This window comes from Trachurus trachurus, assembly GCF_905171665.1.
Source record: "Trachurus trachurus genome assembly, chromosome: 19".
Lineage (NCBI taxonomy): Eukaryota > Metazoa > Chordata > Actinopteri > Carangiformes > Carangidae > Trachurus > Trachurus trachurus.
This window is the reverse complement of record NC_139913.1, coordinates 20,355,821-20,463,304: the sequence shown is the minus strand read 5'-3', so window position 1 is coordinate 20,463,304 and position 107,484 is coordinate 20,355,821. Positions and strand designations below refer to the sequence as shown.

Sequence of the window (107,484 nt, the reverse complement as noted above, 5' to 3'; positions counted from 1 at the left end):
TCTTGAAACTTGAAAATATGATATGATTTGATATTGTTGCTGGTTCTTTCCAGGTCAAAAAAAACTCTGTGTTATTATAAATGGAAAGTGATAGGGTTTTATAATGTTCAACATCTTGCAAATAGCAGCTGAAAACATGTAATTCATATTATCAATATTGTTCAAAAATAAAAAAAAATGTCTTCTTCATTTTTCCTTTTTTCTTTCCTCCAACTTGTTGTGTTGTTTAAATTTTTGTTTGCAGCTATTAGATGTATGTAGTCACCTATACAAATGTCACTTAATGACCTGGTGACGGCATCATATTATAGGTGATGAGTGTAGTTACGGGGGATGGTTGCAGTATAATAGGTTATTGGTGTTTGTGGGTCTAATATTAGAGCAGGTGTGAGGAATTGCCCAGCAGACCAGTGTCTACTGGGACTGAGATCCTCTCATTAAACATAGTAGGAGGCCACTCTGGACAGGCTCACTGAAGTGGTAGGCAAAACCTGCTGTGGGTTGCCTGGCAATAATTAAACTGCATTATTTATAGATGTCTGCACGGCTACAAGAACATGCCAAATTATCATCATTTGTTTCTTTTTGACCTCAAACGTTGAACATTTGCACAGGGGGTGGGCTGATTTATAATTTAATTTCAATGTGGTCTTCATCATGACACAGCAGCTGACCTATCTTTGGGCAAAAGTTACCAATCTGAACACTCCTGGGTCCTGGATAACTTTGCCTCTTTAAATGATTAACCCACTGGAGGCTTGTCTGTTGGGTTTGCTGCTCTGTTACCCTCAGCAGACTTGGAGTTATTCTGGTAATTCCCATCTCATGGTCTTCTCTGTGAGGTGTTTACTTTCTTTTTTCTGTGTGGTCAAACAGTTGTGACAGATGGCTAATTGATCCATGGATGAGGACATTCCTTTCCTGTCTGGACACAGGACGTTTTGCTTGAATAAATTGGCTTTGCATGAAAAGACGTGAGTAAGGGGTGGAAACAAAGACTCTGCATGTTTTGACTCAGAGCACAGTGATGATCTCAGACCGGCCCCTGCACAGTTAAGGGGAACTTGCGGCTGCTGCATCTTCGCTCGTCAGTGGGCTGTGGAGCTGAAGAAAGGAAAACAGACTGTGGATTTAATGTGGGCTGAACATTCAACAGAAAAATATGGAGCAGTATTTGGTGTTTGGAAGTTTTAAAGAGGCGCTCACACAGTGAAGCTCACTTTATCAATATGGATACCTTAAGAAACAACAAAAACCCATGGGTGCTGTATGAGACAGAGGTGCCACACAGCAGGTTATGGTGAGTTTCCTATTCTTTATTATCAAATATGTAATCATGATAGATGGATTTTAATCTAACGTATGCAATGTTACTGCATACAAGAGCCTGTTTTTAATGCATGCACCTTAATAGTAGAAATTCCTTGTAAAAAAAGAAAAAAGAAAGAAAAAAAAGTGTTGCTTCCATGCTCAATCCATCTATCAATTCTTAAATCAAACTACTCAATTGTAGCAACTTATTAAGTCGTAAATAAAAGGCCATAGATGAAGTTATACATTAGCGTTACAGTCTGTACCTTGGACTTTTTTATTCACATATTTTCTCCACTAACACTCTGGAAACTGCATCATCCATCCTCCCCTCACAGCCTCCCCACAAACTAATTAAGCCTTTTAAAACCCCTTTTCAGCGACAAACTACATTTTTATTACTTAATTATTTTATGGTTCCATTGATTGATTGTGAGAAATGCGTATGATGTTAAGGACCACTCATGCGTGTCCTGATGGACCTGTGCAGGGGTTCACAATGCTGAGACATTGTGACTCATTGTTTAAGTCTGTAGTCTCCCAGAGCAACAGGGCCACACAGGAGCTGCTGCCGCTGAGGAACACTTTGATCTTTTGAACACATCCCCCAAACCAAACGCATTCTCCCATCACATCCTCCCCACTTGCACAGCCTTCACCAAGACCAAGTTAAGACCCCTCCTTGAATTTACTAATAATCCTTCTACTTTGCATGTCTCTCAAAAAAATATTCACTAAAGGAAAGTTCCTAAGGTGATGTTAAACTTTTGCATGGATCAGTAGTGTGTCCCAGTTCTGCCACTTGGGAGCGCTGCCTTCTTTCTAGAGCAAGCCTCTCATCACAGACTGAGACAGCCGAAACTCACAAAGACTAAAATAAGTGCGAATACGCCAAATTGTCCTTGACTGATCTTTGGCTTCAGATCACATCTGTCCTCCATGCAGACACATATACCGTCTTACTTACTCCTTAATGCTTATATAGTATATTGCATGTTTTGATTCAGCTGTCAACACAGTTTCAATCCACCTGAGGAGCAGACTTTGTGACTGTTAAGTACAAGCAAAACTAAATGTGCCTCCAAACTGAATAGAAACTCTCTAGACCTCCGGGAGTGTTATCCACCTTGCAAAAATATTTTAGTCCAATTTCAGCACAAATCAACATCATCCTTTATCTGATCCTTTCTTCAGTGATCCAGCCTGTGGAGTCAGTCCTGCCGAGAAGCTGAGCCCTGAGCACCTGCAACTCCTGAGAAATGCATTTACCTCTCTAAAAACCAGAGTGCAGATACATGAACAGAGGCCTGGTGGAAGGAGCAGAAACAATAGAGGAGAAAATGGGGAGCGTGGAATGAAGTTGGAAGAGTTCCGGGAGGTTTTGAGGTCGGTGATTGGTCCAGATATCGAGGACACGTGGGTTGAAAGATTTTTCAGTGAGGTAAATAGAAATTCAAAGCTACAATGTGACCAAAAGGATTAAAAGAAATGATTGCATATCATCAGCATACATAATGGCCGCTTGGTCATGAAGGCACTGACTTCTTAAACCTTTTTACATCTAGGTAGATATCACTTGTACAGGACAGGTGAGGTGGCAGCAGTTGTGTTCATACCTGTTTCTGGAGTACACTGAAAGAGAGCGAGCCTCCATCCCCACAGCTGCTCTCCTGGACACCAAGCCTCAGATCAGACACTGCTCTCACAACAAGGTAGGAATTTAACAATCTAACTCTGGAAATTGAGAAACTGGTTGTTCCAATATTTAACAAATGAATGATATGGGCATATGGGCAATATGAAGATGATAATATTATTCAGCTATTATTCTAAGTCAGTGTTTTTCAACCTTAGGGTCGGGACCCCACGTGGGGTCGCCTGGAATTCAAATGGGGTCGCCTGAAATGCCTAGTAATTGAAAAAATAAATTACTGATAAAAACATTTTTTTAAACTAATTATTACTCTTTTTAAAATTATGATTAAAAACACCACACACAATCTTAAACAACTGTATTCTATACTTTCACTTTCTCGAATATAAATCGAGTTCAAATAAAATGCAGCATATAAAAATATCTGAGCCTGCACATCTTGATTGATGGCCATAATCATGTGACTGCACGTGATTGCGGGGTCGCCAGAAATTTGTGATGTCAAAATGGGGTCACAAGCCAAAAAAGGTTGGGAACTGACTGTTCTAAGTGATACCAAAATAGGTGCAAAGCATCTTGATCAGAAGACTACAAAACACTATAAAAGTTTCCTGTATCAGTTTACTTATAGTACTTCTTTATTTCCTTTATTGACCTTTTTTTATTAATTATATTTACTCATATGCAGCGGGAGCCTACAGTGCGCCTACTGACTGTTTCCAATCCACCTCCACTGCGCTACATAAGTGTCAGCAAGGGAGGTCAGATCACTGTCTGGAACAGCAGCCTACACATCCTCAAAACTGTCGGGGTGAGTGACATCATGGTGTAACTTTTACATCCACAATGGAAAGTCAGCAGCACTCAACGAGCACAAACTTTTTTGCATTTACTTCTCAGCTCTCTGGAGACCCGATGGAGGAAGTGGCCAACACGAGGAGGTTCAGAGGCTGGACCACTGATGCGGTGTATATGGGCAACGTCCACAAGGTTGCCATAGCTACCGACTGCAGGGACTTGCACTTTCTCAATGTCTCCACGGCTGGTGTATTCGAAGAGGTCCACCTTTTTGGTATACTAGATTGCTAAGATGTATTTGTTGCTCACTAATGAACATGAATTACTGGTGTTAATCCTTGTGTGTCATTATCGCTCCAAGGGTTTCGTAGCATCCCCACTGCTCTTTGTTACTGGCATGATATCCAGGTACAATCACTTTTTCTTTTGAGATGTTGAGTTCAATGGATTCACTTTGAAAGCAAATAAATTATCACTTAAATTGTGATTTCCCATCCAAGCGCCCAGACAATCCCCCTCTGCTGGTACTGGGGGATGAAAAGGGAGGAGTCCACCTGATGTGGTTTTTGAAGCCCTCCAAAGGTCTTTTTAAAAATCCCTCCAAGCAACCAAACGTCCCACACAGGATCTTTTTCCCAGTAAGCTTCACCCATCTCATTTCTCTTATCTCTATTTAATTACTGAACCCAGTATCTGTTTTTTGCAGATAAATGTTTCTTGCAGGTACCAAGCAGAAACCCTGGAAGTAGAGAGACAGCAATCGATTACTTGCCAATTTTAAAACCAACACGTTCCTTCTTTCTCTTACCCATCTTGACAACAGGACCTAGGTGAACACAAACAAATGGTCTCCTACCGTCACATCCCCAACATCCACCAGGAACCAATCAACAGAGTGACGTTTGAGCCCAGCACCAATGTCATCATGACATCCTCAGAGAGTGACACCACCTCTGTGGTCTGTTTGAACGTATCACTAAAGAGGGAGCCGCACATCTGGAAAATCAATCAGGTATTGACATGATTAGCCTCACCAGGTTATGGATGAAAGCCCATTATGTGTTATGATTCTCTTTTGTGACTTTTCCTATGAATCAAAGCTTAGGGTAGTAAAGCGGTACGTGGGAGGATTATGTTTCTATGCATCTGCAGCATTTTTGTAGAATTTATTTTACAAATTGAATGAGAGAAGTCTAACTAATTTTAAAGTTATAAAGGTTGCAGAGACATGTGTCGGTCACAGTGCTCCGGTCTGGGTAACACTGACCCAACTGTGGGTGTCAAGCATTTAAGGTCCTAGAATTGCATATGCTATATTACATAACTAATTCATTAAATTACCCATGACCTGTCTTATCTAGAAGAACAAATATGAGATTTGAGTGAAGTTACTCATTTATAAAGTGTGCCCACACCCAGTCTGAGTGGCAGACAATGTCATAACATTATTTAAGTGGGTGGCTCACTTCCTGTTGTGTGCAATGGTTTTCATTTTATACTCCAATTAACTGTCTGGACATTTTAACAATAAAGCCACAGTGCTGTAAAGCAAAGAGACCAGCTAACTTAATTTGTGTTAAGAGAAGTATCTGTGTTTTATGTTCCAAAGGGCATTAAACCGCAGTTGATTTGCATCTCTGTTTCTTTTTTGAACATTGCCCGTTTTTTTCTCTTTCAGGGAGCCAAATGTTTTGACTACGATGCCTCTCTGCAGTTGTTGGTCACAGGCGGTTGTGACCGAGCAGTCAGACTGTGGACTCGATACGTAACCACGCGTCCTGTCGCTACACTGCCAGGTCACAAAGCTGCTATATTGGATGTTGCAATCTACCAACCTGTTGGTCAGATCTTTAGCTACTCCAGAGATGCTGTGAGTCTTAAAGATGAATCTTAGAAGACACTAAACTAGTGTCCTGAGTGTAGATGATTAAGTGCTGCAACAAACCCTAGTGACTGAAGTGTTGTTGTTTTTTGTTTTCTTTTGTCAGGAGCTGAGGGTTTGGGACATTTCCACACATCACTGTTTGAAAACCGTCCGCCTGCAGTTCCCATGTCTGGAGCCAGGTCGAATCCCAGAACATGGCAACTTTCCTTTCCTGTTGCTAAGCGCACCTCTTCCTGAAGACATGCAGTCTCATTTAGTGGTGGGATGCAAAGATTACCTGGCGCTGCTTAATCTGGCCGAAAGGAGGAGAGGAGGGGGCAGATGGTTGACAAGTGACAGAGGGGAGTTTGGTCCAAACCTTCATAGTGGTCCGGCCCTCTCCTGCGCTCTGTACAACCCCACCCTGAGACAGGTGGTGACTGGACACGCTAACTCATCGGTGACTCTGTGGGACGTGGAGACGGGTAGGAGGCAGCTTCAGATCTTTAACGCTCATGGAGAAGAAGAGCTCCTCTGCATGGCACTAGACTCCTCCCACAGAAGACTGATCACAGGGGCCGGCAATGGCACCATAAAGGTTTGGTTTCACTTGGTACCAAAAATCCACGACGCAGGAAGCTGCATGTATATTACACATCACGTATACTGTACTGTATGAGGTTTGAGGTGGTCAAAAAATGTTTGTCCCACTCCAAACAGGTGTGGAATCTACTAAACGGCCTCAACCTGCACAAGCTGGAGCCTGTCACCAACTCCGAGGTCACTAGTTTGACCTGTCTCCATGACAAGCTGCTGGCTGTGGGATGGAGCCAGCGGATAATTCAGTATGACATCGCAGCAGCCAAGGTAATATTAAGCTGTTTTAAATTGATACTTTCACATAAGGTGTAATTTTCTCCATGAGTAATTGAACACCAGACTAAAAATCAGCATGTCACTGCAATTTCTGGTTTCCACACCCACTGATGATGTCACAGGCGTATACCTGTGCATAATTGCAGAAAGGCGAGAGGTTAAACCACCGGAGATGAGTAAAACAAGATTATCAGAGAGGGTTATATTATAATTATTTATTATTTTATTCTTATATCTTTTATTCTTTGTAATTGACAGACAATAGGCAGGCAAATAACTTAAGTAAAACATCAAAGGAACTATGAGAATCTTTTGCAAATAAGGAAAATATATGTTTTTAGCCAGTGTTTTACACCAAAACACATCATGAATATCTATAGGCTATCGTAAATGTTCTGAATGAACATCCCTTACCACCATACATATCACACAAATTCAGTGTCATTTGGACAACAAAATGAAATAGATAAAAATTTTAAAAATGCCAGAAATCTTACATTTTATGTGCAAAACACCCATGTCTGTTGGATCAATTCAGGGGAAAACTGTTTGGCTGAACAGGAAGTCATTTGTCATGTTTCTGTCAGTTTTAGTCATTTGTTTGGGGAAAAAAAGATGAATAATAGTGTAACTACAGTGAGCACTGACACGTAATCACAGTGGTAAATGCATTATAGAAGCTTTTGATTGACAGGTGAAATGCAGCATGAAGAATCACTGATGGCAAAAAAAAAACCTATATAAATATACAAAAAAAGAAGAATACAACAACAACCCCAACAAAAAGCGTGCCCAACCAGTGTCCCAACCTTCAGACAATTTGCTTTGCCACAACTTCTTCCCCAGATGTTGAATGCAGGATGATGAGTCCCACACAAACAGCTGTCACTATGGCGACTAATCTGATACAGACTTTGCCCCAAATTAGTTTCAGAAAATATTTCCTGCAATAGTAGCGCAAAACTTATCCAATTAAATCCATTAAATTCATGGTTAGGGCTGTCATATCTTTAAATCATAATTCTTGTGTTTGTATTGGAGGTTACATTAACAAAAAGATACAGACACAGATACAAACCCACATCCACCAGGACATTTATACACAGGTCATGAGAAATAAAGATGTAAGTATTGCCAGTCCCGGTAAAGGTGCCAGTATAAACACCAGCGTGAACTGCAATGTGAGACAAAAGTCTGGGTGTGCAGACGTGCTTATTTTCACACCTCAAATTCCTGTGTTACATTTTACCTCTCAACTCTTAACTTCCATCTGCTCTGCGGTTAAATTCATCCCTTAAAGACAATAGTAACGTTCAGTGTTTTATGCTTCTACAGCACATTTTTGATGCTGTTTTTTTCTCCAGTCTCAATGTTTCTCATTGTAAAGGCCCCTGCGTCAGTAGAGACCAGAAAACACTGGATGTAAGCCCAAAACAACAGGTAGGGAATGACCTGATATCAGCACAAGACATAAAGTGGGAATACATTTACACATGGACATCTGTGCCGTGCAGAACATCTGCACCAGTGTTTGTATGAGGTCTAGCATGCTTTTAGATCAGCAGTTCTAAGGAGCTGGTGACAACATTGTAGCCCAGAGGTGTAAACACAATCAGTAAACCACAGACTGAAATTGAGCTGCTCTCCACAACACAGCACAAACAGTTCTATGTTGCTTTCAACAGTCTGGGAAGTGATGTGCAAATATTTTGACAATTACAACCAGTAACCAAACCTTTCTTGTGTCACAAGCACAAAACTGGTGATATAAAAGCTCATCACTGCCTGTAAATGTTTCCCTATAGGACTTGTATGTGAGAGCAGACATGTCATGGAAGTCGGGTGGTGTCCATAAGTCGGACATCCTGTGTGTGTGTCAGTGTTCTGCTCTGGGGGTGGTTGCCACGGCGAGCCATGATGGAGAGGTCATCGTCTGGAGGCTGGAGACACAGGGGCCGCTGCTCCACCTACAGAGAGAGAGGCAGACAGGGTGAGGCCATGTGTGTGTTTGTTGTCTTGCTGGTATCTCTAAACTCTCTGCATCTCACTCGCTGGTCTTGACATGATACAAACTGACATTTCTGAGTCACTGTCATTCCATGGTTTATTTTTATCTATTTCTATGTATATTTTTTATATTTCATTAATGATCCTCATATATCTCAAGTGAGATTTGGCATCTCATTAGTAAATCACAGCAGGCTTCATTGATTACACTACAAAAAGTACAGATAACTACAGATAAACAAATGAAGACTCATTTCTAGTTCTGCATTGAAGACATTTCTACTTATATTATCATAAAAGCTATAAGATGTCAGAAAACAGGATAAATGCACATCATTATCTTATAGCCCATGATCATGTTATCAAATTTCTTGATTTTTTATATGACAAACAGATATTCCAACTTACAGTAACATTACATGAATGAAAGAAAAATAAATTTAGAAGACGGCCAAGGGAGATATTCTGTATTCTTTCTTGAGAAAAACTGATTTAAACAATCAAGCAATCAATGAAGGTACTGATTATGTAAATTGACCAAAAGTTCTAAGAAAACAATACATATTGAAGAATAATCATCATAAAATCTGTCCAAACTAGAATGGTAATGGACACTTTTGTTTTCATGAGCCATAATTTAAAAAATATATGACTGGGTTGTTATTTCAATGTGCAAAGGTTAACTCATTCCAATTCCTGGCACCACTTAAGTTAAGGAAACTGTGTCCATTTTGGTATTGAACCTTGGCAGCTCAAGCTTTAATCTGGTTGTCATCATCTTCTCGTCAAGAGAAGTGCATTTTTAGTGGGAACCAACTTCACATACATTGTTTTGATGTGTTTTGTGTGACTCCAGAGCTGCGCTCCCCGTGGACAGCCTTTTGTTCCTGCAGCATCGAGCTGGCAACAGAAAGCTGAGGAACAGAGGCGTCCTGGTGTCCTCGCAGGCTGGCTGTCTGTCCTTCTGGAGCATCTCTGGACCGACGTACACTTACGGTGATTAAGACGCTGACTGTATAGTTGCAAGGGGGACTGGATGCAAGACAAGAATTACATAAATTCAAAATAGATCTCTGACAGTATGAGGAGCTGGAGGCACTAAACTGTACAAGCAGTTGACAAGCAGCCGTCACTTTTAATGATCCTCCGGTAAGATGGATTTACACTCAGCCAGAGCAGTGACAGTTAGACTGAACTGTCGACTTGGACATAGTTGTGGGTTGCCAGGAATGGCAGCCCACAACTATGTCTCTTTCCAGATCCCATCTGTGTTTAGTGGTGTAGGATTCATGCACTGTGACCGCTGTGTATGTGTATGAGTGTGCACAAGCGTATGTGTGTGTGTATGAGTTATCCAGAGTGCATTTGTGTGTGTGCATAGGTCTGTGTATGTGTCTATGCATTTTTTCAAGCAGAGAGGAATTTGAAATGTGACATAACAGGGAGGCGAGCGTCATAACAGAAAGCATTAAAAGGCAGCAATTTGTCTCAGAAGCACATTTGTTATTTTACATCAAAAACGGTATTCTTGAAATTGGCACAAAATCTAAATATAAATAGTTTTGCTCGCATGCAACTCGAGTGAACCAACTATACTCTGTGAACCGTCTCCTGCTTATATAAACCTACAGGAGCCTGTTGCTAAAACAAAGCTGGTTTTAGACTTTATTTGACTTCCTTATTGGAAAGTGCACTCTCACAATTCAGATTCTTCTCCTCATCCCAGGTCACTTTTATGCCCCAGAGCAGCCAGGTGCGCGTGTGCTAAGCCTGAGCTCAGATCAGTCTAAAAACACCATCCTGGTGTCTGGAGACACAACAGGCTGGCTTCAGATCTGGGACATGTCTCAATATGCACTGGACGTCCAACACAAGGTGAGCTGGTGTCCAGGAGAAAAAGAATGCATAATGTAATGTATACTCCCGTGTACTTTACGTATTCTCTTTCTACACAGCCAGATTGTGCACGGCCCGCTCCGCTGCAGTGTTGGAGGGCACATGAGAGAGGGTTAGTGAGTGTGGAAGTCCTCGAGGTGGCCGATGGACTCTTCGTCCTCACAGCCTCAGCTGACGGTTCTGCTGGGCTGTGGACAAAGGACGGAGACCACGTGGGATCTTTTGGACAGAAGGTGATGTGGAATATTACCGATGCAGCTGCATACCAGAGGTGAGTTTATGAGTATATATCAAATCACTGGAAGAATGAAAGCTATTCAGAGGGAGCTTGGAATCAGCCGTAATTTGAGTAGCCATCACAAGTTCATTCATGAACAAATTCACATAAAAAGAGAAATAAAAGTGGACAAAAATGTCACTTATTTTCTTAAATGATAAACTCCCTGTACACTGAGGGTTAACAGTTCCACCCTGTGTTGTTGAGTGGCTTGCTAACTCCTCCGTAGTTGGAGCATCCTGACCATGGACGCAGTAAATGCTAAATATGACTGCACACACGCTGCTGTGAAGTACATTCGATCATACAGTCCAGACTCAACATTAGTATTTGATCATTTACCTCTGCCAACCCTGGTGGGTTGTACCTGGCGTATCAAGACTGTCGGTACGAGAACAAGCCCAAACAAGTTTGTTGTTTACCACAGTGAGACTTAAATATGCGCCAAATCGAATATAGAGAATGTTGTGTAGAGAAACACATCATCCAAAAGAAACTTCCCTCGTTGTTTCCACAGCCGTTTCAGTCTTTAATAGAAACCTCAGTTTGGTTAAAGATCATAAACTCTGGCTCAGCGTGGGCCTTTGCAGTGTGCGCCACTGTATTTCTGTTACATGTTAGGTAACATGGGCCATAAAGGGGAGAGCTGTTCAAAGTAATTTAATTTTAGAGGACAAGAAAGTGCAGGCTGGGTATATGAAACGCACAGAGGAGCAGAATCATTACATCATTTAAAGTTATGCTTTTAACTCTTGTCAAGACCTGCTGCTGAAAGCTCCTTCTTCTGGCCGCTAAATGAAGGATGATTGTATTGAAGTTTAAATGACTGGTCATGGTGATTTAGTGGGTATGCGTGTGTTAAAGGGAAAGAGAGAGAACGAATGAGTTAGTGTCTATAAGTCAGTTTTATTGTTTGCATCAACTTTGCTCTGCTCATTGTCCTCCCAGCTGTCTGTCACTGTCTCTGTGGCTTCTGATTGGTCAACCACCCACAGAGAGATTGACAGCATTTCATTGCCTTTGTTCTTTAGTTTCCAAAAAATAAGAAAAGACACATGTGATTATTATTATAATTATTTTTATTTTATTTTCAATGCTTTGCTCAGTCAGTCTAGGTTTTTCTTTTAAGGAGCTCTCACTGTTTGCAGGTAGAAGAGGCTGGTGACACATTATTCAGTGCACCAATCAGGATTTAGTAATATTTAAAACTGGCATCAAATAGGGAGTTTTTCCCACTGTATCTCTTAATAAATAAAACTCCCAGATGTTTTTGATTCTCTCCTATTTATTTTATTTGTCAATGAATTCCATGTGCGTATAATTACACAAGGCATCTTCACAAGATGTTGTGTATCAGCTTGCACATACCGATGTAATATTAAGGTCTGGCAGAGGGTCAACAATAACTCCACAATAACAAGGGCAGGAAACTTGATTGCACAGATGTTGTAAACATGAGTTTATGACAGTTCAGCTGGAGAAAACCACAACCCTGATTATTCTCAGGTGAACCAGGAAATTAGGATGTAAACGAAACGTCTGCTTAAGTTTTTGCAAGTTTGGCTGACAGCGCTTAATGTTTCTGTGATCATCTGACAACTTGTGTTTCATGTCCCATCAAGCTGTTTATAGAGAAACACTCTCAGATCAAAGCCATTATCTGAGCAGAGTTAAACCTACTGATAGTGGGACCAAAACCATGAGAATGATCGTCCTTAAACATTTTGTAGCCAAATTTTACCTTGTAAAACCATTGAGATGTTTATTTAATGTGGAAATCCTCTGTGGAATTGTATTAAATGTACATCCATGAAGAAAAAATTGTACTGTCACTTTTCATTTACCTAATAAAGCAGTCCTAAGGTCCACACACACAGATAGAGGGAGAAAGAGAGCGAGAGAAGAAGCATGTAGAGTCCTCAAGTGGCGGCCAACTTCACCACAGAGATGGAGAGTAGCTACAGTTCTGGTTTGAATCAAATCTGGCAACAAACACGCTCGCAGAAATCAGACTCTGTGACAAAACATCGTCCAACAGAGATCACTGATCTGAGTCCTGTGTGGTTTCAGGACCTTGACAAGAGCCAAACTGGGAAAGCTCTATCTTAAATAAACAGCTTTGTGTTTGCACAAGTGGATTCCCTTCAGCAGAGAGTGATATCTTTTGGCTGTGACGACCCCCAGAGAGACGCAGAACAACCTGAGGGAAGATACAGAAGAGAGGGGGAGGACCGAAAGTGACGGAGCTGGACCCGACAAGGTCAAAGGTCAGGCACTTGGCCCCACCGAGAGTCAAACTTCACAGGAAGAATGCAGTTCTGCAGGTAACCTAACAGGTGTTACAGTTACTAACACACACTGATAGCCTCTCCATGACCCAGGCCTGCTCCCATTTGCTTCCATACAGACAATGTCCCTTTCAGTAATCACCACTTTTGTGAGGATCCATTGACATGCGTTAGAGTGTGCGTAGCTGCTGCTGCTGCTGAGATATCCATATAAATGGGTTAAATGTACAGGTCGGGATGGTCTTCCAAGCTAATTAAACCTGATACTGGGATTCAATCATGTCCAATTTCACCACATTATGAAGAGAAGAGTCAGAGCATTCTTCACATTCTCCTCCTCTGAAGTCTGGAGCTCAGCTTGGGAACATTTGGGCAATGTTCTGCTCCAGAGACGCAGGCCAGATTTTTCAAGTGCACAAATGCTCAAGGTTTGTGTGTGTGCGTGTGTGTGTCTGTGTATTTGTGTGTGTATCTGCAAGACATTTCCTTCACTTTCCTTTCACTGTCTGCCCGTTACTAAGAAAATGCCAAAATAAGCGATTAACTGTGCTTTCTCTGCAACCACACCCAGGCACACACACCGTACACACTCTAACTTACTTAATGTTGTCTCTTGTCATCCACCTCAGCTCCATCCACCAGACCATTAGAGAATGACCAGGAGCAGCCTCAGCAGCCCATGGTAACCTGGCTGCAAACACACAATCAGCTGCTAATGAGTGTGAACACTGTAGATGCTGAAACCATCCCCATGTACGTTTGTCATATTCTCATCTCAGCTGTCTTCTCTCCAACTCTCCATGAATGCCCATCCATCCATCCATCCATCCATCCATCCATCCATCCATCCATCCATCCATCCATCCATCCATCCATCCATCCATCCATCCATCCATCCATCCATCCATCCATCCATCCATCCATCCATCCATCCATCCATCCATCCATCCATCCATCCATCCATCCATCCATCAGTATCTGTGTGAGGACGTAGCTTCATGTTGCCAGAGGAGACGTCTGTTTGATGACTGTCGCCACAGCAACTGTTGATTGGCTCAGTTCACCTCGTCAGACTCTGGTCCTGCAGGTGAGTTTGTCTTCATTGTTGAATCCCTTCTTATTTTCAGTAAACAGAGAAATGCACCGTGCTGTAAATGAGCCTTCAGGATTTGTAACAACTAACCCTAAAACTGACCGATGTCAAACTTTGCAGAATTTACCCTTAAATTTGTTATATTTTCTATTTGACCACTCAAGGACTCTTATTAGAGTTATATTCCATCTTTTCAGCCTTTAAATGATTTACCATTATTCTGAGTATTCTGACAGATCATTGGATTACATTTATTTTGCTGTTATATGTTTCCCATGAGTTACACTTGGACTGAAAACCAGCTGTTGTTATGGCTGTGTGGACTGCAAACTTGCTTACTCACAGATATCCACTGCCTGGAGTGAGAGCTTAAAAAAATTGATCATCTACTTAGCAGCTTTGTCTACTTGTCTATGATCCAGGTAAAGCATGATTGGTATATGCAGTCTTCCAACGGTGCTGTACCAGCTGCCCCATCACCTGTCTCCCTGATGGCCCAGAGGATCCAGCAGCTGAGGAGAGTGAGCTGGAGACAGAGGACAGTGCACTCCACCTCTTCTGCATTGGACCTGGATACTGAACCACTGTGGATGGCTGCCCTGATGCTGCCAGATGATCCAGGGGTTTGCACTGGCACCGGGCCTCGGGCTCTGGTGTAGAGCTCCACACCAAGTCCAGCTGGAGGACTTTAGTCCAAATCTGACTGTTTGTTCAGCTCAAAGCAGCGCCGAGTGACAATCACCATCTGTATTAACCACTGAGATTTGCCAGCTGTGGCAGTGGTCTACCTGTGATTGGCCTCGCTGTGTGAGCAAGGCTAAGCATCTCCTCTGACAGAACTCTGGAGAGAAGTGTGAGAGAGGAGATGTATAACAACACTGAGATGTTACTTAAAACCAGAAATACACTGCTGCTGTGATGACTCATTCTCCTGAATAATCAATAAACTTAATTTTATCAGCTCCACACCACTACACATTTGTCTTACTGCTACTCTCTAGCTAGTCCTGAACAGAACAGATTTATTTTCTAAGTGTTATGTCAACCCTCTATAGCAGGAGTGTTTATTGTCGTTGGTGGTATTCTAGGCTTTTTCGATGTCCAGTAGTGGCCACCATAAAAAACACTGGTCAGCACATGAGGCAAAAAAAGGCCTGATCAATTTTGGAGGAATTTGACAGCGTAGTTCCACTTCCTTTAATCCCGGTGCTGTGGCTGCAGCGCTCCAAGGTCAGGCCAACTTTCTCCAAAAAACAAGAAAAAAAGAAACGTGATTGAAGAGAAGGGATAATGAGAGAGGGATAGAAAAGGGAGGAGCTTCTATTTTAGATCCATCTAATGATAAAAACATGATTTCTTTCAGTTGAGCACGTATTTCCCACTGTTCTTTTTTCTTGTTTCGTCTTAACTGCTGAAAATGTCTCTCTTGACCTCTCCCTGTTGAGACCTGACGGGCTTCTCTGTCCTTCTCCCAGCTGTGACCATGTCCTTTTATACTGTGTGCTGTGCTGCCACACTGTTCATTTGTGGCCTAGACATGGAAGAGGCTTTTCCTGGAGCTACCAATTCATGTTTACTGACCGCTGAGAGGTCAGAGAGGAAGTTAAAAAGACTTCCAATCAAGTCCTCTGACTGCTTCACAGGTTTTCTGAGAGAAGAATGTCAGAAATGCCTCGATAATACTTCTCCGTAAATTATAACATATTTCTACTGAAATGTTTTCTGAACCTGAGGCTAAAAGTCTTTTCTTCTTTCATTAACTTTTCTTCCACTTCTTTCAAGAGGTGCCGCCAATGTGGATTTACCCACAATTTAGGCTACCCATAATCCTCCAGTTGTGGACTGGCGACGTGCAACTGGGCACATAAACATATAAACATGGATACTGTTTTGTCCTCTCCTTCTTAATTTATAAAGCTTTATTTGATCTGTGAATTGAATCAGTCTGTTTAAATTTGTGGAAAAAAATAAATACTGTTCTCTGCCTGTGATACACAGTGCAGTCTTTCCTGTGCTGCATGTACTGTATTTTGTCCCCTGTGTTTTTAGCTTTTAGCTATTTTTGTATTCTGCTGCGTTCACTCCAGACTCCGAAACTGCTCTCATTACTTGATGATTGGTTCATCGGTTTCCCATAATGAATCTTCTTTGATGAATAGTTCACATCTTGGGAAATATACTTAAATACCCAGAGTTATATGAGAAGATTCCTACTGCTCCCACTTAATATGATTCATCCACAAACATCGCCTTATCTTATCTTATCTTATCTTGTCTTGTCTTGTCTTGTCTTATAGCTTATCTTATCTTATAGCTTAGCTTATCTTAGTTTATCTTATCTTAACTTATCTTATCTTATCTTTGTATAAAGACTGGAAACAGAGGGCAATATTCACCCTGGCTGCTTTTAATGAATAGAATATGAGACACAGAAAGCCCATTTTAGTGTCACTTAGCTTAGCATGATGGGTTGAAAAAGAGGGGAATAGTCATCTCAGGCTCATGAATGAACACATTATATATTGTGTTAAATCTGCACAGAAACCTAACTGTAGCCACCTGATGCTAAGCTAAGCTAATAGGGTAGGCCTACAGGTTGTAGCTTGATATTTAATTCATAGGCATGTGTGGTAGTTATCTTCTCATCTATCTCTCTACAAGAAAACATGTCAGGGTTTTCCCATCGTGTCAAGTTTTTTGCTTTAAAATCATTTAAACTACACATGGCCCCATTGTATTTGTGCAAGAGCAGCTCACATTACCCCGATTGTTGTAGTTCTTTTATCAGCAGAGTGAAATTTCCTGATATTTGAGACTTCTGGGTCATCCAGACAGACATGTAGACAGACAGACATCTGAGCCATCTCACCCACTTATCTCAGCACAAGCCACCCTGTACTTATCATCACAGCTCTGCTGAATTGCACAAATTGGTGACGCAAGACTCAGTGCCCTATTTTTGTTTGTTTTCTTCCCCATATTCGATTTTGAAACCTCTTTGCATGTGCTCGCCCGCTCATCCCTAAAAACCGGGTTATTTTAAGCACTGGTCTGGATGTTTTAGCAAAGGAGGAAGCAAGCACAGTGCTCTCTATTGAGTTTGTGTCTCAGGGATAAATACAGACAGTCGTCGAGACGGCACTTTTACCCCCTTGGGCATTTATAAGATAACACAGCATTATTGAACTCCACCAAATATTTTATGTTGCCAGAAATATCCTCTGTCTGCCTATAAACATGCAGATGGTTTGATCTCAAGTGATTACATCTTCAACCTAAAGTGCATTTTTTTTTTACCTTTTGTTATGCAGTGGAATAAAAATATATGAGTGACATACTCATACATACTTGAGCATTTTTCAGCATTGGTGTCCCTGCGGGGATACAGCGGAAGATTTAGTGCTGGGATTTTCTTCTCTTTTCTTTAAATGTCACTTTGAAAATAAAGTTTTAAATTCACCAGACAGAAATTTAAAATGGAAAGTTCATTCAGTTGTGAAAAATGGAGCCTCTGTCTGTCTAAAAGCTGATTTTATTTTATTATTATTATGCTGTTGTGCGAAAAGAACAACAACTTCTCTCTTTTTTTGTAGCTGGGGTCTTGTAAGGAGAAAGACGTGTGTTTGTGTTTGTGTTTGTGTTTGTGTGTGTGAATGTGTGTGTGGGGAAGCTAAACAGAAGCTCCTCTACAATCTGGCTAAATGGCAGGTTCAGGCTTCCTTTCACTAATTTCCAACATCAGCTAAGGCTTCTCTCAGCCTGTTTTCTCTTCAGAGAGGGTAAAACACCCTGGAGAGCTACTCCCAGACATTGACGCGTAATTTTGTCAGACGTCCATGCACACACACACATACACCCAAACAGACGACAGATGTTCCAAAATACCACAGTAACAACAGCGCAGATGCAGGCTGGGAAATGCCCTATGAGATCCTCATTGCCTCCCCATAAAGCTGCTTAGGGCTTTTAGTGCAGACTCGGGCAACAAGCAGCGATCGTAATTTATGCAGCACACTGTATGTTTTCATGAGGAATCAGAGAGGGGGGGAGAGTAAAGAAAAGGTGGCCTGTGAACGGAGGGAGGTGTTATTTTTCCCTGCGTGTTTCCTCATTAGGAGTTGTGCAAGAACTTGTGTTTTTCCTGCGCTGCCTTTTCTGAACTTGTGTCTCTTTGTAGATCAGCGTGACAGAGAGAAAAGTGAGGGATTCATGTGTGGGAACTGCAGCAGGAAGGAAAGTGCAGCTGGGAAATCTGCCTGGAGCGAGACAGACTGGAGGTCTGTGGATAAAAAAAAAGGCAGAGTGAAGGAAAAGAAGAGGACGAAGAGAGAGACAGAGGTAGAGAAAGTGACAGAGGAGCGAAGAAAATTTGAGGCAGAGACAAGATGAAGCATGGGATGGGAGGAGGAGAGAGGATTTGACGAGATGAAGGAGGAGTGAAAGTGGACTTTAGTTAAAGAGGAGAAGAAGGGAGGAGACGGGAGGATGACAGAGGGAAGGGGATTCTTGTCTCCACACCTCCTTGGGAAAAAAAGGGGGGATGTCAAGGCAAGTCACACACTCACACAGACTTAACACACTTCTACACAAGCACCTGTAAATCTACACATGGCTGCCAGAAATCTGTGAGGGAGGCCGCCAGTTTACATACACACATGAATGAAAACTGGACTTGGACCTACTGTTGCACACACACACACACACACACACACACACACACACACACACACATAGAGAGAGAGAGAGAGAGAGAGAGAGAGAGAGAGAGAGAGACATGCATGCATTGCATCAGAGAGGATTCGCCAGCTGGAGGTGGTTTCATTCAGATCTGCTGTGATAAGAAAAAGTCTCCACCCCTTCCTGCTGCCAAGGACTTCTGCTTTACCCTCCAACACTGTGTGCGTCTATGTGTGTGAGAGTGAGAGGAAGAGAGGGAGAGCGTGTGTGTATGTGTGTGTTTGTGTGTGTTTTTTGCCCCTTCACTCTCAATTTTACGAATCTGTCATTTGATGTTTGTGTACATACCTGCGCAGACACACCCACAATGCACACACACACACACACACACACATGCAGACATACAAACACTCCCTCTCCACTCTCTCTCTCTCTCTCTCTCTCTCTCTCTCTCTCTTACACACGCGCTCACTCACTCTCTCGCTCTCTTGTCCTCGGAGCAGCAGGTCCCTGGAAGCAGCCAAACAGTGACTGTTGCTAACACATGCTTGCTCTCAGCTCAGCTCTTTCTTCAGCTGCTGCCAAGGGAGGAGGAGGAGAAGGAGAAGAAGAAGGAGAAGAAGAGGGAGGAGGGAGGAGAGAAGGAGGAGAAGAAGAAGTGAGGCTGGAAGGAACAGACTGAAGGAGGAAAAGAGAAAAGAGAAAAGAGAGAGACTTGGACCAACCTCTGACTGTTTACCTCTCGCCTCTTCCTGGCTGACTGTGTGGGAGACTGGAGGCAGCCTACAAGTGATGCCTCGCACTCTCCAGAGCAGCACATAGTCAGGATTTTCTTTAGATCTTCCTGTTGTTGTTTTTATTTTTAGTCCTCCTCTTTTTCATCATTTCCATCTCTCTCTGTTTCAATGATGAGGAGAGACCGTCTCTTCTTGGCCACGACCCTCACAGCCATCTTCACCGCTGACCTTTACTTCATTCTCTTGCCAAAGCTGCGGAGCATCGGGCAAGGATCGGGACACTTTTGCTCATGTGGTCCCAAGAACCTCAGCCTCCCCAGTCAGGAGGGTCTGGCCACCCCGCAGCTCTCCAACTGGACCTCTGAGCTGGCCCTGCTTGGTACCACAGCTGACCCCATGGATAGAGGCTCAAAGCTGGGGAGGCTGTTCGCTCACCCTCTGTATAACATCCAGACTCCGGCACTGGGGCCAGAGGAGAGGCTGCTGCAGGCGGAGCAGCTGATGGAGTACTACAGGAGGAAGGTATCACGCTGGGAAAGGTCAGTGTCACTTTTCAGGATTTACAAATATAAAAAAAAAAAATCACACTCAAAACATTTGCTTTCGTGAAAAGTGCAACGACTGTGTTGCTTCACTTTATTGAGAAAGACAGGCCATGTTCCTATTTGGCTGAAAAATCCTACTAGTGGAAGCACATGTTAAGGCTTAACAGTGGTCAAGAGGCAGGGTCACTGACACGACGGCCAAAACTCACCGCAGACACGCACAAACACACATCCATGCACATAAACACACTTTGTCCATGATAACAGATGCAAACCTCACAGACAGACAGTCAGGATGTGTATAGTCAGTTCTGTGCGTCATAAAAAAAAAATTTAAAAAAAGTCCAGTGTGGAGTGGGTTGGTGACAGAAAACCCTCACAAACATGTCACTCTGAGAGCTTGCATCTGGGGCGCTCTCTTTAAGGTAAACAAGGATTTAAAACTGCTAAAGCTTATCTTAATCTGTGGGAGCCGTAGCTGTCTTGGCTTGTGAGGCTGTCTGTCGATCCCGACACACTGCACTCCCTCTGAGAGATACAGATTTTGGGCTCTTATGGTGGAAAATAAGAAGAAATATGAGCAAATGGATCTCCTCTCTCTGCTGCTGTATAAATGTGCGCAGCAACAATGGATTGCCCAAAGGCTTGCTTAAGACTTGCAATATCTTGCAACAACATATCAACACTGGAACAAACACACCTATGGGGAGAGCTTCGTGACATGGGTTTCTCAAATGAGCTGTTAAAACCAGTTTTATTTGCATGGTGAAAAGAGGAACATCTTTTGAATTGATTAATTTCCTGGTCAGCCTGTGTGTGTGTTTGTGTGTCCTTCCTGGCAAACACTGACTAAGTAATTACCGCCAAAATATTCCCCACTTTCAAAATCCTCAGTTCTGCTGTGGTCTGCGGTCTGCACTTGTCCATTGTCCTGGTTCCCCCTCGATCTGTCTCCTCACTCAGCCTGCAAGATGACTGAGGAGTTGGTTGGATGACCAGCGAACAAACTCCTATTTATAACCCCCTCTCTGCTCCATTATCACAATATGTTGCCCAGGCTGTGATGGAGTTTGTTTGGGTTGGCAGAATGACCGTGGCACTCGGTGCGGTCAGCTCTGGTGATGTGGTGCCCCTCTTACCACATACTTTTTTTGTTTTGTTTTGTTTTGCTCTCCGATTATTCTTGCTCCAGCTTTAAGTATAGCAAAGAGGAGAGTGGAGGAAAGGAGGTGGTGAAAACTCGAAACTGTGTCACAGCTGCTTTGAATAACAACAGAGGGCACATAAGATATAAAATAAAATTCTATATGTGATTTAGAAAAATTTAACCACAGCATGAAAAGCTCAAATAAAACAGGTTATAAAACAGTGTCTTTAAAAAATCCAATACACGTCTGTGTTGCCAAGTAGAAATCCTGGTCTTTCCAAAACATAATACTACCTATAAAAATGCTGTAAAGAGTATATATATATATATGATTGCCTCATGTTGATTTAGTTATCAGAGCTTCCCTTTGCTCAACATCTCTCTCCCCAGGCATATGAAGCTATACAGCGAAGCAGCAGCTGTCTCTAACCTCACTGTGACTGAACATGAAGTGACCTTTGACCCCGATGCCAGCTGGCTGAAGTTCCACCTGGGAATAAGCCGCTACGCTCTGTACTCCCGCGATGACCCCTCTGTCCCACAACTGCTCAAGGACATGGAGAGCATGACGGTGGTCAGCGCAGGTGAGGGATGAATGGGTGGTGGACTCGTAACATCTGCACATTCAGTTTATGGTAATTGCTTGATGTAATTTGTAGTAAAACGTAACAGCAGCTCACATAACCAATAAGACCACATTTCCTCTACATATTCCATATTTCTCAGTTTCAACAGGTAAGATTCATGATAATAGAGCAGTGTCCCTTTCCTGTTTTGTCATAACATTTTAATATTATATTATGGACCAATAACCTTTATGTCTTACAGATTACACACAAGATGAGAAGGCCCTGAAAGGAGCGTGCGATTGTTCCCAAGGTAGGATCAAGTAACCAGAGACTTTCAAGGAGTTCTGTACCTCATGTTGTGTATACTTCTGCATTTTGTATACAGCTGTGTGACAGCATGAGTGTTCGATTTCTGAGTGCCTCCATTGTTTTGCTCTCTCTCTCGCTCTTTTTTTTTGTTTTTCTATCTTTCCACTGTGCTTGGTGGCACCGCCAGACACAAACACACTGCTGCCTTTGTGATAGTGAGGATTTTATTTTTCACTTGGCACCAAAAATTCAGATTTGTCCTTCTGTATAAGACACTTGCTCTGGGGCACAACAAAAAAATAATAATTAAAAAAACAAACAAAAAAAAGAGAAGCAGGCGTTCGTTTGTGTTCAAAGGCAGAGCTCTTAATTAAATGTTTGATGCCTGCACGCTCAGAGGGAAGCCAACGTTTTCCAGGCTTCAACCTACACACTAACCACCACCTACGCTGTCAAGCTGCAAAATGTATGGACGGATAATCAAAGTTACTGACAGAGTTACTTTTTTTTTTTTTTTTTTACAGATGTTGCAGCAAAAACTGAAGTTACTAGATATAGTTTTCAGTATAACTGATATAAATGCACAAATGTCTGCTTTTCCATGTAGCAACACATACATACATTAATACAAACTGGATTTAAGAAAGAGCTTAAAGGGATAGTCCAACATTTTGGCAAATTGGCCCATTGCCATAATCACTATAGTCATAGCAGTAGGTTCGATACCTTTATTTGTCGGTGCAAGCTGTTTTTAGGCGGAGCGGAGTGGCGAGCTGCTCAGAGCTATGCTACGGAGGCTAATGGGATTTCTTTGTTTCCCTCATCAAACTCATCAAATACACAATCCAACAACTCCAAAACACTCTTGTGGACAAGTTGTGACCTGCACATCCACCACGCTATGAGATAATAACGGAACGTTACGAGACGGAGTTGTTTTCGAGGTAAATTCATGCAAAACCGCTGATGTGCGTTGCGTTCAGGGACAGTTTTTCAGCAAGCAGTCTCTGCATTTACCTCAAAAACAACTCCATCTTGTAACATTCCGTTATTATCTCATAGCGTGGTGAATGTGCAGGTCACAACTTGTCCACAAAAGCGTTTTGGAGTTGTTGGATTGTGTATTTGATGAGTTTGATGAGGGAAACCATGAAATCCCATGAGCCTCCGTAGCGTAGCTCTGAGCAGCTCGCCGCTCTGCTCCACCGTTCTAAAAATAGCTTGCACCGACAAATAAAGGTAATGAACCTACCGCTAACCCTCGCCAAAATGTTGAACTATTCCTTTAAGATTTTCATTGTTTCATTGTTAAGTTAATTTGTTTTATATTTTGTATCTTTCTGTAGGCTATATTTCATCTCAGTGTAGATGACTAGTCAGTGATATTGCATGTTTTTGTCCCGTCTGCGCACAGTGAAGAGGGCAGCCACACAAACATCTCTCACTGCCAAGATGAAATGCATCAAAACAATCTGTCCCTCCTGTTTAAATTTAACCTTCACACGACTCATGTTTTCCGTAGCCAAAGAGCGACAGTGTTGTGCTGCGGCCACAGAGGCAGTTTGGTCGGTCCCTTTTGTTTCATTTACATAAGAAAAGTAGCGATTGTAAACCTGGTATGACTGTTAACTATTAATACCCTGGAGTTTCACAGAGCGCAGCAGGAGGAGGTGTGTGTGTGTGGTCAGTCCGGCCTGCTGCTGTGAAATAATGTGCAGCCAGGCAGAGAGAAACTGTAGTCGCCAAGAAGACAGCAGAACGCAAGCTGTGCCACCAACAACCAATTACTTTATCACAGGGAACACACAGATTTGGAAATATTACACAGTTTAAACTAGTCTCTATGGATACAAGCTAAAAACCCAATAATGAATCAGTTATGTGTTGTTCAGAGTTTTACAGATAGTCACTTGATCTTCACTAATGTGTAACCAACATCTCTGGCCAGCTAATGTTTCTTTCTATGATCTTGTCCATTCTAGTGGTGAAACCCAGTGGACATCACCTGAAACTGGCCCTGAAGATGCGTAACTTTGCCAAGGCCATGTTCAAACCAATGAGGTGAGCACTGAATCCACTTTTGATGAGTCTCAGGTTCCTCATCACACACCAACATCAACAAGCCAATAAGGTGACACATCACACTGAAGGTCTCCATCCCATGTGATCCTACAATCGCAGACACTGAATCGTGTCATTAAAACGTAGCGTTACTTTATATAACATCATATTACAGGGCACTGTCATCGGCCGTCTGCTATGTTAATTTATGTCAGACTGAATGATCTATCTCTGTAAATTACAGCATTTGTTGTGTTGATTATATACCACTCACTATTATTACTGACAGCTTGATAACTGTGTATGTCTTCTTCTTGTGTGTGTTTGTGTGTGTGTCAGGCAGCAGAGAGATCAGGAGACTCCAGAGGACTTCTTCTACTTTGTTGACTTCCAGAGACACAATGCAGAGATCGCTGCCTTTCACCTGGACAGGTGCAGCCTCATTATCACTCAATAGTTGTTCATGTCTTGCTCTGTTTATCTTTGTTTCACTCTGTACTTTTATTGCCCTCTCAGTGAGTTTCTGTGGCAGTGCTGCTTGGAGGGTAATTTTATTTTTGGTTGCACATCTGTTGTTTTATTGGTCCTGGTTTTGGTTCTGGTGCATACTTAAAGGCTACAAATGTAGTTTGTTGGTCCCCTTCAGTTCAAAGGGATAATCCATGATCAGAAGCAATTTTAGCCTCGCTAGCTGGACTGCCATGAAATTTTGGTAAAGAGGTTCCCACAGGATCAATTAATGATCCTGACTTGTGTGCCAGCCACCATGAGGCTGTCACATGTGGTTCTGAGTGAAAGAGCTCAACAACTACTGGCTGGAATAACATGAAATATTGTTCTGACGTCTGTGATCCCAATAGGATGAACTCAACTTTTCACATAGTGCTGTCAATAAGTAAAAAAAAATATCTTTTCGAGTGTCTATAAATCTACAAAACCTGTATTTTTTATATGATCATTAATATTTTAAACATGTTAAGCATTATATTTGCTTGGCATCAGTCACTGTGAGAATATTTGTGGGCCAATGGTACCATATACCTTATAGGAGTGTTTTTATACAGTTTCAGATTCCTGGACTAGTCTTGTATTGAATTTTATATGATATCACTAGAATTACCAAAAACATACTGTGTCTTGGAGGAGCAATGATGAAATTAGATGGCAATCTTGACGATGCAGTAGCATGGCAGCATTCGTATAATAGGATACCACTGTTAAAAAAAAAATGCAATTATTAAAAAGAAAAAATATTACATACATCCATTTCTCCTGGTGCCAACGAATGAATCACCCAACCGCCACAGAGCTTGCAACATATTTGCCCAACCCAGGATTTCCCAACTAGCTGATGATCAGTATAAACCACAGTCTGTGGACACGCACAGACACACAGACACACACACACACACACACACATGTATGTCTTTGTGTAATTGCACATTAGTTGAGGTGAGGTGATTCACTCTGAAACGCAGTCATTTGAGCTAGACAGTGTCATTAAGAAGCCTCACATAATAATAAGTCACCAAACAAGACGAAAAACAAGTGCCACGTCAGTGCACCACTCAAACTGTTATCATCTAATCATTATCTAAGTATCTATTAGTCTTTAAAATATATGAATCATTAACAGTTTCCATCACCTAACATAAAGATGAGTTCTCTGCTCTCTGCTATTTTTAATTTATGGGGGTGTTGTTTTTTATATCAGTAGCAGTGTCATCTCTCTGTGTTGTGTCTGACTTGGCAGCCTGAAGCCCTTATCATTATCGTTCACAATCAGTTGTAGGGGAATGCCGGAAATTTGAGAAACAGCAATTCAGCCTCACACACTGATTGTTGTTTGATTACTGTTTGCGAGACATGACTGAAATATGGTCCACAGGGAGGTATAAGCTCTTGATAGTCTATATGAACCCAGCCGGCTAAATTACACAGCTGGTGGAGACAGTCAATAGGGTACATTCATTGATAAGAATCAGCTGAAATGAACTGTGGGCTCAGGTGAAATGAGGTAAGGAGACAGAGATAAGGCTACCATCATCTTCAGAGGGTTCACATTGCATTTATGTAAGCATGAACTGTGTGAACTGTAAACTTTTCCTAACACCTGCAGCAGAGATAACCTGTTTCCACAAGGGTTGTCTTCTACTTAACTTCATCAATGTCTTTGTTTAGGATCCTGGACTTCCGCAGGGTCCCACCTGTGGCAGGCAGGCTGGTCAACATCTCAGGGGAAGTCCTCCAAGCCACACGCAATGAAGACCTCCGAGCTGTCTTCTTCACCTCACCAGGTAAAACACCTGGACCTCGTCTTAAGTTTCACATTTTATTTAATACATTATATTTAACCATAATTCAAATAGCCTATTGGAGAGTAGCTATTTCACTTTTATGTCTGTCCATTAAATATGAAGCTAACAGTTACGGCCAGAGGATGGTTAGCCTAATTTAGTGTTAACACTGGAAACAGCTAAGCTAGCCTGGCTCTGTCATAAGGTAAAAAAAAAGAAAAAAAGAGACAACTTCCTCTATTCCTTGACAATAACAACATCATATCCCCTTCATTTAATAACAAAAAATATATAAAATATAAATCAATCAGTTTTTAACCCCATTTACAACCACATCTGTTTGCCTTCACACTTTATCCCTATTATTCAATTCAATTATTTTCAATAATCAAATGAGACATAACATGTTAATTAGGGTCACTGTTAGCAACATATACTTTTAATTTCTGCAAGCGTCACACTGTTTTTAGTTTTAATGCTAAGATACTGTAAGCTAACTGTCTCCTTACCTGTTATCTTTACCACATAAGAGCAGGTTAAGCTTGTTATGAATTTGGGGACTTGTTAGTTATTCTCGCCAGTGGAATTGTAGCAGTAGATTTATATTTTTGCCATGTCAATCAATCAATTTTGTTCACGGAGAAAATTAATAGAAAAATGTTTCTATTCATTTCAGTCAATTTCCTGATCCTTGCTTTTATTTATTTGCTTGCTCTCTTGTGCTTTGCATCTCATTACTTTTTTATTCATTTCTTTGATTTATTTTGTTTTATTTTATCTGTCTCTAAATGTTATGCTTATTTCTGACTGTACTATAGCTTATTACTATTTCCATCATCATTTATTGAATATTCCTTTCTGTCAATTAATTCCGTCTCTTGTCCTGTACATCAAAATTGTGAAATAATTAAAAAAAAACATTAATATCAATCTCCTCGTTAAGAGAGTAGCCTAAGTGTCAAAGGATTTGTTCCATGTGTCCTTAAGCTGGTGCTGCAAGCCACATTTGTTTTATTCATGGAAAGGGTAACACCAAGAATATGTCATGATTCAGCCTGCAGTATCTGTATCTGCAGTATGTTCCTATATCTTTATAAACAAAGCAGACCTAAGCTTCTCTGTGAGTTATTTTGGTTCTGGTTTGATGTTTTTTCTTGCTCGTGATAAGGCATCCAGCTGTAGGGAAAGGCAGCGTTGATCAAAAAGCATGTAATTGTATGTGAACAGGAAACTCATTTTGTATTCCACTATTTTGCTTTGCTCCCCAAAACAGCGAACAACACGTGTTTCTTCGCCAAGTGCCTTTATGTGTGTAAGACAGAGTATGCAGTGTGTGGGAGCCCTGATCTGCTGGAAGGCTCCCTGTCTGCCTACCTGCCCGGCCTCAGCATCGCTCCCCGCATCTCCATCCCTAACCCCTGGATACGATCGTACACTTTCACTGGACGAGAAGAGTAAGACCACAACTTATATTTTCTCATTATCTTAAAGGGATAGTTCAACATTTTGGCAAATTAGCCCATTGCCGTAATCCCTACAGTCTTAGCAGTAGGTTCGTTACCTTTAATTGTTGGTGCAAGCTATTTTTAAAACGGCGGAGCAGAGCCACGAGCTGCTCAGAGCTACGCTACGGAGGCTCATGGGATTTCTTGGTTTCCCTCATCAAACTCTTTAAATGCACAATCCAACAACTTCAAAACGCTCTTGTGGACAGGTTGTGACCTGCACATTCACCACGCTATGAGATAATAATGTAAAGTTACGAGACAGAGTTGTTTTCGAGGCAAATGCAGAGACTGCTTCCTGAAATACTGCCCCCGACGGGAACGTGCATCAGCGTTTTTTTCTCGAAAACAACTCTGTTTCGTAACGTTACATTATTATCTCATAGCGTGGTGAATGTGCAGGTCACAACTGACTTGTGAGCTTCTGTTTTTGCAGCGTAGCTCTGAGCAGCTCACGGCTCTGCTCCGCCGTTCTAAAAATAGCTTGCACTGACAATTAAAGGTAACAAGCCTACTACTAAAACTATAGGGATTATGGCAATGGGCCAATTTGCCAAAATGTTGAACTATCTCTTTAAAGAGCAACACATGCATTTGAAAAATTGCAACATGCAGTATTGTGCAAGTTGAATGTCACATCTTGGACCTGTCCTGCACCCTATCCAACTGTGGACTTTTATAATGTTTAGTATTTGCAAAATAGAAGACCAGATTTTCCCATAAATCCTATTTATTACAAATTTGATTTTCCTCTTTCCTTTCTTTCCTTGGTAAAGCATCCACTGTTTTTGAAAGCTATGAAGTCAATTTGCTCCTGTGAGAGCTGTTGTAAAGACATTGAAAGGAAAATATTGACAGTGTTTTGTTTGCTCATGTCGTATGAAGAATATTCTCCATTAATCCTTTCTGTCTGTGATCTGTGTGGGCTTTAAAGGTGGGAAGTAAATCCTTTCTACTGCGACACCATAAAACAGCTGTATCCATATAACTCTGGCAACAGGCTCCTCAACATTATCGACATGTCCATCTTCGACTTCCTTATAGGTATTTCATTTCACTACATTACCTAACCTTCATACAACCAGTGGACCTTTCACTATCCGAATACATCTTTCCAAACACTAAAAGTTTGTTGAACCTCTGTCTCAGGAAACATGGACAGACACCACTATGAAATTTTTACCAAGTTTGGAGATGAAGGATTCCTTCTCCATTTGGACAATGCCAGAGGGTGAGAAGAAAACATTCAGCATTCAGTTTTTATGAATGTTTTATAGTAGATGTCATCGGATGTAATAATAAAAAATAATCATTTGTACAGGTTTGGGAAGCACTCTCATGATGAGATGTCCATCCTAGCACCACTATCTCAATGCTGCATGTAAGTAAGATGTACAATGATTTGTATGTTGATAATGAATCCTTCAATTCAGATTCATGTTTTATACATTTTTTTGTTTTCATGTCAAGAATCTAAAATGAAAAATGTTGTGTTCACTGTTCAGGATAAAGCGCTCCACACTGCTGCGGCTCCAGCTCTTGGTGCGACCGGAGTACAGGCTCAGCGACGTGTTGAGGGAGTCCCTCGAGGGAGATCCTTTACGGCCGATCCTGATGGAGCCGCACCTCTTAGCTTTAGACCGCCGGTTACAGAAGATCCTCCGCGTTGTCCAGCGCTGCGTCCGGCGGCTGGGCGAGGACGAGGTCATCACCAAGGACTTTGTCAAATCCACAGCGAGACTTCACACCGCCACAGAGATGAAGAGCAGGTAACAGAGGAGGATGACGGCCTGGCCTTTCCTTGCTTTTTTGTACCACTGAGGACTTCATGGGGAAGCGCAGCACACACAGTCACCTTTTTGAGCAAACAAGGCTCATATGGTTTCGGTTTTAAAGAACAAGCCATAAATGGAAGACGCTGTGGGATCTCATTGTGAAGGAACAGAGCGTGAATCTCTGCAGGGCCTCGAATTCCTATCGCAGAGGGAGACGCATTTCCCTTTGTTTCTCCCATGGTCATAACTTCCCCCAAGGGTGCATTTTATGACAGGGCCCTCATGTACACCATGTGCACATTTTGGTCCGGGTGTTGAAAAGGTTTGTACATATAAATTAAAGCCTTTAAAGAACAATTGAAGAAAACCAACTGCAGTAACACTGTCAGTTAAGACAGAAGATTTTATTCACGTAGAGCCACCGGCGTGCTCTCACTCTCACACACGTCAACAGCAGCAGAGTTCACCCTTTCCCCTGCGATGCACTGGATCCGTTTGTCAAATTATGAATGGGGAAAATTGAGATTTATGTGTCATCCACGTAAAGTTAAAAATAGAAAATAAAGTTATTTTATCTGACTACAGTGCAAGTTTTTGAGAAAAGCTATCACCTGCAACTAAAAGTGGAAGTTTGTATGTGTGTGTGTGTGTGTGTGTGTGTGTGTAAGAAAAGTGCTACCTATTAAACAGCCATTTAGTTCACTCCACCCCGTTTTCCAGACTTGTAATCCCTGTCTGTCTCATCTGAGTGTTTAAACAGCTTTACGGCATCACTGTCAACTAAAACAGGCTGAGACAGGGGCGGAGTGGGGCACCAAAATCTACCGGGAAAATTCTGACCGCACCGGCCCACCATCGGCCCAACCCCCCCCCCCCCCCCCCCCCCCCCCCCCCCCCCCCCTCCACACACACACACACACACACACACACACACACACACACACACACACACACACCATTTACATATTTCTGTACCGCTCACCGCTCAAACAGAGCTGTGTCATTCCATATGGCAAAATATATGAGTGCCAGAAGCAAAAGAAAAAAAAATGTGGGTGACACAACTTAATTGGGGGTCTGGGGTCTTGAATTTTTTTTTTATAAAGGCTACACCATTTCCCATATTCTGGTGCATTTTAACACATTGTTATCTAGCTAAAAAAAAAAAAAAAAAAGAATGAAAGAGCTGAAATTAGTGCCTCCCAAGCAGATTTAGCCTACTTAACACTGCTGACCATAACATTACATCCAGTCATGTTTACTCCTTTATTTCCCCCTCTCAACTACTCAACTCTGCAAATTGATTTTACTAACAGCGCGCTGCAAACGCCACGGTTTCGTTTCGGGTCTTGTCCTACTCACCAACATGCTTCGGTGCCCATGGAGAAGACAGAGCAGCTGCTGCTGTGATGTGAGAGGTTCCGGCTCGTAACGGTACCGCGGTCCGCGTACCGACGCGCACTGGCCCACTCACAGTAAAGCACGGACTGTGTTGTCTTGTTAAATTAATATAATTTATAGATTACGTAACACACGGGCAGGACTGATAAGGATTGCTGGGTAGCTTCCGTGAGTCGATCTGTTTTTAGCCGTAGCCGCTAGTTTAATGATAACTTTCACAGTGACAGGCTGACGCATTTCCCATGAGGCTTTGCACCATTCGACATTAGTTTAAGAACAAACAAACAAATTAAATTGCTGGTTATTTTTATATTTTGTGGTCATGAAAGTTCTGTAACATTGAACAGAAATAATTAGATAAAGATAGGAGGCTAAACAAAAATCATTTAGTAGGCTGGATTGATGAGAGTCTGATTCACTATCGCAACCATGAGTGAGAGGTAGAGAGACATGAAGGGGTACAAATAATGGATGGACTTGCTTAATAGGTGTAGAGGTAGAGTTTGGAGATTTTCATGGGGGCTTGCAATAAATGTAACTTTTAACTCGTGAGCACCACACGGCCACGCAGGGCAGCTTGCGGGCCGGCTCACTTGAGTTTATTGGCCGCCGGCCGACCGGGAAATCTCCCGGTCCTCCCGATGGCCACTCCGCCCCTGGGCTGAGACATAGACATGGTGAGCAGACCCAAAACAACTAACTAATAACAGTAAAACCCCACCTCCATAATAGTTGTGGACCAGGCCAACTTTTCACTTCTTCGACTTTTTATGTCCAGTATAAATCTCGGAGTGTGTTGTTGTCCTCTGTGAGCGTGTCTGAGCTTTGGCCTTCCTTGTTTTCTTTGTTCTCATCCCACAGTCCTGATACGTTCCAGGATGTGAAGTAAGACGGATAACCACAACTATTTTTAAGAGATCTGAAGAGTTGGTGAATCTTGAAAGCAGGCAGAGGGAGGTTGATAAGCCTCTGCCATATGATGAAATGTGTTCTTAACTAGAGGTACATTTGTTCAGCATTTATGTAGTATATCTTCACTAAAACCTAGCAACAGGAATAAACATTTTAAAACCTTGTCAAAAAATGAAGGACAGCCAATTAGAAGAGGAAGGAACAGACTGAACTTTTCCAACGTCCAAATATCTACCAGCAACAAATTTAAAGCAGCATGCTGGGACTTGCCAGAGCCAAGAACTATTGTTAATAATCTAGTTTAAAACTTTTAGCTCATTGTTTGAAAATATCACTGCACGGAAACATGACCTAAGTTGTCTTAAGTCATAAAAATTCTCTTAAAGGAAAAACACAGAGAGAGTGAGAAAGTATCATTAACCAGACAAAGTATGTTCAGAATAATATGTTTACTAGAGAGGAATAAGAGGAGGTGTACATTAATGTAGGTATAGATTACAATATAAATGGCCATTTGAGTTTTTGTGCAGGAATGAATGAAAACCAGGGATTGTTGTTCTTCTATAAATTTATAACACTATTATGTTTCCCCCTAGTGGACAGATTTCATATTGCATACCTAACAGGAGCCACACAGCTCCTCAACTTCAGAGACAGTCTGCTCAGTTTTTATCTCCTCACAGCCAATATTGACAAAAAACTACAGCAATTCACTGATAAATCATTGGCAACTATACTGAAGAAAAAAAAATCTGGCAAAAAAGTATTTACATTATGAATATTTGCCGCTTTATCCATTTTATAAAATTACAAAAAAAAAAAAATCTCTTATGGATTTGGATTTTGGTCTTGAACATTTTTCATGTTTTCAGTATTGCCTGAAATTCATTATATGACACAATTAACTGGTTAATGATCAAGAGAATAACTGATAATTAAAGTAACTGTTGTAACTGTGTAGTTTCATTGCCTTCGTAACAAATTCCACATCGCTGTGACATTAAAAAGAACAGTTTTTGCAATAGGCATCATGAACTCAACCAACATCACCCCAACAATAACACAAGTGTTGAATAAAAAAACGAAGCCTGAGGAAAAGCTGAATCATTTTTACTTTTTTATTGCTTAAACTGCCATCTGGAACAATCTATACCAAAAGGAGAAACATCTTTGCACATACAGGAGGTCAAACTGAATACAGGGTAGAATAGAAAAAGAATGGTCCTCTGATCGCCTGCAGCTCTCTTGCTGCAGGTCTAACAAACTCACTGAAGGTCGGGCTAGCAGGAGTGACCAACTACTACTGTAAGCCCAGGTTAGGTAAGCTAAGGCAAACCGGGACAATTGCAGTGTGGCTAAAAACATTTTGGAATAAAACCGATGCTGCTGCTATTTACATGAAAACAATATTTTGACAAAGGTGAATCAAACCCTCGCCCCTAACGGAGTCACTTCCTGTGGATCAGGATAAACAGGATGTGTTGCCAATGGACTAAAAGAATCCACATGTAACCTCACCCACAAGGACAACCTGAGGGTTAGCGGGGAAACAAAATGAAGATGCTTGATTTTAACTGTAAAGAAAAACACACTCGTGTCCATAAACAAAAGCTCTCGTCATCGCTATCCTGACTACCCTGCGATCGGCACCAAAATCAAATCTTCATAGACGAACAAACATGTATCTCAATTCTAAGCAAATACAAGAGCTTTGAATGAGACAAAACAGAAACTGGTAACAGACAGTGAGGCAGGAATGAAGAGTTAAGTCTATAATCCATAAGTCAACATTGTGTGATTTGGTAAAGATCTTTAAAAAACAAAAAAAAGAAAGAAAAGAAAGAAAGACAGACTTAACATTTTATGCCATCTAAATAGTCATGAAGCTAGGGAGTAACAAACCAAATATCTGACCTGCTTGTGCACGCAGGTGCAGGGCAGGTTTTTTTTTTTCTTTTTTCTTTTTTTAATTCACGCTTCCATTCATACCGGATCACTGGATGCCTAAAACATCATGCCAAGTAAGCATAGAGAACAGATCACAAGCTACTCTGATGAGAAGACGGCCACCTTTTCAAATAGGCAATAAGCAATGACACTAGTTTTAAATAAATACCTGCTCACTCTGCCTGTCAGCTCACCTGTGACGCTTTGATGCATAAATACTTCAGATGTCCTAAAAATCCATAAACCATCTCTCAGTTGTTTTTTCCCCCAAAACATCACTTCATTAAACCTGTAGTTACCCTTTTGATCTATTTTAAAAAGTTTTAACCCATGATGTTTTTTTTTTTTACACAATACAATTACATACTGTTTTGTCAGTTGACAAGAAGAAGCATTTATTTACTTTGTGGCACTGGACACCTAAAATAGAATTGATGGAAAAATAAGTGTTTACAAAAGACAGTTTAACATATTTTTTTTTAGATCACCATCACTCCAAACCATAAATTTATCATTTAATCAATGATAATAATAGAACTATGATCGTTTTAACTATACTATGATAACATTTTGATTACAAACCATAGCAGAAGAGTGACCAAGTTATTTGGTATATACTAAAAAATTGAATACTGAAATACACTTAATACTCTTGATTTTTTTTTTTTCCCTTTCTTTTTTTCCTCAGAGTAGTCAAGGCAGTTTTTGTATGGTCATTCTACTGATTAAGAGGACAGTAAGGGTAATAACTACTTCCGGTTTGGAGCTGCAAATAGTCAGGGAACAAAACACGCACTGCATTTCCACGGCTATGCATCTTTGTGATGTAATAATAATCGACATTTGGCACTAGCCTGGTAGCTGCACAATTAAATAAAAGCTCTCAAACTACGCAAAATCATCGTCTCATCATACCAATCAGGTAAGGTAACCAAAAAATAACAAATGGAGCATCATATCACAGCTGAAACCTTAAAACCAAAGTTGAAGCAGTCTTATTCTTCCTGCCCTCTAATAGTTCCTAGGTTCTGCTCTATGCTGTTTACCTAACCAGGCTAACTGATGTCAGAAAGCAAAACTCTGAAAATGGGGGAGAAGCGTTCCTCTTCACTTCAATCTACAACGTAAATCTGTAACAAATTCACCAAAAGCGCCATTGTAAAGTTTGATTGTCCTGTCTCATCAGTCTGAGACCCAAATGTCTTTCAGATCCCCTAACAATCCATGTGTTTGTGTTGAAGTCAAAAAGAGAGCGTAACCAGCAAATACAGATATAACATAGGTAACATGTGGTGTAACTGTGCCTACATGGTAGCATACAGCAGCTGGTACAAGCGCTGGTGAATGGCTAAAAGTCACCTCTGCCTGACAGGTGGTAACAACAAAATGATCTGTGTGTGTGTCTGTGTGTGTGTGTCTGTGTGTAAAACAAAGAGGGGGAAGAAAAAAAAAAAGAAGTGAAAAGAAAGAAGAAGAAGAAAGTGACAAAAAGCAAATTGCATTGGTGGACCCTGGGTCTAAAAGGAGAGGAGGAGGAAGAGGGGTGGAGGGAGAGGGAGGGTGGGTGGGGAGAGACGCCCCCTTCAGACAGACAGCGAGACAAAGCTGTTGTACTGTTGGATGTTACGTTTGAGAATGTCTGAACAGGGGCCCAGGACGCGCTCGAAGCGAGGCCGGTCCAGCTTGACGCACTTCAGCGGGCCGCGGGCGACCACGGTGGCAGCACGAGGACGGTTCATCAACAGAGCAATCTCACCTGCAGAACACAAAACACAAAGGAAACCTCAAAAACCAGTCATCCTTCAGTAAGACACAAAGAGAGTGTTTTCAGCAAAAACTACAGGAACTCATTTTGGGTTCAGAGCCACTAGAGCGGTGTTCCTTCCTGTCACATCACTTACAAAAATACTAATTGGTTTAATGAAATAAAAGCCTGTCGCGATAATGATTTTGTTCTTACCAAAGTAGTCAGATGGTCCTAATCTCCCCACTTCAACAAACTCTTCGTTCTCTGAGCGACGCTGCAACACAGCTGCAGAACCCTGAGAAAGACACAAACACACACATCAGTTTGGCTGCATCAGAGGAAAACCTATCATTACTTCCATAAGGGTAAATTCTGTAAACGAGTGAATGACTGAAATGCTTCTGATATCATTAAAGAAGTTTTCAAATCACTGGTTATCCTTTAAAACAACCGAGCTACAAACTAAATAATCATCCATCAATCATGCTTTATTGTTACTTTTATACTGTTTTACGTGAAATTATGTTTTTTCCCCCATTATAATAGTCATCATACTCAAAAAACATTCAGAAACATATTTTTCAATTAATTAAACAAAAAGAACAGTGAAGAAGTAGAAACGCAGATGTAAGTAATGAAGCATGTAGAAGAATGTAGGCCCCTGTCTCTGTGTCAACAAATTAATACCAATGAGCAGTTGGTATCATTGATGCATCTAATGGTTGTTAATTAATCTGTCTATAAAATATCAAGAAAGACATTTAATAACAAAATGTGATGTAATCTCATTATTTCATTGAGTAAAAGTTCAATTGTTTAAATTGCTTTATTTGTCTGTCCCACCAAGCCAAGAGATGCCAGTTTAATCATGAATCAATCAATCATGAAAAGGCAACAAACGATCATATTTAAAGTAGCCAGGACTGTTAAATATTTGGCTTTTTTTTTTTTTTTTACATGATTAATAAATCATAAAAATACTTGCTGATTCATTTTCTGCTGAGTGACCACTCATTTAATCAACTAATCATTTCAGCTCCAGAACAAATGTGTTGAGGGTGAGGCAATGTTGTTCCATCACCACCAGAGGGCGTGTGTGTATTGAAGTAGCTCAGCTGAAGTGCCACTGATAAAACAATCAACAATGGGCAGATGCCCCCCAATAATTCGACCGTGCTGAGCCTGTTAACTCATTTTTTCATCTCTTCAGACTTCCAAGGTAAAACCCTGGGATTCTGACAGATCTCTCATCTCCAGTATGAAACTGTGTGTGTGAAGAGACTTAGCGATCCGAGTGTCTTTACCTCCAAGATGATGAAGAACTCATCTCCAGGCTCTCCCTGCACGACGATCTTCTGTCCGTCCTCAAACTGGACGGGCTCCAAGGCGTCAGCAACTGTCAGACGCTCCCATTTGTCAAGAGACTCTGAGGAGGGAGAACACAGAACAAAGTTATCAGATGAAATGACAAAAAGAAGATCTCTCCTGAAAGTTACTGGTGTTGTTTTAAGGTGAGATATTTTTGAATTCTCTTTCATCCTATTTTTATCTCAGCACCAGTGAAACACTTCTCTTATTCTATTTTTATGTTTTGTGACATGGCTTATTTAAAAAAATAAAAATAAACCCACCCAAAATGGACACTTTCCTGAGGAATTCCTCGTACATCTTTCTCTTTCTCAAAGTGCTTCCCTAAAGAAAAAAAGATGCATTAGTGTAAAAGTGAAACCATTAAGAAAAAGATAAACTAGATTACAAGAAAAGACCAAAAATATTTCCTCACCATAAGTATTCTCCTGTAGCTGTCTCTGTCGATGCCCCACAGCTTGACATTGGTCTTGGCTCTGACTGTGGCCGCCCTCGGAGTGCCATAGATCAGGGCCAGCTCTCCGAAGCTACCGCCTTCTCCAATGCTGGTCACCCATTCATTGTTCACATAGACCTTTCAGATGAACAGGACACAAACGGAGGAATTGAATCGCAGCAGTGACAAAAACCAAAAGGGAAGCAGAAAAAACTGAAAACTTCACACTATTGTTGTTAGTAGTTAAACATTTCCATCTCTCCATGTTTAGCATCAGATACTTACATCCATCTCCCCTTGGTCGATAACATAGAAATTGTCACCTTCGTCACCTGAATGCACATAATGAAAATATTAACATGAGAGTTGCACTGATAAAGTAGTAAAAGTACGGTAAGTAATTCTGAAAAAGATGTAGCCTTACCCTGCAGAATAACCGTTTCCCCAGCGATGTAGGTGACTGGAAACATTGCATCAAAGATGTCACTGGAGAGAAAAAGATTTGTGAGTTAATGAGCTGGGGGAAAAAATACAAAACAAAACAAAACAAAAATGGTTTTATAGGTACCTCCTCTCATTGTCATCCAGGTGCGAGAAGAGCACATTCTTTTCGATAGCTTTGGCCAACGCTGCCATCGTCTTGTAGTCTTTTGGAATGACCTGAGGTGACACAAACATGTTTGGTGTTTTAGCACAAATACACTGCACTGAAAATCATCAGTCATTATCACTGGTATCAGATTGTTGCTGTAGATGTTAAGTGTTGCAACATTCTCATAGACTTTGTTGCTTCTTGCTTGTACCTTTCTGACATATGAGGCTGCGTCCTCCTCTGTGTAAACCTCTGCGCTGAACGCTCCTCTCCGCCGACGACCCTTCACCACAGGATTCATGGGTGGAGACACCTCCTCGTCGCGCGAGTCTGAACGAGAACTGCTGGCCTTCTGTTGGTTCTGAATCTGCTTGGCCTCCTCCTGGAACACAGCGAGGGGATGGAGTCAGTGAGGCAAAGCCAGCAGGGTTTAAAGCTGCTAGAGTAATTAAGTGCTATACAATGTACATAAACACATAAAATGCAACATAAATTATGTTTTTTGTCTTTGTATAGCTAAAGATACACAGGTGGGATGTTGATGTGAAGTGAGTATTTATAAAAACAAACAAACTGACATGTGGCTGAAGAAATCACCTAATCTTGGTCTTAAATGTTTCTAGATAGTAAGCAAGCAACAGTTTCAGGCAAAAAAACATTTGTAAGCAACTAGAGAATGCATTTCCTGAAGGAAATACGGGTGAATGCTGAAAGCTGGAAGCTAAATGAGTTGAATAAATTGTTGAAACAATGCTGAATTAAGTGAAGAAACTGCTGAAGCAATTTTGAAGAGATGAAACAATATCTGAAGAGTAAAACTAAAACATGTAAGAAGAGGGCTGTATGAAATGGTTGGGAATAGCATGAATTGTTGAAGATTGGTTCTAGATAGTAAGCAAGCAATAGTTTCAGAAAAAAAATATTTGTAAGCAATTAATAGTAATAAATGTGAAATTTGATTTAGTGTATGTGCAGTTGTGTATTTTAATTCAATTAGATGAGCAATTTAATCAACATCAGCATCAAGGACTTTGCTCAGTGATATTTTTACTGGCAGTTATGGTAAATGAAGCATCTTGTTTTGTGCATGGCCTCTCCTCCCTAGTGTGAATTTACATACTGTTTACAGAAATCATATTAGATGTTTTTCTTCACTCAAAAAACCAAACTTACACAAATAGTTGTGAATAAAAGAATTTGAATGTGTCAGGAAGCTTGGTAGAGCCCTAATTAATTTGAATACATTACAGAATCTTTTAGCTAATACCATGTGTGTCTGGCCAAACTGCTGTACTCACTTAATAAAATGTATAATTTAATCCCAAACATGAAGAGCAAAGGGACTGATAACATCATGAACATACCAAGTGCTTTAAGCTAAACTTCCAGTTTGTTGAAATAACACATTTATTTAATAAGGTTGTGATTTTTGCCTGAGAAGTAAAGAAACACTGTCCAAGTGTAAATAAACACAGTTTGGGATAGAAAATAATAGCTGGCATTTGGGACATTACCTTCATGGTGTAATATGAGAATATGCAATGCTCAGCTTTCACTGTAAAATTATTTGTTTTCCATTCACTGACCAGTAAGAGCAAACAAACAAAAATCCAATAACATATACAAACCTTCTCCAGCCTCTCAAAGTACTCCCTGAGGAAGGCCATGGGCCTGTCTGGCCTGGAGGTGCACAGCTGGACAATGCAGTCCTTCAGCAGCTGTTGAATGTTGTGTTTCTGCACGTACTGCTCACACTCCCTCAGGCTCCGCTCCTCCTCGCTGCTCGTACTTCCAGATGCCATGACGACAACTGCAACCCTGCTCTGTGACCTCTAACCTTTGTTCTGGAGAGAGTGGACAGTAACGAGAAGAAGGAGCACGATTTTAGGTCATCGCTGTCCAACACAGATTCACTGGGTTGCCAAAGAGTGACACAGAATAAAAGCGCTTGTGTGTCGTGATGAGAAACAGACAGACAGACAGACAAAAAAAACGTGAGAACGTGAGAAAAGTAGAACCAGAGTGAGAAGGCACAGAAAGACAGGGTGTTGTTTTGGCACTATGGAGTCTGAGAGCTTCTAAGTGTCAGGAGTGAAAACTGGTCATATGATGTGATCACACATTTCTAACTACACACAACAAACTGGGCCAGGCACACTGTCTGTGTTAGGTTTATTTACTCAAAACAAGTTATGTTTCTCACCAGCCTGAATGAAGCCCTCTATCTCAGTGGCTGAAACAGTGTCATAGCCAAGGCCTAATTTTAGACAAACGGTTAAGTGAAGGCCAGTGAATCAATCCAATCTGAAACAGACTAAACCATAAAAACAAGTGCACTTGCTTGAGGATTCAACATTTCAGGTCACAATACTGTTGCCGAGTAAAATACCCTGACAGATCCCAGATCATCTGATCAGCCTGTGATATCAACTTCTTTGGGTAGCTCTTAGGAAAGGCCTCTAAAGCCCTGTTGTAACCACTATGTGCAGTTCAGATGAGAAAACGAGTGAACAGCGGGTCCTTTGTAGAAAACAGACCGATTCACCCTGTCCCTGCAAGTGTATCATGCATGTGCATCAACATAATAGGATTGGGATATTTTCTAATCTGACAAGGCCCAAGGGAGATTACTAGCCATGTTATCAAAGATGAGGTTGGCACAAGCTTCATGCAACTAACTACACTTGTAGTGGAAACTTGGCAGACTTGCTTTAATCTAAACCTGCCACAGGAATAACCAAGTGACAAATGATACTGTTTACAGACCAGGTGGGTTAAATTAAGAGCTAAGACTACTGGCTCCTCGGTATGATATAATCAGTTAGTTGTATTTAGATTGGCATCTTAAAGTAATCAAAGTGTACAATTAACATGTTAATTCTTTAATTCAGTTACTGAGCTGCAGCATCACCTCTGCTATTCACTAAGAGGCAGGCTGTCAATTAAATTAGAAAAAAACACTGCGATGCACAAATGACCTTGCTGAGCAACTGACAACGGACTATACCGGGGGATTGATGATATAACGCATCTAATAGTGTTAAGACTGAGTATGTGTTGCCGCCTTTAGAGACTATGAGCAAATGCCCTGTGTGTAACATCGTCTAGGTCAGGAAGGCTCCATGAAGAGGCTGACGGCTGCAGCCAAGTAACTTACGGCGAGCAGACAAATGCTAAAATACTATCTACTATAAATACAGAAAATGAGCAGTAAAGACAAAATACAAACGGATACTAAATTAGTTACACTTTCGCTTAACTATTTTTAACCTGCGTAGTGTTAGAGAGTGTGTCTAGTTTGATGCCTAGCTGGCTAGCTCCGTGCAAAGGCAAAGCTCTCTTCCAATGACGCCATCTTGAGTTCTATCATAAACAAACGAGAGACGGAGCAAACAAATTTCACCTATCCAGAGGTCATATGTTACACGGAGCGAAAGACGGCAAATACTCACAAGAAACTGTAAATTCTTGCCGAGCCCTTCGGTAGCGACTCGGGATGGACGATATTTTTCAAAGCGTACCGTTACCAGATCCTCCTCGCTTCGATTTTTTTCCCGAGCCCTGGACCGCTGCCCCACCGGATACGGCTGAGAACCAATCAACAGCCGTCACTGACGTCAATTCTCCTCGTTCTGACATGTGAGCTCGTAACCCCTGGCAACCTTAAAGGGGACTGCACGGAAACCGTGACGTCAAGGAAAGTTTAGAAAATAAAAAAAAATCCATTCATATCTGATTAAAAACTTGCCTGATTACGGGAATCTCTCTGCGTTGTCTCTGTCGAGATGTCGGTAAAGCCATCTGATTCTCTGCAGAATGCACGTGTGGACGTCATTTCATTTCAATCATTGGGGGGGATTCTTGTATTTTGGGGACATTTGATGCATGTCTTGGCAGGAACAGAGGTCATGGAATGGGCTCCCCAGATGAATTAGATTCCCATTGGAAGAATGATAAATATTACAGAGTGCACTTCAGGCAGCAGAGCATTCCGATAATGTTTTTTAGACCTTAGATCTTGTTTGTGATGTAAAAAAATAACAAAAATTGAGTCAAATAATATGCAAATAAGGTTGTATGTCGTGCATTCAAAATTGTACTCCTATAGAAGTACAGAGGTATCAATTAAGTAATGGCTCATTATAAAAAAATAATAATAATACTTATTTAGTCAGCAACATTGTGGCCCCTAGGTGTCTCATGATTGCATGGTGTTGGATGGAGTTGCAGAGATGATAGCCTATTAATGTGGTGGGATCTGAGCTAGCCGAGAATGCAGCTAACAATCTGATAAGGTGATCATTTCGTTTGCATGCATGCATGGTCTGCATGAGCAGAGCTAACTCAAGGGATCAGGTTAGTGTGGTGAGAAAAAAAAAGCTCATGTAATTCCCACGGAATAACTCCCAAGTATAAAGTAGTAGAATACAATGGATATATGATAGCCTACTTAGGTGAAGTACAAACATTTCAAAATTATAGGCTAGAGGCAGTAGATGTAGTGTAGTGCAATAGCCAACACACAACGGTAGGCTACATGCATGTGTCTAATAAAGCAAACAATAAAAACGAAATATTGAAACTCTTGATGATTTTTGTCTAACAATAACAAAAAAATTGTCCAACAGTTGAACATCTCTCTCTCTCTTTCTCTCCCTCTCTCTCTCTGTCGTTGATGTGGCGTAAAAAAAAAGCTTGATACATGTCTTTTATCCAATGAAATCATCAAAACAATTCCTCGTGACAAGACTGGGAGTGTAATTGGCCAATAAATAGCTTTTTCCTCTAAAAAGGCGGCTCTTATTCGATTGACAGCTGTATCGTTAAATCATTTCAAGGCTTTATGAAACTCGACCAATAGAAACTGTCAATAAGACGGCTCGACATGTCGCCAGCAGCCAATCGCCGCGCAGCTCCGAGTGACGCATCCTCCCATCAGCTGTTTTTGTTTTGCTGTGTGAATATTGAAAGTTAATAACACAATAATAACACTGTGGGCCGACTGTGAGTGAAACACGGCCCATCAGGGAGGTGTGATCGTCTTTGTCTTCTGTGCGGCTCAGCTTCGGGTTTAGTCGCCTCGGTGTGTGATGATGTGTGTGATGATGTGTGCCACCGGAGCTGTGGCCTGACCGGACATTCCTCTCCCTGAAGAGTGTGAGCGTGGCGCTTGGAGTCGGGGAGCAGAGGAGGGGGAAGCGGGGATCGACCCGAGCCCAGGGCCTCCGACCTCGGCGAGCGAGAGGAAGAACAGCGGATCTGGCGGCTCGGATGGAGTCGCCGCAGGACGAAGTCCCGGACGGGCCCGCGGTGCACCGAGGCTTCATCTGCGCCTCGTTTAACCAGGACACCACGTAAGCGACCTGCGGGCCGGGCCCAGCTTGAACTCAATCTCCTTGATGCACCTGACTGTTGCATAATTATTTACAGCCGCATGTACACACCGTTGTTTCAATATTTGCTACTTTTTCCAAGAACCCATGGGCACACAGTTGTAGCCTATGTGTGTGCATCCGAAACGAAACTGCACACTGCTTGCTTGTGCCTTATGAAAACTTCCAGATCAGTCCTGAGAGCCACTGTGTTAATCTTCCAGGCCTGTTGCACATTAAAGTACACAGATGATAACCAAACTTCTGGCTGTTAAGTAATATGACACAGCTTAATAACAATGTACGGAACAAAGTGTTTCATGCATGTCTCCTGCTTAATTCACCCTCACTGCATGACAACATTAATATCCAATTAATAATTATGCAACAATGGGAGCAGATGTATCATGCTGAGGTTATAACATTTATAATAAAAGCAGCTTTACAGATAGAAGTGTCTGTGTCACCTTATGATGAGGTGTTGACATATTTTGAACAATGATATTTCCACTGTTAATGTCCATTGTCCCATTGTTAATGATCATAAGAGCTTAAACTTCAAATTAACAGACAAATCCAGCACCCACTTCTTTTGTTACAGGCGTGTCTGCTTACACAAACATCTCCTCTGGCTCTGCTTGTAAAACTAAGCAGTGGGTCAAACAGTCAGCCTGGCCTTCTTATCTATTTGTCACCCTTTTTTTTTCTTTCTAACATCTTCAGCCATTATAAGATAAGATGAGCTTCTTTGTGATGATTAACACATTTTAATGGACGATATGTAACGGAACAAGATAAACTTGACTGGAAGAAATCCTGTCATATGTGGCTACAGACTCAGAGCACCTCCTTGGATGAAGTAAAGCTTGGATCTGCTCTGGTCACCACTTCCTATCGGTTGTGGTCTTATAGGCGGGCCTCGTGCTACTATTGCACTAGTGACACTTGAAGTCATCTGCACTACCTATCAGCACATGTTCCAAGTATATAAAGATCACACTCACCACATGCTATCTGAATGATTCAAATGGAAACTAACTGTCACAAGGCCTGTGACCATATACCACACTTTATATAGACTCTATGTCCTGTAGTATCCTGTAGTAGTGTGTGAATAATAGTGTGTATAGAGATATTACCCTCTGATTTGCATGCCTGTCACTCTTAGCATACAACCATTCACTTATCTGTTTTTTCACAGTCAAAAAGGTTTCTGGCATTATTTCACTGCACTCTCTGGCAGAGGACTTTAAGTCTAATAAATCAATGTACATTATTATTAAGGTTTTATACTGATTTGGTTGGTAATATGGTCTTTGTTGTATATCTGTGTGATTGTATTGCAGTTCTCTGTCAGTGGGCACCAAGACTGGATACCGACTCTTCTCAGTCACTGCTGTGGATAAACTGGACTGCATCCATGAGGGAGGTAGGAAACTATAACTATTCTCAATGGCACTTCCCATATTAAGGCTAAGACAGGATATACATGTTTGGGAGTGTGTGTAGGCTATGTGTGAAACTTCTTAAACATACAGTGTGACACACCAGCAGCATCCCCTGCCTGAGTGACAAGTCTACAGAGTATTATTTGAGCTGTGGTCAGGTTCACCTTGGTCACACAACAGTCCAGACAGGCTGCAGCATGTTTGCTCTGCTGCGTACAGGGGTAAACACAGAGGCACGCTCAATTTTCTAATCCTCAAAAGCTTCACTGAAATAAGAGAGTCCGGAGTCAGTTTAAGGAAGTTTTAGCTCAATAAGGTCTTCTTTGTCCGACAGCGTCTATTCGTGAGTAATATGGTTGGCACTTAGCAGAATGCACGTCAAGTGTGTGAAATTGCAGCATTGGAATTTGATAGCATAGGGAGATGCAGTGTTTGATTTGAAGTTTCCATAGCTAGTATCCACGGTCTTCCTCTTGTTCCTTCCCAGTTGAGTGTCCAGATGTTTATATAGTGGAGCGGCTGTTCTCCAGCAGCCTGGTGGTGGTGGTCAGTCTGTCCATGCCACGGCGAATGAACGTTTACCACTTCAAGAAGGGTACAGAGATTTGCAACTACAGCTACTCCAACAACATCCTCTCCGTCAGGCTCAACAGACAGGTAAGAAAAGAGGAAGTATAGGCCTCTCCACACCTGCTGCAGTCCTTCTGCTTTGTGCTGTCAAACAGTCTCTGTATTGCTAACCTCTGTGCCGCTGTCACTCCAGCGGCTGGTGGTGTGCCTGGAGGAATCGGTCTACATCCATAATATCAAAGACATGAAACTACTCAAGACCCTGCTCAACACACCCACCAATCCCTCAGGTACAATCAGTCAGATACACACATTACATTCATTCTTCCAGTATGACTAAAATCGTGTTAATTTATTCACTTTAAAGCAGCAATATGTCATTTTTGGCACCACTATGTCTACAAGTAGCTTACAGTATGATAGTGGAGCGGTCACACAACTGGAGAAGAGTCATAAAGTCAGCAAACAATAGCAATGTCAGTTGTATATTAAAGCAGAAGTAAGCGATCCGGTCGTTTTGGCTAATGCTGCGTTCCAGGCAGGCTTTTGAAACCATAAATTACAGCTTCAAGTCACAACTTACGATTTTGTAGCGTTCCAGGCAACCCACTCGTGTTTTTCCGACCTGTTTTACCTGTGACAGTGCACTATAACGGCCACTCGTAACTTCCGACCTGTGAAGTCGTACCAGATCAAACTGGTACGACTTCACAGGTCGGAAAAACACGAGTTACGGGCTGCCTTGAACGCACCATAACGTCTTGTCAGCCGATGGAGTTAGCAGCCCCCGCCCTCGTCCCTACGTCACCACATTCAGGCGCATCCCTGGGCTGCACCAGACTGGCTCTGGCTGCACACACAGCCCTTCATGCCGTTCTCTCTCCTCATTGGATAAAACTTGTAGGATACGAGTAAAGTTTTCTCTTCGGCTCAGAGCAGAGCAGAGTGACTGAGAGACCCGTGTTTCGGTCCAAACACTCTATGTAAGTGATTGCTGTCGGAAGATATAACTATTTAAGACTTATATTAACACAAAAATATCGCTTACTTCTGCTTTAATATCTATCTATAGTTTGCTAACATTAGCCACCAGATGCTACTGGTAACACACCAGAGCGAGCAAATGCTACATTAGTCTTAGTACTTGTCTGCTGCTATTTTAACCAGCTAATAAAGTTAGCAAACTAATAGCTATACAACATAACAAATGGCAAACAACAACAATAACAGCAAACTCGAAAAATGCAACCTAAAGACTCATAGCTTGCTTTGTGTTTTTGAGAAAACCCTTCCTTGGGTAGTGGGGATGATTTTGTTTGCCACATGAGCTATTATTACTATTTGCATTTTGAGAGTAGAGAAAACGCCCAAGCGCTTTTTATTGTAACTATTCAGGTTTTACTGACCTTGTTTCACTATTCATGCCATGAGATAGATAATACTTAGTGTACGTCGCTCCATTTTGAAGCGACTGGTAGGACTGGTCCCTAAGGAATGTGGAAGAAAGATAAAAAAACAAGAAAATAAGAACAAGGAAAGGCAAAAGACAGAAAACGGTCTAAACTCTTCTTTGTGCTCCCTTGTAGGTCTCTGTGCTCTCTCTGTCAACCACAGTAACTCCTACCTGGCGTACCCTGGCAATGCCTCCATCGGAGAGATCACCATCTATGATGCCAACAACCTGGTGAGGCTGTGTTACATTCAGCAACTGTGACTCAATTACAGCTGTTGTCATGTCTCTTGAAGAGGCCCACAGGGAAACGCAGCAGTGTCAATGTCACTAGATAACACTTGTTTGCCCCTTCAGAGCACTGTGACGCTGATTCAGGCCCATGACAGTCCCTTGGCAGCCCTCACCTTCAATGCCTCTGGCACCAAACTGGCCAGTGCTTCAGAGAAGGTGAGGACTTGTTTCCCTTTTACCCACCCTTTTTTATTTTATTACCCCACAGTCTAACGGTTTTCTGCTTCACAGGGTACTGTTATCAGAGTGTTCAGCGTTCCTGAAGGACAGAAACTGTTTGAATTCCGGCGAGGGATGAAAAGGTTGGCGCTCATTTTCATATAGTTAAATCAGAAACCATAAATAATCCAACTGTGAAGGAACAGTGAAGAAGATTAACGGCTACTAGTCAAATTAAGCTGCTATTCCTCAATAGTGAGTGTTAATTCCTGCTGCTCAGTAGCAGATGACAGTTGGTTGTGTCAAGACCTCAATGCAAGCAATGGGAAATACTGTTGTAGACACATTAGAGAAATGCAATAGAAAAAAATAGTCATAGTGTCATAATTAGTCCACATTTGGGCTAATATGGATAAAATGTGGTGTAGATACTGGATTACTATTTCGAATATAATTTGCTCTTAATTAAATAGTGCATTCATCCTTGTATTTACGGTTTTCAATGAAACATGTTCACTTAATCTTATTATTTTCATCTCTTGTGTGTTTCAGATATGTTAGTATCAGTTCATTGTCCTTCAGTGCAGACGCCCAGTTCCTTTGTGCCTCCAGCAACACTGAGACGGTCCATATCTTTAAACTGGAGCAGCACAGCCCCAGGTAAACACTCATACTTTTAATCCAGGTCAAAATAAATTGTTTCTGTCAAAGGGGATTTTTTTTTTTTTAATATCTCTCGTACGATGTTTTCCTTTTGAAGATTAACATTACATTATTCATTTCCAAACCGTCTTGTTGTCCTTTTCTGAACCTTTCGTGGTTCATCGAAGGACAGTTCATATAACAACCAGCACCCTCTGCTGTATTTCTGATGTAAAGCAATCCAGCTGTTTGTTTTTGGAAAAAGTGCATAATTATCTAGTGTAGTATGTAAGATAAAAATGGACAGAAACCCCCTTCCAGTATTGATCTGATTTTTGATGTTGTCTCCTTCCAGTCCAGAGGAGGAGTCTCCCACATGGTCAGCATACGTGGGTAAAATGTTCACGGCAGCCAGCACCTATTTACCTGCCCAGGTGTCTGACATGATGCATCAGGACAGAGCCTTCGCCACCGTACGACTCAACATGTTCGGCCTGAAGAACATCTGCGCCCTGGCTACGTAAGGCGCTGAGAGACGGAGCTTAGAGAGGCATGCTGGGTAAGAAGTGTGTTTTATGTGTAGCTTCACTCACATCTTGTGTCTGGTGTGTGTTTTGTTTGTCAGGATTCAGAAGCTCCCTCGCCTGCTGGTGGCGTCCTCAGACGGGAATCTCTATATCTATAATGTGGATCCACAGGATGGAGGCGAGTGTGTCCTTGTACAAAAACACAGGTTTGTGCATGTGTATTTACGCACTGTATCGCACATTATTAATTGCTCAAAATGTACAATAAACTGCAATGAAGTGTCCAACAAGTATTTAAAAGCTTGTTATTCTACTTCGCACCCTGATCCTCATTAATTTGACTATTATTTTAACAACTATGTAATTCCTAAAGTCAAATTAGGCTAATCCATTGGGTCTTACAGTGTGACGCTGGGAAGCTTTTCTCAGTGGTATTTGCCTACTCTGTTCCTCCAGGCTGTTTGACTCCAGCGAGGAGCAGGTGGAGGAGAAGGAAGAGGAGAAACCAGAGGACGTCTCTCCCCCGCCGCCCAGCCAATCGTACGCTGCCACTGTGGCACTTCCTTCAACCCCACCCTCCTCCACCACTCTGATGGGTAGGCCTCATCATAAACCTTTCCAAGACATTGGCAACCTGAAATGTATACTTATTATTACTCCTGTAGGCTACATTTTTCTGGCTCTTATACAATATGACATTTCAGCTACTCAATCACTCTTATGTAACCCCCCCAACCTGTTTTAACACAGAGCTTTTTTATTTACACACATGCAAATGCAAATAATATCCCAAATACGGAGGTTAAACTAAAATCCAAAGCAAAATTGCTCTTAAAAGAATAGTTCACCCAAAATTCAAATTGCACTCATTATCTACTCACCCTCATGTTGACTAAGGGCTGGGAGAAGTTTAAGAGTTATCCGTCCCTTCTCTGAGTTACAGGGGGTCTTGGCGTAGCAGTGCATGTCCATATAACGGTTGCAAATGGATACCAACTGTCTTCGTAACAAAAAGACACACCAAAAAACATCCAAATATCTCCATGCTGCTCGTATGTAATGTCCGTCTTGTATTGAAGCCCCGAAATGTGAAATTGTCCCGAAAAAAATTAAATAAGTCTATATTTCAAGCTTGTTTTGTAGCGGAAGCTCCTCTTCCCGGTTCGTCAAATTTGGATGAACCAGGGTCTGTCCTCTTCCCAGTTTGTCCAAATTTGACGAACCGGGAAGAGGAGCTTCGAGAAGCTTCCGCTACAAAACAAGCTTGAAATATAGACTTATTTAATTTTTTTCGGGACAATTTCGCATTTCGGGGCTTCAATACAAGATGGACATTACATACGGGCAGCATGGAGGTATTTGGATGTTTTTTGGTGTGTCTTTTTGTTACGAAGACAGTTATATGGACATGCACTGCTACGCCAAGACCCCCTGTAACTCAGAGAAGCCACGGATAACTCTGAAACTTCTCCCAGCCCTTAGTCGACATGAGGGTGAGTAGATAATGAGTGAAATTTCAATTTTGAGTGAACTATCCCTTTAAGTCAAATATTACAAAGTATTGTAGGAGCATTAGTTATTTGATTTAATTTTAACTTTTAAGGGGAACTCTGCAAGTCTGTTCGCTTTTCCACTGTTTTGCTAATCCTCCTCCCGGTCATGTGCATGTTTTCAATGAAGGCGGCGAGAAAGCAATCAATAGAGCGGTGGATAACGTTATGTATCATATACGATGTGTATATCTGTGTAGTCTTATCTGTCATAAACAAGAGATTAAAGGTTATGCGGCACGTTTGTGTTGCGGTGCCGCCACGTCGAGATCTGGGACACTGGGTCGGCGGCACTGATCTTGCAAGGTTGGTTTTCAGCCAAGAGATGCTACATGGAAGGCTGAGAGCCTCCATTCTCCCTTCAAGTCATTTATTTAACCATCACAATTACTCTGAAGCTGTTTAATTAAGGTAAACAATCCTGCATAGTTCCTCTTTAAAGTAGTTCATTGAGGGCTAGAGGTAATGAGTAATGTCTAAACATGTTGTTCTGCTTCTAGTGAAGCAAAGAGTAACATCAACTCATTAACTAAATCTAAAGCACCTATAAAATTGAGGTTGCTCAGGTTGTGCATAAAAAAAAGGCAAAGCAGCTGATGCTAGAGGAACTTTTAGAGTGGATATAAGGATGTTATCAGTAGCAGGAGAGAACAAAAACACCCTGTCTCCTCCTCTCTCCTGTCCCTAGGCTACTCTGAGGACGGTGGAGCCCAGAAGGGCGAGGTCATCCCAGAGCACGAATTCGCCGAGGGCCCCGTCTGTCTGGATGACGAGAATGAGTTTCCACCAGTCTGCAACCAGAGTAACTGACCAAACCTCCCGTGAACTCACCCATCCCAGCTTAACAATCAGACTCACTTTGTTTCAAGCTGGGAGGATGGACAAAAATATCGCTGACATGTTGAGACATTGTGGCTCCACCCCAACTACCCACCCCACCCCCGCCCTCACCCCAACCTCCCACATGTACCCCTGCTGGCCTAGGGTCAAAACGTGCCAGAGTGCTACTTCCCGGTGTTTCTGTATTCTGCCTCCCTCCCACTTTTTCTAAGAAGGAAGAAAGATTTAAAAAACACAAAAAAAAAATGAGTGGAAGCTCCACTCATCATTAAAAAAAAACAACACATTCAGAGCATTTTAAGCTGTTTGCTTAGACAGATTCAAAGCCTGTCTCACTGTTAACTCCCATATTACACCATAAAAACCGTTAATCCTTTTTTAAAACAATGACCTGACATCACAGTAACATTTAATTGCACAATATTATCATGGTAGTAATCAGATGTGTGTGTCTGATTGGTCCAGAAGAGTATACAAAGGCATTAGAGGAGACAGTAATAGGTGCCATCATAGAGTAAACCAGATGTCAGATTCACAAAAATACACTAAAGAGAGATACTGAGAAGCCACCTGAGAGGTGAGTTCAAGTGCAATCAACAATAATTGGATAAAAAAAAGTGATTTGTTAATTTTCTGTTGTTTATTTCTGTTATTTACAAATCTTTGGAATTATCTGAGTATCTCTCATCAGGGCTTTTTTTGTCAAGCTCGGAGCTTATCAATGGGCATTAAATGCATCACGCCAAAAGAGTGAGGTGCAGTAGTTCACACGGGAAAGGAAAAGACTTTATAAGTGTGATACACTATTGAAATCACGATACATGCAGTAAGTATGGCATGTCTTGCGGACGCAGCTTGTGATACTAGTCTGTGAGAGGGGCAGTTCAACAGCTAAATGTGAAAAGCTTGACGAGGAGCTGCACAAAGTTATAGGTCCATGGATTTCAGTGATATCCTGAAACATTTTTATTTACGACATGATGCTGAATATGTTAACATGTTAAGTCATAGTCATTTTTACTTTGATGTATTAAATATTGTTTTTGCAAAAAACAACAACATGTTTTAAGTATTACACATCAACGCATAGACTTACCATGCGTAATTATATATTGAGGATTTTTACTGTGTGTATAATGTGTATATAACATTTATATATAGTACTGTTGTAATAAGTAACATGGTAATACCATTTGAGTTGCCAAAAGGTGGCACTGTTAGGACACCCTTACGCTGCATTGAGCTGTTCAGTACTGGACATTTTACCATAGAGACTCATTAAAGCTGAGAAGTTACTCAACCTCTGCACTGTCTGGTTTTGATTTAAAAAAGGTGAATTGAGAATGTTTAAATCTCATTAAATGCTCAACATGTCAATGACATGAACAGTGTGGTTTGATTATGCCATTACAGGTTGATCTACATTGTAGAAAACAGTGTCCTGCTTTGATAGATCTTGTTTTCCTCAGATAATGACCTCACCCCGATCTCTTCTACCACCCGACTAATGACTGGCCAAAGTTTGACCTCCTGCTTCTCTGTGCTCTCGCTGCTTGTTTGCACATCTGCTGCATCTGGACGTTGAACCTCTGCAAACAACACATTCTACAAACAAACAGCTGAGCACATCCGAAGGGGATATTTCTCTCTCTCCACATCTGTTTGCTTCCATCTGTGCGCTTCTCTTTTGGTTTATCTGTCTGGTGTGCGTCAGTTCCCATCCCGGCGGCCCCGTGGGTGGCAGCGGCAAACGGCCAGTCTCGGGTCACAGCAGGGTGCCGCCGATGCGTCCGTGCTGTAGTCTGCCGTCGACACTGATGTGTCGGTGGCAATGTCCCACAATAGCTCCTCCCTCATGCGGCCGATCCTCTCTGCTACCGCCTGGTATTCAGGTGTCCCCACCTCCAGGGGGGTTTCCTCAGCCTCATCCTTCTCCAGGTCAAATATCAATGGTGTGTCATGGAGCTCCTGTTTTCCTGTTCCACCACCACATGACTCAGATGAACCTGCAAGAAGACAGGGAAGTGTGTGTGTGTGTGTTTACCACTACGGTAACACTTTACAATAAGGGTTCCTTAAAGGATAATTTCCGTTTTTTACAGCCTGGACCTTATTTCTAGCATAAAATACGATCATTTACTCACCCAGACAACTTTGGTGTCATTTGGAGTCGTTTTGACGAAATTAGCCCCAGTGGAGTGGCGCGTATCCGTATAATGCATTTAATTAACTTTAATTGTTTGCTTTAATTAACGTTAGTTGGTACATTATTAAGCATTAATATATAAACTAATGTGTTAATTAATGCTGAGTAATGCATACATAATGATAACTAATTACATTATTCAACTTTTAATTTATTAACTAACTTTGAGTAGTAAACATTAATTAACTGCTTACTAATAGGCTACATTAATGAATGTGTTTCCTAATCCTAAATAATACATAATAATGATTGTTAATATCTGTAAACAGTTAATTAATGCTTAATAATGTACTAACTAACGTTAATTAAGGGACCCTTATTGTAAAGTGTTACCTACTACTTTTTTTTGCCCTTTGCTTGACACTTTAATGTTTTGTTTTGGGATAAACTAGATAATGGACTTTACCTTATACTACTACTGACATACATTTCATTCATATTGACAACACTGTAAGAATGCAGCTGCTCATATTGCCTTTAGAAAGACACTCAGAGAATGTGTCTGCATAATCAAAACAGGCCAGCTGGCAGATCTGCTATACCACCATGTTGACTTCATACCATTAATATTATGCATACCATTCGTCGCAGTATAACAGGAATATCAAGCAGCACTGGCGACATGTCATAACATTTAGTTTTGGACACGTAAAGCTGCAATGTGGCGAGACTGGTTTAGCACTGTGGACAAATGTGACGTATAATAGACGGATACCTGTGATGTAGAAAGCTTTGTACTTCCCTGATCGAACTGTCTGCAAGTCACCAAACCTCCCCGCAGCACCACTGTTAGGGTGGAAAAGAAACTAAAAAAAAAAAGAGAAGTAATGACTGTAACAACACCCTAACACCCATACCCCAGTGACAGCATTATTATTCATATAGGCCTGAGTAAGATAAACAACAAAAACTAGCTGGTACCTCATGACCAGTCTGTTCACCATGCAGGAGGACTTTCTTGGCATCAATGCCGTCGTAACGTCTGTCAGAGGGAGGAGTTACTCCTGCCAGAGACAGAAGGGTCGGGAAGATGTCCATACCACTGCAAATGAAGAAAGGACTGTTTTAAATGTGTTTGGTTTTATTTTATCAGTCTTTGTCATTTTAAACTCTCTAAAAGCATCTCCCTTGTTAATCAACAAGGAGTGGATCCATCACATCCAGGTAGTAGGAAGTCCTCATGAATACATAACATTTATACAATAAAGATAGGATCTATTAAAATACTTGAATCTCTTCGTATTGATAAAATGAGAGTACCTGAGGAGGGCAGAGGTGGTGGTGTTTGCAGGGATCCTCCCAGGCCAATAGGCCACTGTTGGGACCCGGTGACCTCCTTCCCAGGTGGTCCGCTTAGCTGAGCCTCCACCTTAAAACACAGCAAAATGGTCAATTTGGGAAATGAAGATTCACTACTATGCAGTTGAACACATCATATCCTCTCATGAAGCATATATTTTATAAACACACAGTTAGACCTTGGGTTTTTGATCATGCCTAACTGCCATCTCTGTTTCCATCTTGTAGGCCACTTCCGCTGCTTCCTCCCATGGTACTTTCAGTTCCACAAATGCATTGATGCTGTTCTTATACAGAACCACGACTCAAGAGACCCTGACTCATTAATTTATTCACCCTAACCCTCACAAGGACTTAGTCCCATGGCCATGGCCCTTGCAGCACTTGTCCAGGTGTATAGACACAATGAAGCTAGACATGAACATCAACGATATGCCGGGGCCTGGCCTATCCATTTGCTTGGATTGTGGAGAGAATAAAGCTTTCTGTCAGTTGTCATCACTCTCCAAGGCCAATTGCTGGATGTTAACTTTTGCTTCATCCTCAATGGCATGGATTCTGATATTATACAGGCTTTGGTTACTAACCTGTTGCTGGAATCAGACCCAACTGATCTGATTGACTCAATCAATGCAGAGTCCTTTTATCTTATGGCCCTTGTTGCACGTCACCTTTCTTGTAGTCACAAAGCCATGTCTTCAGCTGTCTTAACTCTACCTTAATAAACACTAGGCTGCTGCCTCTGTGAATTGCCAACACACATCGATCCAAATGGGATCTATTTTCGTCCGTTAGCTGTCTTTCCATGCCGTCACTTGGTATTTCCCTGGCTGTCAGCTGCCCTAGTAACAGCAGATGATGCTAGCTACTGATGCTAACTCATCACTACATGGTTAAATGTGCCAAACGTTGGGTAAGAATTCCTATGGAAGCCAAGTATCCATGTTCAATCGTGTTTTGACCTACCACTATCACATAACTGCATAACTGCAGGTAACAGGCTGCACTGTCAAAAACTGCTGGGCCATAACAGGTGACAGTGTTCACTTTGTATCTCTAAGGCAAAGCTGCTATGACCGGGCCTACTGGCCTTGTAGGCCGTTTTATCTGAATGCCACAAACTGATCAGTAGTCTGTCTGCCAGTTTTACCTTTTTATCTAGTCCCAGTACTTAAAGTCATACCAAACCATGCAAAACCATGCAAAGAACAGACGCTTGGCATGATAAGTCTGTCCTCCTACTGTAGCTCTTTGCTTATAGGCTGACTCAGACTCAGTTGTCCAGCCACCACCATTACTTTACAATAGGTTCCTCTAATCTCCAATAAATCATCGTCCTGACATACCAAATAAAGGAACATGGTGTTGACAGTAATTTGTGTGTTAAAGTGACCACGCAATCAGTAATAATTTGATTAGCTGCCTTGCTAACTGACTGCATCCGGTATGTTGCTCAACCAGCTGGATGATCTCTCAGCTACCTTGTGTTAGCAGTTAAAAGAATCCACAGGTGCCTGAATGCACCAGGAGTTTTCAGTGTCTTATCAACTTCTACCTCTGCTGGTCTGCCACTTTCCTGTGAAAGGTCCCACACTTCCTGCATATTGGCACTTCTTCTCCCAGGGACCATTGTCACCTAAACATAAGACAGTGATTATTTCCTGGATAGCAAATACACTGGTAGTGTAAAAGACACAATTCTTTCATTGGTCTTACCAGTGAACCAGATGAGTGTATTGTTTTCGTCTGTGTCATCAGAAGTGCTTTTTATTGCCCCCACCAGGCCGTCCATCTCTCGCAGACTGGCACTGTACACTCTGCTGTCACTCTGGTGGTGAGCAGGACTAGGGGCATCTGGAGGAAGTGGGGGGGCCAGGGGGACATGCATGTGAGCCAAAGCTACGTAGAGCAGATAGGGCTGTCCCCGCTCCCTGAAGAGACAATTAATAAAAGTGTCAGATTATACTGACTGTGTTAAAGCAAATTAGAAGGACTGACTGTTTATTCACAAAGTATCCACTCACACATGGGTTCCCACCATCATCCGCACAGTGCAGATTTCTTGAAGACATTTTGACTAATCACACCAACATAAGGAATAACAAATGATAACACACTTTACATTTACCCCGGAGATAAAGGCCGTAATGGAAAGCAGCCATTATCACTGTTAGTAACTCTGCTTTTCCAGTTACTGTGACATCATCACGTCTGTGATGATAAAAGCCTGTGAAAACGAGTCTTTCATATTTACTAATATGTAGTAATGTAGTATATTAAAACATATTTTATGGATGTTATGTAGTTATTGGGGCAGGCACTTTAAGGACCAGTGTATAGGATCATGCTGGTTGCAATCAACTGAACATGTCCCTCTCCTTGCCCCTCCCTTTCCAAACATGTAGGAGACACTACGTTGAACATAAAAACAGAGCCACTGTTTAGTTTGTCTGATCAGGGCTACTGTGGCTGTACAACATGGCAGCCTTCCTATGTAGATATGAAGGGCACATATAGGTTACAGAAAACACAACAGTTCTTTGTTTTGGGTGATTATAGACTGATGAAGATATCATTCCATTTCTAAATAGAGATCCCTAAATCCAACACACTGGTCCTTTAAGTTGCCATTTCATTTTACTCTGTAGGAACACAGACTTCCCAACTCTCTGGTTTAACTGAAAAACTGCATTAGTCCCTTTAAAGAGACAGTTAAACATTTTGGCAAATTTGCCTCTTGCCATAATCCCTATAGTCATAGGGGTACAACATTACGACACATGAAGCAAATACTCTGAACTACTTGCACTTTTGAAATCACTCCGCTCAGACAGCCGTGTCTGGAATGTAGTTCCAGCTACGCATTTACCTCGAAAACAGAGTTGTTGGATTGTGTATTTGATGAGTTTGATGAGAGACAGGGGACCTGTACCGTTCACCTCCATCGTGTTCGCCCCCGCGGATCTCAAAACAACATGCACTGATAATTAAAGGTAATGAACCAACACTTATGACTATGATTACGGCAATAGGTAAATTTGTTGAACTATCCCTTTAAATTATTCGACTGAGCAAAAGCCTTGACAAGCACATGACTGACAACAACTGGACTGGTTCACATGACCTTGTGCTATAGCATGAAGACATGTTGCCTTTCATTCACAGCTGCAAACAGCAGGGCTCACCTCCCTCCTCCAGCCGCTCCAAAACTAACACAACACACTCTGACACACATTCACACACACACACACACACACACACACACACACACACACACACACACACACACACACACACACACACACACACACACACACACACACACACACACACACACACACACACACACACACTGTACTGCACAGTTCTACTACTGGCATTATCACCTCCATAAAGGAAAAATAACAAAGCTGTGCAATTGCAGTGACTTGTTTTCCATATTAACATAACATAACAAAAAACAGCAAGGTCACACATTCTGTGACACACTAAACCATAACGAATCAACTAAGGTTCAGAACAGCTGAGCACTGGCAAAAACAACTAAACTCAAAACAATGTGAAATTCTGTTGACTAAAGCTGCTTCTACTATTATGGTGTACAAGTTAATGGAGTAAAGAGACTGACCATGACCTTTACTTGCACCATTGTAGCCTCCAAAATAAAGTCCACCTTGCATGCTTTTTTTGTTATTTTGAAGTAACAGAAAATTAAACAGTGCAATGTTGCAATTGACATTAAAACATGTGTGTGTAGGCACTGTATACAAACTATTGTATGTTATATGATGTCATAGACTTTTAGCCTGAACTCTCTTGATTTCTGGACACACACTCACACATACACATGCATGATGTGCTCTGTGTGATGCTGAGTAACAACAAAGCAGCATGAAGATGAAATATGAATTCCTGTCTATACAGCTGTACTGTACCTTGCATTGTGTATAATCCTGGTTGCAGCAGATTTGTATTGTTCTGTTAGTGTCCACAGGTCAAGTGGCTGCTCCACAATACTGCTGTTTTCAATCAAAGGAAGGCCTACTTTGGAGTAACAGCCTTCATGTGCATTCCTCTTCACCCTTGAACATGAGAATGACAGAGCAAAGAAATTTAAATTTGAAACTTCTCTCCATATGCAGTAGATATCCATTTATACTGTAGGTTTCTCCCTAGATATCTAACTGGTACGTTCTACAAAAGGTGTTCAATTTTGCATGAGCTTGGAAAATGAAAGAAGTACAAGTATGGAGTTGAACTGAGACTAAATTAGTGAGTTTAAAGGGATAGTAGCATTTTTTTTAAAAGTGGGGTTGTATGATCTACAAATAGCCCCTAAGTACTTTAATTGCAGTAGAAGACTCTCTGCACTCCTCCCGTTAGCAACGCCAGCCCATAGCCCTGCCTAGAGATTTACAACATACAGTGTTGTGAACAGACCCAAAGAGACGGCCTATTTTCGTGGCCTAAAAGAGGTTTTACCTGAAAAAAAACACAGTTCCATTGTTCACTATAATATATTTTTTTCCAGCCCTTCAAAGTGCAGGAAAAACGCAGTTTTTATTTGGACCTAACCAACTCACGTATCCCTCCGCCCAGGGTAAGTGCCCGCCGATCAGCAGTTGCTTAGGTCCAAATAAAAACTGTGTTTTTCCTGCACTTTGAGGGGCTGGAAAAAATTATATTACAGCGAACAATGGCACAGTGTATTTTTTTCAGGTAAAACCTCTTTTAGGCCACGAAAATAGGCCGTTTCTTTGGGTCTGTTCACAACAATGTATGTTGTAAATCTCTGGGCAGGGCTATGGGCTGGCGTTGCTAACGGGAGGAGTGCAGAGAGTCTTCTACTGCAATTAAAGTACTTAGGGACTATTTGTAGATCATACAACCCCACTTTTAAAAAATGCTACTATCCCTTTAATATTTGTTCAAGTAGGGGCACAGAGCCACACCTGAATACTTGAGGTCCAGGTGTATCACAGGGGGGGCACTGGGGCAGGTTATATCCTGGTATGTCGGTACAGCCCATGTCATTGCTGTATGGAATACCTAAGTAGTAGTCAAAACCTGTCCAAAAGATGACAAAAATACAGCACAGCCACAAAAGCACTGGTGTTTAATCCTGCACTGTGTATTGTTACCTATCAAACCAAATTCACACTGGCTTCTTTAAATCAAATTTCTACCAATGGTGATGATGTGATGCTCACACATCCCTATCCAGGCACAGGCAACATACTCTATAATGTTGGCTTATATATAATGCATCAAATGAGGTTCGGTTTCAAAGAATGAACAACAATCTCATTGCACATGGATCTTACTTTCAAGCTGTGTCTTTGCAAAGCAGCATCTAAAGAAATTATTTCTCCCTCAGAGGGCGTGTAACGCAAACGCCTCAAGCTTCACGCGGTCCCTCTCTCTCACAAGACACAGCTGCAGGGAGTTGATTATTTGCCCTGTTTTGTCTGCTCCCTGCAGCGAGGCTGATGGACTCTGTGGCTAGAAAAGTCTGGAAAGTCTGACAGACACCATAGCCCTGAAATGAAAAGATTCTGTGTAATGGACAATTAATGTGCAAACGTGTGTTTGCTCCCATCTCAGCTTGATCTGTTATGTGACTCCTGTAACTGATTGATGAAATTAGATGCTTGTAGGTTGTGTTGGAATCAGCAATTGCTCTGTTACTAATTGTTAAATTTGTTGCTTGTGTATATACTGTATAATGTATAACCAATTATTCATATTTACCCTTACCTTTATGTTTGTAGACTCTATAGGTTTAACCAAAAGACTCAACTGTTGGATATTAATCATTTTTAATTGTCCGTTCCAACACTGGTAAAGAAATTCTCACCTGCCCTGACACTGTTATGTTCAGTTGAGTTCTGACAGATTAAATCTCCCACTTACCTCTGTTAGTAGGACCATATGGTCCGTTGTGGCCCAGATGCCATTTCCCGATCATGGCGGTGTAATATCCTGCCTTCTGTAGAAGTTGAGGTAATGTAACTTCAGAGACAGGCAAACCTGCCACAGAGCCCACTGCAAAGTTATGCGTCACCCCATTTCTTAGGCCATAGCGACCGGTCAGGAGGGCAGCACGGGATGGGGAACAGGTTGAAGCAGGGGAATGGAAGTCTGTTAATCTAGAAAGTACATAAGACACTGATGATACAACATGCAATCAGTGCTATGTGTTACTTATGAACATGATACATTCTCCTACTTTAGCCCTTGCTCAGCCATCAGGTTGAGGTAAGGTGTATCGTTTGTTCTCCGTTCAGGCTGATTAGCATCCAGGTCACCCCAGCCTATATCATCTGCCAGAATAATGATGAAATTGGGCCTCTTGCTGCCATCATCAAGCCTAGCTCCATGTTGAGACACGGTGTGGAGCAGCAGTCCACACAGCAGCATCCCACTCAAAAGAAATAGGGTGAAAGCCTCCGCCATTTTCTGTAAAAACCTGCCAAGGATATGGTTTAATTAAATCACAAGTCTATTACCCATTGATACAAAGACACAGGGACTGTAACTTATTACAATAGGCTACATAGGCCTACAGGATGGGGCGGTAGCTCAGTTGGTGTAGAGCAGCCGCCCCAGCCATGTGTTGAGGCTACAGTGAAAACACCTGTCATCATTTGATTTTTGAAAAAGAGTAACTTTAGACAACAGTTGATAGCCTATTGTGTCCTGAGCTACAGGGTTGAATGTTTAGTGTAGCCCAATGGCACCATACTGCATCAAGATTGGGTTTTTTTCTTAAAAAATAAAGGGGAAAAAAACTATTCATTTATGACGTAAAAATTCCCATCAGTGTGTGTGTCACATATTTTGACATCCTGACTGTAACCAGATACTTCTCCCCCCTTGTGTATGCCCTATGTGTGTGTGAGTGAGCGAGGGAGGGAAGGGGAAGGGGAAGGGGGAGGGGTATCGTGTATGAAAGCCGGCTCGGGCTCGGCCGGTAGCGCTCGCTTATCGTCGCGTGCGTCTGCGAGTCTCCGCGTCTGGTTCAGTTGAGTTTTAGTGGCCGTGCGCACGTGGACATGTATGCGGAAAGTTGAATTCCTCAGTGAAGCCGGGCGCGCGACGGAAACGGGAGAACGGGAGCGGCAACGTCCGAGCGAACAAAGGAACCGTCTGAAACCAGCTACACACAGGTGAGCCTTGTCAAACATGCCTCTTTACGAACGAGTATCTTTACTATGGGAAATCTGTTGGTTTGATAAGACTTACACTCGACGCTCCTTTAACTAGCCTACATATGACAAACCGGCGACATAAAGTAGTTCCCGAAGTGTTTGAGGGTAACTAAAATGACATACCGACCACGTGAGTCGCCGTTGGGCAGAAGTTGTGTTGCGTCACCCGGCAGACTGACCATATGGCTCGGTCAAAATATCACCACTCCCTCCTCTACCTCCTCATGAAATAACGACTTTCAACAAGTAAATGATTCTCAAACAGAACATCCTGCTGACATTTGCCAATTTACAAGTGGCCGGCAGTGACTCCTACTCCCAAACAATACAATATCAGTGTTAATGCGTTTTCCCTGTTTAACTAAGGGACCTGGTTCATGAAAAAAGGCTATCTCTGTATAAAGAATAAAGTCTGATGTGATGGGTTAAATGTAGCTTTCAGTTATACTATACATAACAAACCCCTTGATTCTTGGATGTCTTGCAGTCCAGTCCTTGTCATATTAATGTGTTAAGTAAGGTTCATTACTTACTGTAGATAAACGTCAGCTTACTTAGGTCTCAATCATCATAACCTAAGGAACTTAACTGGCTGCCACGTAAGTTAGCTATGTGCAAGTTGTTTTAAATTTGCATTACTGTAGTTTGTCCAAGTCTGTTTTTGCATGTAATTTCAGTGGGCACAGTGACACACTTTTGCCTGGACAGCATTCTTTTACAAAATGTAATGTAATGGGTATTAGATTGACAAAATACTAATGCAATTGTGTTTCTGTGAACTTAACAGTGGGTTAAAGGGAACAGTAGTGATTTTATTAGTATAGTGTGGCAGGGCAGTGCGTAAAGTCGTAAAGCTGGGATAAGAGGCTTACAGTATGCTTTACCAGTGCACCTTGTAAAAACCTCCATCTATTGTGAAACTTGACAAAATTGGGAGCTCCATCACACAATGTGTTTTAAATCAGGGCAAGTATGGGGTAAAAACAAAATATGAGCTAGATAATGAAACCAAATCAAGGAAGGCTGATCCAAATGGGGAACTCTACAGATGTAGGAAATTATGTTTCATTGTGGCAAACAGTGTTGCACAGATGTCAAACTAGATGATGACATTGTGATTTTAAGTTTCACAATGTTAAAGGTACCATGGGTGCACCAGGGTGTGTTGTGCATTATCATCACAGAAGAAGAAACAGGGTAGCTGCAAATGGTATAGTGCAAGTTCTCCAGGTATTCTGTACAGCAAAAGAGCTGACAGAGAGAAACTTAAACCATTGATATAATTATTGATGCAAAGGGGGTGAACTTCAACTGCTGCTTTTCCCTCCTTCACCATATTTGCACTGACAGTGTTTGTAGATTAAACAGTACCCTGATAAGGATGAACAGGAACACTTCATTTGATAGGCTAGCTGTTAGAGAAGAGGTATATAAGAGGGCAAGTGAGATAAAACCAGTACAATATTGACCAAAACAACCATTTCTTTTTACAGCCATGGTGCTGTGTGGAGCCAAGTGTCTGCGTTTCTTGGGGCCCAACGTGTACCCAGAGGCTCCTGATGGAGGCTGGGGGTGGGTGGTGGCTGTGGCCTTCTTCGTGGTGGAGGCTTTTACTTACGGCACCATCAAGACCTTCGGCATCTTCCTCCAGGACCTGATGGGGGAATTCGTAGAGACCAACAGTCGAGTCTCCTGGATCGTTTCCATCTGTGTGTTTGTCATGACCTTCGCTGGTGAGTACGGATGAGAATTGGGAGCAGCCATACGAAAAGTAATTGGGAGAAATACTGTACCATTGTTTACTCTAACCAGTTTGTCCACCGTTGGTCCTCAGGGCCCCTCTCCTCTGTGTTGACAAACCGCTTTGGGTTCCAGCCTGTAGTCATGATTGGAGGATTGCTTATTTCAGTTGGTACCATTGCCACCAGCTTTACCAGCTCCATCAATCAAATGTACATCACCTATGGATTAGTTTCAGGTATTGCATTTCTACCTTGTTTTTTAAGATCACATCATAGTTGTATTCATGTTTAGCTGAATTGAATCTTAAGAACTTGCATATTTTCAATTGTGCAGGTCTGGGCTACTGTCTGACCTTCCTGCCCACTGTGACCATCCTCTCCAAATACTTCTCACGTCGACGGTCTCTGGTTACAGCGGTGGCTTCCATGGGAGAGTCCCTGTCCATGTTTGCCCTGGCACCAGGTGAAACAAGCACTTCTTCTTGTCCACTATTACCAAGAAAAGACAAAAACCCAACAATTAATTGACCCTACTCACAAGAATCACAGATGTAAACAAAGCTTTACTTGTTGCCCAAAAACAATACCTTGGCGCTATGCAGGCATTATCCCTGTGACAGAGCTGTATGTTGTATGAAGGTACCAAAGTCATGCTCATTGTTGTCCATTTTCAGCTCTAACTGAACACTTTATTTTGACTTTCAGCATTTTCTGCAATGAGGAACCGTATTGGCTGGCGACATACCATGGCAGTGATAGGAGCTTTGCAAAGCAGCATCATCGTCTGTGGTGCTCTGCTGCGGCCTATCATTATAACACCCAGAGCATCCCACGAGACTGACAGACTATCCCTAAAAGAACTGGATGTCTCCAGTGCACAGGAGGATGCAGGGGACATGAATCCAGAGGACTCTTTGACGAATACAACCTCACATGCACCAAATACCTCATCTAGTCTGGACAATGAACTGACCAGAGGCTCTGTGAGCACTGGAGACTCAGGTGTCCAGTCTCTGAAGGACAAAGATGACAGCAGCCCAGAGGAGAGGAATTGCATGCAGGACTTGTACAAAGAAGCAAGTTCAGACATGGAGAAAAACAGTGTGGAAAGCAGTACGGCAGAACCTGAAACTGATGGGGAGATAAACGATAAAGATGCAGAGCAACAGAGACTAAAACATGAGGACAATGAATCAGCTGACGAAAGGCTCTCTCCAAAGAATTCAAAACTTCTAGATTTCTCCATCCTCAGAGAGTGCAGCTTCATTTTCTATTCTCTGTTCGGGCTGTTTGCCACCCTGGGCTTCTTCGCCCCTCAACTCTACATCATTGAGCTGAGCGTGAGCCTCGGCGTGGAGCGGGACCGTGCCACCTACATGCTCTCCACCATGGCGGTGGCTGAGATCCTAGGCCGATTCTCCATCGGATGGATCCTCACACGTAAGCAGTTCAGGAAGAAGAAGCTGCTTGTTCTTCTGGCATGCGTAATCACAATGACTGTGGATCTGGTGGGATTTACTTTGGTTACGGAGTTCTATGGCCTGGCCGTGTGCTGTGCTTTGTATGGCTTCTTTATGGGCACACTAGCATGCACCCACATCCCCATGCTGGCCGAGGATGATGTGGTGGGCATTGATAGGATGTCTTCGGCTGCTGGTGTCTACGTGTTCATACAGAGCTTTTCTGGGCTGGCTGGACCCCCACTTGGAGGTAAGACTACTGTTTGAAACACCAACATAACACACTACTTGACTGTATATTGTTGTTAAGATAAAAATGACAGAGGGAGTTAGTATTGCAGACAGTGGCCTTAAGCACAGCCACAGGAGAGCTGTATGGCTACTCAATGAAATAGCTCTTGTATGATCAAAATCCTCAGGTGTAAAATTGAAGGATTTTCAAAAGAAAGAATTTAAACAGGATGGCCAGAACTAGTGCAGCAGAGAAAGAGATACGTTTATATTTAGCCTTTATTACGGACTAAGCTGTGAACTCCCTGGATCCTACTTTTCCTCTAATGCATCTTGAAAGTATCTTTCATTCCCCCCTTCTTGATTTGTAAATGTGTATGTCTTGCTAAAAATAAAAAAAAGTTTGTGCTGAACTTTTGCCTCTTTTAAATCCTCTCTCTCCCCAGGTTTTCTGGTGGATGTGACTAAGAACTACGGATCAGCCTTCTACTCCTGTGCAGCCGGCATGGCACTGAGTGCCCTGTTCCTTGGTTTGGTGAAACCTGCGAAGAAAGGATTAATCTGTGGGAGGAGAAAGTCAGAACTACCTCAGGACGCACATGAAAGAAGAGACAACTCAGAAGAACAGAGTGGCGAACAAAAACTTGACATTACAGAAAGCCCTCGTGATTGTGCTCAAGCAGAAGTCAACTCACAACACAACAGTGCGGCGGCCACAAGAGATGCTCAGGATGTTATATGTTTTGCTTGAGCTGATGACACAGCATAGGGGTAATAAAAGGGTCGAGCCATAAGGGGTTAAAAGGCTGTTGGAGCGCTGCTACCACAGAGCTAAAGAGACACAGATACAATGAACAAGAACACCAGTAGGAAGTGTTTAACATTATGCCTCCATAGATCTGGTTTCTGAGAGTCTTCTTGAAAACCTTTAGATCACAAGATGTAGCACTACGCCTTACATACCCAATCTACCAAACAGCGTTTTTATTACTGTTAAAATTAAAATAATTAATCAACTTGTTTTAACAGACAATGGTATGAAATATTGCTGGAAGGTATGAACCTTAAGATGGACCACAAGTGATGCAGTGTCTTAATTGAGGTGTCTTTACACGTTCCAGAGAGAAGATGCATCGATTTAACACTGACAAACTAATTACCTGCTGGTGATCAACACTGTAATGATAGCCGGTAAAACTGTGAACCAAATGTAGCTGCAAGAACACTAAAAAACACACATTCTGTAACACTCGTTATAGAAAATGCATTAAGCTCAGGAGTGTATGGTTATTGCTTACAACTTTATTTTTACTCAAATTGTCACTGAGCTGACAATAACTGTGATAATGAAATGTCGGACAAACTATTTTTGTAATGAAAATGTGCTCAATCACAATAAAACTGTGATTTGAACCTGTGAATGGTGTGTGTAATGTTTTTTTTTATCTTTACCTTGAATAAACTGTGTGAATAAAGTGCTTTTCACTGCAGATTATGATCAAGCAATTGATAAACTACAATACTCTTTAATAGCAAATCCAAATATTCAAATACATAAACCTCTGAACATCAGATAATTAAAGAGAAAGTTAAAAGGTGAGCAAATAATTAGCGGGATGAGTGTCCCAACCCAGTTTACCTCATTTGGACATAAAAATATGTTCTGTACCCCTGAATTGTAATAAAAAGCATATTAAAATTTAAAACGGTTTTCTCATTCATTTTTAACCAATACAACTCAATGTGTACTGGTGTCAGTATAGGGAGTCTGTATTCACATACTGTATATTTCTATGGGTAGCCTATAACCGAGGCAAAACATGCCCTGTGGTTGCTTAGAAATTGGCCGTAAAAGTCATACACAAGTTTCTGTTTTGTACCAAACAGCAGCAGGAATCTCGAACACAGACTAATGTTTCATGGTATAGCATGAAAAGGTACAGCAATGTGTATTTCAACATCCAGTTCCTCGCCGTCATTTCCAGATCCCATCCAGATACACAGGAAAATGTGATAGTTCATCTATTTTCCAAGTATATCGAGGCACCTGCGGAGCCAAAGTTTGGATGCATGAAAGGCTTCAGTGGGTTTGGGAAGGCTGAAAGCAGACTGATGAGCAACTGCCTCTTCTGGTCTGGATGTTTGTGTCTGATCCTCCTCCATCCAGTGCAGTAAGGCCTAATAAACACAGATAAACATCCATTGAAGCCACTCTAAAAACATTTCCCTTCACATTGTGATTCTCTCCAAAAGATCAGTTTGGATGCAAGTTCTTAAAGACTGTCTATGTTGTAGATTATCTACTACTAATGAGGTCACATGCTTCCAGTTAGAGTAGATTTTCTTACATTACTGACTGACTGGAGTCTAATTTCTATCTTGTGATCCAGAAACGCCAGAAGCCCTCTTGTAAACAAGAGCACGTTGCAACAGACTGCTTCAGTGTATTGATGTTGCCATAGTAATATGTACCGCTGATGTGCAAAACAAAACAATTTCTGAGAAGAAAAAAAAGTGGTCATAGTCAAACTGAAACATACAATTAACGGTTAAAAGTCAATCAGCCATTGTGAAAGAACCGGATTTTGTGTAAAACTTCAAGCTACGAGCTCAGCACACCCAAGTTAAAATTCAGACTGTGTTAAAGACGACGTGCTGTGAAGCCAGCCATGTCCGCAGCCAAGAACATTCTCGGTGTAGGGGATAGATGTTGCTAGAAAGTGGGCTGAGAAAATCAGGATTACTCTGGCATGTGATACTTTGACTGAAGTCAGTGACCCAGCTCAGAGTAAATGAGCAACCAAATAAACACATAACACATAAGTTAATGAGTCTTCTAAGGAACTTGTGCTAATTAATGTTATGCTGTTGCCTTAACTTAATTTGCTATACCTATTAACTATTTACTTTACAGCAAGTTAGTATATATTATAAAAATTACTCCAGTAGAAAATATTATTATAATATTATATAAATCAAATGTTATTTCTTTTCTATTAAAAGTGTTTTTTTTTTGTTTTTTTACCTTGTATCTTTCATCTATTTTGAAGCCGACTGAAACCTGCAGCTTGCGGAGGCAGATGGGACAGAAATCCAGAGGACTGCGATCAGACTCCTCAAGATGGTTGGAGCCTTGCATGACACAGTTCAACCACTGGCAATGCCTTATTCCAAACATATGGCCAATCTCATGTGTCATTGTCTGCAAGGAAATATTTCATGTTATGGTTTTGTGATAACACCCACTAAAAACAAGCACAGAGGTGTTTTAATTGCCAGCATTGGTAAAAGGTAGGAGGTGGGATGATCTTGAGGTAAAACCCCTAAAAAGAGTCACAAGTGAGTGAGTGGAAGTGCATGTTTGCTAGAAAAACCTTGCATGATCGAAGCAGCAGAGTGCTGGAGATGGGTGGAGTGTAATAGTCATCGAACACAGAGTAGTCGCCTTGCTCTGGCTGAAACCATTCCTTCAGCCTCCCTGCATAATTTCTGCTGTAGAAGTTGTCATCATACCTGGCAAAGCTGAAAACCCCCATTCCTGTGCAGAGTGCAGGAGAAACATTGAGGATTTATGGAACAAACACGCTCCTGGATTGTATGCATTTCACTTTGGCACCATCTGGTGGTGCTACAACCACCTTACATCATCTGAGACTGAAGGTGATCATGGGCATTTTAACAGCAGACTGATAATAACAACAAAGAAAGTTATACATGTATACTTTATGGCTTTGTGGTGAAATCTCACCCATGCTGAGAGAAGCCTCTCCAAAGACGAAGTTCCAGGAGTCTTCGGGGTACAGGTCGATCATGGTGATTCCAACAATACAAAATGCATCTTCTGGTTTCTTGTTGCCCAGAAATCGTAGCAGGTCACCTATATATCAAGAGAAAACCATGGCGACAAAGCAATATCATAGACAGTCTGGGATTTCTGTATTTAACCACAAACAGTCACACATTTCTAGATCAAATTGTGATTTAAAAAAAAAACATACCTGTGAGGATTTGAAGGTTGTGTGAGTTGCTGTTAACTCGGAAAGAGCATCTTGTTTCAGCCACTGTAACTGCTGGCAACAACCTGACAGAAAGTCCATTGAAGAAGGCTTGGCAATACTGTCGAAGCCACTCCACATACTGGTCTGTTTGGACCCCTGCCTCCCCAAAGGACCCTTCAAGTAACATCATGTAGAAATAAGGCTAAGCATCAATGAGACCTGCTTCACACAGAGTCTAAAGAACCATAATGTAGATTGTATACACCACATTGTATACTAGGGGTGTAACGGTATATGTATTCGTCCCGTGCCGTCACGGTACGGGGGTCACGGTTCGGTGCACACAGTCACACGACGAATACGTCTGAATGAATTAAAAAAAAAAAAAAGTCGAGTCCTCCAATCTAGGTGGCGATAATGAGCCTCGAAGCTGCCACAACCGTCATAACAGACGAAGAAGAGAAGTGATGAGAGAGTGAAGTTAGAGGAGGAGAGCTGTCTGCTGCATTTATCTCACCGTGGCTTCTTAATGAAACACAACGGCGGCGGCGGCGGCGGCGGCTCGCGACTGGTCCACCGGTCAAAGTCCGTCACCGATGTTTCACGGATGCGCGCTGCGTCGCTAGAAACGCATCAAACACGTAGCGCATGTCCTCCCCTCCCTCCCTCCCTCCCTCCCTCCCTCCCACATGTCAATCTCTGGTGCGAGGAAACAGACAACTTCTGTGCAACAACTTATCCCGCTGCTTTTAAGCCTCTTGACATGAACACAGACAGGACCAGAAACATCACCAAAGCAACTGGCATCTAGTCTAAATTAACTGTATACCAACATTGATGTTAGTTTCTTGTTTTAAATAGGCTAATAGTTGCCAGTTGTCAAGTGCAAGTTTTTTCTCCTCTAGAATTAATGAATAGCATGATAACACTCCTAATGCACTTGTTTTATTTTATATTCTATTTTTTTTTCTACTTTTATAACACAAGACAGATTTTAGTTTTACATTCAATTAGTGTCTGTTGTACCGAAACCGTACCGAACCGTGACCCCTGAACCGAGGTACGTACCGAACCGTGACCCCTGAACCGAGGTACGTACCGAACCGTGACTTTTGTGTACCGTTACACCCCTATTGTATACACATCTGTATGACACCATAGTTTAATTTCAATGCAAATTCTCCCATACCTGTCTATAGTGGTTATATGTTTTATATTATTACTGGCACCGAGAAGCAGTGTTCATTCTAATGCTTACATTCCATTTACCATGTTGGTAATCAATTTTCATCGTCTTTTTTTCCCCAAACATACTTACCTATGGTTTGAATATAAATAGTGTTGCGACTTGCATTGGGTGTCTTCCGGTAAGGGTCTCTGTAGAAACTTGCAAAGTCTTGAGGTTTCTCAGGGTGAGCAGGGATCCAGTCTGAGTCAGAGTGCACTGTGATGGGTTGAAAGAGGGAACCCGGCTCCCCGGGGTGGAAACCTTCCTCTAGAAGACGCCTTTCTTCTTGTGTGTACTTATTGTAAAGTTTGACTAAGTCTTTTTTATCAGATACCAATGCCTTTTGTAGGGTCTTCGCAGAGTGCTGGATCACCTTCATCTGCAGCAGAGATAAAGTTTGACAGACAAATGAATTTCGCTTTCGGTCTTATCTTCTAATTTTATCTTACAACCATTATATAAATACAGTAGTACTGTTATAGTGGTCATGTTGAAACATGACTTAGAAATCCCATATTTATCCATGCTCCAGTGATACTTATTACAAACTGTATATAAAATAAATATTTGAGTTTGAAAACTCAAGGTGTATATAATCACATTAATATATAAGTTATGCAATGCAAATACTTTAATAACAAAAACCTGCCTGACAAACACGGAAGCTGTAGTGCATAGCTTGCTATGCTAATGCTACATGATATACCCTTTTACAGTCTATGGAAATTACTTGTGAAATTTCTGACATACGGTTACCACGTTGTCTTCCTTTTGACAGTGGAGAAGACTCTTCTGTGACAAATGAGCTCTTTCGTGGTGGAAAAGAATTGACAAAAAATAAACTTGGTTTTAGCAGAGACGTTTTGCCTGAGGACTTTGGTTTTATTGAAGCAAAGTTGACACCGGAAGTCGTTGCCGCTGTGACGTCATGTAAACAGAGGGGCGGAGCTTGTTCACTTGAGGCAACAACACCAACAGAGTGACGACCAGCGGAGACAGGCTCGCTGCTATGGCTTATCTAACATCACTGGGACGTCGGTGAACTCGCTTTGGACAAGTTGGGAATTTATCAAATTGTTATCTCTTCTAGTTTAGTATCTCGTGTGTGTGAGTGCTACCAAGTCTTGGCAATAGTTAACCACAGTTAACGGCGAGTGGACGGAAGACGCAAGCGGAAGAACTTTCCGTTAGCTTACTGCAGCGGTAGTTGGCTAAAGCGGTTAGCTCGACAAGTCGCCGACATAACGTCGCGTAGGAACATCGAGCCGGCGTCCCTTCTGCCTTTTAGCTGTCATGCCTGGACTTCCTCGACATTTCACTGTGTAAACGAGGATGCCTAGCGGTTAGCCGGTTAGCTTTCAGACGTCCACGAGCAGTTTGTGCTACCGGTTTAGGCGTAGGCAGGGCGGGCTGGACTCGGAGCAGTGGCAGGACTGGACTAACCACAGCAGAGGTTTGTTGCTGTGACCGGCTTTAGACAGCTTACACACACATATCTACGTCCTGGACTTCCTGATGAGATGCCATACTGAGTTTCTGCAAAATGGTCGTGGAGCTGTAAGCCTGCCAAAGCTTTAAAATAAAGACATCTCGACCCCGGCGGCCCACAAGGAGTGTCGACCCCTCTCTCTTTGCCAAAAAGAAAAAAAAAGGACCCCATCCGTCAAACTGCAGACATGCTGACTGACAACAGGTAACACGGGGAACCATTTGAACACCCCTCATCTAATCATCTAATAATACTAGCCCATCATTTCACACAGCAACGTTTTACCATTGTGTCGATTGATTGTAATGCATCACCGTAGCTGGATCATATTACTTAAAAAATACTTGACAATCCAATGTGACAGTGCAGTGTTAATACAGCCATGTGGTTGTACGTTCAAACAAATCATAGAATCCAGTTAAGTTATGTTTGTAGTCATGTTTGTTCTCATAATGGGAGTGCCACATGTCTGATCATGTAACTGCCTGAGTGTGTGTTGCTATTTTTGGTCCCTCTCTCTTTTTCATAGCCTGCCTCTCCCCCACCTCCCTGCATCGTTTGAGCCACGCTGTCTCTGTGGTTTTTAATGTTCACTTCACAGTCCTCTGTGGTACAGGCAGTAGAAGACCCTCTTCCATGTCTGTTTTTTTCTTTGCACAGGAAGCGACACCGTAGTTGTGACAGTGAGGAAGACCAACAGCTGAGTCCTCAGGCCAAGAGGTCAGGAGGGGGCTCCACTCTGCTTGTATCAGATTTGGACTCAGAGGTGAGACTGAGTTGATCTTTAGACCATCACACAGATACAGGTTTATAGATTTCGCCTGACGATGTAATGAAAGTTATCTACTGGACAAGGATATGTGTATCTGCTAAGGGGTGTGTATTCTCTTTCACAGGGGTGATAAAGGGTTGTTGTTTATATTGCGGATAGTGCAAGCAACCCGACATCAGGCATATAAATATATGATTCTGCAATCCATATGCAATGCACCACTGTCAGGAAAAGCTCTTAGCATTTTATTTAAAGGGTCTTCTTCCATGAAGCTGACATTCAGAGCCCCCCCCCCCAACACCCCCCCTCTGTTCTGTGTTTCCAGTCTTCCAGCAGTGACAGCAGTAATGGGATCAGTAGTCCAGAGAGAGCAATAGTGGTCACCACCAGGCCGTGCATCCACAGCCAGAACAACTGCATCAGCCTGCACTCCCCTAGCCCAAAGCCTGAAGACTCTGCCAGCTCCTTGCAGCACGGTTTCCACGGCAACGGCAGCAGCAGCAGTGTCTCCTACGACTGCATCAACAGAGTCCTGAGGGAGGCGCACTTCAGCAGTCTGCAGACCAGAGGGCGTCCGGGTTCGACATGACTGTAACCTCTGACCCCCCCCCCCCCTCACCCCACTCCCCCCACCTCCTGACCTTTTGTCCCTCGCCCATCAGTGCAGGCACTACTGGCACGGTGGCTTCTCCTTGAAAGCCTCAAGCGACACATACACACACACGCGCGGGCCAGGGAGAAGGGAATGATGTGTGGGGAGGTTTACAGATTTTGGGCACACAGGCTCATCCCCACGTCGCCATGTACCATTTGTCAAGACCATAAGCACATCCGCCTTTCCATGGCCCAGCCACTGTGGTTTTCTGTGCAGTATTGATGTGTATGTGTGTTAGTGTGTGTGTGTGTGTGTGTGCGTGCACGCACCCTGTGCACTTTATAAAGAGGTATCGTTCTCTTTACATGCGTGCATTGATGTGTGGACATTTTCATTGGTGCTAATCACAAGACAAGTGTGATGATGATCCAAAGTGCTTGCAAGACTAAATAAAGCTAAGCACTTTACTCAATAACTCCTCATTCTGTTTACTCTCGGCTGGGGAAGTCAGTCGTGCGTTTGTATCTATGAGGTGGGAGTTGTGATCCCATTCACAAAGGAAGTTGACGGAGGCCAACAGGTCGACTCCCAAGGAGCATTAGTAAAACAATCGAGTTCAACATTTTAGGCCTTATGTGTTTTCTCTAACCAAAGTAATAAAGTTAGAGTAACTTGTATTTTGCTTGTTACTTTCACTATTGAAATGACTTTAGGACATTTAGGTGTGGCAAGTCAGTAGGTTCAAGGTAATGGAACAGAGATTCTTCATGGGCCTCACCACCAAAATGCAACCTCAGATTGGACCCTGGCTAATTATAGAGCTGAGAGCAGGCACTGCAGTCTGTGGCTCTGGCAGCAGTATGTTCAGCACAGTGCTCCTAACAAAAACAAGCTCTCAAGAAACGGCTCTCTGAAATAACTTTAGAGCCAGGTGTTGACTTCTTTTAACATTTAACACATCGTGTGTATAAGTGTGTCATGAGCCTGTCAGCCATACCTGTTGATGGATGGTTTATTATGACCAGTACACTGTGTTGCAAATAAAATAAGAGGTGTGAAAGTGATAGTGATTCATATTTTATGTGATGTTTCCAAATCATGACATTGAAATAAAGTGTTACTGAAAGAGAAGTCTGCAACATGTCACTGAGAGCATTTACACTTTTTTTTGTTAAGTACGGCACATGAAAGCTCGCTGATGTCAGTGTTAGCGCTGTAACAAAAATACAGCATGTTTTATTGTTCAGCACGTGCGACAGCATGGCTTGTATTCACTGAAACAAAACACAGTAGTGTTCATCGTTGATACCAGTAGGTTGGATTATTATCCTATGGACATGTAGTTTGTATAACATTCCACATTACTCAACAGCACAACACAGCATGTAACTGAAATAACAATGGTGACATAAATAAGTCTGCTTTTTATTTGGTGACATGAGCAACTTGCATTATGTTAACAGCAGGTGCTTCATTGGACAGTTCCACACGTTGGTGATGCACACAGGCTATCTCAATAATTACCTTCCCCATTAGTTCTCCATACATTACTTTTTAATCACAGACATGCATTCTACAGCCATTCTCATGGGTATGTTTGAATCAATACTGAGTAGACATAATAAATACTTTAGTAAACTAACACTCATAATATTTACATTGATATTATAGCTTAGTACCAAAAAATATGGAAGACAACTCTCTTTTGTAGTTTTTTTTTTTTTGAGTTCATAAGAAAAGCAACTGTAGTGCAAATTACAAATCAAGGGATTGTCCCTTTAGAGGTTCAGGGCGTGCTGCAGAGGCGTAAAGAGTTGTTACCTAAAAGAAATCCTGAGATAAAGCAACCATCACTTAAAACCTGTAATTCAACACAACCATACTTGTGAAATACTATTAAGAAACTCAGCTTCAGTCTAAAGGACTACAGTTGTAGTCCAGTCAAGGCTCTCATCTCTTAACCCAATCTGCTGCTGAAGCGCAGCGTTGGCAGAGGCACCACACAAACAGACAACCCAAACATAACGGAATCTCCCATCTATACAGTACAACCTTACGAGTCTGTTTAGAAAATTAAATATTTTTCTCAATGGATAATATACTATAATGATGACATCATTGGTTTCAAGTGGAGCAGTTCCAGCTGTAAAAAGTTGGTCAAAACTTGAGAAACGAGAAGGCCGATACTGGTTGACTGGTATCAGAAGGAGCGTTCTCACTGGTTTCACTGGTGCCAGGGGGAGAGGATTTTAAGTCGGCGTCCATTGTGTCTGTTTCTGTCGGGGAGGTTTCTCTTTCCCTGTCGCACAACGGTCTCCCCTTGGTCACCAGCTCCATGCCGCTGAACAGAGACAGTCTGCTCAGACATGGCTGCCCGCTCCGAGGCTCAGAGGGAGGAGGAGGAGGAGGAGGAGGAGGTGAGTCTTTGTCTCTGATACACTCTGGATCTTCAGCAGACGGTGTGACCTCAGCAGTCCTAACTGGCTCTGGTTGAATGGGAGCCTGTTTCACATCATCACCCTCCCTCACCGGCTCCCCTGAGGAGGAGTCTGTTTGGGCCGAGGCCTGACTAGAAGGGGAAGATGAGCGATTTGGTAGTTGGGTGACACCTAAGGATGATGCTGTTTCTGGCTGGTAATGGTTGAGGTTGGTGTTGTCAGCAGACTGGGTGGGTAGTAAAGGATCCGAGTATGTCGATGTGGGAGCGGGATTTGTTGTTGTTGTTGCTGGCTGGCTACTGTTGGCAGTCTCCTGTCTGGGAGGGTTCAAAGGTCCGCCCATCAGAGCCTCAAACTGTCGCAAGATCTGTTAGGAGGAGATAAGAGGGAGAGAAAAAAATCTCTAGTTCTGTTTATCAGTCTTGGCCACGTGTAGTTTTCTTTTTCTGTCTGTTTTTCTTTTACCTTAGTGGCTTTGTTTGCCACAGGCCCCGGGGCGCCCTCACTCAGCTGGCGGAGCTTTCTTTGTGTAGCTCCAAACATTTGCTCAAGAGAAAGCAGGTCAGAAGTCATGAGGCAGGCGACAGCACACAGTGCCCGCTGCAGGTTTGGAAAGAAACAAGACCGGTACATTAATATTGCACAGTATCATAAAGAAAACCTAGGTTATCGGTGAAGACTATTTGATTTTTACCATCTTGATGGTGTTTGAAGGGTCTTGAAGCTTGCTGGACAGCAACTCCACCACGACCTCACAGTTAAGAATGGAGCACCTGACAGATCAGAAACAAAGACAGATATCGTGTCACTTGTTAAGAAGACAGAGACAAAAGATGATCTGGTTTTAGAGTCTGAGTCGGTGCACTGACTCTTTGATGAAGTGCTGGCTCTCCTCTCTGGACAGGAAAACTCTGGAGCCTTCAGTCAGTCTGCTGATGAGCGCCATCTCCTGGCCACAGTCGCCCAACTGCATAGCTTCAACCCTGGATATCAGATGGTGTATGACAGAGAAACAACAATAAACTTCAACAAACTTAGAATATACAGTATATGTTATTTTCTACTTATACGCCACAGAGAAAAATATAACAATAGAGGTGAGAGGTAAAAAGCAAGTATAAATACGCCTCTGCTAAAAGGTAAAAAAAAAAAAAGTAATCATTAATCACAAAAATTATTCACTTCATCCCTGGGTGCTAGTAAATGTTAATTGCAAATATGAAGAAGTCCCATAAAAGAGTTACTGATATCGTGTCCATAAGAATGTGATGGACGGACAACCCGAAAAAAAAAAATACAAGTAGCTTTTTGTAAAAACTGCATGAACCCAAAGTAAAATCCACCACCTATCAAGTATTACTACATCGTGATTTAGCAGAGGACTCCAGTGGGTTGACTTTGCCACTCACCGGTCTGATAGGTCCCCACTGCTCTCCCTACTGGCCCCTGACTGGCTCCCGGTCCCGGCTGACTTGCTGCCCACAGAGGCTCTGCTGTTGGCTGCGATATCCTGAGAGGAGTTGTGAGAGGAGCTGTTGCCGCTGTCCGTCTCTTCCCAACCGCCTCCGACCTGCCCGGGGCACCGCTGGGTCACTGCTGTGGTGAAGACACATGATAGGTTTCGGGGTGTCAAGTGGAAGCCTCGGTGCTCGGTGTGACCTTGTCGGTGACTCATACACTGTGTGTAGTGACATAACTGTGAACATGTGAGCCTTATATTTATCCTAAGTTCATGTTTCCATCACACCAACGACGATTTCTGACCTTTTGATCTGCGAGCGGGAAGATTATAGGCGCACGCCGGCACGGCCACCTCGATGGGTGCGGACGGCGCCACCACGGCCCTGTAATGGTTGTCGTGGAGACGGATGCCCTGGTGTTCGGTTGGTGGAAGGACAGCACTGGCTACTACCTCTGCAGCTTTCTGGATCTTATCCAATATGGAATCACTGCCCGCTGGGAGACACAGGTACAGACATTGACTCAGTTTGATTTGTGAGCAGTGTGTGTGTGTGTGTGTGTGTGTGTGTGTGTGTAGGTGGTGGTTGAAGGAGCACGACTCACCTGTCCCCTGCTTCCCTGGACTGTATCCAAAGCCCTGCATCCCTGACCTGTGGGAAGTACCTGATCCCATACCTGAACAGAAAGACACAAGAGACATATTGTACCATGGCTTTCTACTCACAGAATACATTGTACCGTATTTAGCTGATTAAAGATGTCGATACATTTATAGCCCCTCATGCACTGCTAATATTTGTTAATTACATGGTAACTGAGGTCACATCTATCAGTGGACATGGCTGCAAATGCCTGGTCCTCTTCTCTGGACATCACATAATTCCCAGTAAAGCTGTATCTACCTACCAATCCGTATCTAATTAAAGAATTGCACTACATTCATATTGAATACATACATTAATACATTATAAATAACTCTGACGATGAGTGCTGTAGTGTGTAGGGTCACTGTCAGCAAGTTGTCATGTTTATTTGCTCACCCATCGTTGGGGGGACTAGGTTTAGTGGGGATATTCCAGTTTTGGTGGAAATTGTATCTGTGAAAAGCAGCCTGGCGACTTCCTGCAAAGAGAGAAAAAGTCCAAAATATGAGTGTGCGTCTTCCTCACTGACACACTTGTGTAATTGACATGATGATGAAACAACACAACCTGTGTCTCACCTGTGCTGTATTCCTCACTTTCTGGTATAATGCTGTGCCATGAATGGGATCAGGTGGACCACTATAAACTGAGAGTGAAAACTTCCATCAGTGAACAACGTGAATAATCATGTTACAGAGCAGCCACAGAGTGCTGAAAGTTTAATGGAGCAAAAAAAAAAAAAAAGATACCAGTGTCTAACCTGATGCTTGTTGGATGAAGGTGGAGTTCCTCCTAAGTTCTGTGAGGAAATGATTTGAACCATGACCACAGAGATGGACAAAGATCTTCAGCACCTACAAGACCAGATGCAGGCATGTAACTTTGTGTTGCTTTAAACAACAAACATTTGGAGCTGCAACTCTACAAATCAGATAATGGTAATATGCAAAAAAAATCAGTTTACATGTATAAACTTAGAAAAACACAAGTCTTACCTTTAGTTTGACATGACAGGACTCAACTTGCAACCTCTCCAGTAGGTATTCTAACAAACACTGACCACAACCTGAAGACTCATGGGAGATTTCTATTGTGCTGGTTAAGGACAGTATTTATTATTGTGTCTGATCTGAACAACAGAACCTAATCCATTAATTTTCACTGAGCAGTTGAACATTTTAAGTTGGTTTGACTTGAATCACCATTGCCCACTTGAGAGCCCAACAACTGAACAGGCAGATGTTTTACTGAGGTTTGCTCGCTGTGACAAATTATGATTATAAATGATATCTAGACATGATCAACAGCTATAAGCTGAAACAATGCACTTGAATGTGTTGTGTGCCTTAATCAGTCACATTTATACTGTTTCACTGATTCAGAGAGCAGCTGGGGCCGGGCTGTTGGATGAACCACAACACAAGCTGTTCAAGGATACTTCCAATCTCTTGGAAAAGGTAGCCAGGACAGGGGTTTTCATCATCTGCTGTAGCCTTCATCAGAGTTGGTACCTTGAATTAGCAGAAGAGATGATGACTAAATTACGCCAACATCACACATGTGTCAGATTGTGTTTACCATAACAGCTGCACAGCTCACACAGCTCATTACCAGTTTGTTAGTTAAACGGTTAAACAGATTCAGACATGGAAACCACCTCGACGTGGCAGCAGCGCTTCGTTACCAGTTTAGCCTTCACCAATGTTTCGTGGCTCTGTACCGGTGTAAAACTTTAACCAAACACCTTATATGTGCAGTGAAACATGACAAGCTATTAAAACAGTATGTGTTTCTTCATGTTGTTAGCTAGCAGGCTAGCAGCAAGCTAAAGGTGGCACAACTGAACAGCTTTAAACAGAGGCGGTAACGCTGCGGGAGACCCAGCCAGCTCCGTTCAGCTGTTAGCTGACGCCTCAAGCCGCAGTGACTGTAAACAGCACTTACTTTCTGAAGAAAAGCTAGTCGCTCCATAAATGTTGCCATGATTTAGCAGTCCTGGCTGCGGGTTACTCATCTTCCTCTTGGGGCTACGAGGAGAAGGCGGGGCTAGAGGTGACAGCCAGCCAATCACGGCATAGCAAGTAACAACCCCCGAAGTCCATTGGCGTTCTGGTGACGCCCAAGGTCAACATTCGGCGAATCAAGCTTCAGGAGGGGGAGCGCTGACACTTTGATTGACAGAGAGATGAGCGAATCAGATTACTGAACATTCTACCGGACGTTCCCTTGATGACAGGGTCAACAATATGGCGCTGCCCATAGATTACAAGAATGCCTCATCTGCTCAGTGTTATGTATATTTCAGGTTAGCCATGAAATTTGATAAACTGTGAAGCAGCAGCGACGGTTTCGGGATTCACGGCTGCTACGTGTCGTCCTGTTAGTCGACTTTTAGAGCTAAAGGACGTCAGTGAACGCCTCTTGAGCATCATGTCTGGGTCCAACGTATGGAGTCGCAGCCGAGAGAAATTGCGACTCTTCCCCGAACTATTTGCACAGTGTGCGGGAGAGGTGAGCAGCCACACGGGAGGAGGAGGGACGTCTCAGCATTTTTGCACGTTGTCTCATGAATGCTCACTTCATGCTCAAATTCAATCCAGCTATGGCCCAGAATATCAGTATTAAGTTACCCTTTATGGTGGTTCCAGTTTTCGTAACGTTAATTTATCCAACATTTATCAATGTGTTTTGATACACCTTATAATACACAAACCAATTATACATGATACATATTTTGTCATCTACGTATTTTTGTGTTGTGTCAATTCTTGTGTGACCCAGGCATCAGCGTATGGGAAGTGTGTGGCAGCCACTACAACAGGCTCACAGGAGCTGAGGAAGGATCTGTGTGCCAAGGAGTTTGAAGCACTCAAGACTTGCTTTACAAACGCAGTAAGGGGCAAATACAGTATTCCTCCTACTGGTTTAATATAGAAATTATTAAAAACTCATAATTTTTTTTAAATTACAGGCCAAGAAAAGACCTAAATGAATGGAAAACCGTCCTGGTTGTGTTATAAGATAAGAACACAATGGAGCGACCTCAGTATCATCCTGTGGACTGTTCAGTGCTGTGAGAAAAGAAGTTGGGAGAGGCTTGCATTGCTGGCAGTAACATGAGAAAGTTGAACTGTATACATCACAGGCTGAAGAAGTCAGTCAAAATTTTTTTTTAAATAATAATCACGTATTGTTGAAATGGAAAATATACACAAAGCGATGTATTTTTCAGCACTGCCGGTTCCTATAATGAGCTTTATTTAACTCTGTAATATAGAAATGTGAATATAACTTGTTGATATTATGCATATACTGTTTGAATAAAAGAGCAATGGCCATGGTTGTACTTTATTTATTTTTATCCCCAAAAATGTACAGAAATACAATGCACATAGAAAAATAGTCAGAAAAATAGCCTCTTGTACAAAGCTAAGGTCCAACGTGTTGAAGTGCTAACAGATGGAGGAATTTTCAGAAACAGATTACTACAAACATAATCCAGATTTTCTTAATGCAATGTAAATATATTAAAATTACTGTAGTGATTACAGCAATGTGTTGTGCAAGAAAAACAACGTAAATTGAGATAAGCGGACACATTTTGTTTTGATAAACCATCACTACTGCAGCTTATGAATTAGAAGGCACTAATAACTCAACAAGAAATAGATGTTGAAGAAGGAATGATCATTAACTACAGTCGTGGATCCAGGTGGTATTCATGACAGTTTGAATGGTCCACAGTTTATCAGAATAAGGCTATGCTGTACAGCTCCAGCATGAGGTTGAATTCAGTAACTTTCATTTGAAAGCATAATGTAACCATTTATGAAAGGGCTTGAATCCAAATCACATCCAATATCGTGTAATTAGGCTTAACTAGACCCTCTGCATTGATCACAATCAACATAACAGATTTACAATATTTACATCTCAGAGAAGACAATACACGCAAACTGAACACAACTTTTTTGTACAGAAAGGCATAGTCCACAAACAAGTAAAAAAAAAAAAGTTGTCACTCACATATAAACATTATTTTTTTGCCCTGTCAAAACACAATATAATGATATTTGCATAGATTTATATACATTTCAACAATAAATTCCTCAATTTCCACCACAACACAAAAATAAGTTAATATTTACATACACTTCCTCTTTAATAAAGACTTTGGGTAATTTCCAGAGTACACAGTATCAAGAAAGAGAAAATGTTCCTCTTTGTCCGTGAAGGCAAGAGAGAATGTAAGGCAACGATGTCTTGGTCCACAGTATTTGGGGGTTCTGCAGGTGTACAAAGTGTGTGAACTTGCACTTTGACCATCAAATGAGACTGTGTATGTGTGCGTGTGTGATGTGTGTTATCACTCCCCCTCCCCCTCTGAGGCCTGTTTAATCTGCCGTGAGTGCACCATAGCCCCGGCCATTAGCTGTTCCTCCAGGGCCACGTGCAGGTCTGAGCCCCCCAGCTCCAGCAGGGGCTCCAGCCCATGCACTCCCCTGGATGCCCCCGTCTCCTCTGGGGCCCCTCCAGCCTCTTTAGGTCCCAATGCCCTGCGCCTCCGCCTTAGATCCGTCTCCCCCTGGTCCCTGGCCTTCTCATGGGAGCCCTGGGGGTGAGCGTCGGCTTTGACAGCCCCGTCTTCCACACCTTCTCTGGGGTCTGCCTGAGCAGCAACTTTCTCTTTGAGGTCTCGTCCTCCTTTCTTCAAAGCTTCTCCAGCTTCTCTCTCAGCCCCCTGTGCAGCTTTTTGGGCTTCTAAAGCTTGCTCCATTTGGGCCAGCCTCTCCCGAGCCTCCTCTGCCTCCTTCACTTTCCTTGCTCTCTCACGCACTTCATTGTCTGCTTTCTGCATCTCCTCCTTCAATTTGTCTTCAGCGGCTTTCTGTGCCAGTTTCTCTCTCTCTGCTCTTTCCCTCTCCTGTTCTCTTGCTAGCTTATCTCTTCTCTCCCTCTCCAGTCGTTCTTTTTCCACCCTTGCCTGCACTTCTTGCTCTATCCTCTCCTTCTCCAACTGCTTCTCTCTGGCCTTTTCCTTTGCCTCTCTGTCAAGTTTTTCTTTTTCTAGTATTTCCTGAGCCTCTTTCTCTAAATGTTGTTGAACATTTTCAATTCTTTCATTTTCCTTTACTAGGTTTCTTTCTTCATCTCTAAGTTGAGCTACCTGATCATTTTGAGGCACGAGCGGGAGGTCATTGGAGCTCTTCTTCCCCAGTGGCACTCCCCTCGCCCCCAGCTCATTTTGTTTATGAGACTCTCCTCCAGGTGCGGCATGGACGTCTTCCTTGTAAGCAGCAGGAACTGCTCCTTTAGGTGCTGCATCCTCAGCAACCTTATTCCCAGCCTGAGCTTGATTCTGAGGAACATCATGCGGCTCAACTGCTCCACCCTGTCCGGCTCCAGCTCCAGCTCCAGCTCCAGCTCCGACACCGGCACCGACACCAGCACCAGCACCAGCACCAGCACCGGCTCCTGCTGCCTCATTGGGGTGCTTCTGGTCTGAGGCCACACCAGAGTCATTGGGCTTTGGTGCTCCACCTTCAATTTCCTGGACGCCTTTCTCTGCCTCACCTTCAGCACCTTTAAGATATAAACACGTTGTCTACACTGTGTTCCCTGTGACAATCATGTCTTGTAAGTAAGATGTGTATACGTACCAGGCAGTTTCTGGTGGATTTCCTTGTGTTGCTCCTCTATGACTGCCAGTAGTTTCTCCTGCTGGTCTAGAAGCCTCTTCTGTTGCTCTTGTTGCTCTTTAATCACCTGCAGTAGCACTGCATGGTCCAGCTGTCCCTCTACATGGAGAAAGAAACTTTGAATTATAACAATTCCAAACTGCGCTGAGAAATAAGCATTAGTTAGGTATCTGTAAGAAGCTCAGTTAGGATGTAGGGACAAGCTCTATGTCAGGAGGGGAAATAGACAATGGCCCACTATTAATAAATCCATTCAAACACACAACTCTAGGCTGTAACCTTAAACATAAACGCAAATGGGCAGTAACGGGCAGCTGTAGACACACACAAACTATGTTAGAGGTGAGTGGGTGGATTCTAAGCTGACGCAAACTCTAGTAATAGGATAAAAACACTAATAACCATATGAACTGTATGGATAGATATCACTGACTGGATAACAGAAAATTCATACGGCAGGCCGGGGCAAACAGAGGAAAAGGCAAGAGGGAATTCATACCTGCAACCAACTTTTTTATCACTGTGATAGGAGTCCAGCAGAGAAAGAAAGAAAAAAAGGGATAAAGATGGTGAAGAAGAGAGAGAGAAGGCAAAAGTAAACAACAGAAAAAGAGTCAACAACAGTCAAACAAAGACTGGTAAAAGTCTCAAGCCAGGTCAAGAAGTAAAAGAAAGACATCTCTGTGTTTTACTCCACCTGTACCTTCAAAAATCGGCACAGTGAGCAAGAGCAGATCATGAAGATGAGATTACATAAGATAAAACAAGCAAAGTGAGATGAGAAAAAGAGTGGCAGAGGCATAAACAGCATGCAGGAGACCATAGCAAACCTCTATTATATTACCACCAGAAGGAAATCCACCAATCCAACCTTCAATGTTATTATATTTTCATAAAATGTCTTTTATGATTACATTTTTTAATTTTTGTGCACTATTACACAACCTGATTCTAATTCCTGTTTTTTCATTTCTACAATTTCAAGAGTTAATCTACAGTGAAACTCTATCAGGGCTCTCCATACACTACACACAATAGCAGAAATGCAATACTGATGCTGTCATATTTTCCTCACTCGGGGCTACACAGGAAACAGTCATGTGTTTGGCTTCACTGTCAAAGGGCCACTGTATTACATAGGCTATAAACACTGCCCCCACAAAGCTGCAACTGCAATGCATTCTGGTCCACAGAGACCACTGTTGGTGGAGAGACTGGCATCCCCACCCTCCTTTGTATGATTTGTTTTTGTTTTTGCAGTTGATGCAGCTGTGATTTAGATGACATCACATCCAATTAACACATGAATAAAAACAGCACCCCATATATCACAAAATAACCAGAGAATACGATTTTAAATTAACTTATTAGTTAGTTACTTCCTAAAAACTCATGTCTACTCCCCCCTGATTTGAAGGTTTTTTACTCTTACCGTCCATCTTCTCATCTGCTGCGTCTTTGCCGTCGCCGGCTGGAGCCTCGTCTCCAGCAGGACGATGCTCTCCTTCAGGAAGTTGAGCTGAGGAATCATCAGATATCACAGGGTCAACATTAGATTTCTCTGTCTTTACCTTCAGCTGTCTTCTTCTACCAGGACGGTGACAAAATACTCACGTTTCCCTGCAGCATCTGGAGCTTTGCCCACTTTGTCGACTTGTCCCACCGCGGCCTGATTGGGCGCCGGGACATTCTCTGCCAGTGGATGTTTCACAGGCTCGAGCTTGTCCACTTCCTTTAGCTGGGGAACGGCCTGCTGTTTGTCGGCCTCTGCCGCCTGCTTCTCCAGGACCTCGTTGGACAGAACTTCTCCTCCCCCTAGATCCACCTCCTCTTTCCCCGCAACGTCAGCAGGCTTTGGATTTTCTTCAGCCTTGATGTCTTCTACCTTCCCAGCATGCCCCAAACCATCTCCATCTCTTTTGGGCCCTTCCTCTCCTTCTACAACTTCTTCTTTATCTTCCTCTTTTCTTATGTCTACCTTGACCTCATCATGAGGGATGGGTGGTTCATGGCGATGGGCCTCTCCCTCTGGCACTGCAACCCCTGGGCAAACAGAAAGAGGTTAGCGAACGCTACACGCTTCATGGAAGATGCAGTGGAGGTCGCAGCCTCGGCTCAGTCTCCTTACCGGCATCAGGACGGTCCAACTGCACCTCTTCCTCCTTCTTCCTGTCTGGTACTTCCACGGGTCCTTTAATCTGGGGGGGCTCGGCTGGGTCCCTCTCCACGGGTTGCACCGCCGCCACAGCTGGGAGGTCAGGCTTCTCAATTTCTGCTGGCTTGTCTGCACACAAATACACAAAACCACCTTTACAACACAGACTGCTGCTGCTGATACACTGAATCACCTTTATGAAGATGAGTCTTTATTTAGCTGTAAAAAACTTTTAGAAAAATATTTTCACAGCAGGATTTTTTTTTTACCCTTGTTTAGTACCAAACCTCATAGGCTTTTTATTTGTCTTTGCTGTTTTTTCTCACACAGACTGTGCAGTCACGGAAAAATATGAGACACATTGCTGCGACTAAATAAAGAAACCATAAATGTGACAAATCATTTCCCAGCATTTTCTCTTGAATTACAGTATTATGCCGCATTATATTTATCACTAGCTGAAATGTACTCTTATTTTCTTCTACAGTAGTGTTTATCGTATACATAAACTACTGGCATTAAAATAAATTAACACCCAGGAATATCTCACGTGCACATGATAAACTGAGCTGTTTTTTTTATTGTGCTGCTGTTTTCTGATGAGAGTCCACCAGGTGGCAGCAAATACTGACAATGGCAAGATGGATAGAGTCGCTGCCATATAATAAATGAACGATAGAGATAGAAGAGAGGGGAAGAGGGAGATGAATTCAAATTGAAACTGACAGGAAGTGGGTGTGCAGGTCAGACCACGAGTTCCACAAGAAGCGAAAAATGAGAAGAGAGAATAGAAAGACTAACAAAGATGGTGGTAAACAGACAGTTGGTGGTGTAAGAGAACAGATCAGGGAAAAGATGCAATTGGAGAACCACGAGATAAAGGGAGAGGAAGTGAAACTCTGTTTTTGGAATGAAACTGAGAGTATCTCACAGATTTCCTGCACATCTCATCTCCATTTGTCTCGTCTGTTCCCCTCGACCCTCCCCAAAACCCATATCAACCCCTTTACACAGCCAGTGCTTGCAGGCATTTTATAGCTGCCACAGGAGATATGGGCGGGGGGGGGGGGCGAGGGGCTGTAGACAATGTATTTTGGGGGGAGGGGGAGGCAGGAGAAATGAACAGAGGTAGAGGAGTGGAGAGAAATTGCTGGAGTTTGAAGGGCATCACTCTTGCTCCATCAATGTCAAGCACTCAGCGTTGCTCTCAGATATTATCAAGAGGTTATCTCCTCACCCTGCCTGCCTGCCTGTCTATCAGTCACTCTGTCTGTCTCTATCTTTTCTTCTCTCAGAGATGAAAGAAACCTTTTCTTTTGCTGCGGCTTTTGGGGCTTTTGTTTTACTTTCACGCGCCTGGTGCTACTGGCTAATATTCCCTTTATGTTGCCATTTTAGGGCGCCTGCATTCCCCCTCCGCCACTTTGAAAATAAAACAAAAAATAAACATGTCTCTTGTGCCGCCGCTGCCTTTTGCATGAAATAATTACACGCAGCACCGCTGTCCAATTTCAGACGCTGCAGACAACGCTGGCTCCAGCCCGTTGAGGTAAATGTTTCCATGGCTCATTAGTAAACCACTTTCATCTACAGTCTGTCAAGTAGGTAAGTGATTGCCAGCCATTAGCGCATGTCATGATCTTTACCGAGCAGTTCATGGGGGTCTGGTACCAGTTGGTTCCTCTCAGCCACTGCGGGAGCAGGGGGATGGACTCTGGTGCCGGGACCACTCGCCGAAATTGAGAGAGTGGTAAAGGTGCTGACCAGCAGAATGCCCAGGCCGACCCAAAGGACCAGCTGCAGGGCAGACGGAAAGTGAAGAGGGACAAAATGTCAGACACAGTGAATCAATTTTATAATATCAATGAGAAAATTATTGGAAAAATGCAAATGTAACCTGAGCGATGAGGCCGTTCTTCTGGATTTTCCTGTAGATGAGAGCGGGGCAGATGAAGCAGATGAGGCTGCCCATGGTGGCTCCAGTCAGACCCAGAATGGTTTCCACTAAACAGAGAAGAAAAGTTAAAGAAAGACACAGGGATTATCCTGTGGTCCTGTGGAGCAGCGATTCCTCTCAGTTCCATCTTATCTGGAATGGAAATGGAAACCGTCCTCGGGATATGATAAATCCAAAAAGTTGGGAGCCACTGCTGAAGAGCCCACAGGGACGTCAACACTGGCATCCAAACCAGAGCCCAGAGGTTTTCCGATCCGTCTCGTTTCTGCCAAATAACTGGAAGTAGTTCCCTAATCTAGGCTCCTGATCGCTCGCTCCATTCATACCTGCCTCTGCCATTCATAACCGGCTCCCCACCCAGAACTCATGCAAGCTCCCCACCCGTGTCACCCTGCTCTTGGCAGCAGCGGGCCCTGGCCCCACCCCTGTCTCTGTGGACCAGGCCGGCTGGGCGTCGGGCCCGGAAACCCATCGTTCATCCAGAGGACGGACACCATATTGTCTCCCTCAGATTTAGTGTCCATTCTCCCCAGGGTCCTTACCTCCCTTCTCCTCAGTCTATTAGTCTGATTAGACACACAAAGAGCCATCCAATCCAGTTTGTGTGAGTGTGTGTGTGTGTGTGTCTGTATCTGCCCAAGTTTAACAAACAGCCACCATATGAAAGTATGAATAAAACATCAAGTAATGCTAACCTTTACATCGCCACCATTTTGGAGCCGTTTGTGAAAGGCATGGACAGACTCAAAGAACTCGCCGTATTGGTGTGTACACTGATTTTGTGAGTGTGTGTTTAAGTGTGTGTGTGTGAGAGAGAGGGAGTCTGGGAGAATAATAGCCCTATCTTCCCGTCTGCCCGTCTAAAAGGGGATAAAAGTTAGGGCCCTGATTTAAGGACTGTGTTAGAGTGTGACAGTCACTGACTCGTAAAGTCACATTCACACATGTCGTAAAACTCCCCAGCTACTCCGCCCACATAAAGGAACACATGCACCTTAAAGACCTCCAGCCAATAAGCTGCACACACATGAACACACATACAGTTTTAATTCATTCAATCCAAGCCCTAGTATTCACACACACACACACACACACACACACACACACACACGGAGGATGTACCGTTGGGAATGAGAATGCCTCCCAGCATGGTGCCAAACACAATGCAGAGGGTGATCATCTTGAAGCGCAGAGGAGGCATGTATCCCCCGGCAGCAAACGTCCCATCCTTCTGCTGCAAGACAGAAACAGAGGGAAAAAAGATGGTGAGAAAACTACATTTTTCCGGGGCATAAGTTGATATTTGTCTCCTGATGATAACACACCCACACCAGACAGCATGTAGCACTTCTGCTACATTCACTCATATGCCGTGGCCACAACATTACCAGTCCCATCCACACTCCCCGTCTGATTTCCCCGAAAAACAAAAACTAGATTTCCCATTTCCTGCTTCTGGCCATGAAAAAAAAAAATACTTTGAACATTGCATATGCTAGAAATTCTTCTAAATTACACAAGAAATAGTACATGTCACAGGACTTTAACAAGCCAGATGTGTTTATGTGCTTAGGCTCACATCTGGATATGATAAAAATTTAATAGACGTCACAGTTAAAAACCACAGCGAGTGTCTTCAGCGGGCTGTGTTTACATGGATCAACACATTTCAGTCTGTCTGTCAAACTTCACTACAGGGAGGAGGAATGCTACTTCCACAGCGATGAGCTCAAGTGTAAAATGAAAAGACACTTTGTATCCAAATTATTCTCTCTAAAAATTAACAACATTTACATAAAAACATGTGACATCAAGGCATTTCTAGTCAAGTATCCAAACACATGAACAGGCATGAAGGTATTTCGGGTGTCCTGCTTGTTTTCCACACTCTATGCAGGAAGTGTGTGTGGACTTTTTCAGCTCACCTGCTGCTCAAAGAGCATGGTGTTGATGGCCTGGCGGCAGGGCAAGATCATCATTGGGAACCCGACGGCCACGGACATCATAAAGCCCACACGGATCATTTCAGTCACCAGGTTGGAGGGGAAGTTCATCAGCACGTTGCCTGCAATGTTTTCTGTGAAGCTGACGTAGCCAAAGAACCCCACCTGGTTTAGGGAGAAGGGAGGGGGACAAACACAAGGTGGGGAGGAAAACAGACAATGGAGAAATGAAAGTGTCAAAGATAAGTGTTTTTTGAGGGGGACTTTTTGGATTTTTTTTTTTAAAAACTGGGGTTAAGTTCCTCATGCATTAGACACCAGCTGTACTGCCTGATGGAAATGTTGGCTTTAAAGGGATAATTCAACATTTGGGCAAATTTGGCCCTATAGTCTTAGGAGTAGGTTTGTTACCCTTAATTGTCGGTGCAAGCTATTTTTAGAATGGCGGAGCAGAGCCGCGAGCTGCTCAGAGCTACGCTACGGAGGCTGATGGGATTTCTTGGTTTCCCTCATCAAACTCATCAAATACACAATCCAACAACTCCAAAACGCTCTGGTGGACAAGTTGTGACCTGCACATTCACCACGCTATGAGATAATAACAGAATGTTACTAGACCGAAAAACTGCCCGACAGGAACCTGCATCAGCGGTTTTGCATGAATTTGCCTCGAAAACAACTCTGTCTCATAACGTTCCGTTATTATCTCATAGCGTGGTGAATGTGCAGGTCACAACTTGTCAACGAAAGCATTTTGGAGTTGTTGGATTGTGTATTTGATGAGTTTCATGAGGAAAACCAAGAAATTTCTTTAGCCTAGGCTCCGTAGCGTAGCTCTGAGCAGCTCGCAGCTCTGCTCCGCCGTTCTAAAAATAGCTTGCGCCAACAATTAAAGGTAACAAACCTACTCCTAAGACTATAGGGCCAAATTTGCCAAAATGTTGAACTATCCCTTTAAGGACTTTAATATCAGTCTGACCAACTTTAACAAACAACAAAATTTTAAAAAGCTGAATTTTGAATTTTGAATGTATATGACTGATTTAATGATGTCTCAAAAGAAAGATCGTAACAAGCATAACACGAGATCACAAGGTTTCCATGCAACAGCACTGACAGAGACAAACGTGACTGGTGTGAATGACGGTGTCATTTCCACTCACAGTGATGTAGAAGATGGTGACTACGTTGAGGGAAGAGGTGAAGATGGTGCTCATGCGTTTGACGGACGGCTCGTCCAGGCTGTCGTAGGTCGGCAGCACCTGCCTGTGAGAGACAAGCAGCACCCCCCCCAAAAAAACAGCATTGTGTATGCCGCATTACAGATAACCACACTGGTACTGTTCTTGTTGTGCATTCATGTGCCGTATGAATTGTCAGACACACAACTCTGCCGTTCAAATGCTGGAGGAAGGGTGGGGGAAGTCGACCAATAGAAACTTCATGAACCAGTTGTGTATTTTCTGTAAAAACAGCTGCTCCGTCATAATCTACAGAGCCGCTTGCTTAAAATCTGGTTCTGCAAACTGCTCTATAGATTTTCTTTAATGAGCAGCCATATGGGGGCCCATTTATGCCACTCAGTAATCAAATGATGCATCACTGTCCTCATATCCTTGTCAGTATCCAACTCAGACAACAGTAAAATTACACTCAAATCTCTATTTTCTACTAAGGTGGAGTCAGATTTCCTGTTTGAATGATTCACACTTAATGACATGTGGATAGCTGCAGTGTTTCTTCATAAGTTGAAGCATTCACTTCACCAACTTATGTTATTGTGTAATTGGCACTTACACAATGGTTTTTTTAAAAAAAAAAAGCAAATAAAAGGAAACTAAGCAAAACTAAAAACAAGGTGTAGCTTCATAGATTATTACTTTGATTTGTCAAAATCAATCAATCGGTTGTGATCAATTACAAAAAATCAAAAATCTTGAGAAATTGGCTATGCTCGACATAAAGCACGTCAACATACTAGTTGTGTGTCTGTAGGTTCATCTGACACACACATGAATGCAACAAGTTTTTCACATTATGAATACAATTCACTAAAAAATTATGTTTCCATTTTTTTTTATTGCAGTCGTTTTTCAAAAGGGCAGTGGATGGAAGTAATGACATGGCAGTGTGAAGTGAAGCATGTTAGGAAGTGTACCTGCATGTGTGTGTGTGTATCTGTGTGTGACACAGAATGGGTGACAGTAGTCAAGGTGGGCTGAGGTTTGAACCTGAGTCTGTCCGTCTGTCTGTTAACCCAGGTGTCTCTCTGTCACTTTCTGCTTTGTGCTATAAAAGAGTGCAGCAGTGTGGATGGAACCATTGGCACATTAACCGGTGAATTTACAGGCTTTATATATAACAGTGAGTGGCTGGCAGGTTTTAGAGCATTATAAACTTTCCTGGCTCTCCTCCTCTCTCTTACATTCAAGTGAAAGAAAGACAGAGAAGAGCTGGGAAAAAGAGGGAGCAGAGAAAACCATAACTTTCTCTGCCTCTTTCTCTCTTTGCCCATCCCTCTTTCACACACTCTGGTTTTATGAGCAAAGCACTGTCCCGTGGTGCTATTCCTTGATGCTTGTTTAATCCGCAAACCAGTAAATCTCAGAGCCAAGGTTAAATAAAACGGCATATTGTAAGTGGGGAGCTAAAGCATCTAATGGTCACCCAATAGTCCTGACTCAGAGGCTAATGTGTTTTTATTTGCTTTAGCGCTGCCCTTTAAAGAGGAGGAAATATGATGGAGAAGCTCTTTAAAGTAGAGTGTGTGGAAATGTGTGTGTGCGTTGGGGGGACTGGAGTGTGTGCTGAAGATAATATCATTAACTGGGAGTTAAAAGCGTGCTGACAGTAGCATCACAGAGGGACATTTTTCGGCGCACATGTTTTTCTTATGTCCCTCTATTATGAGCTAACTGCTCCTCGCGATTCAAACGCGCGGCCAAAAAACAACGGGGCCAGCTCCCATCCCGTCATAATGGTGATGTTAAGTAATGTTTTAACTGAAAGTAAACACATTTCATGAATGTAATAAAAATCCAATGTGCTGAGAGCTGTTTAATCAGCCTGTGAATACATCAGTGTGTGTCTGTAAGATGGCGGCGGTCCAATGTGTTGATTAGTGGTTTGGCTTAAGCTGCCTGCCGCCTGACGGAGCGCTTGCCTCGCTCGGCCTGACCACAGGCCAAGAAATCACCCTGCCAAATATCACTCAGCACCACTAGTGGGAACCAACACACAAAACACACATGCATAAACACACACACACACACACACACAAGCGCACACTTTCTTCTTCTCCTAACACGCGCACACCTCACTGATGCTAATGAACGCGCCTGTTATGCCATAATGTTGTGTTGGCTTTTTGTGATTACATTGATTAAAGTCTCGATCCAGTCTTGAGCCTGCAGTCACCCACTCCTGCCACTTACCTCACTCACTCACACACAAACAAACCCATACACCACCACCACCACCACCCGCCCCCCCACATCTGGCCTCTAGTGACCTCACCGTAACACTCCCTGCATCCTTTCCCCGTTCAAATCTGAGATGCAGACTTCGAACACCCAGATCACCCATTAGATCCTCATGTGTTTTTTACCCGCCACCTGCTCAACGCAGCGCCATCCCAAAGCAAGCGCTTAAGCGTAGAGGACAGGACAAAAAAGAGACGCAGTGACAGAGCATGCAGACGGGTGAAAATGGAGAAATAAATGGGTATGGTGACTGAGAGAAGCGGTGAGAAGTGAGATGCAGCAGTGTGATCCCTACCGTCACTGTGGGGGAAAGTTAATGGAATGGGAAGATTGGCGTGAAAACCCTCTTACTATCTGGGAAAATTAAATAAAAAAGAAATCTTACTGCATCTATAAGTATTTGTCACGCTAGCTAAGTCTCCATCCTTCTTTAAGCTTCAAATTTGAATGTTTCAAATCAGAAAAAAACATCTTCAAAAACAAACAGAAAGTTTTTCTTTGTTAAAACTTCAGATCTTGTCTGTTTGTTATCAATTTATGAATTTTTAGATTACTATCACCTCTATGCTAACTTGAGTTTTATCCTCATCACGTCAGACAAATACAAAAAAAAGCAGCAGCATGGACAAAAAGCTGTTTAAATCCTGGGTTAATTGTAGAGAGGTGGAGCAGAAACAGATGAGCTGACTGTCAAAAGCACATTAGCAAAATAAGCAGCCTCCCTTTGGAACTAAACACCCCATAATAACCACAAATCTGTGAGTCTCTTTACATGACAAACTCACCCCAAACCCTCCACTGTGGCTTAAAGCAACAATATAAATACACATGCACTAATTGTGACGTTTGTTCAATTTGTACATGCGGATTGAAAGATTCAATTTATTATAGTTGCCGAGCGGAAAAAAAGGCCACATTTACAGGATTTACAGAATTTTAGGACGAGTCAATGGGCTTTCAACTTAAGGTCTCTTTGTAGTCTTATTTGCCATTAGTTGGATTACATGGTCCTGTGCAGGTGGAGGGGGCGGGAGGAGTACTTACGACTGACAGGCGAAGGCCATCCCACAGATGGGGAGACAGCGAAACACGCCCTCCCAGCGCACCAAATAGACCTGCCCTAGCCACCCGCCGCTGAGCAGCCCGTGTTTGAACGAGGACAGCACCATCTGAGGGGGAAGGAGGGGGGGAGGGGGGGAGTTACGGCCCGAACCAAATGAAGACAAGAGGAGGGAGGGTGGGGGAAGAGCACGAGGTAGAAGGAAGGGGAAGGGGGGCTGCACCCATGCTGACGGCTCACAGACAGATAATGAAAGTAATGAATGAAGAGAGAAAACCAGGAGAAAATGAAGAGAAAAAAAAAGGGAAAGAGACATGACAGGAAACCTCATACTGGACAAAAAACCTTAAATGTCATCGCTGAAAAGTTCGAGCAATGAATGTGATGAGTTGTAAATTTGATACAGTAATCATTCATGTGAAAGTGTAATCTACGCCGCAGGTTTTGGGTCAGCATGTGTTTCCTTCGTCTTGCTCCTTCAGTTACCTGGTAAAGTCCCACAGGACAGTCCAACATCCATAAACCTCCAGCCCTCCACCCCCAGACCCAGACCCGGGCTGCTCAACCCGGGTCTGGGGCGGTGGTGTGAACACAGCAACACGTTTTTACCTTGACCTCTCTGCCTTATTACTACTGCCACCAAAAACACACACACACACGCACAAACACACACTCACAGAGCTGAAATGGCTCAGACCAAAACCAGAATTGAAGGTGAAAAATTGGGACGGCTGAGAAGAGTGGGTGGAAGGTTCAGGTGGGAGGGGGGAGGAGGGGTTTAAGGAGCGAAAAGTTGCGAGGAACACATCGGGCTTCCTTAACTCTCCACCCCCCTCCACTGCCCTTACGGTGGTGTTATTTCGGGGGTGGTTTTTCCTGTGTTTTTTTTTACTTACGGGTGACAGCAGAAGGTTGTGGCGATTATGGGCAGGCACTGAATGACGCCCTTGAAGCGCCACAGGTGAACCCGCTCCAACCAGGAGCCCGAGATAATGCCGTAGCGGAGAGACGACAACACTATCTATAGCACCAGCAGCAGAAACAGCAGCAGGACAGAGGAGGAGGGGAGGGGGGAGCAAACAAAGGGTGTAGAAGAGGAGAGGAGGTAGTAAAGGGGAGTGAGGAGGAGGAACAGGACAGGAGGGAAACAGAGGAAGAGAGAGAAGTACAGGAGTGCAGAAGGGAAAGGGAGAGAGACGAAGGGTAGGATGAAAGGAGGGAGGGAAGGAGATACGTCACTGTTAGAGGGTTAGGGGTCTGGAGTGGGCCGGGCCAAGCCGGGCCGGGCCGGACCGGACCGGGCGTGGATCTAAAGCCAGACACACACCACACCACTGCTCCATGTTATCGCCATGCTGAATCAGAACTAAAAGTCACATGACACAGAGATACTGTGAACAACAGGTTGGCGTCTGTGGAAGCAGCACGACAGGCCGGTGAAACAGAGACACACACACTTACAGTATAGTGTGTGTGTAAAAACTTAAGAGAGTCTGAGCTGAATCACATGGGGCAGAAAAGCGATGCTGGACATTAGCTCTTTAGTGTGACGCACCTCTGACCACACTTTAACCTAAATCTGTTAACCTCAGTTATATTTCAGTGGCCAGCTGACATACTGGTGCTAATGGTGAATCCTGATCAGGGGGGGCAGAAAATATGTGCCAAAATATAATAAGAGAATAAAGTTGATTGTTCTATGTCAAAAGGAATTATTAGATATGATGGTAAAAGAAAAAATAAGTAATAAGATTTCTAAAATGCATTTGATGTAGAACAAGTTTTTATAATAATAAATGAGCAATGAAATACAATTCCCTGAAGTTGCAAAGATTTGTGATTTAGTGGAACTGACCATCTGATCCCCATTTACTTTGCGCTTACAGTGTTTAAAATGTCCCTAGGGGAACATTTCCAAGTGGTGTCTCCTTCCCAGGGGAAAGTCTTTGTTTCAGCCAATAAAGAGCTGTGCAGCAATTGTTTTCTGCCTGGTGTGATTTAGTGTGGATCAGCTCTTAAAAAAAACAAGAGGAGCAAGAATATTGTGTGTAAGGAAGACACACAATACAATGGAGCAATTAAGAAGAAATTAACACATAATACAATAAAATGGCATTCATCCAAACAATATTCACAAAATACAACTGGTTTCAGTTTAAAGCAGAGGGTAATGACAGATCTGTAATAGCCATATGTAACATTTTACATATGACTAATACCAGCTTTAGAATATTAATACACAAATATACAGACTGTGTAGTAATACTGCAAGCAGAGGAAACAATATCAGTTCCTGTAGTTGAAGAAAATGTAAGAAAATACATATAAGCAATTTATATTATAAAGGAAGTTAATACAAAAAAAAACCTCTCCTCTGTGGCTGTGGGGTCTGGAGTTTTTAGTTGTAGCCTGGTTAATTTAATTTAATGTCATCTGTCAGGATAATCAATATCGGGCTAACACTGTTATTCATAATACTGTGATGTACTGTATATCTTATTTGATAAACAAAGCTAAAATGTGTTTCCACAGCAGTCTCTTCTGAAGCATTGTGTAGAGTGTGGCTGTCTGTGTGACGGTGCGCTCACCGTAAACATGAAGAGGGTGTAGAACATGAGTGCCATGGCGGAGAAGGACTGGATGGAGGACATCATGTTCCTCTGCAGACTCAGCGGCAGCACGATGAACAGAGACACGGCGATCAGCAGCAACCCACGAAAACTGCCGGTCACCTTTAGAAAACAGCGTGATACAACAATGATCACTTTTCAGACTTGACTCTACTGATCTTCAACTGCCAAACTTTGGTTAAAGAAGGCAGAAGAAACCAAGGATGTGAAATGTACCATTCGATAAATCAGTGTTGTGACATAAATATGGAAAAGTCATGATCTCAAACCTGTAGACCCAACAGCTGAGCGAAGAAATTTGAGCCCAAATCAGCAATGACAACATAGAAGGCAATACAGGTGCCCAACATCAATCCAATCATACTGCAGGGACAGAGGGGAGAGCAGACACACACAGGTGGAATCTCAATTATGTCAATGATTTGGGGAATAAATATTTTACTACCATTTACTACAATTGCCCTCTCTACTGTCTTTACTTTCTATTGGTATTTTAAATGTCTTGACACTCAGAGATCTATAACAATTACTTGCAGCAAATAAAATCACAATACACTTAAAATACGGCATAATGTTGTGTTGTAAATAAGTAATGAGACTTGCCTCGTCTCCACCACAGTTTTTCCCAGTTTCCCGTAAGCATGGAAGGCTGCAGAGAAGAAAGTGATGTCAGTGAGAACAACAACAGTAGTCTACTCCACAAAGAGGCTTTAGTGAAAAGTTAAGAGTTTCCTGGACACTAGACACTGGGCACAGAGAACCCTAACAGTGGTAAATACAGATGCTCATGTATAAACCACTGCACTGTCAGGAACAAAGTGACACATAAATATTGTTTATCTTAAACTCACCAAGTCCAGCGTAGGTCCTGCGTTTGGTGTTGCTGGCCGTGTGGACCAGGAACATACAGGACTTGTGGGTCATCCAGGAACAGAAGAACAACAGCATAGTTCCCAGCACGATCCCACACTGTGAGAGAAGAGAGTTTCAATACATCAGACATACTAAAATCTGGCTATCTCAGTGAAATACAAAATATGAGACAGTCTCATCTTCTTCAAGGAAGGAAAACAATTGCTAGTTTCAGTCAAATATTTCTTCTACAAGTGTTTCACATTAAAAAACTTGAAGAACTTGAAGATCAAACAAAGGAATGCAGCATAATGACCTAACTTGTGTTAACTTGCAGGAGTTAAGCAAATCAGTTTAATGTTTAACAGAAAGACAAATGTGTGAAAACACTGCAGAGGAGTTCCAAATGATAAAGGCTTTGCTACGTGGAGACAATTTGCAATTATAACACAATCCTAGTGATATTATAGTCTGTGCCAGGTGTAGTGTGAGCTTTAACACAATGGTGACTAATGATGTTGAGACTCACTGAATTAAATTCCCCAAAGAACACACAAACAAATGAAGAAAATTGTAACTGCTGTTGAAATGTAAGATTATGGACCACATCAGTTTCTCAATTATTGAAGTGAAAGGTTGCACAGGACAGAAGTCACACAGTGTGGTGGCAGAGGAGGGGGTGTTTTTTGATCCAGGTAGTATTTTTAGTTGTGCGTTGTCGTAATAATGAATTACAGTTATCATTATGGGGCTTACTATTTTTCTTAAAATCGTTGTTATGGTTAGATGGCCCAGTGAAAATGGAACCATCTCTAAATGCTGCATGAAAAGTGCTCACACAGAAACCACAGCAGGGTGGTGAAGCAGGAAGTAGGCAAAGACATCCCTCTGTGATGATGCCCAGTAATACATTACCTTTTACCAGTTCGGGGGGGGGGGGGCTCTAGCATGTGTTTGAATGCTCTAATAGGAAGTACACAGACTATGATCAACCAAGCATCCACTGACTTATGAGGAAGTTGCCAGGCTGTAAAGTAACACGATTTCTACGCAAATTTCAGCACACACACATAACATGAAACACACAGAGGACCAAACTGAAACTTGCTGCTGTGGATAAGCTGAAGTTTATGACATTCAGTTGTCTCATTTTGAGGACTGTGGTGGAGTAGTTTAACATGTTTCCCAGCACTTTTACATTACCCATAACTTGGTAAAAATATCATCTGTAAGGAATGTGACAATTTGTGTGTTTCTTCTGTATATCATATAGTGATTCAATGGGGACTAAATGATGCTCAAGTTTCCAGATCTAAAGCATGTTTGACCCTGTGTCGCTTGATGTGAGTAACATTACACTGCTGTTACTCAGGTACTGAAGTTTTAAGTACCAGTTCTTATATTTTATGCTTCTTTAGTCTACTGCACTACATAATAGACGATGCGTGGAGGAAATATAGCACTTTTTCTTATACTATTACAATTTCTTACTTTTCATATTTCTATTTAATTTCACACATAGCTACTGAATTAGCTTCCTCTTTACCAACCTCAGCATTAAAGCAGATAATGATTCTGAGTATGAAAAATATATATATACAGTACAGGCCAAAAGTTTGGACACACCTGTGTTTCCTTTATTCTCACTGAAGGCACCAAAACTATGAATGAATACATGTGGAATTAACAAAAAAGTGTGAAATAGCTGAAAACACGTCTTTTCTTCTTTGTCTTCTCTTTCTTCTTTTCTTCTTCCTCTCCTTCTTCCTCCTCCTCCTCTATCTCTGCCCCCACCAATTCTAGTTTCTTCAAAGTAGCCACCCTTTGCTCTGATTACTGCTTTGCACACTCTTGGCATTCTCTTGATGAGCTTCAAGAGGTGAACCTGACCTGAAAATGGTTTTCACTTCACAGGTGTGCCTTGTCAGGGTTCATTAGTGGAATTTCAGTGAGAATCTACAATGTAAATAGTCATGAAAATAAAGGAAATGCATTGAGTTTGTCCAAACGTTTGACCTGTACTGTATATCGAGTAGATTTTGAAGTTATGACTACTATTTAAATGCAGGACAATAACTACTGTTTCATCTGATGAAACAACCAGGTAAAAAAGAGAGATGTGAGGGTGAGGCTGTGTTGTGACCCACCTGTTTGAAGCAGAAGGGCATGGTGAGCACGCTGACCCCGACGATGCTGTTCACCACGTTCATGATGAGACCCGAGTTGGACGCCGTCATTTTTGAACCGCTTCCTGGCTGGTCCTCTCCCCCTCGGTAAGACGAAATAAACCAGAAAAGGCCAGCAAAAGGGGACAGCAGCAAACAGTGAAGGCTGACGGTGAAGCGTGACCGCCGTCTAATCTCTGGTAACAGCGGGGGCTCGGATAAACCCCGGGTTGTGTTTTTGTCTGACTCCCCTGCTTATCAGTGACGTGGCGCTCTAGGGAGGAACACAGAAACAACACAGAGCCACGTTTGGACACGTTTCACCGTCATTTGTCCCGTAAAACACCCGCTAGAAACACAAACACAGACGACGACACAAAATTACACGAACACAAATTGACCATAAAGACTGAAGCTGTCAGCTCGCAGGCTGATTTACCCGTCAATAGTTTCCTGAACTAAAACTCACCGTCGCTACGACTTCCGCGCCCTCCGCCCCTCTATGCTGTTTCACGTTATCATCGGTAATCTCGTTGATATTGAACGGTTGTTTATCACAAGGATATCTCGTCTTCAGGTGCGAAGAAGCAGCGGAAACTGGGTGTAATGTGATGATAACAAATCCAACCTGGCTGCTTTTTTTTTTCTCCGAGCGCGTATCCAGGAAGTAAAGCTGGTAGTCGAGGAGAGGGGAGAAGACGACACAGTCCGCGGCTGTAACGCTGCACAAACACTGTGGCGCCCACTAGTGGTCACATCGCTGTACTGCCGTTGAATCTGACCGGGTAAGAGCTCACTTGGAGCCCCCTCTTTATCTTCCTGTTTTTACCTTTTCCCAGCAACTTTTTGATTTTACAAAATTTCAGAAAAAATATTTTTTGTTCATCATGACACTGCTACAAAAAAAAGAATTTTAACACAAGTACTTTATAATTTTATATGTCTTTTTAATACCACTTTTACTTCTGTAACAATTAATTTCAAAAGTTGTTAAATGTAGGCCTACTTCTTTGTTGTCTACATTTAAGTTTACTCCCAGAGTTTCTTCCTTACTTTTCAAATTGTCATTTTACATTAAAAACATAAAACACAGTAGCTAATGAAATTCAATTATATTTAAAACGATTTAGACAGTGTTTCCCAAAAGTTGTGGCCTTTTTACCTCAAAGAAAAATGTATCCACTGTTTATGAACTGATAATAGTTCTAACAAATAAATGTTTTTTTTCTCCTTTTTTTCTTTTTTTATTTGTCTAAACTGTCAGATATTTTTATTTTGAAGAGAAATAGGTTGAGATATGAAGAGGCTTTTTGCTGTTTGGAGGCCAGACTGAAGTTTAAAAATTGTTCCACCTATACCAGCAAAAACAGTAACAGTTACTGCCAAAATTTGCAGTGATATGACATTTTTCCTAAGAAGGATTTTGAATCAAGCCTTTTTCTTGAAATGGAGCATTCTTTACAAAATTGTATTGTTACTTCTGCTCAAGTAGATAGCCTGTATATTTCTTTCAGCACTTGTGGTCTCTGTAATGATAACAATACCAGCAGACATGCACAAATCCTGTTTTTCCAGATGCCTCAGAGAATACCTTCCGGAAAGGGAAACAGGCAACAGAGGGATGTGAGGGCTAAAGGTGTGAGGGGAAACAAAAAAAAAAGACTAAAGCAATCGTGGCTGACGTCAGAGAAGCCAGTCAGTCAGCCTGAGCACCTGAAATGCTGCTGGCAGTGGCCCGGTTTATTTCCATCAGTCAAAGCGCCTGCCTGCCTGCCCAGTGCCCTCTCTGACTATTGTGTTGTTGGACCAGGAAAGAGAAGACGGAGTGAGGGGTTGGAAGTGGGGGGTTGACCTGGGAGCTTTCCCCCAGCCGGGTGTGCTCTCCCCCAGGGACAGAGGATTTGCAGAAGCGGGGATGTGATGAAGCTTTGAGAGGCAGACGGGGGGAATTTTTTGAATTGTAATAATGTGCGTGTTTGTGCGCACACATGTGTGGAAAGTCCCGTCTGAGGAGTTTGTACGTCCTGCATTATCTTTAGCTCTCTCTTCTGAAAACTAACTTTGTCAGACTTGAATATTTAACTATTTTAATCATGTGTATTTATAACGATTCCTTTTTTTAACGCACTTATTCACTCTTTTTTTTTTTTTTTTACTGCTTTCTATTTTGACCTTTCATTGTTTGCTATTCCTGCTCTTCACCCACCCATACGGCACCTTGCCAGCTCTGCCTTCTATGTATGTGATATAAATAAAGTTTTTGTCATTATGTGTGCATGTGTATGAGTGTGTGTGTGCATATGTGTGTGATCAGAGAGGTTAAGACAGGAAAACCCTGGCCATTGTGCACTAGTGACCCCTCAAAATCAATGTGACAGACCGGCTGATTGGCTGGAGGGTCCTGTCTCTCTGCACCTAATCCCTCAAGGTAGACCCTCAGCCAGGCCTGCTGCGCTCCTAAGTGTGTGTGTGTGCGCATGTGTGTGCGTGCGTGGATGTATCTGTGCTTGTATGTGTGTCTTTCTGCACCTAATCCCTCAAGATAGACCAAAGGCCATGGGATGGGGTATTAGTGCAGTTACAGGGGGTCAGGCCGGTGTGTGTATGTGTGTGTATGTGCGTGTGTGAGACAGAGAGTAAAAGAGAGCTTGAGTGTGAGCACTACTCCACAGTAGTCCAATTAGACTGTAGAGTACCTATGCACTTCTATGGGACTCAGTCATGTGTGGAGGTAGCGGTGGGTTCGGGGAGGGTGGGGCGGGCTGAGGAGGCCAAATTTTAGGGCAGATTTGGACGGATAACCCAGTTGGGGTGAAATTAGACGCAGGCATCTGGATTTGACCTCGGGCCCTCGCCGTGACCCCTGGGTCACTCAGGGGTCACGGGGCACAAAGCAGAGCGCTGACCCTGCACAGGTCAAGCATGCGGGCGACTGAAAGGACGCCTTTGTGGGGCCTGGCATGCTCACTATTTCCCATGAGCACCAGGGGACTGTGTCTGCCCAGGAAACTGGACCGGAGAGCAGGCCAGACAAGGTGTGTGTGTGTGTGTGTGTGTAAATGTGTGCGTGCGTGTGTGGATGGAAACCATAATTGATTTTTGTTTATATTTCTGCTTGTTTGCCTTATGATTATCACTGACTGAAGGTCATAGTTTACCCTGATTTTTATTTACTGCTGCATTAGCCGTGTGTTTGTTGATTTTTGTGCATTTTGGAGAGACTTTGCAAAGCTACAAACTGTCAGGGAAAAACAGAAGAAAAAAACTCACAACTCCAATTCATGTTTAATCTCCAGTTGAAGGAGTAAAAAAATAAATTCTACCACCCTTGGGCTTATTCCCTTTCAAATCTAATCCTGCCTTTCTGGGCGCCTGGAAAGTTGACATTTAGGAGATACATGGTGTTGTTTAACTTGTGTTTATGTTTGTGAGCGTGTCAGGGAGAGAGATATGGCTCCCATTTTTTAGGTACGCCTGTGGTCGTTGCTTGTGTACATCTGTTAGCGCCTCCTTAATGAGCGCATGCACGCTGCCTCCAGTCCTGTGTGTGGCCCTCAGAGAGGGAGAGAGAAGCCCTCTGCTCCAGTAATCACATTTAATTACGCACCAGCATTAGACGGCCTATGAATAGGGTTTTTAGGCAGGCCTCTCACACAGGAATTGGCTGCATCCAGCTGAACATTGCCCACCTTTGTCCTGCCCGTCCCACTATATTCTATTAAGACTTTGTCATTTGACCATCAGCAAAGCACTATGGTCTAGCACTAACAACCGCCAGACTAATGCTACACATTAAAAACGCGAAGGTAAAGAGAACAATAGGCGTTTTCTTGGCTGAACGGCTCGCGTCTGCCCCATTAATGAAGCAAATGGACCACACATTAGAGTCCATCCACAATTACATAGCACCTAGAATCACAGATAAAGGATGTATGGTCTCAAGAAAATCCTCCACGTCTGCTTATCTGAGGTTTAAGCAAAAAAAAAAAAAAAAAAATCTGTGGGTGCTTCTTTTGGAGAGTAGAAGTGGAATTTGCTTTGTTAATCTCCGAGGGGGGTTCTCGCACTGTGAAATCAATTTGGGAGTAGAGCGTTTTTAAGATGACGTGGGATTTTTTTTTTTTTTGCGTTTGCACACAGGAAGAGAGAGAGGGAGAGAGATGCCAAGTCGCCATCTGCACTGCTCGACTCCGTATACATGCATGTGCAACGTGTGTGTGTGTGTGTTTAAGTGTTAATGTGCACATTAATCAGTGTGTTTACATGTAGGATTCTGTTCTTACACAGATAACCTGCTTTTGGGTCTGCACATGTAAACATCACAACTCAGATAGTTTACACCCCAAACTAAACATGTTACTGTGACATGAAAACATTTTTACTGTCCATGCTTGCACAGACATACACTCCCAGAGCATTGTGGGTACTTTTTTTTTGCAGTATGTTAGTGAGAATGTCATTTATTTCCTCAGTGTCTGGTTGTTTAATCTGTAGATGAGATAACAGATCATTGGGGTTCATCTTTTACCTGGTTTATTCCCTCACAGGTTACTTCCTGTATTTACAGCGAGACACTACAGGCAAAAACATATTTTCATGTAGCTACTGATCAGTTTTGAGATTTTTGGCTATTTTTCTTCAAAAGATAAAGTCAAAAGAAATGGTTGAAAATCCACATAAAGGTGGTTATTTCACTTCATTTTGTCTCTTTTGTTGGTAGATTTCTCCTAAATTCGCCAAAAGTTAACATGCTACTGTGACATACTGCGCTGTGCCTGTTGTCTGACCCATGTCATGTCAGGTATCATTGTAAAGCTCTGTCTCTCCTGAACAATGATGTAGGCTCCAAAAATTGTCATCTCCTCCGTATCCGCAACCAATCGTAAAAGTATGATTTACATTAACAGTCTATGGAGTTTTACAGTACAAGTTTTTAAAGGCCGTTTCTCAAAATTTGTTTTTCCTCATACTCATACATGCGAAATATCTACTTCAGCAGCATTTACAGCCACCAAACCTTCCAGTTTTTTTCCTGTCTATATTCTGAAGGTTTTTACAGAGGGAGTTGTTGATATAGGCTATCATTAAAATCCTGATTTATACAACATTTTATTCCTAAAAACATGGCGAAATTGTTTTTTTTAGGGCTGGTGACAGTATTTTCTCATTTACAAAGTGATAAAAAGAGATATCCAAAGTCCCCTCTGTAAAAACTTCTGACTCTAATATGTCAACAAAATAAAACAAGAATTTTGAAAGGGGCTTTATCCATTTTTCAGATTTTGGTTCTGGAAATGTATGCAAAATAGCGCATATTTCATTAAATATTGCCTCATTTACATATTTAAACATAACATTTGACAAAACTTGTGATACAAAAAATATTTGTTTTAATGTAAGTGATAAATCTGGGAAGTTTCATGGTGATATGTGTTATTTAAAAATTGTACCCTATTCACCTGTAGTGTCTCCCCTTACATGCCACTACAGACAAGAGATTAGCTGAACGTTGCACAGAGAAAATACAGTACAAAACTCCCAGTGGCGTCTTTTCTTTATTATATCTCTCTCCTTTGTATCTCCTTACCTCTCTGTCTGTGTGGAGTGGGAGTAACACAGCGCTAATAACCCTCTCATCACTTTCTATGTTTATGTGTTTAATTCCTCTTTCGACAGCAAACCAGACTCATTTTCTGCAGTGTAGGTTTGGTGCTTTGTGTGTAAGTGCGTGTGACTCGACACGCTCTCTCTCTCGCTCTCTCGCACTATACGCAACGTGGCTGAGATAGCACCCAAACTGACCATAAATCCAGAGTGTTTTTAAAAGGCTAGACTCATAAAGAGAAGAGGTGACAGAACAGCAGTGATGGGTCAATATGGACCTCGTCCTACTACACACACACACACACATACACATATATACACAGATATACACAGATGTCGCTGATACAGTAACCATACATACAGCTTGTACACACACAGCACATACACTGCACATGGTATGTCATGTTTGCATGGGAACGCACTCAATCACATTCATATTGTACACGCATCTTACCACACACACGCACATTCACTGTACGGTGAATACCAAAGCACATAATGTACAGTATGTAAGAACGTGCATGTGTGTATGAACACACACACACACACACACACACACACACACACACAGAGCCAGTGTGTTGTGAATGGTGTGTTTGACTGGAACAGAATGACTGTGGGGATTCATGCTGGCTTTCCTCTATTAAACTCTGCAATAAGGCTCACTGTGTATGGGAGTGCTGACGTCCCTGCCCACCTCAATGATCTACAGCCTGTGCATGTATGTATGTGTGTGTGTGTATGTGTGTGTGTATGTGTGTGTGCTAAACTCTCTCTACCTGTTCCCAATGATCTATAGCTCCAGGGGATTTTTATAAACCATATACGAACATTTGTGTGCATTTGTGTGTGTTTAAATCAATGTTTGCGAGTGAGCGTGTCCACATGAGCGTGCAGCTGCATGCTCCACAGCTCTGCTTTGCAAAGGCTTGGGGTTTGGCACACAGAGGGAGGGAATTCCTTCAGAATCGGACCGAGACAGAGGAGGGTCTCACTAGTGACTCCAAATTGCTGCAAAACCTTGGAAAAGGGGGGGGGGGGGGGGTGGAGGGGGGGGTCGGTGGTGATAATTTACAGTGCGAGTGGGCTGCAGCAACTGAAGGGGACTCAGTAAAGTGGTGGAAACGGGGCCGGCCACCGTATATCTCCCAGTAATTGACGGCGTTTGAGCCTGGGTGCAGAGTGGAGAGCCAGGAGAGGAGGTGTTGTCCCAGGTTCTCCTCAGGCTCCTCCACATGCTCCTCCTCTCTCTCGCTCTCTCCGTCTGTGGCCGTCTGCGGCCGCTCAGCCAGGAACAGGCCTTCCATTTGAAACGCTGCTTTATATGGCTCTCTGGTGCCAGCAGCATCATTAGGATTTTAGGAGTGGCACTTATCACATGAACAGCCAGGTCCTTACCCAACGAATATTAGGATTATTCCTGCTTTTTTTTTTTTTTATGGCTGTACTGATTTATTACAGACGGGACACAGAATAACCAGCAGCCTGAACAAACCCCCTCCTCCTCCTCCTCCTCCTCCTCCTCCTCCTCCAAGTAAATATCCCCGGATGATGCTGTCCAGACTGAGGGGAGGAAAAAAAAAAAAAAAAAAAAACTTTATGAAATGTTAGTGAAATACTTGTTTCCTGAATTGCACTTAATGTGTGAGAGGATTTTTTTTTTCCAACCACAGAAACATGACATAGATGGGACATTAAAAGAAACAGGCAGCGGTTTGACAGTGAGCTCAAAGAGTCGACATCTTGCCACATTTGCTTTCAGCTCCGTTGACCGATTTCCAAATCACGCAAAAGGAGTTCTCTGGGAGTGAAATTAAAATTTTCTCACAGCCCTAAACTTGCGCGAGTCTTCCCACAGACTGCTGCAGGGTCAGCAGAGGAGGTTTCAAGGTTGATTTTTAACGACATGACCAAACTTTTGTTTGCATAATTTTTTCATCTTACCTTAGCCAAGACGCCACGCAAAAGGCCAGCTGTTTCTTTCTGCTCCTACATATGATTAGGATCTGATCCAGTATTTGAAAAAGGGTTATGTTTGGAGTTTAAATCAATTCACTCAGATTACAATGAACATTCTCACTAATCTCCAGTCATTTCTTGTGGTTTTCTTGCCCTGGTTCTGACTTATCTGACTTAAAATTTTCTGCTGCTGCACAAATACAATGGAGGTCAATTAGATTACTAAAAGTATTTGAATAACAAAAAGAAAAAAAAGTTTTTAG

The 107,484-nt window shown here is 42.4% G+C and overlaps 11 protein-coding genes across 17 annotated transcripts; 6 read left to right on the top strand and 5 right to left on the bottom strand.

Annotated features, from left to right (window-relative positions):
• Positions 1-1,229: 1,229 nt before the first annotated feature.
• LOC311003054 (cilia- and flagella-associated protein 337) lies at positions 1,230-14,561 on the top strand (the record flags this gene model as incomplete). Its single annotated transcript, XM_083994734.1, has 19 exons — positions 1,230-1,300; positions 2,506-2,752; positions 2,877-3,023; positions 3,654-3,776; positions 3,866-4,037; positions 4,125-4,171; positions 4,249-4,401; positions 4,587-4,775; positions 5,442-5,633; positions 5,752-6,225; positions 6,348-6,494; positions 8,309-8,493; positions 9,367-9,506; positions 10,237-10,385; positions 10,466-10,677; positions 12,868-13,007; positions 13,601-13,653; positions 13,947-14,058; positions 14,487-14,561. 18 exons carry the CDS (start codon positions 1,230-1,232, stop codon positions 14,019-14,021), a joined length of 2,916 nt encoding a protein of 971 aa, XP_083850860.1. The 3' UTR covers positions 14,022-14,058; positions 14,487-14,561.
• Positions 14,562-18,860: 4,299 nt separating this feature from the next.
• On the top strand, positions 18,861-30,345 carry fam20a (FAM20A golgi associated secretory pathway pseudokinase). Its single transcript, XM_083994280.1, has 11 exons — positions 18,861-20,017; positions 21,561-21,754; positions 21,999-22,049; positions 24,031-24,109; positions 24,449-24,541; positions 26,291-26,406; positions 27,680-27,860; positions 28,846-28,955; positions 29,061-29,142; positions 29,233-29,292; positions 29,417-30,345. Exons 1-11 carry the CDS (start codon positions 19,647-19,649, stop codon positions 29,682-29,684), a joined length of 1,605 nt encoding a protein of 534 aa, XP_083850406.1. The 5' UTR covers positions 18,861-19,646; the 3' UTR covers positions 29,685-30,345.
• A 2,758-nt stretch (positions 30,346-33,103) lies between these two features.
• LOC311002988 (cAMP-dependent protein kinase type I-alpha regulatory subunit) lies at positions 33,104-41,673 on the bottom strand. The gene is made up of 11 exons (XM_083994622.1): positions 41,542-41,673; positions 39,718-39,933; positions 38,301-38,471; positions 38,066-38,157; positions 37,922-37,983; positions 37,783-37,829; positions 37,477-37,635; positions 37,325-37,385; positions 36,998-37,119; positions 35,907-35,988; positions 33,104-35,702 (listed from the first exon to the last, which is right to left on the bottom strand). Exons 2-11 carry the CDS (start codon positions 39,889-39,891, stop codon positions 35,530-35,532), a joined length of 1,143 nt encoding a protein of 380 aa, XP_083850748.1. The 5' UTR covers positions 39,892-39,933; positions 41,542-41,673; the 3' UTR covers positions 33,104-35,529.
• Positions 41,674-43,018: 1,345 nt separating this feature from the next.
• LOC311002932 (WD repeat domain phosphoinositide-interacting protein 1-like) lies at positions 43,019-51,028 on the top strand. The gene is made up of 12 exons (XM_083994534.1): positions 43,019-43,443; positions 44,808-44,890; positions 45,397-45,566; positions 45,673-45,769; positions 47,066-47,163; positions 47,287-47,379; positions 47,455-47,525; positions 47,935-48,042; positions 48,380-48,544; positions 48,650-48,757; positions 49,008-49,147; positions 50,790-51,028. Exons 1-12 carry the CDS (start codon positions 43,361-43,363, stop codon positions 50,909-50,911), a joined length of 1,338 nt encoding a protein of 445 aa, XP_083850660.1. The 5' UTR covers positions 43,019-43,360; the 3' UTR covers positions 50,912-51,028.
• Positions 51,029-52,636: 1,608 nt separating this feature from the next.
• On the bottom strand, positions 52,637-62,369 carry arsg (arylsulfatase G). 3 transcript variants are annotated; one of them, XM_083994532.1, is made up of 11 exons: positions 61,692-62,369; positions 60,676-60,915; positions 60,360-60,595; positions 59,399-59,513; positions 58,382-58,528; positions 56,163-56,377; positions 56,002-56,082; positions 54,408-54,516; positions 54,069-54,189; positions 53,863-53,953; positions 52,637-52,947 (listed from the first exon to the last, which is right to left on the bottom strand). In XM_083994532.1, exons 2-11 carry the CDS (start codon positions 60,900-60,902, stop codon positions 52,652-52,654), a joined length of 1,638 nt encoding a protein of 545 aa, XP_083850658.1. In that variant the 5' UTR covers positions 60,903-60,915; positions 61,692-62,369; the 3' UTR covers positions 52,637-52,651. The 3 variants fall into 3 exon arrangements, with proteins under 3 accessions (XP_083850658.1, XP_083850657.1, XP_083850659.1); XM_083994531.1 differs by having other exon boundaries at positions 61,781-62,369; XM_083994533.1 differs by having other exon boundaries at positions 61,785-61,853.
• LOC311002930 (monocarboxylate transporter 7-like) lies at positions 61,366-66,511 on the top strand. Of its 2 annotated transcripts, XM_083994529.1 has the most exons (6): positions 61,366-61,615; positions 63,151-63,390; positions 63,492-63,635; positions 63,734-63,862; positions 64,105-65,109; positions 65,537-66,511. In XM_083994529.1, exons 2-6 carry the CDS (start codon positions 63,153-63,155, stop codon positions 65,839-65,841), a joined length of 1,821 nt encoding a protein of 606 aa, XP_083850655.1. In that variant the 5' UTR covers positions 61,366-61,615; positions 63,151-63,152; the 3' UTR covers positions 65,842-66,511. The 2 variants fall into 2 exon arrangements, with proteins under 2 accessions (XP_083850655.1, XP_083850656.1); XM_083994530.1 differs by lacking the exon at positions 61,366-61,615 and having other exon boundaries at positions 63,036-63,390.
• Positions 66,512-66,612: 101 nt separating this feature from the next.
• Positions 66,613-71,206, bottom strand: amz2 (archaelysin family metallopeptidase 2). 2 transcript variants are annotated; one of them, XM_083994536.1, is made up of 7 exons: positions 71,073-71,206; positions 70,407-70,695; positions 69,089-69,262; positions 68,839-68,967; positions 68,465-68,628; positions 68,116-68,292; positions 66,613-67,268 (listed from the first exon to the last, which is right to left on the bottom strand). In XM_083994536.1, exons 2-7 carry the CDS (start codon positions 70,693-70,695, stop codon positions 67,113-67,115), a joined length of 1,089 nt encoding a protein of 362 aa, XP_083850662.1. In that variant the 5' UTR covers positions 71,073-71,206; the 3' UTR covers positions 66,613-67,112. The 2 variants fall into 2 exon arrangements, with proteins under 2 accessions (XP_083850662.1, XP_083850661.1); XM_083994535.1 differs by having other exon boundaries at positions 71,067-71,200.
• Positions 71,207-71,278: 72 nt separating this feature from the next.
• Positions 71,279-74,221, top strand: LOC311002934 (protein VCF1). The gene is made up of 3 exons (XM_083994537.1): positions 71,279-72,009; positions 72,466-72,571; positions 72,903-74,221. Exons 1-3 carry the CDS (start codon positions 71,993-71,995, stop codon positions 73,164-73,166), a joined length of 387 nt encoding a protein of 128 aa, XP_083850663.1. The 5' UTR covers positions 71,279-71,992; the 3' UTR covers positions 73,167-74,221.
• Positions 74,222-74,431: 210 nt separating this feature from the next.
• Positions 74,432-79,759, bottom strand: tepsin (TEPSIN adaptor related protein complex 4 accessory protein). Its single transcript, XM_083993583.1, has 13 exons — positions 79,660-79,759; positions 79,154-79,226; positions 78,711-78,802; positions 78,476-78,569; positions 78,294-78,361; positions 78,112-78,193; positions 77,675-77,746; positions 77,375-77,566; positions 77,020-77,206; positions 76,480-76,593; positions 76,305-76,383; positions 76,076-76,210; positions 74,432-75,977 (listed from the first exon to the last, which is right to left on the bottom strand). The coding sequence occupies exons 1-13, from the start codon at positions 79,696-79,698 to the stop codon at positions 75,330-75,332; spliced, it is 1,875 nt and encodes a 624-aa protein (XP_083849709.1). The 5' UTR covers positions 79,699-79,759; the 3' UTR covers positions 74,432-75,329.
• Positions 79,760-79,954: 195 nt separating this feature from the next.
• Positions 79,955-81,037, top strand: ndufaf8 (NADH:ubiquinone oxidoreductase complex assembly factor 8). Its single transcript, XM_083994111.1, has 3 exons — positions 79,955-80,226; positions 80,497-80,607; positions 80,687-81,037. Exons 1-3 carry the CDS (start codon positions 80,146-80,148, stop codon positions 80,705-80,707), a joined length of 213 nt encoding a protein of 70 aa, XP_083850237.1. The 5' UTR covers positions 79,955-80,145; the 3' UTR covers positions 80,708-81,037.
• A 14-nt stretch (positions 81,038-81,051) lies between these two features.
• On the bottom strand, positions 81,052-100,296 carry slc38a10 (solute carrier family 38 member 10). Of its 3 annotated transcripts, none has more exons than XM_083994109.1 (17): positions 100,128-100,296; positions 99,641-100,007; positions 97,493-97,610; positions 97,245-97,290; positions 96,911-97,004; positions 96,600-96,743; positions 93,996-94,120; positions 90,633-90,735; positions 89,452-89,634; positions 88,649-88,760; positions 87,467-87,573; positions 87,216-87,366; positions 85,543-85,698; positions 85,029-85,457; positions 84,847-84,933; positions 83,376-83,513; positions 81,052-83,298 (listed from the first exon to the last, which is right to left on the bottom strand). In XM_083994109.1, exons 2-17 carry the CDS (start codon positions 99,728-99,730, stop codon positions 82,082-82,084), a joined length of 3,300 nt encoding a protein of 1,099 aa, XP_083850235.1. In that variant the 5' UTR covers positions 99,731-100,007; positions 100,128-100,296; the 3' UTR covers positions 81,052-82,081. The 3 variants fall into 3 exon arrangements, with proteins under 3 accessions (XP_083850235.1, XP_083850236.1, XP_083850234.1); XM_083994110.1 differs by lacking the exon at positions 93,996-94,120 and adding an exon at positions 94,908-95,032 and having other exon boundaries at positions 99,641-99,932; XM_083994108.1 differs by having other exon boundaries at positions 99,641-99,932.
• Positions 100,297-107,484: the final 7,188 nt, after the last annotated feature.

Excerpts from the sequence above, each read along its gene's own strand:
- fam20a (XM_083994280.1), top strand. The coding sequence starts at position 19,647 with ATGATGAGGAGAGACCGTCTCTTCTTGGCCACGACCCTCACAGCCATC. Across the intron at positions 22,050-24,030 it reads AGCGTGCGATTGTTCCCAAG|TGGTGAAACCCAGTGGACAT; the intron begins GTAGGATCAAGT and ends TGTCCATTCTAG. Across the intron at positions 24,542-26,290 it reads GCTGCCTTTCACCTGGACAG|GATCCTGGACTTCCGCAGGG; the intron begins GTGCAGCCTCAT and ends GTCTTTGTTTAG.
- LOC311002988 (XM_083994622.1), bottom strand. The coding sequence starts at position 39,891 with ATGGCATCTGGAAGTACGAGCAGCGAGGAGGAGCGGAGCCTGAGGGAG. Across the intron at positions 38,158-38,300 it reads CAGCCTCATATGTCAGAAAG|GTCATTCCAAAAGACTACAA; the intron begins GTACAAGCAAGA and ends GTGTCACCTCAG. Across the intron at positions 35,989-36,997 it reads AGTTCTTCATCATCTTGGAG|GGTTCTGCAGCTGTGTTGCA; the intron begins GTAAAGACACTC and ends TGTCTTTCTCAG.
- LOC311002932 (XM_083994534.1), top strand. The coding sequence starts at position 43,361 with ATGGAGTCGCCGCAGGACGAAGTCCCGGACGGGCCCGCGGTGCACCGA. Across the intron at positions 48,758-49,007 it reads GTCCTTGTACAAAAACACAG|GCTGTTTGACTCCAGCGAGG; the intron begins GTTTGTGCATGT and ends CTGTTCCTCCAG. Across the intron at positions 49,148-50,789 it reads CTCCTCCACCACTCTGATGG|GCTACTCTGAGGACGGTGGA; the intron begins GTAGGCCTCATC and ends TCCTGTCCCTAG.
- arsg (XM_083994531.1), bottom strand. The coding sequence starts at position 61,839 with ATGGTCAGTCTGCCGGGTGACGCAACACAACTTCTGCCCAACGGCGAC. Across the intron at positions 60,916-61,780 it reads AACGGCGACTCACGTGGTCG|GTTTTTACAGAAAATGGCGG; the intron begins GTATGTCATTTT and ends TATCCTTGGCAG. Across the intron at positions 58,529-59,398 it reads CCTGGACCTCAAGTATTCAG|GGTGAAGAGGAATGCACATG; the intron begins GTGTGGCTCTGT and ends CTCATGTTCAAG.
- LOC311002930 (XM_083994529.1), top strand. The coding sequence starts at position 63,153 with ATGGTGCTGTGTGGAGCCAAGTGTCTGCGTTTCTTGGGGCCCAACGTG. Across the intron at positions 63,391-63,491 it reads GTTTGTCATGACCTTCGCTG|GGCCCCTCTCCTCTGTGTTG; the intron begins GTGAGTACGGAT and ends GTTGGTCCTCAG. Across the intron at positions 63,636-63,733 it reads CACCTATGGATTAGTTTCAG|GTCTGGGCTACTGTCTGACC; the intron begins GTATTGCATTTC and ends TCAATTGTGCAG.
- amz2 (XM_083994536.1), bottom strand. The coding sequence starts at position 70,695 with ATGAAGGTGATCCAGCACTCTGCGAAGACCCTACAAAAGGCATTGGTA. Across the intron at positions 68,968-69,088 it reads CAACCTTCAAATCCTCACAG|GTGACCTGCTACGATTTCTG; the intron begins GTATGTTTTTTT and ends CTTGATATATAG. Across the intron at positions 68,629-68,838 it reads AGAGGCTTCTCTCAGCATGG|GAATGGGGGTTTTCAGCTTT; the intron begins GTGAGATTTCAC and ends CACTCTGCACAG.
- LOC311002934 (XM_083994537.1), top strand. Across the intron at positions 72,572-72,902 it reads TATCAGATTTGGACTCAGAG|TCTTCCAGCAGTGACAGCAG; the intron begins GTGAGACTGAGT and ends CTGTGTTTCCAG.
- tepsin (XM_083993583.1), bottom strand. The coding sequence starts at position 79,698 with ATGGCAACATTTATGGAGCGACTAGCTTTTCTTCAGAAA. Across the intron at positions 78,570-78,710 it reads CCTGTCATGTCAAACTAAAG|GTGCTGAAGATCTTTGTCCA; the intron begins GTAAGACTTGTG and ends CTGGTCTTGTAG. Across the intron at positions 78,194-78,293 it reads AAGTGAGGAATACAGCACAG|GAAGTCGCCAGGCTGCTTTT; the intron begins GTGAGACACAGG and ends CTCTCTTTGCAG.
- ndufaf8 (XM_083994111.1), top strand. The coding sequence starts at position 80,146 with ATGTCTGGGTCCAACGTATGGAGTCGCAGCCGAGAGAAATTGCGACTC. Across the intron at positions 80,227-80,496 it reads TTGCACAGTGTGCGGGAGAG|GCATCAGCGTATGGGAAGTG; the intron begins GTGAGCAGCCAC and ends TGTGTGACCCAG. Across the intron at positions 80,608-80,686 it reads AGACTTGCTTTACAAACGCA|GCCAAGAAAAGACCTAAATG; the intron begins GTAAGGGGCAAA and ends TTTAAATTACAG.
- slc38a10 (XM_083994109.1), bottom strand. The coding sequence starts at position 99,730 with ATGACGGCGTCCAACTCGGGTCTCATCATGAACGTGGTGAACAGCATC. Across the intron at positions 94,121-96,599 it reads ACACCCTCTTCATGTTTACG|ATGGTGCTGTCCTCGTTCAA; the intron begins GTGAGCGCACCG and ends CTTCCCCCTCAG. Across the intron at positions 87,367-87,466 it reads AGAACGGCCTCATCGCTCAG|CTGGTCCTTTGGGTCGGCCT; the intron begins GTTACATTTGCA and ends TCTGCCCTGCAG.